The sequence below is a fragment of the Anopheles marshallii genome, chromosome 3, assembly GCF_943734725.1.
Source record: "Anopheles marshallii chromosome 3, idAnoMarsDA_429_01, whole genome shotgun sequence".
Taxonomy (NCBI): domain Eukaryota; kingdom Metazoa; phylum Arthropoda; class Insecta; order Diptera; family Culicidae; genus Anopheles; species Anopheles marshallii.
The window spans coordinates 11,222,694-11,356,578 of record NC_071327.1 but is presented as its reverse complement, the minus strand read 5'-3'; the positions used below and the strand labels follow the sequence as shown (position 1 = coordinate 11,356,578).

The following is a 133,885-nucleotide window of genomic DNA, read 5'->3' as shown; positions in this document are numbered from 1 at the left end:
CAGACAACAAAAAAAAACTCCGCTAACTTCGGAGATCATTACAACCCTTAGCGAAGCTGTGGAAGGGCTGGAAACCGCGGGCGGTAGAGTATGACGATGTCCGATGGTGGTGATGGTGGTGGTTATTCGCTGCCACCTTCACATATCATATCATTCAACCCGTCATATCGTTTCCTCAATATTCTTGGGACAAGCAATCCACCACCACCCAAGCAGGCCAAACCAAACGAAAGTCGCGCGCCAAAGTTCGCGCCTTCTATTGCGAACTCTCGGACGCGAGAAAGAGCGTGAAAGAGAAGCGAACGTGTAGCAAGATAAACCAACCCCACCCTTCCTTATAAGGTGTGAAGGGTGGGTGGACAGGCAGGGTAGAAGAGAGCGGGGTATGGCAAAACGCAAAACGCCGGTTCCATCAAGTCATCGGTTCGCGGGTCGTAGAAGGTAAGCGGCCTCCTACGCCGGCACTTCCCATCGACATTTACCACACAACCATAAGCATAGAGATGGATGGGACCGGTATGGGTTCCACGAACATGGGGAGTCGGCAATGCCAAACATGGAGAGAACCAACATGGGACTAAACACAAAAAAAACAAGACACGTACACATCCACACAGCGACACTGGTGATTATTATTGCAATATCATCCGAGAAGACGGGTGCGCGCCAAACCGCGAAACTTCACCATTTACAGCGCGCGATCACCACCACCAATACAAAACACCAACCCTTCCCTGGGAGGGTGGCAGGTTGGTGGCCAGCCGCAGCACACTAGGGAGGGGGCGATGGCAAATTTGAGGAGGACCACCATCGTAGTCGGCCGTCTTTGCTGATCAATTTCATCGGCATGGGGGCATGCGCGTATCAAGGGGTGGTTCTATCGGACTAGCGCTCTCTCGCTCTATCTCTACGCTGACTACCTCTGCAACTCGCCACTCCACTACTTTCCACGCTCTCTTCAGCTAACGAACCAAAGGCAGGGTGAAAACGCTTGCGCGTTATAATTCATCTAATTCCCTCCCCGAACACAATTACAGCAGCAAGCTTGTGGTTGAGTGGACATGTATATATGTGTGTGTGCCTGGGGGGATGGATCTAGTTAGCAGCTTCTGTTTTCTTTATTTATATTCCATCTCTTTCTCTCTCCTTTCAGCACTTTTCTTAGCGAATAAGTAAGGCACACGGGTGAAATGTTGCGATTCTGGCGGAAATCTCAATAACCGTGTGTCTACCAGTTTTTAGCTGCTATTCAGCATAATATTCAACCACATACACACTGCATCCCCTTCAAGGGTGGTAGCATCCGGATCGCATAAAAAAATTCAAACACGTGCACACGCGGCTCAGAACACGGGTAGCAATAGCAATGATCAAGCTGGCTACTGCGATGCACATCCAGCCACAGAAGTCTCCGCCGGACGAGAGAAGTATTTCGTCGCCTTCTGGGATGCATTAAAATATGGATAAACACAACATATGTGGTACCGGCCCTGTTGAATGACATAGTGCGACAAGAAAGAGAGCAGCAGTGTTATTGCTCGTTCGCCGCACACGTGCAACGTAGAATGCAACTTGACCGGTATGATGTCATTTTGCTTTTTCCTTGTACGAAATTAGTCTGTTAGATATCGAATCAACAGATGGCTTGCCATGTTTGGAAATTTAAAATAGTTTCCAATAAATAGAAAAAAAAACTCTCAGTTGCCAGCACAGAAAAAATGGCGCCAATTTTTTTAAACGTACTCCTCTGTTGCGGATGCACTTGTGATTCTACAAACATGTTTTTTTTTCATCATAAAAAGTTTCCCTTTGCCAATTAAACTAAACGTAAAGTAAAATGGTTTAGGATAACAATGCACCACACGATACTTCACTAAGTTTCTCAAAGCTTATATGAAAAATTTGTGTAAGTACTGGCGCACAAGAACCGAGAAATAGCGCGAAAATTAATATTTGATTCTCATCATTTTCGAAAAGATATGAACAAAAAAATCGAATGGAAAGAGATGATAACACACTGTTGAGAGATCATATACAGCCTCCAACCCCCAAAACCTGGGGCAAAGAGTGAGAGAGAAAGGGCTCCATTTTTCCAATGATGATTGAAGTGAATATCCGAGGATTTGGAAGGAAGAAGGGGAGAGTGCGGGAGGTGAGTGAAAACGAGTCATGAAAAACCGCTTTGCAATTTCATTTCAATTACCGATTCGCAAACCTGGTACATATCGGCGCCGATTTAACGAACCCCCCATGTATACTTTCTGTATCCAACAAACACCAACAGCAGCGCAACCAAGGAAAAAAAACCGGTCGCGAATAGCAAATGAAAAAAGACGCGCGCGAAAATTTTGCCTCATCGAAAAAATGCCGCGAAATCGTCTTTGCTCACGAGCGTGGAACGAAGACGAAACATGGGCTGAAGAGGAATGGACAGGAGGGGGAGCCGAAGAAGTGGAGCATCACCAATAATCACAGGGGGATGGTAGAGAATCGGGAAAAAAGGGGAGGGTGGGTATAGATTTTTTAATTTCCTGCCCACACACTGCCACAGCCCGACAACCACCCATCCCGCCCTCTTTAGAGTCATTCTTCAACAAAAGATCGCCCCGCAAAGCTGACGACGAACCCACCCCCAGCCAACCCCTGATCGAAGGAGCTCTCCCCACGGGGGGTGGAGTTCTCTCGTTTCATTTCATTTTTCCAACTCCATCGCTGTCTCTATCTCGCGTGTTCATTCTTTCTTTCTTTGCTACTCACACACACGCACAGTTACACGCAGCGGGAGATAAATGTTAAAATAAAAGGGTACGGTGTCAAGGGGGATGATGGCAGAGACGCTCTCGCTCCACACCTTTTCCGCTTTTATTTACCGCGCCCTACGCTCCCTTGCACATTCCACATCCCCCTGCCGACAAGCAATTCATCACAGCGGGGAGGCTTGGAAATAAAATACGGAAAGGCCCCACCCACCCGGCTCGGTGGGTTTGGTGGGGTGCGGCTCACAACCCCTATACACCCGTAAATGCCTGTTGGGTAAAAAGTGAGCGAGAGAAAGAGAGAGAAAGAGAGACACACATCTTTGTCATCCCGCATGATGCACGAAGGGTGGTGGTTGTTTAAGAACTTAAACGAAACCGAAGGGACAAAAGAAGAATGAAGCTCCTCCCTCTACCGATGATGGGGGGTTCTCCCCCGTTTCCACCAAAAATACATTACAACAATTTTATTTCGTTTGCTGTACACACTGCGGCTTTTCTGTTTCCGCCTGTTTCTCCCCGCTGCTCGCACGACGCCCCTTTTTTTCGGTACACTTTACGCTCCAAAGGATCCACATGCCCTTTATTCCCCTCCTGAACCCCCTCCCTCTCTACCAACAACACCCAGTTGCTTTTTATCCTGTCTCCTCACTTCCCTCACACTTCGCTCTCTTGTCTGGAAAACATGTTCCAGCATCAATTTCGCTTCTTCCAACTTCCCTGCTTCTCGTCACCCCCCGCTCCCCTCCCTCCCTCCGCCATTCTTCCCTACTTCCTCTCTCACTATCCATACGAAACGAACACATACATTTTATGGACGCTTTTCGCTTCCGAGGACTTATTGTTTTCGCAAAACTTTATTGTTCCATTGTTTCATAGCCCATCACAATCACCCCCTCTTTGGGTACGTGCGCCTCCCTCCCCTCTTTTGTCCAGCCCGATAACTCCTCGTTTTCAACACGCATACACAGATACGGGTTCCCATGTTATTGGTGCGATTGTTTATATTTTTGCAGTGAAGCGTATCAGCTAAATTTGCCAAGCTGGAAATCAATAAATGATCTCACATTACACGTATGCTAATTTTCTGCGCAACTTTCCGAATTAGTTCCGTTTGGTAAAACGAAGCATACCAAAAATTAAAAAAGGACGCTCATTTCACTCACATTAAAAATAATCAGCTATAAACAAACCTGAGGGACATGTTAAACTGATAATGCGCCAGAAAAGTCGATAAGGTGTTTCACATGCAAAGGGAAAGCATTCAAAACAGTCTCTTCAATGTGACAAAATTTGTTATAAAATGTGGGTAAGGAGTACGACAAGCAAAAAGAACAAAAACCAACGATACATCATTCATCCAGTGACGGAATAAACCGCGACCAAGAGATTAAAAACGCGGGAAAATAACCAAAACGTATGCGAAAAATCATCAACCCTACTCCTAAAATCTGCACGCACAAACCCCCTTTGTAGTGATGGAGACGCCCGTTACTACATAGCTGCCACGAAAATTTCTTTTTAATTTTTATTTATCATTAACAAGTACGGGCTCTTCACCGTATGATAGTAAAAAAAATATTTGTTCATTCTTAGACCTAAAAATACTGTGACCTCTACCACCTATTTTAGACATTCCTATACTTCACCCAATCCATCATTCCAGGGTTTCACGTTTGGTCTTTTGCAAAACAGGGTTGAAAAAAAATGCTGAATAAGCACACACACCTTTGCCTTTTCCTTGTTACGGGGTAAAACAAAACAAACTTCAAGACACCGATACAGACACAGAATATTGAGGGAACGCGGATTAACGTCTTCGAATCAGTACCAACGCCCAACCAAAACCCGACTACAAAAAGCCGGGGAGCTCTACCTACTCCCTTTTCCCTTCTCTCCTCCACCCCTTCATCTTCCTCAATACAAAACAATTGAAAACAATTCCGTTGAACCCTCCACCGCACCCTATAACTGATGTGCCATCGAAACACAATACGCGGAGCCGTGTACTTTATGCTTTCGCGCGCGCACTAAGATTAAAGTATGTTGTGTTTTGTTCTGGTTTATGTTGCGCTGGGGAAGAACACATTACTGCTCCTCTTGCAAACACTGCTTCGTATCCAAGCAACATTTCTTTCCATCCAACAGAGGCCTCCTTTGTCGAAAAAATCCATCTTGTTACTTTGTGTTTCTCTTTATGCTGGGCCGCTGGGGTCTCCCTTCGTTCCAAATCAACGAAGGCGCACCCACCCTACAACAGACAACATTGAAATAAATACATTCTATAGCAAAAACCAGGGCGTGTGTGCAATGTGGTCCTCTTGGCAGGGCCTTCAAATCTTTGCACGAGGTTTGCATTTTGCATAAACAAATGCTTTCATTTTCATTTCCTGCGTCAAGAAGGAAGCTTAATCACACATGCTTTAATGGTTAAAGGTTCATTTCGAGAAGTTTTAATCATGTATGAAAGTTTACACAGATTTAGTGTTGTTCGTGTATATTTTAATGTTACACATATAGCAAATATTGAACCAACGTTTAAAAATATCACTCTACCCATAAAGGGTTTCATTTACAACAATCTAAATTATTGTTCACTCTATTCTCTCTCTTCTTGGCGTAACGAAATCCTAGGTCATGTCTGCCATTTCTGGCTTAATAGAATTAATTTTACCACGTAGCCGGATAGTCTGTCCTGCGTACGGAAGATTGGTCCCGATGGGATTTTGGATCGGTCCTGTCGTGTGAAGACCGGATCTCCTATTATTTCATGTTTAAAAAAAACCCTACGATAACAACAAAATAGAATTGGAACGTATGACAGCTGTCAGAAAATTAAACAAATAACATACATATTAAGAAACAGGAATACTTTTATGACTACCCGAATCATGCGGGCCAATTGTAAAGTTCATTGACACCCCGGGACGGAATGTTAATGACAGAAATAAATAAATCATCTCCAGCCCAATGGCTAGCACACAGCCGCTTTGAATAATGCTCACCGCCGTTTGTAAAAGTCATAATGAATCCTAACAAAAGTATAGAGAAGCTTACGCACACACATACACGCACATTAAAATTTAACAACAAATGAAAACAATGCGTACACTCTTTCCACGCAACGAGAAATAATACCAAACAACACAGAAATAAACACATTAAGGTGCAACTAAAGAATTGCATTGCACAAAAAAAAGATCTCCTCCCAATTTAAGGGAAGGAAAAAAACAAGCCCAAAATCTTCCCCTGTCCATGTTGTATGTCCACGCTTCAAAGATGTTGGTGGTAGAGAGACGCGCGCGTAGAGAAACCGCAGCGGCAGCCATTTCGCTCGCGTCCGCGATATGTTCCGGCCGCAACCACCACCATCTCACCATCAGCGCCTACTCATTCCACGCACTGGTTTCATTTGTGTGTGTGTGCGTGCGGAGTGCGTGACGGAGCAATAAAACATGTTCGGGATGGTGGTGGTGGTGGTGGTAGCACACTGTATGTTGCCTACATGACGAACGTACACCCCAAAACCACCACTGTGTGTGTGTCTTTCTCTTTCCATAATCCGCTGGGGGAGTGTAGTGCTCGCGACGCGCTTCACCGCGTAAATCATTGAAGGGTGGTGGTGGTGGTGGTGGTTGTAGTGGTAAGCGCGGGACGCGGCAACGCGTTTAGTGTATGCGTGTGGGGAGAAACGAAAAGACGCGTTTCAGCGCATATATGAAACCAATTGGCTGCGTACGTTTAGACTGCAGTCATGGCTGCGTGCTGATAGTAGCAATAGCAATATATTACTGTTTGCAGGTTAATTAATACAATAAAAAAGGACAAGGAAATGATTTTGATTTCATGATTTAATAACCCATTTCCCGTTCCCTAAATAAATCATTTATACCAATCAAACTCAAATTCTACACAAAAACATCATTCCAAACAAAACCGCTCTAAGAAGCGGCACTTTCACTCACCGGGTGTGTTATTGTTTATGAAATCACGTCTCACTCTCACTTCTACTAAACAACGTTCTCTTCTTCTTCGCTCCCCTTCTGGTAATGGCTATGATTCTTGAGGAAGGATGCGCGCAACAGCCACCCTACCGCCCTTCTTTAGGGTAGGAAGAGAAGGGGGCGTCGTGTGATGGGGGATTCAACGATGACTTTCTTCGAGCTATGCTCCAAACACTCCACACACCTTTCACACACACTCTCACTTCCACTTCCACAAACGGTGCACCGGTGTGCACACAATCAGTAAATACAGCTACACACACACACGCGAGCGCGCGCGCTTTTTCTCACGGCGATTCGCAACGAGCAATAAGGTTGAAAAAATGTGACCGAACCAGAAAAAAACGGATGCAACACACGATTGCACTTTTATTTTGCTTCTTGCCGAAAGCAAACTTCTTCGCGTTTTCCCACTTTAACGCGAGACACTAAAAACGTACCACGTATACACGCGCGCGCGGGAAAACAAGAAAATACACACACCAAATTTTCGCTGCGTTTATAATTCACTGCACACACGACGCGATTTTCTTTTTTGGCTGCATTTACTTACTACTCACACTTTCACTGGTAAATTTTTGAATTTATAGGGAGAGTGATCGCGCGCGCGGAAGGCGGATTTTTAATACAAAAAAACTGCACTTGCACACCACGGCTGAAACGCGGCTACAGATTTATTTAAAACGCTGCTTCTCTTCTGCGGCACACATTTCTGTAAAATAAATTGAAATATAAATTGTACATTAGTAACAATTAATGTAGACATTCACCAAAAAGAAATGCATTTTTGCTACTTGTTTCGATTGAACGCTGATAATGATGCGGGTGTGCAGCACGGTGCATTAGAGTAACGAACACCCCCAACCCCTACGTAGCATGCACCACTACCCACACCACCAATAAAAGACAAATCATCCACAGCGAGTGAGAGAGCGAGAGAAGGCACAAGAAGGAAAAAAGAATGCGTTCTATACCGCAACCATACTCTTCTCTCTCACGTCAGTTTCGTATTGTACAAACCGCTCATAATCGAAGTAAGCGATGGAAGCAAGCGGTGGTGGTGCTGCATATAATGTTTATGTGTCTGTTTCTATGGGGGCGCCCTTTTCCAAACCCTCGTCTTCTTTTAATGCTTCGCTTCTCTTCCTACATGTTTCGGAACGATTCCAATAATCATGTTGGTTTGGTGACGACGATTAGCCCCGACCAGCGTATTGCGTGCGCGCCCGTGTATATGTATGCGCCTCTTTCCGTTAATGGTAGTGGTGTGGTGACGGGTAGTGACGCGCACGCTCTCCCCTTCCTTTTCACTCCGCACCCTTACCCCGTAAGGGATGAAAAATACGAACACTGTGTGCCGGGGCCCCACCCCAACCAGACTGCACTTGTATAAACCAGCATTCAAACACACGCACACGGACACACTCCCTTCGTTTTCCTCACCGTAATGGCTTCCTAGCAGAGGGATAAATTTTATTCAAAGAAAAAAAAACCCAAATGCAGGTTTTGGGAAACATTTTACAAAAGTTTACAAACAGGCAATGGGAAAACAAAACAGTCCAAACGCAATCAACTTTACGTAAAATTGTATCCCGTTTCTTCGCATCCATATGTTACCCACATATTTGGGTGTAGTGCAACATTGACAAACTGTTCCTGCTGGTAGGTAAAAGACAGAAAACAGCCCATTTAAAACCACCCCAATCATCACATCCGATTATAGCAGAAAATGTAAAATATGATAATAATAACTGTGCACATGACAGTTTTTAATCCGCCATTTTTAATCACCCCCAACTGAGGGTAATTTAAATAAAACGAAACAAAATGCATGTTTGCCTTCGCGGGGGTTGTTAAAATAAAATTAGAATTGTAGAGTGCACAAGCCACATATACACATTCCCACAAAATGCATTATGCACAAAATTTAATAAGAATTTTTTAATGTAAATGACATTATGGTCCCAAAGCGGGTCAAAGTAATTCAACTTCACTGGGATGCATACATTTTATAAAAATATTAATTTTTATAGTACATTTTTGGTCGAAAATGTACCCTGCCTGCCTTCTCATACCCCGCACCATAGGGTATAGCATAAGAGTAAATGGGACCGAGACAGGTTTCAGCCCCTTCCCCGGGGAGGGGGTTGGGGTACATTCGCCTGCCTATGTGTTGGAGGTGTGGTGTAAAATATAAATTCTAAATCTATTTTTAAACACTCTTCCTCCGCTCGGATCCCCAGCATAAGGGAGCCTGCCGTGATGAGAGCGCCGCGAGAGAGGGAGATAGAGAGAGGAATTTAATTTAAAAAAAAACTTCATCAGAGCAAAAATTAAATGACAAATTAAAATCGATTTTGAATGGTTTGCAAAATGTTCATTCTTTTCGAAGAAAACGCATTCAAAAACGCTTTCACTTTTACAAAAATAAAAGAGAAAAATACGATGTAATCTAGTAGGTCGTTCCTTATAGCAATGGTATTCTATGCATCGCTCGATGTGACCATCGAAAAATACAATCCAAGGAAGCGCGACGGGAGCTTTGTTTTGGGGGAAAACGCACTTTTCTCCCCGTGGATTAGACGACAGAATGATGTGAAGAAGTGTACGATACCAATTCACCAGAACTGCAGCACACACACACACGCGCGCACTTGCGCTTTAACAGGGTGGATGACGACGATGATGATGGGAAGATACGCGCAGGGGGTGTTCGGACACAACGCAATTACCTCACACCCTCTAAAAATGCATCAAGTTACGAATTCTGTCGCAAAGGTAGACAACATCGCCTAGCCTTAATCGAAGCAACAAACCAAAGCAAAAAAGGCAGCCAACGACAACAACAAAATACGGATGGATGGTGCTCTGCTGGTGGGTTTAAACTGTGTAACATGTTAACAAACAAAAAAAGAAGCACGCATACACATACACCTAGACTTTTACCATTCCTTTCCTCAAATACGGGGTACACAATCGAAAGTCAACTCCGTGCCACCTCTATACCCTTATCAGCCCACTGCACGACAGACTGGTGCACTGCTGCTTAAAGGGCGCAGGTAGTGAAGGAAAAAAAAACACACACCCAACCCAGGCACAAATGGCGACGCGCACTTCTCCCTTGTGCCGCGCACACAACACACAACTGTACAAACGGCAGAACGGCAGAAAGCAAGCGAAAGGAGCGCTCGCCTCTGATCTTTAAACACACCACCGCGCGCGCGCCTTCAGGGAAGGGAAAGTGTGCGGGTCCCCGGGGTCGTCGTCATGTGCGCGACGCCCTCCTCTATAGGTAAAAGTAGCAGAAAGCAGCAGTAGCAGGCACAAGCTCTAGCCCAAAAGATATTGTACACTAGGCACCAGCAATAATACGAACAGCAATAGCAACAACAGCACCAATATCTGAACTCACAGAACACGAAAATCCTAGACGGCGGTGCGCGGCAGAGTGTGGTGAGAAACTGCTCTCTAAACCCGCGCCGCGATCGCTTCGAACCTGAGAGCGGCGACGACAACGCCGACGATGACGACGACAGCGCGACGACGGCGAGAGGGTTCGGAGAACGAACCGACCATACCGTGAGCGCGAGCGAAAGAGAGAGAGCACGCGCATCGGGGGAATCGATGCACAGTGTGGCGAATAGCAGAGTGAGTGGAAATAACAAACATTGCTATATTTCGTCTGCCACCTGATTTTATTCGACTGTTGATCTGCTACTCGAAAAGTGATTCGAGGTGCACTGGCACTTTTTTTTTCAAGCAATGGTACTGCCCGTTTCTACAATAGCCAATAGAGTAATAAAATATCGCGCCTGAGAACTTATTACCGGATGACCCAGCAAGATACAACAGCCAGAAGTGGCTTATTAACAGGTCTGTATGCAGTGTAATATTGTTACACACCCTGAACTTTTTCACAACTAAAAAAAGGCGGACAATTAGTTAACATAGAATAAAAAAGATTATTCCTTCGTATTCATATTTCATTCCAAACAATTCCCATGGTGCAAAGTGACGCTCTGACATCACAGCTTCTTTGCCTCTCTTTTCTCGCTCGCTCCTACGCGCTAGCAAGGCGGGAGCATGTTTTCTTTACCATTCTCCGATCCATCCCTTCCTATCACTCGCGCACACCGGCAGGATGGGCCCGGGTTCCGTTCTACCGAAGAGGAATGCGCGCACACTCTGCTCTGCTCTCGCACTTCAGTGGAAGAAGAGCGGTGTGCGTATGCGCGCGCGCGCGCGGTCCCCTCGCTCTCATGCTCTCTTTCACTCCTGCGCTGCGGCGCTTCAGAACGCGCCACAGGGAGAGACAGCGACAAGGGTGCGCGTCGTTCAGCAGCGCCAACCATTCCAAGATTCGTGGTCCGCAACCGGTTCCGCGGTGCGCGCGCGCGCGCTCTTCCTTTCCACACGCTCTCTCTCTCTCTTTCTCTCTCTTCTGCATACATTTTTCTCTGCTCATTCGACCGCGTTCAACCGTGTCGATTTTTCCGTTCTTTTTTCCTGCTTCCCTCCTTTTTTTTAGTGTCATTTATGCACACTTTCAAGTTTTAACAACCCCTCGAGACGAGAATAAAATAAAAATTCCCCACACGCGAAACACCGTACACCGTCGTGGTGCAATAAAGCATAAGCGCGCAACATTGTTTCACCCCTTTTCCAGTGTACACAAAAAAAATGCAGTTGCACTTGCATACCCAACGGGACAAACTTCCGACTGGCGTGGGTTGAAAATCCTGCTCCCGACCGACAGAGGAAAAAAAAGTTCTCCTTCACTCCCACCCGACCATCGAAACAAAATTAACTAATTTAAATAGTTAACACTTATTTCCCCAAAGTACGCATACATTTCGTCTACAGTACATTCGTCTTGCGAGCGAAAACTGCAAGTGATGTTGGGCCCACCTCTAGTCTAGGCGGCGCAGTGGTAGACCCAACGCATATCGGTTGTTCAGCAAAAATAAAAGCGAGCTGATGAGTCGCCATGTCGCAGCAAGCCGACCTACCACCACACATTCATGCTTGTTCAAACATTCATACTCACATACGCACGCACACATATTCGTCCGCTCGCGTCCCCAGCGCGACAGTTCAATCATTACTTCTTCTTTTCCCTTCCCTTCTTTAGTGTCGCTACCCCTTATACCCGCGCCGGGGTAGAGTATCTTTTTACAACGCGGCGACGCGCCTGCTGCGATTAACCCTCTCGCTCGATGGTGCGCGGTGTTCGGCCGATGGTTGATTTTCATTACATTTGCGCTCTCTCGCTCCCTCTAACATGTGTGTGCGAGATGCGTCGTCGTCGTCGTCGAGACGCCCGCATAGAAATAAAGGCAAAGAGAGAACCGGATTTTTCGACCCCAGAAACAGTATCCTAGGAAGAGCCCCGGCAATGTAAACACACAGCAACACACATTTTCAACATCACCGATGTAAACGACAAAGACAGAAAGACAATAGACGACTTATTAGAGTGGGACAACATTCACTCACACACATTCTCGGAAGGCGTGCGCATACCTTACAGCCACCCCAAAACGACCAACCTTCTCAACCAGATTCACATTGAGGAAGAGAAAAATGTCCTTGGGCTTAGGAAGAAGGCCAGCAAGCCAGCCAGCCACACGGAGAGAGAGCGAGCAGCAATCAAAGCAATAAAATTGCAACCACCCGGTGCCAAAAACGGTGCACACGCACACGCACCTTTGCACAAGGGGTGGTGGGGTTAGGGGGAGGGGGGAGCACGCAAGCACAAAGAATCAGCACTAATCGATGAAACACCAGCACTCCATCTAAGCGCGACTGGCACCTCGTACCAAATGGAATTCTATTCTTGCAGAGCACCCAATGAATAAATTGAACCAATGAATCAACCACACACAAATCTGCTACCTGTCCCGGTCCGGTGGTGGTCTTTTGGCAGCTCAGCATGTGTCACAGAAATAAACAAAAACTGTGATGCAGATCAGGTGTTCGAGACCAATTTCAGTGTCACAGTTGTAGGAATGTTTGAACCAATGGTTGCTAGACGAAAAATTTTCATGTGCTGAATTCTGCCTGACATCCTTGCTGACCTTGATCTTTAACCTCACAACTAGGCTTTTCCAATCATTCGAATTCCTAAAACAAATTGACGAAACAAAAAAATCTTTCACGGTGCAAGAGATAGAACGCAGAGAATGAATTTTGCTAGGCTTCTTAGGGATGTTGTTTAATGCAGTTATCTGGACAATTCATATCCGTCTAAGAATCGTTCATATTATTTTATCGTTTTTTTCCATAAAACAGGAATGTACCGGACAACTCATTCTATAGGCCGAGAAGCGATACACAGACAACTCTTTATTTATTTTACTTGAATTTTCCCATAGCTGCGAATGGAGGCCACGGACCAAGACAAGTTTTGGGTCCATAGCAGTCGTTGGTGGAACATGCGGTAGGACTTTTCCATGCAAAAAGCAAAGCAATTGTAGGATCGCTACTAGAACATATTATAACAGTCAAATTGGAAAGTAAGGTTTCCGTCGGTACAGACTAAATATGATTTACTACCTTAGGCATGACATCGACTCATACTTTTAATAAACACAGACAAGTACAAGGAAGTAAATGAAAGAATGAAGTTACATAATAGCCAATGCCCATGAACGAATCTAACGATATTAATACAGTCGTTTCGCAAATGGAACTATAACGATCACACTTAGGATTAAAAAGATCGCGAAACATACGATATTTGTGTACTTATGGTTCTTGCAAAAGGGCAGTCCCGTTGGTGTACTTGGTAGTGGTGCCGACAGGAACGATCCATAGTTCCATCCGGACTGATCCCCTTTACACAGGACTTCCTATCCAACTATGTGTAAATAAAGTAAAAAAAAAAATTGTGGCAGGCATATAGGCCTATTGAGCTCGTAGTGCTACTAAAGAAGAAGCTTCATCCAAGAAGCTCATGATTAGGATAGAAATTCCCTATTTCCCGTACGCTCTGTCGAAATGTGGCCTTCGAAACCAGGAGTACATCTTATACAAGGATGTCACTATTTTCCTTGCCACTTGCCATTCCTGGCTTTCTGTGATTTTATTTACCCGTAAGTCCTGCGTACGGGGGATTTGTCCGGCCCGTTCGTGTGATGACCGGCGCCGCAACCATCATGCCACTGGGCCGCCCAGGAAGCATCTTATTCAAGAAGAAATATAATTAATTTAAAAATAAAAAAATAAATTTCGTTTCAAAGTTACAACCAAGTTGGTTTAGTAACTAAACCACTATGAGCCAGTTTAGGTGCAGTTCGTTCTTGTTTGTAAGTATTAAAATGTTGTACTTTACAATATTTTGCCTTAAATGAATTGTTTTAAGTTTTTCAGAATTTCCTTTTTTGTAATACAAGTTACCCATAGCAGGAGTCTTCTTATAGTCTGTTCTGAGGGCATTTTTTGTCAAGAATGAATTCCAGTTTGGAGGTATTGTTGCTTCTTGCATTATTGACTACACAGCAAGACCAGAGATAACCAAGCATTAGACCACCTTCACACAGCAGTTCTGATTACACATGTGGCTCTACACGACCATGCGAGTTCGCCGGTAACTGACCTAGCAGGCAGCGCTTAACATGAAGAAATGTTTGATGCCACCAAGCATGCATTTACTTTACCATCTGCCGTCTTCTAGGAAAATCGGGAATACGACCATCACATTAGCGATGCAATAGCTGGGCACAGAATCTTCAATCACACACAAACACGTGAATGCATCACTAGTCACACGAGCATAAGATGGGGGGGGGGGGGGGGGGGGGTGGATTTTTCACAGGGAGCTCATACATCATCACTACCCGCCCAATTGCTCACTGCTGAAAACTCTCGCGAAAACAAGCGACACATACGCTCCAAAACACATACACACGACATTGTGTGCTCGCGGCAGCGAAGAAGATGACAACGGGTGCCCACCTCACCAACGCGCGGGTGCTTGTGTTATTCAACGCCAGGGAATGAAGAGAGAGAAAGAAAGATAGAGAGCGAGGCATATGCAGAACGAATGGGAAGACGCAGGCGCGTTCTTAGCATGCGGGCAAACTAGTTGCAAAGGGTAGAAGTCTCCTTCTTAACAGGGAGGTAAGTAAGATAAAGCGATGCGAAATGTCGCCATTATGGATGACCGGATCATTCGGGACACACTGCCCAAGTGCTCGGTCGCCAAAAAGGGCTAAACGGGAAGCTGCGGAACAATTTTTCGTCCCGATTTTTTTCCTTTTTATGAAAATTCGATCTCACACTTTTTCCGGTTAAGGTCTCTTTGTCCCTCTCTTCAATAAAGGTACGCACAGCTCTTTGCACTCCACACGTACATCATGCCTGGCCTGCTAGACTGCGCATGTTCTAAAGTATGCCAACCCCCCTGAAAGTGAAGAAGAAAAGTATACATACAAGGAAAGTGGGAGAACGCACGCGCCCCCCAAGTGTGTCTGTGAAAAACCGGAACAAGGGAGCGAAAAGCTGTGAAGCAAAAATAAAATTTAACACACTTTTTCTACGGTTGTGGGACACAGCGCTGGGGTAACCATATCTCCACGCTAGAATCAAGTAGTCACAGTCAACAGAAGGGGGAGGACTACAGTCCAGCAGCGAAGGTGGCAATCACGGTGAAACCTTATTTTGCTTCTTTTCCAGGTTTCTAACACTCTGGTGCGAATTTTGTTCGCCGGGTGATAATTATTTTACCGAACATTGAACAAGACACCGTTCTCCTTCTCTCATATCTCGTGGACCAGCATTCACGACGAAACCCCATACAATAAGGACATGTGAATAATCTGAAGCATATGCGATTCGAAACCACAGGAGACAGAAAAATCGCGCCCTTTTTCTTCCCCACGATTTTGTTTCTTTGGTACCAAGCGCCACACAAAACGTTGAACAACAATATCCAACACACACACCGCGATATTACAAAGGTCAAGGAAGTTACACGATTGTTAACCAGCATCTTAATGCATTTTACACGCACGCACACGCCGTCACACACAAAAATTCATATAGGGCGCGTTCGCTACTCTCAAAAACAGTGCCCCGCCGCTTGACAGCAACTAATTTGTTTACGCGCCCGTATGACGACAGCCAGACGTTGATAAGATAAATAAAACACACCCACCATTCTTGTGGAACATAATAACGCATAACTGCCACACACAATAGAAACAAACGAAAGAAAGAAAAAAAAAAAACACATCGTCCTCAGTTGGGTGAAGAAGGCGCGCAATTAACAAAACAACAATATAGCGGCACACAGGTGGGAAATAATGAGAAAACAGCGTAATATTCCCGCTACTTGCACACTTTACACACTTCTAACGAGATTGTCCATGCCTACTAGGAAAGGATTTACGAGACGAGACAGAACACAAACTGTCAGATGGTGATGCAAAACGGGCTACTAGACACGCCGGCAGATAATTTCCACATAATTGCTTCACGTGGTTCACTTTCCTTCTTGCTACTGGCCCTAACAAACCCCTTTAAACGGTTACTGCTGCCTTAGTCTCCAAATGTAAATAACCGTAACGCAAAACGCACCACTTTCACACCACAGTTTCGTTTTTCTTCCTCACTTTTCCAAGATTATTTTCACCTGTACCAAGCGTTGGGGAACCGGCAACAAAACCCGCCTTTCAAATATGCGACCCTACATTGTGCTCTCGGTGCTGCACTTTCTGCCTGTGCCCTTCGCGAGGGGTGTAAGCGTGTGCAGCCGATGCCGAAATGTACCTCTTTGTGTTTCACCGTCCGCGGAAAGTGAATTTGTACCGCGCGCTCGTTTAAAAGGTTAACATACTTTTCAAAACCCGCAACACACCGGGATAGCACACCGGCAGGGCAGCAGCAGGCTGGCTGCTGTGTATTTTAGGGCTGGGTTCAGTAGGATGATTATTTTTGCTTCTTTTTTTCCTTTCAAGCACCGCGCTACTAGCCGGAACCGACCCGCGCTGACCGACACCGACTACTAGATTGGTGTGCGAGGTGATGTACAGCACCAAAAGGAGCCGCCGCCAGGACCAGTCCGGAAAACAGAAGCGAAAAAAAACATATTGGAAGTATTCAGCAAAAAAGGTTCCCCTTCCTCCCCCACACGCATAACAACACTAACGAGAAAGAGATCCTTTTTTCCTCCTCGGTCGCAGCCGCTTTAATAGGGGAAGAGTGGCTCCTCGGCGATTATCACACGCGGGTTTCCCCGGGCGAGACGAAGAAAAGTGTCATGGCGACCTTTTCGCTTTCCTGCAAGCCCCGATCAAGCCATGCCTTGCAAGCATAGCACACACACACTGGCGCACGCACGTAACATTCAGTGCGCCAGGGTTCTATCTCTTTCTTCTCTGCGTCAACCGAGCGACGGAAGAGAAGCGGAGCTGCTGCTGCTGCTCGCACGCAGGCAAGTGCTGAGAGCTGCTGAATTGAACTGGTGCTGGGACGCGGAATGGCGGCGATGACGATGACGGAAAAAATTTTGGATTTTGCTTCCTATATTTTTGAAGCTCTTTTTTGTTCCAGTTTATGAAAAAATGATTTGAAACTTGACTTTCACAAAAAAAAACATTCCTAACCCCCCCCTCCCGTACCTTTTATGTCCTTATTCACACGCGGGTTCTTCTGTTCACTGTTTTTTTTCATTTTGCACCTATTAGATTGTGGATGAAAACTAATTCTAAACGCATGCCATACTGCGGAACAGGAAGAGTAAAAAGGACACGAGCGCATTTGAAGCGCTAAAAAGCCGTACCTGTGTATCAAAACGCAGCGGCAGTGCAACTCAACTAGCCCCAGCAAATTGATAGACAAGAGTGAGCAGGAAAGCAAAGCAAAAGAAAAACAAGATATAAAACAGACCAAAACACTCACATTTCAATTGCACCGCTTGCTGTTGCTTGCTTCGCTTACTTTACTGATGCTGCCGCTGTCGGAGCTGGAGCTGCTGCTGAAGCTCTTCGCTACCCGCTTCACTGTCAAACACTGCTCATCGGCGACGCAGGGCTGAACCAAAGGGGGGTATAATGTGTGCCTCCGGGAGCTGAACACTTTTATCGACATCACCGTACGAAACCCGACACGCACACTCCCATACCGCACGGAACAAGTGTGCACCGTCTCTGTTCAGCGTTGTCAGCAAGCGCAAATATGGAAGAGCTCCGTTCCTCTCTGTATGCAGCAGAGTAAGAGAGAGGAAGAGTGGAATGACGCGGGAACAACACAGCACCCGTGCGAGCGATCGGGAAAAATAACGCGACGGGAAAGAAGCAGGGGGCTGTTCGTTCACTCACACACTCTCGCACTCACGCCGTTGTGCAAAGAAGTCATCCGTCATGGTTGAACTGCTGCGTTCTGGCTTCGCTCTCTCGCTCACACCGATTTGTCAGCACGGCGCGGACTGGCTGCGTACGTACATATGAAGGTGGCGTTTCGTTTTCTGAGAGCTGCGGTGTGCGACGTCGTTTTGTTGATTTCTGGTGGCCTTACAAACAGATGATTGTTTTCGAGGGTAATTAGAAATAAAAAATGCTTTCGCAAATATCAAAAAAGGTTTTCTATCTTCAAGCTTTGGGGCGTTTCGAGGAGTAGACTGCTCTTCCTCCTCTTCTTCTCTTCTTCAATACTCTTGGTACTGTGTGCGTGCGGATATATGATTTCGGTGCGGATAAGCCCCAATATGCGTGCGTGTGTGTGACAAAAGTGCTCCCTTCTCCCCATTCCGCTAGACTTCACCTAGTGGATGGATAAAGAGGGGGCGAGTGAAGGAAAAGAGCGAGAGGTAAGGTATTGAATTTTTCGCGGGGAGCATGCTTCGACAAAATGTCGGCCGCTTGCGCACTGTGAACGCTGGTGGTAGTGGCAAGCAGTCCCAGTTGAGCAAAAAAAAATAAACCCCGTATATCATATTCAGCAGCCCAAAGAGAAATGTTTGCTGGCGCTAGACCGCTATTATTGCTCATTAATTTACCGGCCGGAACAAACACACATGCGGCGCCCAGACCGGGTCGCCAACGGTGAAGCTTATCGCATTTTGTTGTGTTGAATTTTTAATATGCCGGTCGCCTTTGGGCGTTTGAGTTGTTTGGGATTGTGGTAGGGAACGCAAGGCGTGCGCTTTGCAGTCGTCTTCTCGCGATGGTAAAGAAAAAACTCGTTGTTCAGCCTGCTCCACTCAACACACACCAGCAAAAAGGGAGCGCTTCAGCTCCTCACACTACCAAATCCCTTGTCCAGAAGCGTGTGTGCGTGTGTTTCAGCGAAGGGAAAGAAGAAGCACGAAGGGTACGCACGCACACAGCCACAAAAATCACAACGTGATCGTTTATCTCTTTCTTTCTTTGAAAAAAAAAACACACACACACATTAGTAAAAAAGAGTGCGTGTTAAAAAAACATCCTATGCAAGCATTTTTTTTGTGCAAATTCCTCTCTTTTTGTTTTTTTTTACGCTTGTGCAGTAATGGAAAAGTGCTTCAGCAACCGGCTTTCGTTGTTGCGTTTGCGGTCCTTTTAATTTTACGCAACAAAAAAGCATCATAGTAACCCATGAACGTTTCTTTTCTCCTTCTTTGCTGCATTCTTTAATCCTAAATAAAAGGGTTCCAATAACTATTCTTCATTCAATAAAAGCACCATGCCGTTTCCTACCTGATCCTACCAACCGGACATCGAAAAAGAAGCTACATGTTTCTATCGCAGCCTACCTGACCTGGTGTAACGCTTGCGCAATTTAAATCCTTCGGCCACGTGCAGTTAACCGTTACACAAAAGTACACAATTAAGGAAAAACCTTGCAAAAAGGACATTGCAATGGTAAAATCACAGCCACTCGCTTCCGTACTGAGGTAAGGAAAACAATTTGTCAAACAAACACACATACAAAAACAGATACAGATTATTCTCAGCAGAAGGAGAAAGTGTGTCCGTCTCCACCATCTTCACCGCCTTAATTTTCATCTCTTCGGTGCGTTTTTTGTTAGTATTGTCCTTTTCTACCGTGTTATTCTGTTCCGAAAGAAAAACCTTATCCTTGTGTGTAACCTTTTCACAGTGTCACACCCTCCCGAATAAGGCTACCCTCCTCACATCACACGTCTTCTTATGGCGCGTGGTATCCCTAAACGGCTCAGCCTTTCTCTTTCTTCGTAACTTCCGCATGCCTTCGCGACCGCGACCTTACCCATTCTTGTGGTCCGGTGTCTGGTTTGCGTTTCGATTTTCCTTTTTTTTCATGGAAAAAGATCCTTTTCGCCTAGGAGGCGGTTAGCCGAAACATAAAAAAAAAACAAAAGAACAGAAAGGCTCGCTAAAGATTTCTGTCTGGCGCGCCCGAGACCCGGAGACACAAGCCGGTGATGACTGATGATGGGATGGGTGAGAACTTAACGGTGAAAGGTTTTTCTTTCCGCTTCCCTTGTAGGTGGGAACGGAGGATATTTTCGTAGTGGGTGTAATGTACGAGCCTTTTAACCTTGTGATGATAGTGGAGTTGATAAAGAAAAACAGGCTCAGCCACACACACCACACACATACACACATAATATTAACATGAAATGTGGCATCATATGTTCCCTAGATTTTCCTAATGGGGTTGTTTTGATCGAGAGGCTTTCTTGTGAAGAAAGAGTTCCAAATGTCCCAATAGAAGCAAAGTAGATGTTATTAGTAGATGAGATTTGTTCATGTTACTCAAGGATGCTATTTTGTTGATTTGACATAATTTTGTTATTTTCACAATCAATGTTTCAGTGTTTTATTTTAAAATGCGTGTAATCTTACGCATTTTTCCCCAAACAACGATAAGTAAAAAGGAAAAAATATGTTAAACTATCTTTACTGTTTTGTTCCAAAATTTTCACCACTTCCTCAAAAACAGTTTCCATGCGGATTACTGACAGGCAAAAAAAATCAACCCACATGCGTGAATGTTCGGAAAATTCATCCGTGAGCTTGTGGGGTGTGAAAAAATCGATATCTTAAACGTTTTTCCCAGCTGTTGTACGGAACCGGGGATTGGCAGCTAGGATTAGAGAGTAAAAGAGTACGAGAGCGGCAGTTGTCAAGCACTGGAGAGAATCGTAGGTTTTGTGCAAAGAATGCTGGAAGATAGATGCATTAATTCTTTTTTTTTTATTTTATTTTTTGTTAATTTTTAAATATCTTATCGGGGCGGCCATAAGGGTAGCGGCGCCGGTTTTCACACAAACGGACCGGGACAAAATCCCATTCGGACCAACTACTACTGGAAGTGGGTGTCGGCTTTCACACGACCAAATCCCCTCTGGAACGATAGCCACAGTTGATTATTTTGATATCACGGGAAACCAGAAATGGCAAGATCTTCTGAGTTTGAAATGTCAAATGGTAGATAAAAAAGACCATAGTTGGGAACAGCCTTTCATTTCATTTCATTCATTTCTCAACATCCTCGAGAAAACACTAGCAATGCTTATACGTAAAATATAAGAAAATATATATATTCTTAACGATGTACAGACACTTTTGACATAATCAGTATAGTACACACAAACAGAATACTGTAGCGCCATTATATGAGACCGATATATATATACAACAAACAATACGCATTTACAAGTTCGTAACCACGAAACAATCAGGAACATCAGAAGCACGCCATGGATCCTCACTTTCAGGCCCATCCTACGTTGCGGCGGCCCTATCGCCGGTATCGGGCAGCAATCCTTGCGTTGCCGCCAGAATATCACTGTTTTGTTGAAGCATTTTCTTCACCTCTTTGATTTGGTTGTACATGTGCTGGTGGGAGAGATAGAAAAAGGCAAGTTGAGGCCTGTGTGTTTGTTTGTTGAGATCTGCACTTACCATGAAACATATCATTTTATGCTGATTCTGGCGTGCCGTTAGACCCTTCTCGCTACCATCCACATCTCCCACGATCGGGATCGTCGTCGTTGCGGTGGATGTTGTGCTCGGTATCGATTTACCAGCGATCGTCTTCGATACTTCTCCGTCCGTGCTGATCTCTTCCTTCAAATCTTCTCGGTGCTGTTTCAGCTGTTCGCGCAAATCGTACAGCGCGTCCACGTACGCACCGACATCCTTCATGAGGAACTGCGTCTGCAGGAAGATTGTTTGCGCTTTCTTGTACCAATCGGCCAAACATTCCGCTTCCTGCTCTACTGCCTGCCGGACACCATCGTTTAGTAGCGTTTTGAGCCGTTTGCCCGTTTCCGCTATCTTCACCTTCTCCAGCACGTGGAACTGTTCGTCGTTATATGTGAGGGATCGTGTGGCCCGATCGCGCAACATATGCTGCCAGGAATCGCGAAGCCGATCGACGAGCGATTTGGCTTTCTCGCTGTCCCGGTTCTTGTTCGGTGTGCGCAACGCACGGTAACCGGAGTTCCATTCGCGCACGAGCGATTCCTCTTTGACGAAGCGCCCGTACAGCTGCTGGATCGGTTCCGAAACTCGCTGAAAGTCGGATTTTTGCTTTTCGTAGCTGGCGTGTATATTTGCACCGAATTGTTGGTACGTTTCGTGCTGTGTGGGAATAGGAACAAAAGGTGTCAATATTAAAATGATTCCAGGCCGACAGCAGAGATGCAAATAGTTACATTGGAGGCCGCTACTTCAAACATCTTAGCAAGTTCAGAGATCAATCCTTCTATATCCTCCAAATGACGGGTTCGTCTAAAAACGGAACCAGGAATAACATGAATAACAAGAAATAAAAAAGATTCCTAAATAAACGGGATTTCCTTCCGCCATGAACGTACTTAAGTAACTTAACCAGAAACCCGGCCAAAAAGCCGGAAAATTGATGCACAGATTTGTTCATCAGTGTATCGAGCAGGGACATGCTTTCCACCCGCCGTTTACACTCGTGCCCCACACTGCAGGCCACCTTCGCCAGGCTGGCATCGTTCTCCACCGAAATGCCGTTCGGGAATGTAGGGAATTTGGGCAGATCCCATTCAGTCGGTAGAATTACGTTATAATTCTCGATGTTGAATAGCATCACGGGATTGTTGGCTTCGGTGGGTGAATATCCACGTGCTAAAGAAGGAAAAAACGAGCGTCATTAGAATTGAATGGTAATATGAAGAAGGAAACCCGCGTACAAACGTACCGCTTGTGTTGGCATCCACCTTCGTAGCGAACAGTTCATTATCTAGCAGCAGTAATTGCGATGCTTGCGGCACATCGGTTTGGGCAAGGATGTGCTCCCGTAGGTGCACAAGCGTTTGTTCCGGTTCTAGGTACACCTCGATCGAGGTGGCCCGGTTAACATAGAATATGTGTAGCACCGTTTTGTTGAGAATGTTTTGTACCTCGAGGAAAAACTTATCAAACGACCACATTCGACCTTGGCTTTCTTCGAGCAGACCGGCCATTAGCGGGGTTACGAGTTGCTTCAGGCCTTCCTTTAGCTGACAATGAGCTGGCAGATGTTTGGACCAGTCGATCGGACCATTCTCGCTCGTTTGCGTGCCAGATATGACGCCTGGGGCTTTCTTGGTCGTGATGTGATACATCGTTTCTTTGTTCTTGCGGCCACCGTACGGACGGAAGGGAAGGTTGCCCGTCGCTACATGATACAATGTAACCCCAATCGACCACAGATCCACATTCGCTGTGAAGCTACGGTTAATTGACTTCCGGAGTACGGCACGCTCGTACATGTCCGGATGAAGATACTCCTCCGTACCGTACAGTGAAGCGAACTGTTGATTTTCGCCCAGCTCTCGGGCAGCACCGAAATCCGTCAACTTGTACACGGTCTGTCCATCCTCGGAGATGTACTTCATGATGTTGCCCGGTTTTAAATCGCGATGGACCAGATTGTTGTCGCGCAGATGTTTCATCCCGGCGGACAGGTGCTCCAGCACGAGGAGGAATTCTTTCTGTGGCAAACCGTACGTGTTTTCCGGATCGTCCAGTATGTTGAACAAACTGCCACCCGTACAGAGCTCCATTACGATCACCTTGCCCCGTCCTTCCTGATCGTCCTCGATGTCGAGCAGTTTTACGATGTTATTATGGTTAACCTTCCGCAGTACCTCGAATTCACGCATCTGCACATCCTGTGGACGCATATGGCTGAGTTGGTTGAACGTTTTGACCGCCACCGGTTCGCCATTGTGCTTGTTAACGCCCTGGAAGACGGCACCAGTGGAACCCTTGCCCAGTACACTGGTCGTGCACCAGACGTAGTTCATCGATCCACGTAGGAACGAGTTCATGTTGGCCCTCGACGATGGCTCACGACGTAGTGCGAAAATCGGGCTCTACTTTTATTTAACGAATGTTACCACAGTCACACACAACGTACAACGTTCGCTGCACTTTTCTTCGATATCCAGGATCGTACAGTGGGGCTTGATGTTATGTCGGGAGGAATTGCATCAACGAGAACGGGAACGCACATTGAATTTTCATACAGAGTTGCACTTTCATAAAAATTAGTAAGCAATCATTGCTCCACACACCAACAGCGATCATCAATGTTGTTCTTTATCAGCACTTGACATTCGAGCCCAAGATGCATAGAGACAGGTGGGTGTTGTAAACGCTAACGGTGTATGTACACAACCATACAGTGCTTGCTATGAGATAAGCAACTGTTTGCTTAATGCTCCATTATACCGCAATGTTTCCAATAGGGTATAATACAATCAAAGGATTAGAAATATGAATGTGTCTTTATCACACTCTGCTGAGAATAACTTCGTTTCCATGAAATTTGTGTTATAGGCTCAACAAGGATAACATATAATATAACATAATTCAGTTCTACATTATTTCTTTCTTTCTTATGGAACAAATAAAGCATTGGATCAAACCAGAATTAGCAACGTAGTATTTTAATATATTTTTTTATTACACTACCAATTTTATGTATCTCCTTTCAGGGTGCATTATTGATGGCTCTTCTACCGGTTCACTCATTTATAACCTCTGCGAAAGATAAAGGAGATGAAAATGTATTCAGTAAGTTACTACTACAAAACAGCTCTAAACGTATTTGAACAAACGCATCCAAATTTAGTGAAAAAAAATCAAATTTTGAAGGTTGTTAATGTTTAGTTTAAATTCCAACATGATACCACACGTTGTGTTAATTTCCAAGCAATGCAAACACTCAAAAACACTCCAGAGAGTTCAAAGAGAAAACTTACGACGAATAAACAATACTACAACTGGATGGATAACTTATTTTTCATCTGTAAAATAATAAAGACATGGTAAAAATATTTCACGATACTGTATGCACATGTGGTGTGTTGGTTCGGTAAGCACTGTAAATAAAACGATACCGATTCCTTGCAGCCCCGTGTGATGCAATAACGGTTTGCTTGCAATTCTAAAGGGGAATTACCCATACGTGTTGCCCCGGTTAAGATAACCCTTTGCAATCTTTGCAAATTCATTCTCTGCGCATCTGACGATGTGTTTACTTACTTTCCGGTTTGCCTCCCTGCCATTTGGTAAATTTGATGTGCGAATCATCCCGTCGTGCAGCCTGAACCCTCAATTCCGGCTTCAGTGCCTTTCGCAGCAAACGTGCAGCGATGTTTGAGTAGTTGATGTAGCTGAAAATCCACCATAAAGGTCGTACGTTAGCTAGGTTTAAGTGAAAACATTCGCTTTTTTCGCTGCTTACTTTAGTCCGGCAGTTCTCCATGCAGCCATTTTGGTGTTTTCAATGTGTTGTAGTGGTTACTGGTAGACAATTTCTTTTGTTGGAAGTTGCAGATGGATATCTCTGTATTTTTTCCTGCAGATAGTACAGTGCACTTGTAAATAATAGTAAAATTACTTGGCAAAATGTTCTATGGAATTTACTTTACCACGGCTCTCTGCTGTAATTTGCTCGCAACAATAGCAAAACAAACAACTGTCAGGAATTCCACAAGAAAAAAAATGAAGCGTTTGTACTGTCAAAACGATACAAACGCTTCATTTTCACCCTGTTCGGGTTGACACATAGCTCAGACAACAACAATGCAACGGGGATCAGTGAAATAGCTGGAAGATTAAGTGAATGTGCCGATAAAAAAGTATTTTGTTAGCTTTAGTTCCCGCCGTTGTTCCTTACTATTCTTCGTCAAAGGATATACGTGAAGGGTGTTAGAGAATGAAATCGTCCTGAATTCCATCAATACTTCCATCCCCGGTAACGAAAGCATCCAGCTGTTCTTTATCGTGTTTATCGCTACGTTGTTATCCAATCTTGACGCACACTGCCAACTGTTCCCGTTTCGTCTTTTACACCAATTGCCAAAAAGTGGTTCAATTCGTACCTTCAAACTCATTTGTTCGGCACGGGAGGCTGACGTCAGTGCGGTTCTCGTCACCAAGGCGACGCACTGCAAGAGGGAGACTGATCCACTGTGTATTGTTGGTGCTGATTGGCCACCACACCACAAGGGTGTTACACATGTGTGCAGATATCTCACCCCGCCTGTGAGAGCGTACGCACCGCGAGAAAAAAACGACATTCCAAGCGTGAAATTTTCACCGATGGCAGCGACTGGGCTGGACGGAACAGCGGTCGTGGGGAAAACGAGTGCGATAAGCCAGTAACAGCAGCAGTGTATTCCCTCCCTGTGCACAGCATAACTCCGTGGTTTCATTCAATCCAATTAGTGTGACGCAAAGGGTCGTCTTTTGGTGTGGTTCGGAAGTGAAGATAGTGGACCGTGGGTGTGACATACCGTCGCCGCCGTAGCAAACATAATAAAAAACAACCTAATAAGCAGTAGAACCGTCTGGTTGGTCCTGCTTCCATGATAGGGTGGTCGTTGGTAAACAAACCAAACATACGTTTAGTCATACGCTCAACGGTAACGGAACGGACACGCACACCCATAAGCGCGCCCCCATAAGATGGAACACCACGGGACGGATTTTCACCGGAGTTCTAATTCGCTCGATTCCGATTCAAAGTCCAGTTCACTCAACTCCAAGCACGGAATGGACACAATTGTAAGTAGTGAAAAGCCGTATAAAGTCTACCTTATAACAAAAGCTATAAAAATCGGTCCGTTTTAGGTCGCGAACGAGAATGGCTTTACGTATTTGTCCGGTGAGAACATGCAGGACCGGAAGAGCGACGTTTCGTACATCTGTCCGTACAGTGGGCCTGCAATCGGTACGCTTACCATCACCAATTACCGCTTGCACTTTCGTTCGCAGCCCGCCTCCGACAAGGATCCGGTGATCGTTGTCGACTGCCCGCTGGGTGCGGTCAGCCGGATCGAGAAGGTGGGTGGTGCAAGTTCACGGGGTGAAAATTCGTACGGCATTGACATTTTCTGCAAAGATATGCGTAACCTGCGGTTCGCACACAAACAGGAAAATCATTCCCGGCGTACGGTGTTCGAGAAGCTGCAGCTATATGCGTTCCCGCGCGCCAACGATGGCCAGCTGTTTGCGTTCAACTATCGCGAAAAGTTCCCCGAAGATGGGTGGACGGTGTACGAACCGGTGGCCGAATTGCGCCGGATGGGGGTGAACAGTGCGAACAACGATACGTGGCGCATTACGCGCATTAACGAAGGGTACGAAATATGTGACAGCTATCCGTCGGTTTGGGCCGTGCCGAAGACGGCAAAGGACGATCTGCTGAAGCAGGTGGCAGCGTTTCGGTCGCGCAACCGGTTGCCGGTACTGTGCTGGATACATCCAAAGTCGTTGGCGACCATTACGCGCTGCTCGCAACCACTGGTCGGTGTGGGTGGCAAACGGAGTGAAGCGGATGAAACGTACATCAATCTCATCATGGAGGCGAATGCCCAGTCGGACAAGCTGTCGATCATCGATGCGCGGCCGAGCGCGAACGCGATCGCGAACAAGGCGAAGGGCGGCGGTTACGAGTCGGAAGATGCGTACAAGAACGTGGAGTTGACATTTTTGGACATCCACAACATACACGTGATGCGCGAAAGTTTGCGAAAGCTGAAGGAGATTTGCTTCCCTGCTAACGATGACCACAAGTGGCTGTCGGCGGTGGAAAGTACGCTGTGGTTAAAGCACATCAAGTGCATTCTGGGCGGTGCCGTGCGGATCGTCGACCGGGTGAGTTACGTTGCTGTTTGTGATGAATTAGCATTAATGACAGTCTGGGTTAAGCAGAGCGGACATGTGATGATGAATGAGATGATAAACATTGCTGCTTCGCTCGCTGAGTAGAGACGGTTTGCATGAAGATGAATCATAACTGTTGCTGCTTTTTTTATGCTTATCTTAGATCGAAAATATGCGAATGTCGGTGGTGGTACACTGTTCGGACGGGTGGGATCGTACGTCACAGTTGACGGCATTATCCATGCTGCTGCTCGATCCATACTATCGAACGCTCAAAGGCTTTCAGGTGTTGATCGAGAAAGAATGGCTTAGCTTCGGACATAAGTTCGAACAGGTGAGTAATTATGGTGTGATACAATTACCACAGCTATTGCAGATAATTATCTCTCGTTTTTAATCGGTTTCTTATCTCACCCCCACCATTTAGCGTATCGGGCACGGTGACAATCATCACTCGGATGCGGACCGATCGCCGGTATTCCTACAGTTCATCGATTGTGTGTGGCAGATATCGAAACAGTTCCCGCACGCACTAGAGTTCAACGAATATTTCCTAATCACGATCCTCGATCATCTGTACTCGTGTCGATTTGGAACCTTCCTGTACAACACCGAACGGGAACGCGCTACAAACGGTGCGTTTTGTGGTTGAATATGGTGGTAACAAGGTTCCATCTTTATTAAATCATTTTCACCGCCTTCTAGATCTGAAAAATCGTACCGTCGCGCTGTGGTCGTTTATCAACTCGTCGCACGAGGAATACCGTAACCCGCTGTTCGGTGGATTAAGCAACTATCTCAGCACGATGCCGGTGCAGACGGTACTGCGGCCGGTCGTTAGCATGCGCCACATCCGCCTCTGGAAGGGTCTGTACTGCCGGTGGAACCCAAGCATGCGGCAACAGGATCCGATCTATCAGCGTACCCGTGAACTGCTGGCCCTGCAGGCAGAACTGATGAAACAGCTGGAAGATTGTCGAACGGAGCGTGTTCTCAATTAGGTGTACCGTGGCAAGTAGGTTGTGGAAGACGTTGCTAGTGTTCAACGTGTGCTTTAAGAAGTGGCAATCCACATGCAGTTCCTTCGTGCTAGCTTTGCGAGGGTCACCACATATGCGGTTGGAAGTAGTATTTGGCGAACAAAAACAGACGAAAGAAATTTAACCGGCGGTATTTTTTGTTATTGTAAGCAATTCTAATATTTGAAAACGATAGGTTGATTAGGATCGAAATTTACTGAAAGAAAAAACACACACATAATGTATTTGTTTCGTGGTAAAATTGTTTAAGCAATCCTGTATTATTAATAAAAAATACGAAAGTGTCTATAATAATTTCAGGTCTTTTTTATTTGATGATTAATTATTATGCACTATTTATTACACTATTTCTTGCGGTAGGTGTATCCGTACTATAAACCATTGCCTTGTGGATTACCCAAAAAGGCTTTATAACTAGCATTGATGCTGCACAATTGTAGTGCATATGGTGAACGGCATTCAAGCTGGTCGATTGCTGCCCCCTTCGCATATACGAAAAGTCCAAGAAGAAGAAGTCATCAAGCTTATTACAGTATCTAGGTCAATTCTTGAGTTCCCGAGACATCTAATATCGCGATGAACATAAATAGGAATGTTTACTCGGCGGACTCAACAACTTCAGGTGGTAGATCTTAGGATCCTGTTTGTATAGTGATAATGCAGCCCATCTGCTCAATGCAGCTTCGGAACCAACGTCTTCCAAAGTTCGGAACCAGCGAAAGTATCGGTCTTTAAGAATGTAACCAAATAACTTCATCTCACATCTGATGGCCTTCACACCCATTAGACATTAGAACTGGAAACGATAGTCTTCCTCTTACCGGTACAACAACCTCAGGAGGTCTAGGCCTATCATTTCTGGCTTTCTTTCACTGAATGTCCCCGTAGCTAGATCGAACCGCCACAGGAATTGGTGGTCAGTATCTCAAAAACACTAATGCAATCCCCGGTGGTATACGACTTTAAAGTGATATTTTCCAGAATTGGCCGATACTCAGCACGCCTGCTTAAGCAATAAGCCACTGTTCTGTGAAGTATATTAAATTTATATCGAAAAAAAAGAACTCGAAAATAATAACATATTTTATAGTACAAATGAAATGTTTTATGCGTTTTTTTTATTTTAAAATGAGAGTCCATCCAACACTCGTTACACTAGTCGAAACGGACGCATGATAATCTTTATTCCAACGTATAAGCAAGTCACGTCCACTTTGATGTGGTCCTACGGTATCCTTACACCAGGTGTATGCGTGTGTTTTTTTTCTTGTTTAATGTTTTATGTTTGTAAAGCACATTACGGGGCGCCCCAGATCGAGTGATGGGGGGGCGAGCCTCGCTGCTGAAAGACTGGAACTACCATTTTCATTACAAATCTACATACAGTACGGTACGCCCGACCGGTACGTGACAGTCGCGCGGTGTAGCCGGGACGGCAGAAGCGGGCGAGAACCTTTTTCAACATTTAATTTCTCCTCCACGCACCGGAACCACGCCTGCCACGACGCTCGCCTGCTTCTACAGATCGGTGTGTTTGATTATGTTTGTCGACTCTTGGAGGTTTTGCCGTCTCAGCAAAAGGTTGCCGTTTGATTGAAGCTCATTACTTTCGCACAAATGTTTGCGAGCGATATGTTGTTGTGGTGAACGGGGTTGAACCGTGGCCAACGGATGAACGGTGCTCGTATCCTGCACGGACCTCCGGTCGTTGGTGGGTGCGTTAGGGTTGGTGGTCGCTTTCGTTACCAACCGTAGCACTCGTTCCGGATGTTGATGACGGCCATTATGGTTGGATTGTTGAGGTGACCGTTTATTTTCGTCCTCGTCGTCCGTGGCCACTAACCGGTGCTCACGTACCGCGCTGTGCTCGTTGCGGACACTGGCGTTGGGTCGCGTTGGCCGAAGGCACGGTTCGAGTTGGTGATCTTTAGGCCGCAGGTTGGTGACGACCTCCGGACTGTGGACACTGTTCGAGTGTTTGCATACAGCGTCGGACACGGTCGGCAAACGGGACCAGCACGAACGGGTATGATGCTGGTGTTCGTCCTGCTGGCGGAACCACCTGTTGTACACCTGCTGCGGGTCGATCTGCCAGTGCTTGTGGAACGACACCGTATCCCGCCGGTCGAGCAGTTCCGGTGCGTAGTCCGACGGACGGGCCTGATGGAACAGGGCCGAATGGATCGGTCGGATGCCGAGTCGCTGCAGACAGGCCGCCAGTATCATATCGTCCGGCGAGGATGCCGATGGGCATTCGCACGTTTGCTGCAGTGCGTCGAGTATGGCCACACTCAGCACTATGCCACCGCCGCCGGTCACGTAGCTGTAACCACCGTCCGGGCCCATCAGATGGTAGCCGTACCGTTCGCCAAGGTACAAATCACGGTCCGCGTCGTAACAGCTCAGAAACCGCGCCAACGAGGCCGAACTGATGATGGAAATGGGAAGAAAGCAAAGAACGTGTATGGAAAAACTTGCAGCAGCAAAAAAAACGGAACAGAATTTGACTGTTGGATATATGATACGCATCAGCGTTGGAGTTGGAGTTGTCGATACGGTTGGGTAAAACCGCGTACAAACCGACCCCAGAAGAGTCTAAATTGTTTGTTCACAAAAAGCCATTTGAGAGACGCGTTTCAGGCGGAACCGTACGCGGGCGTTAAGTGGTATGGAATATTGAAAGCGTTTATTTTATGTTTTTCTAAAGAATGTTTGAAGCAAAGAGCTCACAAAATAATTACTGAAAAACGTAATACTTTAATGTTTTCTTTAAAATTCCAATATATAAAGAACAACTTATAAAGGCGACGAAAAAAGCGCTAAAGCACAGTATGAAACGTTTATTATAGTACTCGTTTCAATACTTAAATTTAAAACTTTATTCAAAAATTACAACATGTAACTTCTCACATTCACCCTCGAGGAACTCGCGATATCGGGAATGATGAATAAAAAAAAAGCTCAAAAACCAACCACTTCCGGAACCTCGGGCTGCCGGTTCCATACATCAAATCTGCCATCATGCCGCATCCTCCCATCGGACCCCAATTTGCGGGTAGTGGGGGTGGTGGTTCAAGCGAGGCTAGTGGTCATTTCCACTAACCCCTTTCCATCCCTTAAACAAAACTCCCCACAATAGGTCAAAATTATCGCCGGAAACGTGCAACCCGGCGGGACCAAACGTGCGGTAGGTGTCAGTTTGAGTATTGCGCGTTGAATATTTCATGAGTGCCGCATTGGTACCCGTGCCGTATCGCTTCCCCGGCGTAAGGGTGGCGAGGATGTAGGGGGGGGGGATGTAAGAACCAGACGGTAAAATTTACTGATGCCTTAAAGGATTTTTGATAAAGGATTGACTATGGCACCCGAACTGTGGTGGCACCGGGCAAACCGGGAACCCGATGGTCGAAGGATTTGTGAGCTATTTCAGAAATTATGCTTCCATAAATTGACCAACACACCCTCCCTACCGTGTAGTGGTGGTGGGCACTGTATGCACACAGAACACCGAAAGCGATGATGTTCTCCACCCACAAGGTACCAAAGACTCCATTTCCACCTGTTTGCGACTGACATTGCCTTCGTAATGGTTTCGTTTGTTATTCAATTGCTCTAGCAGGGTACTCCTGTTTGCTAGTGATTTGTAATTAAGCTAAGATACAGAACCCGGTGTGCACTAATTGTGGGCTCTTTGCCCACATCAATCGGCATTCATCATACAACCAAGTTGTGTGTAAATCAATCTGCTCGCTTATAATTACATTTGAATATGTAAATGACATTTAAAGCGGCCATCCTTACCTGAGGATCGTATCATCGTCCACTAGCATTACCCACCGGACGGCCTGGAGGCTTCCATTGTACCGAATTTCATCACCGATCAGCTGTAAAATCTCCAACGTCTTGGCACAGTGACCCGCACTGGAGTTGGGCACGGATGTAGCAACGGTCGGGATCGATGGATCTGCAAGATGTGTTTAACATCGCTCAAACGTTGTATGTTGCTGGCATTCAACAATAATGGGGGAACAATACCCGGAAACGCATTCACTCACCATCAACGTCGCTGAAGTACCGCAGATGCTGCACGTACTTGGTCCAAGTGTTTTTCAATGCAGGAACACGATTCTTGTGATACTTGCCGCATGTTTTCACCGCAAACATGATCTGTTCAACATCCGTAGGGTTATCCGTCTAGTGGGATAAGCAAGCGAGGTTAAATTAAATAATAAAACAAACGATAATCTAAATTTAGGCGTTATTTGGCTAACAAAGTATAAATGCGCCCGAAAGTAGGCAATTGAAAAAAAACAACACAGGAAGTTCGTCACACAGGTCGTATTGCTGTAAAAATTTCATATTATTTTAAATAAATTTCCACACATCGTTTAGTTCATAGTAAACTTAATAGATGCTTCTGACATTTGATAGACGTGTTACTTAATTAAATGTCCATCAATATTGCAGCGCATATGCACAGGGCTATCCCTGATGTTGGTGATAATGGAATTAAAGCTTGGTTGCCCATAATGCTAGGTCTTTACATGCTTTACTTTCTTACTACAGCTTTAATAAATGTGTCTAGACCTACCAGTGCGGTATGAAGATATGCAAAAGGAGCAAACATGGTTGGTAAAATGTCTCAGTATCCACTCGCATAAGGCTTTGTCGGATTACCATGCACGAGTATCTGTTCGCAAGCCAGTCCCATGTCTACTTCTGTGAGATTATGTGCTAGTTACAGCAAAAAAAAAATTATCCTTCGTCATACAAATATCACGCTCGAAAGGATGAATACCGAACCCAAATACTTTCATCGCCCAGGGTACACGGATGAGAACCACGTACGTACGGATATCCCTTACGGTTGTGACATTAAATAAGCTCCGAGCCAAATTAGGCATGTACGTGCACATGAAAGGAGGCCTTTGAGACATCTCACACCTCCTCTTCTTCTCTCTTGCTCCGTTCCATTTAATACTCACACAGCTCAGGCTGTCTTTCCCCGTACGGTCTGCAGCACTTCCTGTCCCGGAAGCGTCCAATCCGGCACCATGAATCGCACAGCTCGGTAGCGCTTTGGCGCAAAAGTAGCGACGCGGCTGCAACGGAAATCCCCGACCATGCTGCCACACGGCCAGCGCAAATTCGTGGGCCACATCGATGAAGAAATCGGACAGTGCTGGACGGGCGGCACCGTCCGCTATCAGCTGAACCAGGTGATCGACCAACGGCACGGTGAGTGCGATACCGGCCCGCAGATAGGGGTACAGAAAGCTGGAGGGATTTTTAAAAAATGCGAAATGATGAATTATGGTTGCCTCCCGATCGTACAGCGGGTAGCCGAGGAATAGTTTCTGCGATGCGATGTACCACGTGGCAGTGTTTGCAGGGTGGCGCAAAGTGAAGTACAACAAAAAAAAAAAACGAGATATCGCCCAGCAGTAGTTGAAATAGAGAGAAAGAGGTGGTAAAAAAATACGTTAGAGTAGTAATGTGAGTCAACACGTGCCGACAGGCTCGTGCTGAAACCGACGTGATCATTTCAGACGAGAATCTTTTCGTTCCGGTGACGGGTGTTTGGACACCATTAGTGAATTTAGCATATGTAACGATTGAAAAGTGTTTGGAGCGCGAACGCCTGCAACTATGCAACGTTTTTAGGCATCATTAAGCGCTCAAAGATACTATGGAGACGTTTAAAATTTGTTTTCATATTGCCTCTGCCGAAAAGCAGGTAAAAATGAACAACTTGAATAATGATTGCATACCTTCAGGCGCTTTGAGTTTTTAAAGGCCTACAGACATGTTACGATTTTTTTTTCTCCACACTTTTCAAACCGCTTCACACACCATTCCGGAACGAATGGATCCCTGCACCTCTACACTACACCTCTTCTTCCACATTCCCTCACCTACCTCCCGGTAATCCTCGCTGGCCAAATGGTGCGCTAATAGACTCACGTTGACGTGGCTCTGCTCCTCGCACACGATCAACCAGCGGGCGGTCCGGTGCGTCGACTTCAGGATGGCCGCCCGGATGTGGCCAAGGATCGGTGTAATCGCCCATGCACCCTCCTGCTCGGGGAACAGTTCGTGCGTGAGAAACACGCTATCCTGCCGGTTCGGTGCAATTTCCTGCCGGTGGGAAGTGGTTGAGAACCAGAGAAAAAAAACTCAGGCTTAGGATGGATACAGACAGCAGCAGTACAGTAAGGGAATATTATTAAATTTACGCTACACAGACAGGTTTTTGAGGTATGCAAAAAAAAGGGGAGCAAATGGTAACCATTATGAAATGCGTAACCAAATTCTCCGAACCTCCCAACGGGGTAGGGTAATCAATTTTTGCATATTTTATAAGCATCGCGAAATGCATCGTCCCGGAAAGTGTGTTCCCCATGTTTACGCACCTCAGTACCTGCGCGGGATGGATTCGGTTCGAGAGTTCCCCCAATAAATTGTGGCCAAAGCTGTATGTAGATAACGGAGACAAAAACTCGCGAGTCCCCCACGAGACGGGGTGGATAAAAAAGAGATCCATTCAGGTATGATAAAGTGAAAAAAAAATACAGCAGCAGCCCGCACCCTGTTGCCCTGGTTTTTGTGGCCGAAGGTGGCCGATTCCCCTAGCGTACCATTTGCTATGGGCATTGCTGATGGTTGAGGTGGAATAAATTACGTTAGCAAAAACCCTTCCCTCGGGATCTCTTCGGCAGGGACGCTTTGTTGACAAATGTGGGAGGAAAACATTGTGGCCGCAAGTTTCGCAAGTGAACAAACCACACCAGGATCGGAATTGGATCGGGATCCGGAACAGCTACGAATTAAACGATTCGGCGAGCAGAACGCTAACAACATGGCAGGGCGTGCGGTGAAATTGCGTGTGTATTTGGTTACAAATTAGGAATGGTTCGGTGTTTGGTAAAAAAAAACACCGGGGGGGTCAATTGATTTTTGCGGTACTGATGCAATTGGGCATTGGCAGGTTTGGACCATTAAGGCGCAACGGGGCGCAACAGGGCACAACCATTATGAGCGGTGGGGTACAATTAAGCTGTGAGATATTTTTAACACGATTCAGCATATTGCATTTCTACACACGGCCATACACACATACGGACAACACTACCAACCCCAAATTAGGTTACGTTTTTGATCGAAATGCAATAAATATATCGATCCACGCGAATGCCCGCTGGGAGCGTTCCGTGGATAAAATATCAAATGTTGTGATAAGCATGTGCATTACAAGAGGAGATTATTATTAATTACAAAAATAGTGATCTGTTTCATGTGCTAGTTATTTAAATTGGGGTGTTAAGCTTGGAAACGCATCATGGGTTGCAATTAAACTGTTAAAATAAACTTAACCCGTAGTACAGTAACAGCAACAAAAAATATTATAATTGCATACTTTTAGGAGTAATGCGGTTAATTTATGGCAAATGTTGCTGGTAAACAGCATAAAAGGGCTCACTGAGCAGATCTTGCTTATAATGTAATTATATTCAACTTTACTCCATTTTCTCCCATTCATTTCGTTTTTTTTTAAACGCACAACTTCACGTTGAAATGACTTTAAGTACGTACCGTACGGAGGTTTACGCTTGGGACGTTCCGTACTCACCTGATCCAGTTCCCTTATCTGCTCGACGATGCTTCGCTTCAGATGCCGGGCCCGAGCAGCATTGAACCGGGCCGGTTGACTTAACACCAGGAACGATAATTCATGGACGGCTGTAAATAATACGGCATGCGAAATGGTTTCCCGAGTTAGCGAGTAGTTTTAAATTTTCCCTGCCCGTACGTTTTCCGTACGATAGTTTTGGTACCAGACACCGAAGACAATGCTGTGTTTCACAGAACGTGGAGGAAGATAGGATGGTGTTGGAAGATAGTGTTTTGGGAATTGTGAAAGAGAATGGAGCAAAATCGGATTGGAATGCACAAATCTCCGCTAGTTCTTATGGTTTGTAACACGAGGAAAATTCGGAAAGGAAAAGACTATCTCGTGATGGGGTGCTTTCAACTATCAGAGTGAAGGAAAAAGATAAACTGTGAATCAGGAACTAAAGATGGTAAGGGAAGGTACTAAACGCACAAGGTAAAAATTATTAAAAACTACTCAATTGTTCGAGATAAAAGTGAACAATTTAAGGTACTTAATAATTTCCGAAGCAGGTTATAGGTAGTAAATCATCTGATAATAGATATCAGCTTGATAAAAAGAATATGGATTAAATTTCAGCTCAATGCAACTTTGAGCATTAAATTATCAATTGCATACTACCAGGCGTTATGAACCGCAAGCGTCAAACCAGTGCAATAGTATTTGGAAGTGTTACACATGTGTCTCTTTGTCTCATCGGAACTTTCACAAAGCAAATACAAACAAATATCGTTTATTTGTAATCACCCCGGCTGTATGTCTTGATATATCCTTGTTCGATCATGGTGTCTTTTATTCAATAACTTTGTCCGCTAACAACGTTTCTTAGTTTGTTTTGTAGTCTTTATCATAGACACATCTGCTTCGTTGTTCCGTTTGTTCATAGTAACGAAACTGCATTCCGTTTTTAGAAACAGCTGGCAATGTTACTGAATTTTCCGAAGCGATAAAAAACCCCCTTCCAGCAATAGGCAAGTCTTTAAATCGCCGTGATTCGAGGGAAGGAAAAATTTACGGCACTGTGTGCGCATTTAGCCGAACTTTCAATGTGAAAAGTTGCACCGTGCAGTGCAGGAAAATTTGGCCAAAGTGCAATAGCGCCGGTGCATGACAGGAGTGTAAGTTTTCGACACTCTGTGCAAGACCGGTTGGTCCGAAGCGAGGCAACGATCGAATCTAACGAAGAAGAGAAAAAGCGATCCCATATGTGTTTCGGGTGGAAAATGGTTGTTAAAGTTGCGATTAAAACTAACGCCGGTTCGGTTTGAGGATGGCAAAGCATGTTCCGGAGGCTAATTCGTGCCGTTGCCTCTGTGCTGTGCATCCTAGCAGGTGAAGACAGTGGAGACAACATTCCATGGCAGACTAATTGTGGTTGACTTCTAGCACCGGGTGTAACACACACAACGGTAGTGGACAGGAGTGAAGAGCACGAAGGGAAAGTGGTTGTTTGCACACTTCATTTACATTTGACTGCAGAATGAAGTCAAAAACTTTACCCCTGCAAAGTTAATGCTGACTGTTTATTTAAATTGCTTTCATCCGACTGGTGTGCAACATTGGCCTGCTCATAGCGCACAGTGTAGCGTGTGTACCATGTGGACTGTTGGCATTTTGGGCAGTTCGTGTGCACTTCATAGAGTTGTTGTTACTCTATCGAACGAAGCTTATCGAACGACGCTTTTGCACAGTTGCAGTTTTAGTTAATTAATTTGCCAACTTTTTGAATTTACATTACTGTTGCTATGCCATATGGTTGTAAGGTGCAGTTTAACTTCTAATAATTTTCTTCGTGAATGTATGATATATGTTGTGAGATTTTTTGTCAAAATCTACACATTTTAACGTTTTAAGTTGCGCTTTTTAAGTTTTGTAAAAAGGCTTATTTCTTCAAAGTTCCTCAAAGTATGCAATTTGTATGACAAAATTATTTCGCTAGCATTATTATATTATTATTATATTAATTATTTTACGAATTTTAATGAAGCTGTCAAGGGTTTTCACTTAAGTTAAGTGAAGTTTATGCAATCGACTATCCACAGCTCTCTGTCACTGTAAATATTTAAAAGGTGAATATTTACCTAGTTCTCCGTCAATCATGTATTGGTTTGCAAATAGAATTTTCGCTTTAAACTGTGCAACAACATTGGAAAGATCTGCAGCATCTTAGCACACGCTCGATCGTACGCAACGCTCACGCACGTTTCATCAGCATCGTTCAAGTATCGTCGTACCGTCTTAAAGAAGATGTGCCTTTGGGCATCGGACAATATTATTTATGCAATAACAGCAACACACGCAGACGAACACGGTCGACGTCAATGTCAACATACGTTAGTGGGGGTTCTGCACCTGCACGAAACAGGCGAGCAGTTTGTCGATGCTGTTGCTGGGTGTGTAGATACACCACAAAAGATAGCCCCGAGCGGGAAAACTCTCTTGCGTTAGAGACAGACAGGCACTCGGCAGGCGGGATGGAGTCTGGGAGAAAAGGAAGGCGAATGTGAATGGAACAGAAATTAGTGCAAATTAATATCGATAAAATTATGCTTCCCAATTCGCAGGGGCGCACGATGCTGAAGAACGAAGTTTAAGCCTGTATGTGCAAAAAGGCTGGCCAGCGGGCTGCAGGAAAGCTTTCGGAAAGCGATCAGTTTTCCGATGGTCCAAATTTGGCACAGCCCGGTGGGCAAAGTGGAAAAAGTTTTACATAGGAATAACCAGATCCGCACCAAGAAACACAAACAGCACTGGGTGAGAAGAAAAACCTCCCCGCACCGTAATGGTTCCTGGGTTTCTCCGGAGGGAGTTGAAATTATCATACCATAGTTTCGTAACGTACTCCTAGCAGCACTTTCGGAACACTCGCTGAAAGGCGACATCCGACCTAGGGGTACGAGTGAACAGTAGGGCTCCAACAGCAGGAAGCACAACACCGCGGGTCCCGGCTCGTTTTGCAGCCCACCGGTGGTCTAAAGTCCATTAAATGGAATCGTAAACGCAGACGATGTCCCGGTGGCAGGCTCATCATTATGGAGAACGTTGCGTTCGGAAATTTGTAATTGTGAAAGGGGTTTCAGGGAATGATGGTGGGCAGGATGGTTGAAATTGCGCCGGAAACGAGTACGGGCAAGATCGGGAACGATGCGTTTGACAGGTTTGTTCGCCGAAACGGTTCTGTGTGGAGGCATTTAAACGTTCCTTAATGTTGCTAACGGTGGGTTTCAGCTATTTTTGGACACACGTGTTTAGTATGTTGTTGGTTAATGTGCAGCGGAGAGAGTAATGAAAGGTAATTTTACTTCAATTCCAGTAATTTCATTAAAACAGACGCAGATTTAAAATGACATGTAAATACAAAGGATCGAATGGACAACATTTGTGAAGGTTTTTAATAAATATTAACATAAAATGTTTGAAGCCTGCATTAGCTACGTTTAAAATTGGCTGCGCATTGCATACCTCTAGGCGCATTATGAATCGGAAGTCTGATAGCAGTCAAGATTAATGTTATTACAGTGCAGACCAATAATTCTCCATGGTTAATCAAAACAGCTTACTAGTTTAAAGCTTCGTATTATAAATGAATTGGTTGTTTTATTACTGATTTCCTTTATAACATACTATAATCTATGTGACCAAAGCATGTGAACCAGGCACATAAATAGCCTTAAAGTATGCAAACTGCATAACGAGGTGATTTTAATCAACGTTTGTCGTATCAAACATTACTGATGGCGCATGGGCGATTTAAAATTCCACAATGAAAAGTAGTCAAAAAGCGCTTTCCAAACCGCAGTTTAACAAAAGGTCAAACAATGAGTGGTAAAAACAGAATCGTTTAACTATCATTCATTAGAAATCTGCTCTGCTCTCATCTCTCGTCAAGTGTACAATGAAGCGTACGGAATAAAAAAAACCAACGCTTAAACATTACCCAGTTATTCCCGTCACAACAAGCTGTACAAGCGCAAGCAGCAAAACAAACAAATCGGGGACCATCAAAAAAACATAGCAAGGAAAAAAAAACGAACAAACACACACATAAATCCCATTTTACAATCAATGGACCCATTTTGCTGCAACTGGCGAACAAGAAATGGTCAACCATTATGCCACTGACAGCACAAAGCGTAAATGCTACCAACAGTTTTCCTTTTCCAGCGTACCAGCGAATAAAATTGCAGCTGAAATGGCTTATTGGTGAAGTTGTACAACATCTCCCGTGAGCCCCACACTCTCACCACCATCCCTAATAATCTGTTTCACGATGGGGGGTTGATTGTGGGAGAACTGGTGGATCATGATAGAAAATGATAACCGATAGTTTTCGGTAATCGTTGCAGACATCGTACCGAGAGACGGGATCTGCTCACGAAACCGAAAATGCGGTGAAGGCTACAGAAGAAGTATGTTGTACATGAGCGTATGACGGTATCAATTTTCATTTAAACTTTAAATTATTGCAATCCGAGCTACTTTCAAATTAACTAAGGGGAGTTACGCTTACTGGGGCAGATATGCACGTATTTCACCGTGCACTAGCGAAAGGTGTGCTGGTGTTGAAGAATTTTTAAGCTTTGGATCGATTCTTAGCGGGTTAGAAAGTGTGATACGGAAGACTTGAAGCTTAACAAAGGATGTTCAATTTTGCTCATCGGATGTTTGCGGCCTCGAGCGCAAGATAACGCCATTTGTTCATGTACGTGTGTGCAGTAACAAGATAAGGAACAAAAGTGATCTGTTTCACGAAAGAGAGATGTGGTACATACATGCACAACGGTTCAACACCAATGCGTTCACCTTCTGTTAAAAGATATAGACAGCAGCACACACGTTTCAGGCAGCCCGAGAGTATTCCGACATCGAAAGATAAGCAGTTCCCAAAAATCAGCCTCATTATCACCCGGATGCAACAAGCTTCGCCTGTCGGGGCATACGATCTTGACAGCATTATCCGTGCTTGGGGTAAATTATGCTGCAAAGATGCGCCCGGGTTGACACACCTCGTGGTGCTTCCACTAAAGATAATGGTCATGCTAAATTATCGCTTCGCTTACCATTGCCTCGAAGCAGAAAGCCACCGACGATGACGTTGTTGCGGTGACGCTGATGATGATGATGATGATGAGGATGTTACCGAATCTTTTATGCTGACATTGATTTTGAGATTGTGAAGGTAGTGGCAGCATGGAAGGCATGGTGTCGCTAGCTGGGCACTTTTTTTATAAAGGTATGAGCCATGCTGGTCCTTATTGGCCGTTCAGCATGCAAGTGGTAGTTGTGGAAGGGAGAACGATTTAAGGTATTACCATTCATCAACTAGGTTGTGCAAACATATAGTGATGGGGCGATAGAGAACTGGTGCCGAAAAATAACGAAAAGGCGATGATATAACGTTGATGGGTAGGTGGGGATCTCCTAATCGTTTCATGCTTGAAGTGAAATAGTGTAGAACAGTTTTCAGGGGACCATTTATATCACAGTTGGAAGTAAATATTTTTATGTTTTATTACCTATTAAAAATTGAAAACTTTGCTTTGAAATGGTTTCTGAAGAATGTTTATATTTTTGTTCGACCAAATAATTATCTTGTTTTTCGAGTTCGTATGCCTGAAAGTATGCAATATACTTAACAGGCGCTGCATAATGCAAAGGAGTTTGCTGACCAGACAACTAATTACTTAACGGGTCAAAGCGTATCCTAATTCCTCGAAGATCACCTTAAATATTACATTAAAAAAGGGTTTGCCTACTTTTAGGCGCTGTGAGTATTAGTCGCTACAAAAAGGAAATACGGCGAGGGGTCTGATACTTTTTCGCTGATGTTTTGTTATGCGAAACGAGTATTGCAGTACATTTAGCGTTTAAATTGTTTTGGAACTATTTGGAACTATTTGGGAATTTATGTTCAATTTTCAAGTAAACCTTATAATGATAAGCAATCAATTAATACTTCCCTGCATGGACTGTGTAGAAATGTATGGAAACATTTGATTTAGTAGCTAATTAAAATTCAATCTAATACACAAATACGCGTATGTTTGCATTTGAATCGTCGCGTTACAACCGCACATTAATATTTCAAGAGCCAATCAAAACTATGAATGTAATTCGATTGATTTGCGAACCAATCATTTGCAGCACATCGTGTCATAATTGCACAGGAAGAGTTCAATTGCAAAATTGTTGCCACATGTTTTGTTGCATGTATTTATTACATGAGCACTGCATCAACCATGTTAATGACACACTGAATATTTAGTTACCAATTTTAACTGATGTTGGAGTATTGATGGCTGTTGCAACTGAATATTTAGTTTTTTTTTTTTATAAAGGGCAACGAGTAGATCAATGGTAATCTCAAGCTTATCCTGAGCTATGGGTTTTTAAATAATTGCACATAAAACAAGGCGTTCTATTTAAGGCGGCTAGGTGTTAATTGAGGAGTTAACTTGACTAAGTGGAACTACCCCTGTTCACACTTGCGCTTATCATTAGCAAATCGCAAAACATTAAGCGAGGATTAAAGGCATCATGTAGCTCCATCACCATGAGTCGCACCAAAGGAAGCTTTAAACAGGGCAATAGAGGTGGAGTATTTATTGCTGCTACTTGTAAAATACCATAATTAGAATAACAAAAATAATTACCATTTCTCGGCTGGCACAACCACCGGAAAGGAGAGAGAAAAAAAAGAAAATGGTCCGCTTTGTAACGCCTGCCAGTCGCAGCAGCAGCAGCAGCAATGGTTCCAACCTTCCCTTTCGTGTGAGTGCATTGCTTTGGGTTTCCTTTTTTTAGCCGTGACCGTGGCGAAAAGTGCGATAATAAATTCATTCAAATTAACATATACCGCTTAATCTTTAGTGTTTGCAAATGTGTGTATGTGTTTCGTATGCCGGAGGGAATATTTGTGGGGCTTCGCCACGCCTGTCACCGTTTGCGAACACTAACATTGTAACTGCAAAAAAAGGCGCGCCTCCACTCTACGATGGGAACCACAGTAGCGGCGTAATGAGCACCAACCAACGTGAATGCACTTATTTTTATCGCTATTTGTTTCGTTGGCTCCATGTAGCCGTTAAGTGTGTTGCGTTTAGTGTGATCCAAGTACTTATAATTTAATTTAAAGAAGCTTTACCGGGAGTGCAATAAGCACTCAATTACATTATTATTTTTTCTTGTAAAAAATTACATTCATTTTGATAGTTTTGTTTTGCGGATTGCAGCTTGCGATAAAATTTTGTTGCTTCATGGGGTGGCTCATCACTTGAATCTTGGATGTGCAACGCCTATAAGTATGCAATACACTATTTATAATGACAATCATTAGATGAACTACTAAAATTACGCAACTACTAAAATTTACAACATTATAGAATAATTAAATAAGAAAGAAAAAAATTTGCATACATTTTGGCGTTTTTCTTCCTTTCTGACTATCGAAAGGTGATTGGTCAAAGAAAAATGCACAATAACACTAAAAGTGGTTTTTTAACAGCTTTATTAAATTATAAAACAACATTAACACCAAAAACTGCTTGGAAAACGCAATAATAAATACAAATAAAATATGTAAAATAAAAAAAATAGTTTTGCTAACTTTCGCAACTAACCAGTCGCATAAATATGATTTTTATTAACAGCGTTCATTATGTTCGTACAAAACCGTTACCGGGACTAGGTGCTGAAAATTAAAAGCGTTAAATCGCACAGTACAGAAGTACGGTCCGCTTGTGCACAGCCACACAATTTTGATGTTTCGAAAACCAGCGGAAGTCGCACAAACACATTTGCACAGCCGCTAAACAATTGGAAAATCATCCAACCTTCCTGTGTGGGGAGCGGGGCGTGAAGTGCAGCAAACGGTGATCAGCAGAACTAGCAGAATTGCTACGCTTGCGGCGGCATGGTGGGCCCTTTGGGCAAGTTTTCATAACCATCCGTTTAGCAGGGTGGCAACGGGATGGTGTGACAAAAACGAGGGGGGTCGGGTGAGAGAAACTGTGGCAAGCAAGTTTTCATATCCCCGTGTAAGCTAATTGAAGTGGAAATTTATGACCGCAGCACCCCGAAATAAATTGTCAACGAGCGGAAAATTTAGTGCGGCCTAGAACGAATGAAGCAAAGCGCTTTCCGTGAATGGTACGCGGGGAAAAATGTGTCCCTCTCTTAGGTTTCCCACCTCGCTGCACGCCACCCCACACCACCCACACCTCGTTTCTTGTGAATTGGTTTCTATGTGACATTCAAGCGAACCAGGTGTCCACGGACGCAGTGCACGCATCCTTTTTTCGCTCGACCGGAACTGCCCGTGGTAAGGGAGTCGGTGGAGGCGCCCAGTGGCTCACGGGTTTGTCATAACGAGCATTTTCCGGGCAGAGCAGGAAAATTTACCATCACCGCACACGTTCCACCATTAACACCCCGCCAGATTCCATGTTCGCGTGCTGGGGTAAATTATTTCCCTCCATGAAGTGTACGGTAGACAAAATCAGAGCATTTGTGCAAAAGTTACCAGTTTCTGCACGCCGTTGTTCGTGTAAAATCGTGGAAAAGCGTAACACTCGACCACAGGTTCTGTTTGCACCTGGGTTGCGCCGGGTACGCCGGCAAATCAGCCCGGACAACAGATTCACCGGCAAACCACACGCCCATCCCGTTACACTTTCGCGAACGCAGACGCGGTTCGATGACAGCGTTCCCGAGGCCGACTTTTATGATGTTAATTATGACTGCAATAAAACATGTAATTAAAACTAAAAAGTATAATTAGCTCGAAACGCTCGGCGTGTGCGGCTACGGTGCCCGAATCGATTCCTGTCGCCTTCGCTACTGTAACGAATCGGTACAGCACCTTCCGTGCTTCCGTGCATTTCCCGTGCTGGGCAAACGCTGACAAGGAAATTTAAATCTCCTCCCACAAACTTACTCCAGCACACTCCTTCAGGTCCCCAGGTCGATTATGCAACCACGCTGCAACTGTGGGCACAAAGACCCTCAGCACTTGTTAGATCGGGAGGAAAAGTTTTGCAAGCGAATTTGCATTTCCAGCCTAGTTGGGGTTTAGCTGTTATGACGAGGCGGCCGGTGTGGGGCCTTTAATAATATTTCGTGAACCTGTTCCACAGCTAGCAAAGGTGACCCGGCTGTTTACTGCAATGTTGCTGTCATTGTTAACTGTATGCATTTAGGTGCAGTGAGCGAGTTAGGTTGTTTATGCTTGTTTGTAGTTAGCCTCAAATTGTCGGCCCGATAATCATAGTGTATTCCTTCTGGGGGAAAAGTTTAGCATGAGTTGGCTGGCATAGTGGGGCATCAAAGGGATATGACACGATTAGTTTGGGGAATAATTCTTGTGCAAGTGGACACAGTGTTATAACACTTGTAATCCGTGAGGATCCAATCAAAAATCAGAGCATTAATGCAGTAATTACCGATTTTCGGGTTTAACTTAAGTAGTTAAAATTGGTAAAATACCGTACTTTCCCGTATGGAAAGTGTATATTTTTTGTTCAACTGACCTTTGAAAGCATGGTGCATACAATATTTCACTATTTTCCAGCAAATTTTTAAGTATGTTGATGATGAACATTAGATTTCGTGAATATTTTGGAACAACAACCTATTATATTTGGGCTTCATTATTTAAAAAGTGTTGGTGTTGTTATTTAATTGACTTATCTTTAATTCGTTATAAGTTTTTTTCTTATATTATTGATGTAAGCTCCTAGAGCTCGAAGAAATGTGGTAAATACTAAACAAACAAAAAATCATATAAAATATTTGAAAACTTTTTGTCTTCAATAAGATGCTAAATAATTTATTTAAGCTGATACACAAACATTAATTATACAAAGGGTACAAATTATCCAAATTACAAGCTACTCCAGACAAATGGTAGAAAAATATCAATAAGAGATAATTCTCTGTTCTGTGTTGCAAAAAAGACTTAAAATATAATTTTCTATTTACGCCTGAGGGTATGCAACTCGTACAACTTGAGAGCAGTATTAGGACATTTTTTATGCCAAGCTTTTTATAGAACTGCTTTAGATTATCTTGAAAAGCTTTCTCTTTTAGTGTATTGGTCTTTGAATACACTGTCCAAATTTTACAATGAAAACCTCAAATAGAGGTAAAATACCGTGTGCAATTTTAGTTGAATGCTTTAGCTTTCGTTTGATATCTACCATCTAAGCCTTGCCCTGTACATGCTTCTAATGTCCCTTAGGGAGATGGCACGACATCACAACTTTGTAAGTTTGTCCACTGAATAGTTTTACCCTATAGAAATCAGCAGCATAGAAGTGAGTAGAAACATCACTGCCCGAATATGGTACGAACATTCCTCAAAACAAACGAAAAGCCATCAGAGACCCAATATGAATGTGACGTACAGTGCTCGAATGATGCCGTTTACGGTGAAGTTACAACAATCAGCACTCAACGAAAGGATGGAAATTACAAATTAAACGGCTATGGTGGCTGTGCGTTTCAAAGCATAGAAGGGATAAATGAAAGTAATGGAAACAGTCAGGAGACATTACTTGGAAAGATAAAAGTGATGGTCAAATAAAGGTACAACAGACGAGAAAATCGTGTACCAAAGACAAAAGCGTTGGATTAACTCACAGGCAGAAAATAATAATCGTAGTAACGTAATAAAGTTTTGTATTTGTTTTCATCCAATAGTGATAATTGCAATTTTAAATTACTTTAATAAATGAGTTACAAATGGAACCCATTGTAGAAACAAGAACGCCCATAAATGATAATGCTCAAAAAACGTAACGAATGAATGTCAAAGTAATTATTTTCTTTACCGTTCGCTTGTTGGTGGAAGAGTGTTTGTTTTCAGTTCGTTTTTTTTCCTTCCCTTCGTTGTTTGTGTTTGTCCGGTATTGGGAAAGTAAAACCACAAACACGAAGGTAATGCCAAAGTGTCATTGCGTTACAGTAATATTGCAAACGGATGATCCTTAACGGTTTCGTCGTGCCTTTACCCATGGATTCTCGGCCCCCCATACACTAGTCCCACACGCCATACTTACCCAGTGCAGGTGCGACGGATGATGGTAGCTGCAGCAGCAGCAACACCGGAAGCAGCAATGCAACTCTATACATAATTGATTCGATTACGGGTCCAATTCATTTTCCACACTAGCGAGTTTTCACGACCGTTTCGTCCTTCCGATGTTCGAACGGGAGGTGTGTATGTTTTACGGTTCGTTTTCAGTGTTTGATGTTTGGTCGTGATTTAAATCGTAACCCGGTGCAATCGTACGTACGATAGCGATGTACACGTTTCGATCGTATGTATGTGTGTTTTAGTAATGCGGATGCATGTATGATGATGCACTTTTTCGATTTTTTCGATGCACTTTTTCTGCTGTATTCAAGCGTTGCTCGTTAATTTCACTTTTTAACGGGGTAAATAATTAAAAATCATTATTAAATCGAAAGCTTTTCTGTCGTACCCATTATAGTAACAGACGACACACACACACGAATGGGGCCGCAAACAAAAAAATGGCCTACTGAGATACTTTTATGGGTTCACCATGAATGCTTTGTTCGGCGTTTCCCGCGCTTCGATAGCGTGCGGTTTGAAAAGGCCCCAAGGTGTAGAGAGGATAAGTTGTCACTTGTGGTTACTCGGTACACTTGAGTATCGTTTGCTTGCGCCTCGCGGGAAATTTATACTTCTTACCACTACTCCATCTACCCGGCACTGTCCGTCGGGATGGTTTAAAGCGAGGGTGAAGGTGATATGTTGATTCGATACGACCACGATGCTGTTGGTGCAATTTTGCCCGGACGAGTGAATAATTTATGCCACCACTAATTGCTATGCGGTATCGAGCGGTTTGCAAATTTAACAGCAAATTCATTTGAAGAAGTGATTTCCGATACATCGACTGTGTGGTACCGGCCGTAGTTGATGAGCATGCCACAGCGAGCTCGTCCGTGACGCACCACACATTATCAATGTTTCTGTGCGAAATATTTCGACGGCCCGAGTTTCGCGTGACTTTTGGTACAGCGGAATTTGGTTTCTTATCAGTACGAAATGGCGAAGCAAAAGTGGTACCTAGAAACGAAGCCTCTACTTTATGCGTAACTTTTGTACTTTGGCTCTCTGGATGGGATGTTAGCACGCACTGAATTTATTCCACTAACCACTGGGCACGTCACGTTCGTACGGTGCGACACAGGCTGACCACGTTGAATGATCGTCCTTGGTGTATTGTGCCACCCTGTACGTGCGGCAGGTTGAAACACTCTCGTACGACTGTTCCAATGGGCGCTATCTTGCTAGCTTCCGGACCGAACGAGTAGCACGAATGTAAACAAATGGGTTCATTTCAGTTAGCCGATACTTATTGCGCACGCCCGCCGATCTGTGGGCGCGTATTTGATGCCGCTGCTTCATTTTCAACGCGTGCTGTTCGTGGTGGAATGAACAAAAACAAATAGTCGGTTCGTTTTCGTATGGTTTTAGTGTTATTGCTGCACAAACCGAAGCTGAGGTACGAAGCTGGATTGTTTAAGATGTCCACGTGTAGAATGACTTTAGAATTCGCGAGTTTAAAAACGCTGATAAATGAATATACTAAAGGGAAATTAATAATAAAAATGATAAAAACTTGTCTTGGAAAAATCTTACCATCATGAGAAAAATTTAGAACTAATTTTTTTTAACAGCCTGAAGGTATGCAATAGGTTATACAAACACGATTTGCTCTTTTGCTTGAAAGGCCTGCCCCGTGGACAACAAAATGCCTTATTTTGTTCACATTTTTTGGTAAATTCTCCAATCAAATTCTGGTATTCCTCTCTTATTGTTTTAGTGACATAAAACAACAAAAATGAGTAGTTTTTGTTTCGTAAAAAAAATCAATTATATGCTAATAAGCTTGCTATTCCATGTATTGGAGCGTCTCACACATCATCAACGCCTCATTACGCTTTTAGGCCTACCGTGTAACACACATACACACATTTATAATACACCTGGTTCCGGTTTCGTTGCGACCTCCCGAATGGACACTTCCCTCAACGCAATCGAATGTTTTTGGAAGTGAACCCGCGCTCGATGCCCATTAATGCCACAACCTTCCTATTAACCCTTAATGGTACTGCATTATGGTTTGCCGGTTTCCATTGCAAGTAATAGTAACTTCGCTATTACCAGACCGTTTCGCGTGAGCAACAAACTTCTTGTATAATTGGGTTTAATGAGCGCCGGTATGAACCTTCCGCGAGCGTGGGAACATAAAACTGGGAAAGATTTAACTTAATTCCTTGCACTAGCAGTAAGCTTTGGGTGAGGTTAAATAATTAATCCACGGTAGGAACCAAAGCGAACCAACAGATGAAAGTTTTGCAACAACTTTCCGCCAACAACGTCAAGAATTGTTTTCCGTGCAATTTTCTCAATGTCATATTTGGCCAAGCGGCGAGCAACTTCATTTTTGGGTGTAAAGTTCGGGTCGGGATGTGTTACACGAATCTTTTTCCGCCCATTGCGCCACCAAATAAAGCCCAACCGGGTGTGCAACGGCTCCAAAGGAATGGTAACGGTGGCTTCAAAGCACCATAAATTATGCAGTCCGTAAAAATCCTTTTTCTTCCACGCTTCGTTTCTACTTCCGCTGACTCCGATTCGTTGGCGTTGTTGTGTTTTGCTTCACGTGATTATTGTGGTTTCTGTTTCCTTTCTTCATTTCGTTGTGCTAAATGTAGCTATCTTGTGACCGGGTGATGGTGGTGGTAAAGATGCTCGGCTGTTCCCATTTACAGTTTACATGCAGTATCTTCAGGACCATCTACGAACGGTTGTCACCTGCCGGTTGTACTGGCGTTATGCTTTCACATTCATATATCTTCCTTCCTGCACCTACCTGTCACTCTTCCCCGGTTACTTCACGAGACGATTTGCATGAAGCTTCGTTCCGGGTCAACAACAACTCTCGTTCGGCACACGGAAAATCCCCCGCGGCATTCGGCAACACATCATCCAACATTCAATTCCAATAATGACAGTGAACGAGTTCAGGCTTTGCTTTCTACGTTTTCGCGCCACTGTAAACGAAACCTTTTCAATCTTTCCGTTTTTGCACACGCAAGAACGAAAGCAAAGGAAGAAAAATGGGAGGAACAGGAAGGCAACGTGAATATTATACCGCTTCCGATGGGCACAGAAACATCACTGTCCTCAACTTTTTGCTACATCTACCTATTTTTAAACGGTACTATAGGCTATTAAATAATACTTACATTCAGAATTTCCATTTCAATGGAGGACAATCTGACGGTGCGGGTGGTGTTACTGGTGGCACGATCGTCAAGGCAGTCAAGGTTTTGCACGTGGGCAACGAAAGAGGACCAAACGAACATTAGGGCGTGGGATGCATCAATCTCGGGTTCTGGCTGTCAGTGACGATGAAACATAAACAGTTATATTTTCTATAAATTAAAGGGATGGAAAAGTTTTACTTTTTACCTCGAGAAAATAATAAAACGAGCACATCACTTTGTTGCTCTAATACAATATAAACAATATTGTACAAAGGAAAAGAGAAGAACTGCTGTAGTGAAGTTGTGTAGCTCCTAAAGTTATGCAATTCGCTTTACAAAATTAGTTTTATTTGTAATTCACACTCCTGGCTCATTCTACTATTATAAATTAATGTTTAATAAGTTGTAATAATAAAGCTTTAACGGTTAGCATGAGGGTTATTAAGAAGTATTATAGTAACAAATTATAATTATATTATTATAATTTAATCTCGATCATTCAACCATAAAGGCCAATTCCACATAGGCATGAAAAGCGATTATAAAATTTCTTTGAAACAAATCTTGTTTGTAACCGATACATTTTCAAAAAAGCTCTTGAAAACAGCTAGTTAGCAGATATTTAGATTTGTATAGGTTTCTATTTTGAATTTACAGACTATACCCATTTAAACACTTTCGTTTATCATTTTGAATCATATAAATTATCAGTAGGTGAATGCTTATCGTGGATCTCATGTGCACCCATATGGTTCCGCTTAGTATCAGCGTTGAAATCGAACGTTTGCATGCATGCATATGTGTACTGTACGTGCGTGATAAGTCAACATGGACAACCGTAGTCATCTCCACACATACAAGCAACACTGCCTGCAAACATTTGCTTCTTCCAGTACGACTGTGCTGTGCTGCTACTACTTGTGGTTGAAGTTTGTGCAAATATAAATAACATTAAAATAATGAAAGATTGCATTGACTTACGTTTGCCATTGCCTGGGGCATAATCGGGGTAGGATTGCTTATTTCAGCAATTCAACCAACCCAGGATAACCCCTGGCTCGAGATTGAAATACTCTTAAGGGATGAAACGAACGAACAAAAAATCCCATCTTAGATTGAACCTATTTCCGAGAAGTGCTCACAAATCGTTTAGTACACTGGAAATCTATTTTCCTGCTTCCACAAACATCGAAAGTAGAATGAACGGTGAATTTATCCTGCCTCCAACTTTTGTCGAGGTTCCAAATAGCCATTTTTCACTCGCGACCATTAATTTCCCGTAAGAAGAAATCTTACCACCCATTTGAAAATGGACCGTACATAAAGCCGGGTAAAGGCATCGAAACCTCGATAAGAGTCATCAGATCAAATTTAAATTAATCGGCTTTTCAAATTGAAATCAAATTATCGTAACCGACCAAATGGAGTGTTTGTTTCCACCCAGTAAGGCGCGCACCGAATCACTTCCCCCAACATTGCATGCCTTGGTTCAACATAACGATGCATAAGTAATGCTCACTTAAGTTACAACAGTTAAAATAGTGACAAGCGAGAATAGATTCCGAAATCGAAAGGAACGTGAAAAAGCTTTCCGGTCGTGTTTTCCGTTTCCACGAGGTCGAAGGCTCTTGCTGTGCGTTTGTTTGTTATTTTCGGTGGAAAGTGGCTTCATTTCCGCCCATTGAAGGATTTTTCCAGTGACACCATTTGCATGAAGAAGATTTTATTTGATCTCGGTAAATGTTTTGGGGAGCGCGTTCATTTGCATGCGATTAAAAGGTACCTGGTGGTCGGAGCGATTATGGTGAGCCCAATAATGTTTATTCATAAGGACGATGAAATTTGTGACAAGGAATACAAATTTCGGTTAAATAAAGATATGATAACATTTGTTTTTTTTTTGTGTGAAATCGGGGTTTGTGCAAGCATAGCAAGGATTCTTATCTATAAATCGTATTTTTGGGTATGAATAGGAAAAATCTACGTATAATTTTGGTTGGTATGTTAAAGCATTGCCTATATTTCGGGGCGTAATGTTCCTTAAATGAAGAAAAAAAAAACAAGATAAATGATTTAATTTTAAAAACAAAACAGCATTAACTCACTTTTTGCATATAATTATGTAGTATTAACATAAAAACGATGGTATCGAACATCTACCCTATGCAAACAATTAGAGTCATCTTCAATAGTTTTACATTGCATACATCCAGGCGGGTACTCGAAGGCGAGCTATCGAATTAGTTTGCATTAAAACACATACATATTAAGGCGCTTTAAGATAATTGTGACATTATAAAAGGAAAGCGACCAATGAAAAATCGTCTTCTTTGTCCATTGTGACTATTTTTGTTTAACTATCTCAATTCAAAATTTTCTAAGAGCTATCGAGCAGTACAAATACGTATTATGATAGCTTTTAATTTCTTCTCATTCACAGCATCGACCGATCGACAATCACTTAACATTGCTGTATGCTTTATAATTCATCCACTAGCAGTAGCAGTGGCATCAGCCTCAGCAACAAACCAGCAATGCCATCGAACCTGTGAACCTGTGTAGTGGCGAGTTTATTTTCCATTTTGTACGATATTTTTGCATTCCACTCTCTTATCCAAAAGCTTTTGAAATGATTTTTTTTTCCACCACCTTACCACCTTTCTAATGGAATAGACGCGAAATGGAATGAAAATTTAAAGATCGACAAAGTGGAAAGAGCCAACTTCCGGTTCGTTTTCTTTCCGGTTGGCAAGAAGGCATGCTGGGTGGCCCACGGTGTAGAAGTCATTTGCAGTCGTTTGCCGGACTGCTTGTGTGCTGGGCGGCGATGGTAAGCACAGTACAGATCGAACATTGAGCAAATGCAATGGCACGATGGTATTGCACTATCATGAAAATTCAATTAATATTGCAATGAATCGTTGCAAATGGTGATTGAACGATTGAGGAGGAAAGTGATGAGGTCTGCTTGACGATGGTCGATTTGCTGCAATCGACGGAATAGTCTTCGTTTCGCTTTGGTTGATTCCGTAAAAAATAAAAAATCTTTCCCATTTCCTGTTCAGCTGAATCGGTGGTATGGTAAGCGGCACGACATGAAAAGGCGCTCTATAATATACGAGATTTTGAGCAAATTAAATGAATTTACAATGAAAATCAGCTTTTGTGCAGTTCGCTTTTTATCTCCCACGACGCTAAGGAAAAATCCGACTACATCATCGAAACGGTTCGATTGATTGCTTTGGAAGGATGTTTCGCTTTCCCAATTTGCCTTCGTTTAATATTAGATTTGCCCCAAAACTTGGGCATGGAAATTGAGTGCAAAATTCTTTTCGCTCCATCGATTGTTTCATGTGTTTCTCTCTGCTCTGCTCGCTGTGTGCCGGATGGCAATGTACTACATCGAAACACTTACACCATTTTCCTCGTACACCCATTCACTCGCGTGTCACTTTTCCTTCGAACCCATCAATCAAAAGTCGGTCGGGATAGTTGAGAATTGAGGTAAAGTAACATTATTCTTCGTCCTTGTATTTTATTGTGAGCTGTTATTTTTTTTAAACAACACAAACGATCAAAAAGGTAGAATAAAATAAGTGAATTCCAATGGGGGTAAAAAGGGTGGTAATGTGTTTTGTAAGGTAAAGCGAACTCGATGGATTGGGAAGGGAAAAATCAATCAGTTTTCCAATTTGTAACGCATTACGTTAAGGTATTCGTGTCCTTGGTGGCAGTTACTTTCTTGAATTCCTTGGAGTCTATACCGGTGCTTTGACAAATGCAGTAAGTATTTCGTAAGTGACACAAGCAGTTCAGCGAAGGAACTATCTCTTGAAACAAAATAAAGCTTTTTTTGCGTGCTGATAAGCAATTCATGTAGTGCACGTTGTTAAATATTGTACAGCAGTAGATTAAATAAAAGGAAATTATTTTGAGCATATTTTTTCGATCACTTTAATCACTTTTCTGCCAAGTGCAGTGTATCTTCGTAGCATTAGCCTAAAAGTATGCAATCCGTAGAACAAAATGCAAGTTTATTTTTTGTTCCTAAAAAGCTCATTCTCCCGTTATGTTTTAATGCTTCAAATACCTTTACCATCCACACAAAAATCACCCAACGATTAAATCCGATCTACAAAGGAAATCGTTCAAGTAATCTTCACCCACAAGACGTTCATAATAAATGGGGTAGGAAATTTGTTTCGAATTTGCATTGCTTTCCGATCCATCTTCGTTGCAATTTTGGTGCATCATCATCGGTAAAGGTGAAGGAACATTTTTCATGCAAAGCACAAGAGTGCAGTGAAATAGAATGGCGCACTTCTAGAGCCTTTTCGGGACCTTCCTAGAGGTATCGCTAAGTATGCCGAACAACTGAACGTTTGAAGCGGAATGAAGGAATAATTCTACCACTATTACCACCCCATAAAAGAAACATTGCCCAGCAACGATACCGACTGGTTGCAGGTTGAGTATGCAAAGATTTCTTTGAGAATTTCCGGTCTGCATGTCGATCGTATGGTATAAACGTGCGGGAAATAGGAAAGACGGGAGTAGAAAGAAGCAACTGGAGGGGGAAAATTTAGGTCAGGAATGCAAATATCTTGATTTATGGTGCGAATCTGTTGAGGTAAGCGAAAGTATGGTGTTTTTCATGGCACGATTGCTCTACCTACCGATAAACCGTACTGTTTGGAGGTTGATATTGAAAATTGTCCATTGGTTGGTTTAAATTAAGGTGTAGTGCATAAATTATGCTTCAAATTTTTTGTGGAAATATATTAAAAATATAATAATTAATCATATCTATTTTATGTTAAATACAATAAACATAATTAATGTAAATATAAATTAATTGACTTGTGGAAAGTGAACTAATATTCTGGAATTCAAGAGAAATGCGTGAAATTAAAATCTTTGATACAACAAAATATATAAATCGAATCTGCTGCTTAGGGGAGAAAATAACCACTACGAGGGTGTACGATCAGTACCATAAATATAATATAACCACAATAAAACATGCACAATCGTTCGCAAACTTTAACCAGTTGAAAAGTTTCCTGTACATATGAGTTTGCTACAATAAATGCAAACATAACGTGAATCATTAAAATAATGGCTGCACTAAGCTTTAGCCCTATGACGCTAGCCACGCTCAACCACGTGTGTTTGTGTACGGCGGCTGTTTACGTTTATGGTCTGGTGCCGTTGTTTTCGGTGCATCCGTGCACTCCGTGTCCTGGCTATCCGTGGCATCCGTAAGCGCAACAAACAAACAAGTTAAGGCAATTGAGAAAAGTGCACCGATTTGTGTGCGGTGAACCCGAGCGACACGGAACCCGGAACGGATGGTAAAGTTTTAATGAAACGGCCAACAGCAACCACCGGGATGGAAGTTTTCGTTACCGTTGCATTAATAAGGCGGTAGAGAATCCGGTAACTTTCGGACTTTGCATGAAAACAACCATACACCATGGTGGTGCAGTTCGTTCAATCGGTGAAGTGAAATGGTTGTGAAACGTACGTACCGATATGGAAGCGCATGAGACCTTGGCGTTGTTTATTCATTCCCAAGCATTTCGATGGGTGCGTAGAAATGGATTGAAATAAAGGCAAACTAACGCACCGCTAGTGTGATATTGTGACGTTAGTGTTTTGTAGCTTAACAGGGAAATGGAATAAATGATTTTTTTGTTCTGTGTATAGTCATGAAAGCGAAACACAGTCTAAAAGTTTATAACAAACTCGATTAACAGTATTTTTATTACGCATTTATCTTCAAAGTTCGCAACGCCTGATTGTATGCAATTTATTTTAAAATTTTCAACGCCTAAATGTATGCCATTACTATTTTGAGAGACATTTTTAATGTATTGCAGTGGCACCGGACTTTGTATGAGTATAGAGCAATTCAATGATTCTAAAATGTATTGCATATCAACAGGCGTGTACACCCAAAACACAGTTGAGCAATGCTGTACTAAGATTATACCGCAAACATTTTGAAAACTATGCTGAACGATGATAAATAATGATCAGCTATTGTGACCTCCACATCATTCACAATCGTTGTCAGGTAATGTACCTGAATTACCTCCCTTGAGTGGATAAAATTCACATTATCCATACAGCTAACCTTGCGAACCGAACCACATGCGGGTAAAAGTTTTCCATTTATATCGTCTTTCCTAAACCACTCACTGTTTTGTATTTTTGAAAGTCTGTTCCGTTGAGGATCTATCTTTCTTATCCTCAGAATGGCTTGCCCTTCGCGTTGAAACGTCTCAAGTCGACTAAAAATCGACTAAACCGTGCCCGTACCTTCATGACGGAGTGATGTATTGTTCGTGTGTAATTTCATGATATTTACACTGGAATCAGTACCGCCGTGAAACTTTTACTCCACGTTGAAGACTTTTTCGGTTACCGGCACAAAAAAAGGGTGTAGTGAAAAGCCGAAAAATAGAACATGACTCAAACTTTTCTGCCGTGAGTGTCCCTCTTCCATAATCATTCCTTCTTCCCGGTTGCCTGCAAAGAAAGACTCTGGTCGACTTTCTTGGTGCGCTGAATCGGTTGAGTTTTTCGTCTACTTAGTAACACTTCCATTCATTGACTAGCTTTGGAAAATGGCGAAGAAAAGAAGCAAGTGAAACATAAATCAACGATACTAATGGAAATGGTGAAGGTGGTTGCGATCGAGGGACGAGCGAATGGAAATCAAGAATGACGCGGCTGGAAAGTGAAAAATCTCGCCCAAAAGGTGCTCAAACCCGGTTAAAGGGTGTGCTTCTTTTGTGTGTGAATTGTATAAGGAAAAAAGAGTACAAGGTTACTTTTTCGCAAAGGGAGTTAGCTAACTTATCTGTTTGGTGAATATTAACAAGCGGTTTTTCTTTTGTCGCCATTGTTAAGTGGATGCGGCGGGGCAGTAACATTTATTAATGTATTCACCTTGCGGTTATTAATGATTGATAAGATTTATGTAACCCTTTCTAAGGGTTAACATTCATTCGAAGTATTTTTTTTCCAAGCAATGGAAACCATAGCAGCGGTCATAGCAATACAAGAAATCAAAATATACATTTTTGAAGCAGTTTATTTAAGTTTTTTGTGAGGATATCGAACGGTTTGTCATTTGACTAAAACGATAAAGTATTTATTTCTGGCACTGCAAAACAAAAGCAATAAACAGTGAAATGACCAAACCAATCAAAAAGCTATTGAGATTAATCGTTTTCATCAATTTAACACCCTTCAAAAGTACACGATCAGCGACAGAGCAAAGCGTGCAACCAATGATCACCTGCAAGCTAAATCGCATCTCAATCTCCCACTCAAACGATAACCGTCTTGATGCTGTTATCCAAACAAATCCACTTAACAGCGTCCCGTTCTGGGCAGCGTCCTTACAACTCGGGACCGTATTGTCGACTCGCTTGCAAGCCGGCAAAGTCGATGACAAACTTCCACCAATTGTCTCCAACGTCAGTGATTTATTGCTTTATGTAGTGAAAATGGTGGATGATGGTGTGAGTTGTGCCACTTGCCAAGAAGTCGGTACTCGACGAGACTTCGGGATTGGGGGGACAGGACGTGATAGAGAGCGAAATTGGTAAATAATTAACTGCGAAAAGTTGAACCACGCAGCCGAGGTTCTGTCCAATAACAGTGTGACGTAAGGCGTTGAATAAATTATCATCGAAGTCGGTCTCGGTAAGACGCCAGGAGCAAGTGTTTCCATAAGTTGGTTGGTTGGTTTGGTTGTGTGTGTGTGTGGGTGTATTTTGTTGTACCTTTCGAAAGCCGAAGGTTTTCCGCACAACTCGGCAAAGCAAACGCAAAGCACGTGCGCGACGATCGTTGGTCGGGTTTGGGGGTTTGGGAAAAGTTTTGCGTAACTGGTACTTAAGCGAGATCGATTTGATGAAGATCATCCGGCGTCAGTTAGGGTTCATTTGAAGCGTATTTCAGGATTGTGGGCGGTAGGTGCAGGTCGGTCGATAAAAATGGTAAGGACACTTTAGCACGGTAGCGGCCTGGTCGACAAAGTTGCAGTGGGAAAACTTTTGCATTTAGCGCGAGAGCATACCAACCGAATTGGACGGTTGCATCGGTTGCTACGTGCGATAGGAAGGTAGCGTTTCGTGTTTGGAAAGGTAAAACCGTACTGTTCCGAAGGGCACCAAAGTTTATGCGATTGGTCGGGAAATAATTTACTTAAAGGGCCTTCATTAGAGCAATACGGAGTGTTGGGCAAAGTTTGGTGCGAAAAGTGAAAAGTAAGTTATTCATGCTACGGTTTGTCTTTGGCTGGTGGATTTTTTTTAAAGTTTGATTGCATGAAAGTTAATAGGAATGCGGAGAACGTTTAAGCTTCAGAATAATATCCTTATAAAATGAAGCACAAAACAAATGCTACTTTAAGATAATACTGGTCGGTGGGGAAAAGAGGGGCTTTTCTAATAAGACGTGGTGAAAAGCCTCACTGGATAAGGCTCCAAAACTGACCGGCAATCCTACGCCAATCCTCTTATCGGGCTGCTATCAGGCTGCTCTTATCAGGCTGCTATAGGGGCGCTCTTATCGGGCTGCTATCGGACTACTGTTGGACTGCTATTGGGCTACTATAGGGCTGTTATCGGGCTGTTGTCGGGTTGTTCTTATCGGGCTGCTATCGGGCTGTTCTTATCGGGGCCAGTTTTAAACAGGGTACACTACCGACAGTGGAGCATTACCCTGTAACCCTGTAAAATAGTCTGTCTTGCGTATGGGGAGCACAGTGCAGGTGGGATTCGAACGCATACTGGACGTATCACTGCGTTTACTGTAGCATTTTTTTATTGGTAACTGGACAAGGAACAATATCGATCAACCACCATAAGTAATTATCTGAAGAGAGGCGTTATGATTTGGAATATCCATTGCTGAATAAACTTTTTTTTTTATTTGTATGAAAACTGTGGGCCGCCTGAGCTTTAACTAAGCAAATAATTAAGTTGTCTGCTATCATTTTCTTTTCCTCTCCTGCTTCCATCTTGGTCCGGGTTAGTATTTTTTCTGATTTCTAGCTAAGTCTTATTCCCGTTCCTCCTTTGATTTCAGGCGCTAATGAAATTCCTTAGCTAGAGCCTTAGCATAGATTTCTTTGGCCTTAGTGACAAACAATCGACTTGTTCTTCAATAGTTTTAGTGTCAGCGGAACTTAGCAACCTGCATTGTAAATGCATAAAACAAAAAATAACAGCATAAACAAAAAAATCAATATCAAATGGAGACAGTACCATATATTGAACACAAAGCGGTTGGGACGCTATTTTGAAATGACGAATTTCAAAACCAAACCTCCAGCCAAATAGCACCATCTATGCAAACCTAAACAATGCCATCATCTAAAATCGGAATCTTAATTCAGCCGTTAATATTCCGCGCTTGCCACAGTACGCCGTATGTTTGCGTGTGGTAATACAAAATAATGCTTAAACCGAGAAAAAAAAAACCACCACCAGCTGCGGATATTCAATCCGAACAAGGCAGACCAGGAAAAAAGGGTATAACATTGCACGGTATGGAAAACGCAGAATAAATATTTTTGCAATTTTTAGATCCATATTTGAGAAGCGACTGTTGAGAGCGTACCCCTCTGAAGATTTAACCCCCTTCCCCCCTGCCTGCTTTCCGGTATGGAATAATTTGTACGCATTGTTGTTCCATTTGACATTACCAAAAGACACATGTTCGAATACAGCGCAGGGGCACACAAGAGTGGCACAGGTACCCGTCTCCAAATATGCAAAATCAATCACCTCGCACCAAATCGCATTAATCGGGGTGATTAAAAGTAACGAAAAGCGGTAACGTACCGAACCGAAAGATATGCAAACGCACCCAGCGCAAGGGTGGACGTGTGATTTGCGATTAATGATCGGCGCGGCGGAGAGAAAACTGCAACGATGTAATGCCATAAATCCAACATGCACGCAATCAGACGAAGATGCAAATTTTGGTCCCGCTACGGATGCTCATTTGCATAAGCAGCCCAGCAGCAGCCCAGCAGTTGCAGCAGGTCCCCTTTTGCTTTTGCACGACCGCTATGGTAATAAGCGTATTAAAGTGAAAAGAATGTGTCATATGTCGTACGCAGTGTGAGTCGCATTTGCATTCGCGAGATGTAACGGGTGAAAAACTGTGCTGCGCGGTTGCAGATAGCACGCACCAAACATCCCGTTTGAAGGGCAAACAAGGAAGTATGGCAGCGTAAAAATTAAGATAACCTATCAGTTCCTGCCGGTATCAGCAGATTCCCCATATTTTGTTAGGGACTGTGCCAAATTATGAACGATTTACCTTAACGGAACGGAATTTTGAAATGTTTTCGTGTTTGACAGCGCCCAGCATCACCGCTCCGGGCCATTGTTTGGGATTTGTCATTTGAGTATGGGTAAGGGTTCACGTTCACGAACGCACAAACCGCGATCCCGTTCGATGAGCTCATCAGGATCAGCTCGAATCCTTCGTCAACGGGGTTACGGGCTTTTTTTTTGTTTATCCCATCCGGTTTTTTTTGCGTCCACAATTTCCGAAATTCGAAGAGAAACACGGGTCGGCGGCTTATCGCATCTCGGTGCGGTGAGGTGAGGGATCCGGGTCGGGTGGTAAGAAGCGCAGGAAAATATGCAAAATTATGCTAATTTCTCTTGTTCATTTGTGTATTTTCTTTTTTTGGTTGTTGCCATTTTACCGTGTCCTTTACCCTGTGCGGTGCCATTTTATGCGTGCCGGCCAGCATACCCCGCGGTACACCTTTGCAAATTTCTGTCACTCTCTCTACTGGTGGGCAATATTTAAATTGATCTTCCGATAGGTTTGAGCAATGGTGGGGAAAAAAAGGATGCCGGAAAAACGGTCGCGAAAAACTGTTACCCTACAACGCACCCGTTGGGATAACGATGATGCTACAAAATGCTAATGCTTCGGGTGGAATCGAAAGGAACGGAAAAAATGCTATATAAAAGCACCAAAACAGCGATACGCACACACGGTGGGTCAAAAATTAATAAACGTAAAAACAGTGTGTGTTTGTGTGTAAACGCGCGCGCAAATGGTCACGCCAAGCGGGGTAAAACACAGTTAGCGGTTTTCCGTACGCGTGGTGAACAATTTTGAACCGAAAACAGAACTCGTTCAATGCGCTCCCATTGCTGGTTTCGTCTATTTGCGTCCTGTCCGTTGACTTTCCACCGGGCGAAATTGTGGGAATTTATGAAGCGAAAGTAATTAAAACCGTGTTTGCATCATTTATTTAACGGTTAACGGATGCGAAACGGGTGTGCACAGCCAGCAAAGGATGAAATCCCCGATCCCATCCGTTTGCCAGACGCCCCGAGATGTGCCAGCTGATGGATGCAAAGTACGAACGGTGGATTGTATTTCTTGCATTTTTTAGGGCAAAACATGAGAAAAATCGTTACGATCTTCGGGGTTTTTTGGGCAGGTAACTGAAACGGAAGGGTTTGCACCATAAGTTCCTGCTGCAGTTCTTCCTAGTTACCCCCTTCCCGACTGCGCAACACCGTGCTGTAACGTTGAAAAGTTTTGGGAAAATTGTCGTTTTTTTGAATTCGAAAATCCCTCCCCTAGGGCTGCTTACAGCTGAATGATGAAGGATGGTTTCGGCATGGCTGCTTCTTTCGAGACGCTGCTGCGTTTATCTTTCTCTCTTTCTTTCACATGTTCCTTTCCAAAAAAAGAAAGCCTTAAAAATGTGCTTCAAAGTGTGAGAAAGATAGTGACTATTTGAATATAAGTTTTTTTCATGCAAAAGGTAAACATTTCTATTTCTTCCACGATGCATCTCACGTGGATGGGTTTTATGAGGTTATGAAGGAAGAGAATAGAAGATCATAAGGATGCAGCATGATTGCTAAGGGTGAATCCGTGAGCGAATCCGAAGGGGAACTGTGTTGTGCCAGAAGTACGGTAAATACGGTTTTATTTTGCTTTCAACCAATTCTTTTAGCACTGTGTTTGTGCATTTGAGGTCATGCCGTACGTGTGTGGTTTTTTATTAATACTTCTTCTTTTAGCGAGGAAACAAAAAGGATCTTTTTTTTTGTTATTCGCCTTTCAATATGGATCGATCACGTTTTATTGTTCGAACTGAACGCGGTGATGATTGCTTTGCTATCATTAGGCAAATCGATCATAGTAAGCGTACTAGTCTGGTTGTGTGATCGCGCACAGTGCGGTACATTGGCGAACGAACGAACGATAAGCTAAGGTTTAAAGTAAGTAAGGTTTTTGTAATAGTTTTGAAGCTGCGAGTAATTAAATTTATTTGCTATCAACTTATAAGGTTTTTTAGAAATTATTGTCTCACTTAATTACTTACTCTCCAGCAACGAGTAAATAATGTCAAAGAAAGCCTGAAACGGCCTGCCTAGACCTCTTGAGATTGTTGTGCCGCTAAAGTAGAAAAAGCATGAACACCTTTATTCAATTGCATTAAGATTAATTAAGCCTCTTAAGACATTGTGGATGGCTTAACACAGAACATCCTAATGAGCCCAGCGAAGATTAACGAGCCTATGAAATTGTTCTCAAATACTACTACGAGGCTTCCGTCAGGTTTAGACCAAAAGCCATGTTTAGTATTCGATTAAATTTTAACATAGGTTTCTGCATTCCTGAAAGCCATCCCGATCAATTTCTTCTTTATTCCAGTGGTAGAGAGGGTTCTAAGACGTAGCGGGAACCATACCGAATATGACGTATGCTGCTGGCATAAAACATCGCTGGTTTACGGTTTCGTGTGTGGTTAATCTGGGACAAAGTATAGACGGATGATCGTATGTTTAGAGTAGTCTAACTTAGGTTTAAGGCCAACAGTGACATGCATTGTATCGGTGCGGAGTCCTAGCCTCGTTCAAGCTCGGAGTGTGGTATCTGTTGTACCGATAGATTTTTCGATAGAATTTCTGTCGTGGTATTTTATAGTCGACGAAAAAATGAGATGTAATATTTTCTATTTTGCAATTGATATAGAGGTTCGACGCAATGAAAATTTAGTTAGATTTTGAGTATATCTGTTACAAGTTCTAGTGTTTGTGTCTGAAACTCCAATTAAAACCAAAACCTGTGCACTTTTCTTTATCATTTCAAGCAGTTTCCTGACAAGCATTAAATAAGTAGGACGTAAATAATATTTACTGAAGAACTGGCCAAAGTGAGGATTCTGTCATCCTCGTCTAGCATTCTTAACCTTCAGTATCTCTAGTACTTTGTAGTCTAAAGAACTCTCAAAATTTCCTAGGAGTGTTTTTTCGTTTTGAGCCATTTTGAAATAATGTTAGAATAGAATTTGTTTGTGTTCTTAAATAAAATGCACCCCCAGGATTCAATTGAAATGCATGATTGTCCATACAATTTCCTCATTACTGTGAATTACTGTGAACTTCTCACGACACGATGTATCGATCAAGATTTCACGACCCGGTCTTGTTGTGTTGTGGTCGACTTGTACTATGGTGACGTTTTTTGTATCGCATTTAGTGTTTTTAAACAGCACCACTTTGTACAGATGCCTGCACACCGCGCTGTATTTTGAAGCACTAGCTTAGGATGTAATTGTGGCAGACTAGAGAGCACTAGCGAAGTGCAAGTCAATCGCATCAATTACCATACAATGCACACGCGTCAGATCGCTCAGAGGCACAACGCGACGTTTTGCAGCGTTAAATTACACCCATTTTAGTCATAACCGATCGAGGTTGCAGTAGAAAAGCAGAACAGCGCCGTGCACCGTCACAACACTGTTCACGGTGACAAATATTTCCTCTTGCCATGCCCGTGCCGCACTTATCGGCCTCGTTTTTATTTCCATTTCAATGTGAAATGCCTTTCCGCAATTGCTTGGGCCGTATAAATCAAAACAAAACGCATCGACACACCGTTCGGTTTGGCAAGCGTATGCAAACGTGAATGCACCATGAGGTCATGTGATCGTTTCTAGCTGTTGTAAGGCAACCAAAAATTAGGTACAAATTTGTCGAGCCAACCCATTCTTGTCTCGCTTGCATTGGTTGGCGGTCTTGGCGGGTGGTTGGAGGGTTGGGTATTGGGCAAGGGCACGGCCACAATCGCTGCACCGTGTGCCTAATCGAGCCGAGAAAGAAACGGAGTCAAAAGAAAAGGCAAACACAAAAAAAAACAGCGAAATCAAAAATCAATACAAAGCTCGGGCAGGTTTGGAAGCTTTCCGTTGAAAGCTAATGATGAATGTTATGCGAAACGAGCGATCGGTTTGCGAGGGAACCGGGCAAAGAATTCAATATTCCATTCAGTCGTTTATTAATATTTTGTGTTTCCACCGTGTGTGCTTCCCCCCCCCCCCTCCACTGTTTCTTCTCGTTTCACCCTTATTGGTAAAATGTCCCCCGTCGTCGGGCATTGTAGGGGTAACTGCTACTTCACGCACCAAACCCCACCAGCCGAATAGGTCCATCCATCCAGCCGGCATTGTACTTATTTGCGAATGTACTTATTGGCTGGTGCACGTATTAGGTCCGTTTCCTATCATTAAAATAATTCAAACTAGAAACGATCATTTATCCAAATGCAGCATACAATTATCATTGTGGCCGACCATTGCCACATGTGATTCGGCCTCGATCGCCACCCGCTCCATTCCCGGACCGTCCTATCCACGTTCCATCCAAAGGGATGGAAGGGGAACGGGGAGGGCAGCGGGAAGGGATTACCAAGCCATTTTATTATTTGTTCCGTTTCGAGTGCGAAAGAAGGTTATTGGAATGGAATAAAATTTAAATTGAAAACGGTACGAAAATCGGAACACGGGACCCAACGTTGACATAGTATTTTTTTGTTGTCATCAGGATTACGTACCACGGTGACACGAGGGTATGAGGAAACGGGTGGTATGTGATCGAACAGACTAAAATAATAAAAAGTAATCACAAAAACCCGTCAGGAAGGCTAAAATCACAACACTGTAACAGAAGCGAACGAGCTGGCAATCACGCACCCAACGCACCTCACGCACATCGCCAACCGATCGTTCGTTGGCGATAATTTATGCACCTTTTTCCTAACATGAGGCGAAAATTCCTATGGTGAAGAGTTTAAAAAAACAACACCCTCCTGCCCCCCGCCCCTACACTCACACACAGACACAATATTTATGGACAAAATGGTAAATAACCGACCGATAAATATGGTATTAAAAACAATTGAATTCGAATACAATGAAACAATTAAAATGCGCAAGCGAAGCGTTCATCGGAACCGGGTGCGTTATGGAAACCGCGGGAAGATTCACGCACACGAAGTGGTGGAGCATTTGGGTTTGATTTTTTCCGTAGTTTTTTTTTTTGGAATTCTATCGTTGCTGTGTACCTGTGTTACGGACGGGTCCATTCCGGAATTAGAGAATGGTCCATTATTGGGCGGAAGGAGGGAAAAACGTTTTCAATTCGCTATTTGGAAGTGATAGCGTGTTAGAATAAAATTATCATTTATCAGCACCCAACACTGCCGGCACATACAAAGTAAGAAAGCATGAGCATTATCTGCCAAATTAAAATAAAAATATTAAATGAAAGCTTATTGAACATTTGAATTAAATCATTCCATTCCAGAAAATACGCCACCATATATAAGTGATGCGCTCAAGGTCAACCGAAATTCTCAACTTTCACCCCAGTTTTTTTTAAGAATCCCTTTAAAATCCAAATAAACTGCAAACCGAGGGATTTTTTGATTCGTTTTGTCCCTTTAAAAAAACAAAAAAAAATCGTTAAAAACGCATGGCTCGTGAAAACCATAAAACCTGGCTTGAGTAACGTATCGAGTTTCGGATGTTGTGCCCAAAAAAAAAAAAGGACAATTAACGATAAGAAGCGACCGGCAAGGGGGAAGAAAAGATCATTAGAGGGTCAAGCTAGTGTGAGATTTAGGAACTTGCGTACACGCAGGAAATAACTCTTGTGGGACATTTTCTTCATTTTCGGCACAGGAAAGGAACTGAGGGTATTTTATTCGTTCATTAGCACCGTGAAGCGATGGTGCAGGAATCTTGTGTGTGATTTATAAACTAGATTAATATGTAGTGTTTCTTGAAAATGTTTAATTTTATGTTATTGCAGTCTAACCTTGCATAATTTGTATGTTTGTCAAAATTTGTAATCGCCTAAATGTATGCTAATGCGTTACGAAGCCAATTTTTCATCTACTTTAGTTAGTTAGTTCATGAGTGTCTCAACATTTGTTCAAAAATGCTTACTATTCGTCCCAAAATATAGCTTGCGATCAATAATCTGTAAGCATGTGACTTCTTATTTATGCTGTATCGACTGACTGTGCCGTCTTGTCGTTCATAATTGGATAACTGGACTTAATTCTACCAAGAAGCCGGATAGTCGGATTTGGTACCGGTCTATCACGTGACAGACTGGCATTCCGACACCAGCTCTCACGTACTTCCGATTCAGTAGAACGAAAACGGCTTAAAAATAGGCTAATTATACAAGATATATGAAACACGCCTGCAGTTATGCTATCTGCATTACAAAACGATATAGAAATCACCGTATCAGCAAATCATTCAATTTCTCCGCCAAGACAGACACTATTTTTTATGTATTTATTTTTGAAAGATTATCCAAAATTATTAAACGTAAATGCTTTATCCAGCTTCTAACGTGCATCACAAACAAAAAAAAAACGCCTCAAATTGTCGGCAAGTGCAACAGCACCTGGTGTCAGGTGCCGGATGTGTGATCAGCTTTCGGGCGAAGGTCTTTTGATGGAGTTTTTGGATCGTTTACCAATATCCACCTGAAGGACGGAATCGAAAAAGGAGAGCGTACCGTGTTTTGTGCATTCTGTAAACGTCGCTTCCTGTTCACTGCCGTAACAGGGGAATGGTTTTGTGATAATGCGCATTTATTTTTCTTCCGGTGAGGAAAACCACCACAAAAAGAGTAATCCATAAATTAAAAAATATTCGGCAAACAATGGCCCCAATTGCCAATATGGTAACAATGGTGCTCCCACCATTGCAATACTATGCACGACAGAGAAGGTATCAGGCTGTATGATGAGTGGTTTTAAATTTGGTTTAATACAAATTATAATGCAGGGGGGCAGAAATAGAAAAAATAAAACTTTTATATAAAATAAACCATTTTTATTACTCTTTTCGTGTACCATAAGTTCTGTGTCTTTTTAATCATTCATTCTTCTACCACTGTTAAATAATCTTTACCTTTCCCTCATTGTAGAACAATCCGTTGAAATGCTTACGGTGCGTTCCGCAAACGCTTTCCTCGGTGTGCATTCTTCATGAGCAATCCGATGAAAATCCAAATTGGCCAAAAAGCCTCAAAAAGCTTGTCGGATAAATTCCACCTCAGATACACAAACACACGTATTGTGAGGATCGTCTCACCGATCGTTCGGTGCCTTTCTTGAGAAATTGTGGCTAAAAAGGATGGACGAAATAACAAAAAAAATCCGCAAACGCAACTGTCGACTGTTGGACTAAAGAAACTGTAACATTAGCGTGGCGGCCCGGTTAAAAAGCATTCCCCCGAGGGTCGGGCATGAGAAATCAATCCATACATCACAGCATGAATCATTAATATTCCAATCACTTTTCCCGGAGTTCCCGAGTTGTGTTCTTTTATTTTTTTTTTTCTTAGCGCAGCAGGGTGGGGAAAAACGAAGCCAGCGCGCACGCAGGGACAGGGTGTTTGGATTTCGTACTTTTTTGGGCTCATATTTTCCGCTTCGCGCTTCAAAACTGTCGTCTTACTTGCCGAAGGTAGGCACAAGTGAAAGAGCTAAATAGTAAAAAAAAAGTGGTAAAAAACTTAAAGCAAGAACAAAATAACACTCGAACCACCATTGCCGATCGGCGAAGAAGATGTGTTACATCGACGTAGCGGAATAGTATGTGAACGCGAACCGCGGCAACGAAGCGGCGCAGATTGAAAAAACACGAGAAATATGATATGGAAAAGAAAATCAGCAGCAAGCAGGCACGTAGCGGACGGGCCGTGCCGTGGCAGCATAAGTGCAGTGCAACTATTTCGATTCGATTCCGTTTGCTTTTGGGTATGAAACATGCGAGAATAAAATTTTGAGAACTAAGAAAGAGAATTGATGAACGCGATCGTATGGAGCGCTGCATAACCATGGTGAGGGTTGGGTCTGCGAAGAGGTGCCGGTAACATTATCCGTCCGTCGTCCGTTCCTGATCGGCAATTGGAAAATATTTATTTATTATTGTTTCGTTTTGGGCTTTTACAGTTCATTCATCTTGCGACCGGTCGCATAAGTATGACGCTCTGTTTTGGTTGTGATGATTGGTAAAAAAAAGTGTACCGTCGAAGTGGTTTCACCAGAGAGCGCACGGGAGAATAAAATGCAAAACCTTTTGGTCCACACATCTTTCGAAATAAGGATGGAGGATGCTTTTTAAGCGAGTAGCGAAACCCGATTTTTCTGCAAAACGGTTAGATTTAAATTGAGTAAAGCATGAAGGACAATGAAGAAAAGGGTAAAGAAAATTGGTGGGAAAATTATTTTTCAATTGGATGCTGAAGTAATGGTTATGGCATGGTCGAGTTGAGCGTTAGCCATATGAACTGCCAATTGAGCGCACACCTTTTAAACATTTTCAAAGTTCGAGAGTTCGATTGTCGCACAATTTATTATTTGATTTAACATTTTTTTACTTTTTACAAAATTATTTTTCTTAAGATTACAATGTTTATATTGTTTTTCAATTAATTTGTACAAAATTGAATTAAAAAATTAGAATAAAGTGTTTGCAGAGGATTATGTTTCAGAAAAACATTAAGATACAAAAATATGATAAGTTAAAGAAACAACGAAAGTTAATAATGTGTGTAAGAAATGAAAATGAAATGGAAAAGATTAGAAAGCAATGGCAAGGAGTAATGAAACAATATAACAAAATCATAGTGGATCAACGATAGGTCAACAGCAAAATAATCTAAAATAAACAAGTAAAAATAAATAAAGAGAAAAATGATTGAGAAAATAGAAAAGAAACAGGGAGATGATTAACACATAAAACGATAAACTTGTTTTGTTTTGCAGTTTTTTTGAATTTTCTGTATATTAAATATTTTTTTCGTTTATTTAGTATGTTTTTTTTTGTGATTTTTGTTTCTTTTCCGTTACACTTTCATTTTTTTCTTGTTATAGAATAAAATCTTTTGAAAATGGTTGGATTTGTATGAAATTAATCACATTTTTGTTTGTTTTAAATGATTCATATAACCTGCATCATACTTTTCAAAACTGTTTATAACAATAAAAACGTCCATACCACACGCTAGCGTGACAGAACGTCTAAATCAATCCCAGAAGAAAGTTATCGCAGCGAAAACAATTAAGATTGACAGCGGAGTGTTTGCTGTGTGATGGGGCAGGCATCAGGCCAGCATCCGTACATTCATCCATCATAAGAATTCCGTTGGCAGGGCAGTTACCCAACACGCATTCAGCGTCAACCGTGGCAGTACCGCCAACTGCTTGACGAAGAATTGGGTAGCCAGGCATAAAACGCAGCTTCCTTTTATAATTCCAATCCACTTTAACCGCTCGTTTTGTCGCTTTGCTTGCGAGAAAGTACGGCAACTGTCCAGTCCAAGGAGGCCGGTTTAAGAGCCAGGAAGAAAAGAGTTAAACTCAATTTAAAGAAAACCCGCTTGGCGGAGCGATTTTAATAGATGGGTGAAGAAAGGCAGGCAAAAATACGCAGCAGAAGGTCATACACACACACAGACCAGAAGAATTACGCAAGGGATGCGCGTAAGCAAAGATTAGCTGCGTGAACTTCCCGAAGGCAAAGGTTTGATAGGTTTTTTTTTGCTGCTCTTCATCTCCATTCAGTGCGGCATCGGAAAGATGATCCTTCGGTGCAGTGAACACAGTGAACGAAAGGATCACGCAGGTCAACATTAGCAAAAAAAAAAAAATCGAGGGCCAGAGAGCAAACGGTAAGGAATTGCATTCTCGGCTAGAGAAGGAAACACAAGCAACGTGGAAAAAAAGGTCGCATTGTGAGACGCAACAGGAAGACACCGTGAGTGCACTTTTACACTTCGTCCAGAGGGCACAAGGGGTTGCAGTGTCGTGAACCGGGGATGTGGAATGCCCGTATCCGTTTCGGGGGTTGATCGTATTAGAAAATGTTCCCATTGTATCGCTCTTTCTCTCTCGCACTGATCGTCCTGATGCTGTTGTGTGCTTTTTTTTTGGGTCAATTTTCGCTACTTTTCCCACAATTTTTCTCGTATCATTATCGTTTTCTTTGACATAATTTTCGCAAATCAAACTGCGGACTGCCGGAGGGGTTTTTTTAAAAAAAATCTTCTGCACACAACACTAAAGGGGATGCCCTTTAAAGATTGGATTTTAAACTTACGGCACGGATCGGTTAAGGCAGTTCCATTGGGACCTATGACATCCGAGGTTGCGCTGATCTTAATTTATCTGGCAAGGGGTTTTGAACTTTCGGTGGTGCTCAGTGTTTTTTTTCCACTGGTTTCCTCTGTCATAGTTTCGTCCGTTTGTATATATCTCTCGGCACCATTAAGGTAACGACATTTTTACGAAAATTGACGTTTTTTTAGTCAAAATAAAAGAAAAAAAAAACGCGAAGATGTGCACGAAAAATACAAAAAGGGATAAACGCAGTGTTGATACGTAAAGGGTACGGTAGATTTAGAATTGCCGATTGCATTCGTCACATGTTTGTTTAACCATTTCCGTTTGTGCTGCAGATGCGTACCCGGGTTTGATATGGTTTGGTGGAACCGTTTAACAGTGACTTCGGTACAGCGCAAAGCTGACGAAACGTGCAAATCCTTTCTGCCAGATGCAACAGTGGCTTACAGGATCTTTTTTTTTTTGATTATATTTCTTACCATTTCCGTCTGTTTTCGCTTCATTTTTCATCCATCAGAGCAGAGAAGAAAACGAAAAGAATGGTAACAATTTTATAAATTCTTCCAAACGGATAGGGTTACAGCGAATGATTTTTCTTTTCTGTTCGTCCGGTTTCGGTGTGAGCCGTTATCGAATTGTGCGTTGTTGTGATTATTTTTTGTCCCGAAAACCAATTGCGCTTGAGATCTCCCGCCAGCCGTGCCGGGTGGGCAACCCTTTTTTTCTCTTATTTGGCTCTTGCGCTTAGTTAAAGGTCCTTGCCAGTTAAAGATGCTTTGCTAGCCTTGCGTCGCGACGGTACGGAACGTTCCCGGACGTAATGTGACCCGGCTTGTGGAGGCAATACAAGGCTGGGAGGTTTGGAAACGAGATAGAGGCAAGATGAAATCTCAGTTTGCAATGCAAGAGTGTGTGTGTGTGCGCGTTATTTTCCCCTAAAAAATCCATTTTACAACGAAAACGGTAAAGAGTTTTCCCATCCATTGTCAAACTGGTGGCGCGCTTAAATCGCGCTGCTGCGCGAATGTTTTACGCCAGCCAAAAAGTATTGACATTCTACATATAGGAGGAAAAAAGAACGCAACGGTGGTTGCTTTTTCATTTATTTTGCTCTTTGTTTCGCTTAATTCTGTCATAAAAAGTGTCCATTTTCCCCCAAAAAATATGTTACGGACGTTTGTAACGAAATTTGCATATATTTCGGTACCCAAACCCCGATGGCGCACGGTTCATTGACGGTTATGTTCTGTAGCGATTGTTTACGACACGATGGGATTGCATCGGTTTAACCGTATGTTTATGCACCTTTTTTGCACAAGGCAAGGGAGACGATGAAGCGGCCATTTTTCAACAGGAAAACATAAAATTATAGAAAACGAATAGCGTTTTCCAGTGATGGAAATAGTGAAACGTGGAAATATATGTAATGAAAAATTAGGGAAAGTCGTTGATTTGTTTCAGTGCAAAACACGTCAATTGTATGCAATAAAGAATTAAAATAAGATTACAAACTTATATTTAAATTGTTCTTTGTAATTACTTACACAATATCTACTGTATTAGCTTACAGAGAACCAAAAGCCAAAGATGTCTGATGTATTATGGTAGCAAAGTGAAGCCTTTCCTTCTCCAAACAGTGAAAGGTCATCATACCCCGAGTGTACTTGGCCGAATTTTCCTCTTTGTTGATCACCAAATAAATTATTTTCTGTAAGAAATTTACAAAATCAAAACAGAGTTTTTGATTAATTTGATTATTCAATTTTTGTGATTGTGATGCTCCATAACGTGTTTATTGTGTAAAAAAAGCAAATGCATTTATGTTAATGTTAAAGTGAATATGTATTTAGTAAGAGTTTTCTTATGCTGAAAGCTTAGATTTTTAACTTTCATGACTTTCATGAGCTATCAGGAGCTTAATTAATTATAAATCCGGATATAAATGTTTTATTTCTCATTCGCTTATTTATGGTTGTATAATACGATTTGCTTGTAAGAATCTTAAAAATGGCTAGAATTTCAACTATATTGCACTCAGCATTGGAAATATGATTCCACATAAATAGTGATCTGCACAGGAAGCAAAAGAACGGCAATACACAGCAATAAAACTGTGCATTGTTCGCTCGATCCGGTACAATTATTGAGTTGTAGTGATGTGCTGTACGTTGTGCTACTATTGTTTCTTGTAGGTGGTGGCTTGGTTTTGATAGTGTTAATCAAAAACACGATCTTAGCTCGCGATGTTTTTATCGCTCCGACCTGAAACTGTAAAAAAAACAAGCATCATTGTAGATTGGACAGACAGAACAAAACAACCTGCCCTGGCCATGTCAGCCTCCCTGTTTGTGGCTTTGGTACTGTTCTCAAAAGGCATTGTACTTAAATTAGACACTACATAAAACTCAACCGATAACGAATAATGGAACAAGAGAGAATAAAGTAAGTGGTAGTAATAGTAAAAAATATATTTCCATGTCAGTTAACTCCTTCTGTGAATCACCAGTGTTAAAGCATTCAGTTTCAGTTCAGTTTTTGGGTTTAAATTTTAGAAATTCCCCGATTCCCCGTGGTATTTTCATTTCGTTGACCAACAAAACTTTGAAACAAGAATGTGACGCGCATGTTAAAACAGGGTCAAAACGGAATCATTCATGAATTATAATAGGGGGGGGGGATAGGGAATTCCCTTCTTGCTGCTCGTTGCGTACACAGCCGCGTGTTTACATTTAGCAAACAACAAACAAGCATTCAGGGGTAGCATATGCTGTAACATGCATTGATTATGGTTGTCTCTTGAAACAACATTCACTTTGCGCGAAGAATCGTTAAAAACAGTGTCCACGCGAGATAAGCGTCCGATCTGTCAAACTTGTGGCAAAGTAGGCGTTAAGAGTGATTAGATAAAAAAAAACTCGCACCAAAATCATATGCACACTAAAAACAAACCGAAAGGGGGAGGCAATTGCACTTGACAGTCGAATCGTGCTCCAGCGTGTCTGTGCCCCTGGATGCCCCTAATGCCGGCCATCCCCTCTTCTAATTCCATCCATCGGAGGAAGGTTGAAAGGTAATGTTCTTGAGCGTAGTGCCGGGAGGGTTGAGTTCTTGCGTGTGTATTTCAACCCCCTTGGCGTGCGTTCCGTAAGCCCGAAACACGACCCGAAGCTAACCCGAACCCGACCCGAGTGATCTCGTGGCGTTTGCGTTTGCGCAGTTATGCGTAAGCGGACGTACCAGCGCGCACTGTCGAACCGTGGCATTTTAGTCGAGACACAAACACGCATCACACAGGATCGAGAAGCCGGGGACACACAACCGAGCAAACGGCTAACGAGATTACGCAAAAGGGCTGTGGTGTTGATCGTTAGAAAGGGTCTCATTGCCAGCGGGCAATGGTGTGGTGTGCGGAGAAGTGTTGGCCGCGCAACGAGAGGATCAGCAAACGACAATCATTAGCATGCGTTCTAGATAGTGCCTTTCGGTGTGCCCCAGTGCTCTAGATTTCCTGTAGCGATGTGAGACACGCTGTGGTGTGTAACGGTAACGGTTTGAGAGATTGAAAACAAAGGAAGGTTACGGTTTGATTGTTAACGCAGTGATACTAAGATCAAGCATGATGTCACCGGAGAGTAATGGCGAGCAGGAGCACGGTACCGTGTTTCCTGTCAGTGTTGCCGTCTCACCGTCGGCCATCAAAAGGATGCGTTTTGCTAGTGTCGATGAGGACGCAAGCCACGGTTCGAGCGTATCGGATGTGGCCAAAGCGCTCAACTACGCCGGCAGCAGTGCATGCGCAAAGGATCGCTCGTGCAGTGGTGACGCGTTCGAGGACGACGAGTATGATGGCAGTGCGACACTCGAGTGTACGGCCGGAAGTGATCGCAGCAGTAGTAGCTGCACGACAGTGATGTACGGTGGCGGCGGCAAGTGTACCGAACCGATCGACAACAATAATAGTCCACTGAGTGGTAACAACAACAATCGGAACGTTAGTGGCACTAGTGGCAGTGCTGGGAGTGTTGCTGGCATTGGTGGGATCCTGCACAACAACAATAACAACTCGATCAAGCCACGGCTGGGCGAGATGGATGAGGCCAAGTTTAGTGAGTTTAGCAAGTTTCTTGCTGACAGCGAGAAGGATGAAAGTGTGGCAACGATTTTGGAGCTGTTGCATGGTGAGTGTTGTGTTTGGGTGGTTGAAAAGCATATTACATTTGTGCTGACTTTGATCGAGTGTTGTGTGACAACTGGTAAAGGAGTGTTGATTTTACACAAAAATGATTTATTGAGCAAACGTAGTTTTGAAGATAACTTTTACCTTTTGCAAAATTCGGCAACAACGAAGGGAACAACGATTATTGTAGAATAGTATTACGCACTTATAGTATTGTTTGCATACTTTACGGCGCTATGAGTCTATATTTTTTTGTCAACCAGAAAACATTAGAGTGGTCGGTTATAAATTTATAGTTTTTTTTGTTGTTGTATGCTTTTTTAAACAATACATATAAAATGTAATGCTAATCGTAGTACAGTTTACGTAATGAAATCTGGTATTAAGTCAAGATACCAAATATAAACTTTATCAATAAATTGTAAATGTAGATTCATGTGGAAATTGTTGTGTCGGCTAAAACTAGAACTAGTTTTGAATCGTTAGATTCGTGTCACTACTATAACTATAATAAAAAAACGGGCTTGAAGGTTCGATTAAATATATATATTTTACTAAGATTACAAGCTGGTCAGTTGATTTGATGATAGAACAGATTGTCCTGGAAAACACTGAGCTCTGCTGCTATTTTGCAATAAGTGATTCTAGCTCTTTATTGGAAACTAAAGTTTTATCATACATTTATTTTTCTTATGTTTTCAATTGTTTTACATTTAATGACACACAATACATCACGCTCTTTTACAGATATTAATTCAACAATTTATGTAATCTAATTACACGTTGCAATTGTAAAAAGTTGTTCTAAAAAATTGATAAACCTCGTAAGAGTGTTTTTACTTTATTAAAGAAGAATACAGGAAGGTACAACACAAATCTAATAGGTCCGTGCTTTAGCTCTAAAATAAATTCCCTATATCATGTAAGCTTCTATTCAACTGTGTGGTCAAGAGAAAAAAAGTACCAAGCGCACCATTTGATGTTTTAATCTAGCAAAACAAAAAAAGATCATTCGGCTGTACATTTTGTCACCAAAAAGACATCAAACTGATAAAAAAGCAACGGATGAAATGCTTCAATTTTTGTCAAGTGACCAACCTTGAGAATGCTTTGACGATTTTCGACTGTTCCATTCCGGTGATCGTAAATTTAATTCTCGCTCTTCATCATCAACGCACAGCAGCCTGCCTGCTCCTTCTCCTTATGTTCTAACTTCGCTTCGTTCTGTTACCGGTTGATTCGTTGCCTTTGACGTATCTTGCTCTGATTCTGCCACAACTTCTGACCGGTATTACATCGCGTCAACACAAATGTTTCCCTGCGTTCAAAGTTCCCTTTTTCCCTCGATCTTTCCTTTTTTTCTCTCTCTCTATCTCTTTTATAGTTTGTGTCTCACTTTCATGCCTTTATTCACCCTCTGTTGTCCAGCATATTAAGCATATTCAAAAGACGCATTAACGGCGGACAGTTCCTTTCCGTCAGTCAAGTCGAATAAACAACCACATAATAAAAGCACACACTTGTTTCGCAATAAAAGGCAACGAGGGGCAACATAACGAAAGCAAGATTAGACGACTCAAGGCACGTGGGTCAGGGTGGAGGTGGATGTGATTTTGGCTTTGGAGTTTTTTTTTCTGCTGATTGTTTGGAAAAAAAGAAGTGCTTAGGGATGAAATATAATTAATTTGAAAACGGAACAAACTGTGAGAGGTTTTAGCGCGAGTTCGAGAGTGCGAAAATGATAGGTGAAATGATGAAGCTGCGCAACGGACGAAACAAATCATGCACGCAGGAATGAGAAAAGGGAGCGTAGAAGTAAAGAAAATTGGGCAACACGCCTGAAGCGATCATCGCGCTGGTATCAACGATCATATAATGAATTTCGATGAGTGATCGAGAGCATAACGTGAGAGCATCGTGAGAGTGTGTGGTAAGAAAAGCAAACCCAAAAAGAAGAAAAAAAACACTGTCCGTAAATTAATTTCTAATTGATTTTCATAAAAGTGATCTATCGCGATGTTCGATTCGTGCGATGGGGGGGTTGCGTGTTTTTTGCCTTCTCACATCTCCAAATGGGCATTGATATAGCAGAGCCTGTGTTTTGTTTGAAGTTCTTTCTTCTTTGCTGCCCGATCGCGGAAACTTTCTTTCGATGGACACGGACAGATTGGGCAGCGATCGAGTGTCATTTTGGTGGGTCTTTTTTTTAACGCTGATTTAGCTCAAAAATCAACAAAACGGCTCCGATTTTGGGCGAAACATTGCCCTACCAGTTGGCTTTTTTGCTTTCCTAGGCTGCCTTTTTCGGTGTGCCAATGTTTCGTGTCCACTTGTTTTCTATTTTATTTGACTGAAGGATCTCGCCGTAGTCGAATTTCAAGCCCGCGCTAGGAATGGAAGAGCACGGCCCAACCGACGCTGTGGCGTGTTTTCTTTGGTGTTTAAATCGTACCGGGATAAATTCCAGCCAGTGCGGAAAGGTAACCGGAGACGAAAAACAATCGAGCGGGTTGAGGGTGAAGCAATAGTTCAACAGCATATAATAACATACATACGAATGAAATGAGGCGCGTTCGTTCGCTGCGGACGCGGAGAAGAGCGAGCGAGAAATTTGACATCAAGTGTCGATGATAGATTGATTCAAGAGCGGTTGAAGCGAAGAAATAAAGATGTGAATAGAGAGTGGCGAAGGTGAAGCAAACTGAACCCCTCACTACAGAACAAACGAAACTAAAAACTGCTCGTATGATCCTTGGACCTATGGTGGTGGTGGTGGTAGATAAAAGTTTTGTTTCGTTTTATCGCTGTGCTTGTTGAACCTTTGGCGTTCTTCCCAAAAAGAAAACCCTTCACCATCCCAATGGGAAACAGAGCGATTTGTACAAATGGAACGGGCGGATTGGAAATAAATTCATTGAAAGGATTCGATATGAAATGCGTGAAGAAAGTGGTGAGAAATAGTTTGTACCAGGATGAGGAGCAAAAGATTAAAGTGAATAAATGATAGGAAATTCCTGCTAAGTACGAATTTGAATTCCATTAGAATGGAGAGACTGTTGAGAATGTGCAAAATGCGATGGAAACAAGACGAGAAAATGTGAAACGAAACTAAAGCTAGCAAGCCTGTTGTTTGATTTGCTTTTTTTTATACAAGCTTTGGATAGAATCATTTATTATTTGTGGAACGTATTGAAGATTTATTCTGTTTTCATATTTTTATTTTATTTTTCCAATGTTTTACTTAACTTTTTGTTTTGTTCTATTCTTTACATTCAATTTTTGAAACATAAACTCCACAGATTGAAATTGTTTTTAATTTGTCACCGAAACGAGAGAAAACTCTAGAAATAAACTCGAAACCCATCTTGGCACCATCTCACGATTAGTGCCGAATGCAAATAAACCCAAGCGCAAAATTGTCAACAAATGGTGGGTGGGTGGATAAGAACTGAAATCCACCCCCTTTCCCCCCGTTTTGCCATGTCCCATCTGCAACCTAAAGACGCCCAGCGCACAAGTTTATATTTTTGGGACATTTTGTGTCGCATCTGGTACGATCAATTGATCGATTTTCCTGCTGTTTTTGTTTTTCACACCACCGGCCACGTCCATTTTACGTGGTTCGATTAATTTACCCAGGGTCAGGTGACATTAAGGGCGACCGATAGGTGGGGTGGCAGGTTGCACCTTGAAGGAAAATTTGTCGTTGTTCTTACCGAAAATAACTGATCGAAGATCGCAATTTTAGAAATGGTGAAAGAGAAGAGATTTTTTTTTCTACTCGACTGGCGTCTGTTGTTTGGCGTAGTTTGGGGGTGTTTGTGTTGATGGCCTTGTTTTATGCACGCGAATTGGCAGCCGTGTGTACAGCAAAACGCTTGACTTTGTTTAGTTTGCATTGTATCCTTGAAAATCTAAAATGCACTGAGGTGATCGCGTTTTGATGAGTGCTTCCCGTTCATTGGAGTGCTTTAGAGAGAGTTTAAGTTGATATTAGGGGAAAAGTGACTTTTTTCTCGCTATTCAAATCACCCTCATTGTAGGGTACATCACCAAACACACAAACATATTATTATATCTCATTGGGCACTGCTCAGGGTTAAAGGCCTTTAGTGACTCATTGAGGGAAGACAAGGAAGGAACAGATTTCACCCTTTTTTTCTCGTTTATGTCATGTTGTGCTGCACGCACCACTAAGTGAAAGATTCAAATCGTACCGGGAATGAATTTACTGCTTGACTGCCCTTTGCCAACATCGTACGTTTCTGCGAAACCGAGCACAGTACAGTACCCATTTTTATCAATTCTTGCCTTCATCAACTAACTCCCAGATTTTTTTATTTAACTCGAAACATTCCGCCGCACATGTGGGAATAAGGGAAAAACTGTGCTCAATCAATGAAATTAACCTTTTGACCTGCCCTTCCCCACTGTCGTACCGCATTTCGTTTTCCGTGTCCGAAACGCACAGCACAGCGCAGTACTTAAGCGGTTGGAATTTATCAGCATTGCGAGAGATCGAGAGCGTGCGAGAGTGGTCGAGAGCGACCAACGGTACGGCATGCTGTGCGAGTTGAATTTTTCCAGCATACCCGCGGAAACCGCAATCAAACCAAATTAGTCACAATAAACCAATAAAAGCATCGTGCGGTGGCAAACAATAACAACAACAAAAAATCATCCCGCGGTTCTACATTTTATTGGCTTTTGGCGGTGTGTGGCATGTGTTGTGCCGGTGCCCGGTTTTCACCGCGCCATGGAAAGGGAAAGCAAATCAAAACTCGAATCAAGCGGTGTCCGCGTGAGTGTGCGACAATTCCGCGGTTAAAGTGTGACACGAAGCGTGCCCGTGGTCGGGCTTTTGTTCGCGAGTGCGGGTTGCGGGTGTTTTCTTCTTTGCTTAACATTAAAACAAATGGCAAACTATTGTCACTTCCGCCCCGATGGACTCGGTGGTAAGGGTTGTACAAGGCAAGTACGAGGTATTCGCATTTTATTCAGGTGATAGTACCTTTCTACGATTAAGATGTTTATTTGTGGAATAAGTAGGACGGATATTGGGTGTATTGTTATTGACATCCACTTGTAAAGAATACATTAAATTGTAGGAAAAAATTGGATTACTCCATTATTTATCAATTCTTGCAATTACCTATCACCTGTACATGTGTAATTTCCCGCTGTTTGCATATTTAATACAATATGGTTCTTTTTAGCAAAGAGTTGTTGAAAGTTGAACATTGTTTAAACCTATAAGTTATTTTCTATACACTTGTTGAGCTGTTGGAGGGTTACAAACTATATTACATAACTTAAGGCACAAATAGTAGAGGGATATGAGTAAAGCACAGACTTAAATAATTGTAAAATTAACGATCATTTAAACACATTTTTTCCGAAATTACTCTTTCTTTTCTAGAACTTACCCTATTACGGTATCTTTCTAGAAATATACGCCTAAAGGTATGCAAAATATGTTTTAGGCCGTTTTTAATTCATCGACGATCAGCAACAGTATAATTTTAGCCAAGAACACCGCAAATACACAAAATGCACAAAATTTTACCTTAAAAGCCTCTTAATTTTTTTTAACTAGTCTACTATCAATTGCTTTCCTTGTCTTTTATACACCTTGAATCCCTTAAGGTATGCAATACTCTTTACCAAACGTTCCTTTGGGGCTGCATGGTATTAATTTTAAACGAAATAAATAGATTCATTCTGTAAAACAACCTAAAATAATGCATTCCACTCGTTAAAACAATCAAATATTTTAACAATGGGTATGATTCACACTACTCTCAACATTTAATCATGCGTGTTGGAGCATCAGCCATGTATCGATACAATGATTTCCGCTTTCGCTTCTCCCAACGTTAGATAGCGTTCCCACCCGGCGTTCCATACACATCCATGTTCCACTTTGTTGTTAACTATGTTCTTTCACCGCCGGTCGAAGATGATGTCACTGAGCTTAAGTGAATTCACTTGAAGACCCACTTCCTGCCGGGCTCGTTGGCGCTTAATCGATACCAGAACCATGCTTCCATCATTCCTACCAGCAAGTAGTTAATATTCTACTCGCCCAGTGTCACGCACAAATGCATCGCGGTAAGCATATTTTTCTGTTGAAACCCAAAAAAAGATGATAAATGCAAGAAATAATCAAATTTCTTTCCCCTGCAATACGAAATACCCGGTTTCCGTTCCGTTTCGGTGCGAGGTTCTATTGTTTTCGGGAACTGGTTGATGATTTTTGCTTCTTAATAAAAACCTTCCGGTGACTCATGTCTGGTGGAATGAGAAAGAACTTTTTTATTCCATCAATTCTTTGTAAGATTCACGAAAAAAATCCCTTAAAATAGGGTTTCAAAAGAAACAAATTTGTCACAAATATCAAGCATCTCCGTGACGCATAAAATTGTATCACTCTTAATTAGCCTTCTCCTCGGTGCATAATTCAATCAGACCTAATAAAACCGAATGCCCTTCCCCGGTAAACACTGCCAACCGTTCCGGGTTTTGCAGTTACGAGCTCGCAAGGAAATATGATGCCACGATGATGCTTTCTTTGGAAATCACAACATACTCTTTGTGTTTATCCTTGGCGCAGCTGTAGGGTGGCAGCAGCGCAGAGAGCATCAACATCATTTCCTTCGCATGGGAAACACCCCGATCCCGGTCAATGGTCCTTATGCTGTTTAAAGGTTTGATAAACTTCTTCGACGGCAGAGAGTTGCATTTTTATTCTTCCCACCCAACTCGCTTTCTTACCCAACGTAACGTATGCAGTGTTTTGCTGATGTTGACTCTTTCTTGTATCGTTTCGAGCATCAGAATATGGAGCGCAAGGAACAGAACACTTAATACAACCAATAAGCTTGTGCGTATGGGAACAAGTCGGTACGAAGGAAACATAAACTTCAAGCATGAAAAAATTGAAGTACCTCTTTACGGCGAATTGTGGGTACAGACCACACAGTGTAGTGTAAATATTGTTATAAAATACAATTTTGCACACATAATCAAACTCTCAATGGAGATCAAGTTCTTGTTGGTATTTGTGTCATTCTATGCTTGCAACTGCCTTAGTGTGAAGAGGTATTAATGTGTCTTAAATGTTTTAAAATATTACTCTCAAATTTTATTCTCATCTTTGATTCGTCTTCGTCTATTTTTTATGTTTGTTCTGTTCATTATGTTGTTCAAGATTATTCATCTTTTTTACAGCGTGGTACGTGTTGTTAAACCTTTCTATAATATTCGTAGTTTGTTTGTTTTTCTTAATAGTTTCATCGTTCTAAAAGTGGACACATTCATTTTCAATAGTTTTGTTCGTTTTTAATTTGCTTCTTGTTTGTTTTTTAGATTCTGCAATATTTAATGTTCAGGATAACTGAGCACGGACTAAACAAACATACTAATTAGCTTCCCATTGCTAATAAAAAAACAAAACACACCTTTTCCGAACATAAAGAAGGAAATTTTGGCACTCTTTTCATCCGCATCCTGAGGATCAAACATGAAATCGATCAAACATAAAGTCAATAAACAAATTTCGAAACGATCGTAAATCTACCCGGCCGTACCAGCCGCTGTACGCCCCAATAAAATTGTCCGTCATGTTGTCCGTCGGCATCGAACGCAAATAAGTAGATTATGCGGAAGCTTTTAAGACGCTTCTATTTTGACCTCTCCTGCCCACCACACCGGGTCACTCACCACTCACTATTGGTAATGAAGAGGTTTTTCATCCTTTTACACTCTACCCGAGAGGTCAACCGTTTGCTGGACAAGCGCTGGACTTCGAATTGACTCCGAAGATCGGTTGACGCCCGGTCAGGGAAAAACCGGTCGCCACCGTGCTTCACTCTTTGCTCCCTACATCCCAACCTTTTGTCGATCAGCGGTGGTAACACAGCGTTGTGGAGGAATGTTTTAAGCCACCGTATCATTACGCCAAATGAAAGACTCGCCTAGCTCCTAATGGAGCACCGCAGCTAGCAAACTTCTAGCGGGTTTTGGAAGGGACGCGCGCGCGCGCGAAAGCGCCGCAAATTTAACCCCACAGATTAGCGCACCCCGGCTGAAGGGATGCTGCCGAAAATGGAGCAAAATGGTGGTAAAAAAAATGGAAGGGAAGGTTAAAATATATGGCCGCGCACCTCACGGTGGTTTTCAGGAATAAATGATCAGTTTTCGAGCAAAAGTGCTGGGAGTGCAGATTCGTTGGCTGGAGTGTTTTGCCCGTTCATGGTTACGTTCCATGATCCTCCATGAGCACCAACCGGTGGTGTCTGAGTCTCCTTTTTGGCCAGTCACTTTTTGTTCCTCCTCACGACTGTCTACTGTGGCGAAAGCACAACCGCACAATGCACAGAACTGGAGCGAAAGCTTCCCAAACTGGCCAGCAAATCAATTTGAACCAGTTTAATGCGTTCGATAAATCAATCAAGCCGTGGAGAAATATAATAATTTCGGTAAATAATTTCATACACAATTTGTTGACGTCACGGGCCCGACGGTGATGTTTAGTGTGCGTGGTCGCGATGGCTTTTAAGTGCGGGCCAGCGTTTCATTTTCTTCGCCGGAGCCATTTCAGCCACCAAGCCGGTACTTACCCCGAATTTTCTAGCTGCGTATTGGGAGTTTGTTTGGCGAGTTTTTCCGTTCTTTTGTTGTTTGACGTTTCCAACTGATCTGTTCAAGCTACTTTCTTTTTGTGTGTGTGTTTGTTAGAAATAAATCTCTCATCTATAGGGGATGAATCTCCGGCAAAGTGTATCGAATGATCACAAAATAAAGCGAAAGCAGCAGAAAAAACATTAAAATAGAACTAATTTTGCAGTTATTTCAGAACAATACGGAACAAATAACTCCAATTCAAATTCATCAAACGAAAGACTGCTTTGATCGATCAAATGGATCAAATCGAGCTCGGCCATCTTTGATCAAGGCTCGAAAGCACGCTCAAACAAATAGGAGGGCGAGGGCAGATTAACAGCAAAATAATAGTAATGAAGCAGTGCGTACCGCGCACGCGCTCAAGTAACAACTACATTTCGGAGTCCGGCCGGTAGTGGCACCAGCTTCGGCTCTCCCGTACAATGTTAGGCATATTTTTTGGTGGCCTTTTACAGATTACCATCGCTTAATTCCAGTTCGGACTTTATCCTCTTCCGTTACCTGTTTTCCTGACGGGTCCGTTCTATTTCTTCAACCTCTCCACACACCCCACTCCGGATCGCCTTACGGCTAGGTCACATATTTTACTTTTCGCGTGTGTCTTTTTTCCCTTGTCCTTCCACCGACTACCATTTTCCCCGGGGTACGTTCACGTTTCAATGAATGTCGGCGTCCATTTGCCTCATTTGCCAATCGGTTAAAATAACTTGTTACTTTTCGAATATGCTGCTGTGTATGTGATTTTTTTACATGATTTGTTAGGATCGGGATTCGTTTTCTTTTCTCACTCTTTTGGTTTGGTTTGGTTTTATTCATCTGATTTCTTGGCTGCCTTTGTTAGGTCCTAATCTGCAGCTCGCTTCAAATCGCGAGTTGTTTTCGGGCAGGTTTTTTTTTTGGTTGAATGTTGTTTCTTTTTTATCGTTTTTGTTGTGCTTTTTATTTATTTCCTTGCGCCGTGCAACCTTCATACTTCTGGATTGTCTATCCTTTTTGGCCCAACTGTACCTCATTGTCCAGCTCAACTTCCAAATCGGTTCAGTTCTATTTGAGGATATTTAAATCGGTCACCTTCGGGCGCAAATGATTGAGATAGGTGTTTGTGTTGTGTTCTTTTTTTTTCTCTCGCGGTACTGAGTGTATGTTTGTGTGCCTTCCACTTTGAGCTGGGTGTTGCTTCTAATCGATATTGATTTATAGATTGAATGTCAGCTGTATAAGAGGAAAAGGATAAAGTAAAATATCATGCTGAACATTTGATGCTTTTCTTAGTTCAAACGGTTAACTTCAATTCTTTCTGCGCATTACGATGGTAAAAACATTGTTTAAATGAAAATTTTGTTTAAATGAACTTTGATAAATGTTGTCTGGCAATAACCGTCTTGTTTACATTTTTTTGTTAAAGTTTCTTTTGATAATACGCAAAAGCAGTCATAGGGGATGAAATAATTAAAAATAAAGTAAATAAGTTGCTTATAAACTGGCAAAAAGAGTTTTAACGATTTCAACCTAAAAGAAAACTTCAACAACTATTATTAAAAATGTAAAACAAATGAAATTTCTAAAGAAAGTATCAGAACGGAAATGAAGATTTGACAAAAGTGTAGAAGAAAACAAAGGAAACACATTTCAGTTGAATGAAAATATTTTAAAGGGGCATAGAAACAAGAAAGTAAAAATCAACATTTATTTATACAAAGTGGTAAGTCAGAAAACAATTCAGAATCAACGTTCGAAAAAAAAACAAGATAGTATTGCTCAACACTTACATTGATCAAAGAGCGGTGTAAGATGATGTGAATCTAATACCGGTACTAAATGAATCATAAAACCATCCAGATATGCTTCTCTTCATTTGTTTCATTCTCAATTCCTTTCTGTCACACATTGCCATGCCACTCGCGATGAAGCAGAAAAAAGAGTAAAACAAAACACAATAAAAAAAACTCATAAGCAAATCATAAACGAAACATCATTGGCACAGGGAAGCGATCAACGAGAAAAATGTATCAAAAAACAACACAAAACAAAAAAAAGTCGAAACGAAGCTTCAACCCGATACGGGAGCAAACGGTGCATCCGTTTGAAGATAATGTGAAAAGGAGATTCCAAACGCAACGAAAACAATGAGTTGATTGATGTTAAAGAAACACATTTCTCGAAACATGATTTGCGTTCGTATGTGCGGCTGTTGCGGTGAGTGGTTTTGCTTCAATTTTATTTCTCTTCGGTGCTTCGAGCCCGTTTCGAGCCGTTTTACTGTGGCGTTTTTAATTCTGTTCATCTTTTCCCTTGAAATATCTTTCGATCCCGATCGAGATCCACACATCTTCTCCGGTACGTTTTGCGCTGTGCGTCGCGTAGGGATTTCCTTGGTGTCCGTTTTTTTTTCTTTTTCGTCAGCTATCCGACTTTCTCGGATTGGACATCATCGTTTTAAAAGCAGTCTATCAATCGCCTTTGTGATCGGCATCATCATCGCGCTGTATATTAGATTAAAGGAAGCAAAAACGCTACGTTTCACCCGAAAATTCAAATCAAGCCGGCAAATTGAACCGAACCTAAGTGCCCAATGTCGATCGATTGCTTTACTCGTGGCCTTAGCGAGGTTCGGGTGAAGAATCATGTGAAGCATAAGGGTTGTACGCTAAGAGGTGGAAAAATGGGCAAGACAGAACAGGGTAGAATGAAAGCATCAAGGTGTATGATGATGAGGTCAATTGTGCTTGGATTTAATAGAGTGATGGTGGTATTTTTTGTCTCTGTCATGATGGTGCTTTTCTCCAGAGTAAGTGAGTTCTACTTTCTCCGAGTAGTTGGATGTTCGAGCGGTATGCTTGAATGGAAGTGCAAATTAGCGATTTATATCTCTTGATTATGTAAGTTAAAAAGAAGTAAGGTAATTTTGTATCTAAACAATATATTCGTTAATTTTGGACCGGTGTTGACTTCCGTTACTGGACAACCCGTCGATCTTCTAGATATATATATTTATATGACAGTGATGATGCAGTCACGTATCTGTAAAACAATCGTTGAAACCTGTAAAAGCAGTCACCAATAAATTAAGCTCAGCCTCTGTCTACTAACATTCATGCTCTCTCCAGAGCCTTCTAGATGTTATAATAAGTTGTAACTTCGAAGAAAAGCGTTCACCTCATCGGAAACTATGCTTGACCTTAGGCAGTATCATAAAAGACATTGAGAAAGTGTAATGAAAAAGTTCCCACCCTACTGTGGCTTAGCTGTTGGTAAGAGCGATTTTAGGAAGCTTAAATACACAGATTTGCTTGAAGTATTTTATGATTATTTGTTATTGACAATATCAGCTTAAGTGGTGTAGGCCTGATGTTTCTGGCTTTCTTTGAGCTTATTGGGTTGGGGATTGGTTCGGATAGGATTTTGGATCGTTACTGTCGTATAAAGACCGGCGCCGCTACCAAGTACATTAAACATTTTTCGAATAGAGTTTATTTCTCTAGTGATCTAATCACAGCTTCATTCAATATATAGGTACAATAACCTTACTGATACACTAAGAACAAGGAGAGGGTGAGACAGCATGCCACCTCGCCTAACTGGATGGTCATCTTGTGGATCATCTAATAGTAACAAAAATGACCCAAGCTAGGATCATTCGCAACCACACCAACATTTGCACCCGTGGCATTAGCATCCAACCGATTTAATGCTACCTCTGTTACCATTGGCCATTACCATTACCATACCATATTTCTAAACACATAATTTATCATCAAAATGGGTGCTTTCATGCCAATGGATGGAAAAGCATTGAAAAAAAAAACAACAACGGTTGAAGCTGGATGAGACTGGTGGGGTAGGGAGGATATAATTTTGTGGCTCCCATTTTTGAATATCGAGCGGGGTTGCCAAATAAGGCATTAGGTACGGGCATCATCGCTAGCCTTTCCGATGCTCCGCACTTTGAGCCGTCTTCCCTGTTTGATGTTTATCATGGGGTGAGTTTGCAAAAGCATAATTAATCCTAGTTGTGTTATGGGGTGAACGAGGTTAAGGGATGTGAAGGGAGGTAAGAAGCAAAAAAAAAATGGTATTGGAAAACATATTTTATTATTGAAGAAAAATTAGACTGCTTTCAAACCAATGTCACCCAATCAATCACGCGTACGATAGCTTTCGTAAATTTATTCCACTTGTTCAACCTTGAATACGTTCCACCTGACCGACCGGACACCATGTATGTCATGTTCATGGGCCAATATGCCCACAAAGACAAACAGCGTAACTAACTCAAGAAGACATTCCTTTATCCTTGTCCTAATCAACAGTCGCCACCGATGGTCAGTTACGTTTCGCTTCCTACCTATTCCTGCCATAGTTCCGTGGAGTGTGGACACTGCAACACTCCCGACGTGATGTGGCCTTACTACATTTTACTTCAGCTTCTTCCACCCATCAAACACGGATTGACAGCAAGGGCAGAAACTTTGCTGGCACAAAATTTAGCCCAAAAAACGTTGCAATCATGGAGCGGTTCGGCACACTTTTGCACGAATCAAGCACCGAAACCGGCATTGGAACGGATGGAGGGAAACAGTATGTATATAAATTAAAACATACATGCCTCGGAAATAAGTTCGATGATAAAGCAAAAGAAATCACCATTTGGCGCGAGTACTAATGTGAATATGCTTTGTTGGTCGGTTGGTTCGATTTTTGGGTTTTCCCCTTTCTACGTTGTCTCCCATTCGGGAGATTATGAAGGCCCTCTCGCCGTAGATGATCTACACCTAGTAAAGGATGCATGGAGCGTAGAAAGATCGGATGAATTAAAATAAATCAACCGGGGAATGCGTGTCAGAAACGGGGGACCGCTATGGGAGTGAAGGGGGGTTTTTGCGAGAAGGAATTTTTTGAAATTCTGACATACCATTAGCATTGATTTCCTTCACGTATTCATCAAAATACTGGTTTCGGACGAAATTTAGTTTTTCTCTTTTCGATCACATTGAACACCCTGTCCGTCCGATCACCACGTACTCAGTGACGATAGTCAAGATCATGGTTAATGTAGCCTTTTTATTTTTTCGGTTATTTAGAGTGTTCGTTTTGCTGGTTCTGTTTAGTGTTTTTACCCCGGAATATATATGTATTTTTTTCTTTCGCCTTCGTCCTTCACGGACAAGTCTTGGCATGACTTGGCTAAAGTTGGACCGCTCCGCATGGGCACCAAGAGCGCGCTACATTGTTAGGCGCTCGGAGCCACAATTGGACTGTGCGAGATGATGATTAAATGAAAGAAAAAAAAAAGCGAGTGAAAAAAAAACTCTAGTGGGGATTGGGAACAAAGTGAGAGCAAATGCAACATATAAACGTCAATAAAACAAAACAAAATCGAAATATGTGGACTTGAAGTCGAATCGAAGATCAAAAAGCACACACCAACAACCAACTACACCAAAGAAACAAAGAGATAGACATAAAAGGCGGTTGGAAAGGGGGAAGGGTGAGAAGAAATAGAAACAAAAAATAATAATAATCATAACCGGGCATACCGAAATACCTCCAATTCGGAATATTAACAAGCGTAATCGGCTCAAATGGCACGGCAAACGGTTGGGGCTGTTTAATCCTCCCGAGGAAGACAGTGGGGGGTTTTTTTGTTGCAGGAACGGAACCCGCCGTGTGGAGGTGTGTATCAACGAACCAGTGCGTACTTGATTCGATTTTTGGTCGATCGAGTTTAGATTTTTTGTTGTTGGAACGGAAGCAATGTCAAGATTCTGATATGCTGATTGCCCGCGCCTCCGGGGAATAGGTGTTGGGCGCGAGTGCGTATAAGGGCATGCTGGTGTGGGGTTGTAAGGTTGATCGCTTGTTGGTACGGTTGTTGATAAGCTTGATGTGGTAATGATTCAGAGGGGAAGTTTTGATTTAATATGTGTGAACCAATGTCACATGGGGGTTATCATTATTTGACTTAGTTTCATATTTTTCAATGCTCGTTATTAATATTGTCATTTTTTAGATTTTTCAGTTGTATTTTTTACAATATTGTAAAAAGCAGGAAGAAAAAAATGAAATTAAAGGTTCATTTTAGTATATTCACACATTCAGGCTACATCGTTGATTGTGCTAAGCGGATTGCCTGCCTTTAGGCGCAAACTTCTGTCAATCATCTATGGTTCATTACAACAATGTCTTTATTCTCATTCCGCTCAACAGATAACTACGGCTTAATACAACGGTACGCGTCCGGTTATGAGTGTAAACATGACAAATGCCATTATGAAAACCTGCACGAACATTTCCACTGCCACGATACGTTCTGTCGGGGGAAGGTGTTGTACAAGAAATACGAGATCATACGCCATCTCAAGTGGCACAAAAAGCGGAAAGAGTCGCTTAAGTATGGTTTCTATCGGTTCTCCTCATCGGACGATTGTAGCATTCAGTACGGAGCGTGCCAGCATAATCATAAGCACACACACTACCACTGTGTGCACGAAAACTGTGATAAGGTGTACATTAGTACGAGCGATGTCCAGATGCATGCCAACTACCACCGGAAGCATGAGGCGATCGTAAAGAATGGGTGAGATTTTATCGATGAGTTGTTGTAGAATACTGTGACGTAGTGTAATGTGCCTTTTCTTAATTCCATCTAGATTTCAACGCTTCCGAGCGACAGAAGACTGCAGTACGGATTACTGTATATTCCGCGCTCAGCGGACGACACATTTCCACTGTAGGCGGGAGAATTGCAAGTACACCTTCAAGAACAAAGCAGATATGGGTAAGTGAAAGATAGGAAAAGCAGCTCATAACGGAGAGCATCCATTTTATTCAACTCTCATAACTACTCCCTTGCAGAGAAACACAAAACTTACCATCTGAAGGACGAAATGCTGCTGAAGGATGGTTACAAAAAGTTCCTTAAGACCGAGGACTGCACGTACAAGGACTGTCGGTTTTCGCGCGTGTGCAATCACATTCACTGCATGCACGAAAACTGCCATTACGTGCTGCACTCGAGCGGTCAGCTGTTGAGCCACAAGCGCAAGCACGAGCGAATGGACACGGAGGTGGACTATAGGCGATACCAGATGGCACGGAATCTGCTTACCAAATTTAACCAAAGTAAGACGGATGATGGCGCCAAATCGGGTGGTGATTTACCGGCGGGCGCCGCAGACCGATCGCCTTCAAGGGAGGACGAAACGAGGATTTCTCCGGGTCCCACGACCAGCCAGGAAGGAGCGATGAAAAATCCCTTCTTGGATCTGCTGGCGCTAATGGCGGAGATCACCTTCCGCACGTTACCGTTGCAGATGATGTACCAGATGCGGTTACAGATGATGCAGCAGATGAGCTACGAACAGGTCTTTGCACCGGAAAATGTGGAGATGCTCCGGAACCTCTCCCTGATGGGGAATATCGAAGAATCGTATCTGCATCAGCTGTACGCAGGAAGAATAATGGGAGGCCCTTCGACAGATACCAACAACGGTCAGCAACACAGCCCTGTAAGCTTTGGACATGATAAACCACCATCGGCGAAACGGAAATATAAGCCACAAGATGCTCACGATCAGTTAGAATCCCCGGGAGATGTTGGGTCGTACATAAAAAAGGAATCACTAAGCAGTACACCGCCCCGGTCAAAACTGCTCTCGAATCCAACAGTAGACTATCGTTTGCTCAAGAAGGAAGACGCCACTGCAGCGCAGACATCTGCGTCATTGAGCACGATCGAATCCCCTGCAGGCGTGGATCGCGATCGTGCGTTGCTAGAGACGGCAAACTTCCTGCAGTTTAGCTCGAGTAAAACACTCTTCAACCGGAAGCGAGGACGTCCACGGAAAAACCACGTCATGGAGGTGTACAATAATGTGAGTTTCATGTTGCATGTAGTCAACCGGGGCGAGGTACTAAAAATATAGAGAACAAAACTTCATGTACAATTTCCATTCTTCACTCTCACATCTTTTTCCTCTCTTTATCTCTCTCTCTCTCCCTTTCTCTCTCTATTTTCTGGATGTGTAACGAATGTGTACAGGAAAGGCAGCCTATCTTGTCTCTTCATTAACCAAGCGTAGTACATCCCTGTGTATGCTAACCACTCGATCATCCATTTATAATCACTCACCAACATAAGATCGTCTATTGTGATCGCCCTAAACCAAGTCATCCATGATCACTGTGGGATTGATTGTGCGAGAAAGTGAAATAATACAACGAACTCTGGTTCGTCGTGCATGCGTTTGCCTTCTTCCAAATGAAACGGAACATCGAACACAGGTGCAGGACTCACCGCAAGCCATATTTACCAGCTTCAAGCTGGAAAAGAGTGACTCCCGGTCGGCGGCTACGGCGGCTGAAGTACAATCCCCCAGCGTGCCGTCGACGGTCGTAGAGCCGGACCGGAATGGGTTGTTGGAAGGTGGCAGAGGTTTTCCACCATCTGTAGCAAACACCGGTAAGAACCAAGCACAGCAGCAGTATGTGACGGGTGGGACAAATTACCTGGGACCAAACAGTGGAGCGACGGTGCTGAGTGGACTTGACCCAGCGGCAATCTTTGGCAACTTTTCTCAGTTACTGGAGCGTCATATGCGAGAGGTCAAACACGAACCTTCCATGTCGCAGCCAGTAGAGCCAGTATTACCCGAGAAGGTTAGTCGATGGGTGATTGCCACTCGATGGAGGCCCGTATTAAAGGCTCTTCTTCTCTTCTACAGACTCGAAATCACCTCAAGTGCGTCGTTTGTCGCAATCTGTTTGAAACGTTTGCGGACATTAAGAACCACGAATGTCGCGGAGATCGTGCTGCGCTGGATAAACCGTTGCTAGCGTTTCCACCATCGCTTGCCCATCACACCGGACAGTCGGCATTGGATTACCGGAGCTCCTCGTTTCCCGTGCCCGAGCCGGAAGGTTCACCGTCATCTCGGATTGCAACAGTACCTGGTCTGCTGCCCACTAGTGCACCCCCACCGGCAAGGGATTCAGTATCGTTAGTTAAAACGGCCGGTACCTTCTTTCCGGATGTGAATGCAAACAAGCTGAAGTATGCGTAAGGTGTGACGTCTTGTGTGCGGTGGAAAAGGGGGCTGTTAGCTAGCGGCTTAAGGGGTATTGCTGTAAATAGAATGTGAAACTGAGTTAACCATAGGTTTAGGTGAAGGCTGCACCGGACACTGTGTCATAAAGCGAACGTATACGTACCGGATCGACGAGAGGAGAGAATCGTTGTACTGCAAAAAGACTACACCGTCGGCCATAGTAGTGAACTGAAGTGCTCTCTGCTGAAAAGTAGGCTATTGTTAAGGTTGCGTAGTGTAGCTATTTCTTCAACGTGATGTGACTGAACGTAGAAAAGACAGGCCATGTGAGTACTATTGAGTATTGTTAGTGAAGAATGTATGTTTTTGTGAAGTTAGAGACAATAAATATTTAAAACGATAAAACACGAAAACTAAGCGACTCCCCGATGTGTCTTATTTGTACTTATTTTGTTATCGAATTATTGTGAACAAGTTGTTAAGATAGCATAAAGGAAGACACTTGATCGTCATTTTTAACCAATGGATGTCAGAAAAAAAACCCTCAAAAACAGCGTGTGAAGCACATTCCTTGAATTCCAGTGCCACCGTAAACGTGTGCGACTAAAATCCGGTGGTATTCTGTCGTTGTTATCCGTGGGACAAGCTTCCCTCAAAAAAACACCCGAAAAGCGGACGAAAACAGCCAAGAACGCAATAAGCGTACCGAACCGACATGGCTTAGCGCATACCGGTGCGATAGTCAAATATTTGCATTCCAACCCAACAACACGGGCGGCTACGCGGTGGTAATTCGATGCAGAAGAAAGTGACACCCATGTACAAGCAGTTAGCCAAACAGCTGTGTTGCACTGGTGATAAGGTGGTGGGTGAGTAGCGATACGGGAGAGAGAGAGAGAGAGCGAAAATGTGGGATGTGTCGTGGGCATTTATTGACACGTGAGTGGATTGAAAAGTTTCTGAAATAAAGGTTAAACCGTTCCGAATACTTAACCAACATATTGTTTACAAAATACAACTATTTCGTTAATTTGCAGAACTTTAGGCGTTGTAACATGATCATAATAAGTATGCAATTGGCATGACATAAAGTCTGCATGATTCAATTATTTTATACGTTACTAATTTTCTTAAACATTATGAGCTCTTATTGGAAAAAAATGCGTTATATATCAACCATTTTGATAAGCCTAAGCAACTTCATTCACACGGTAGCAAAAGCATTTTAATTTCGTCACTGATTCGACTCACCCACCCGTTATGACGTCATCGACTGCCGAGTCCAACACCGGCTTAAGGTACCCCAACGATCACCACCTAGAACGCAGTACCGGTTTGGACGCGCGTCATTGAGCCACACGCGCTGCTGTCATCGTCGGCCCCATCGTGAGCATTGTGAGTTTCGTGTCAAGTAACGCACCGTCAGGCTTTGGCCACTCTGGTGAGGGTATTTTGATTTTTCGACTTTAATTACCAATGGTTCTAATGTTTTCGTGCGGTGTTAACAAACTTTGTTTTCTGGGTCGGTTTACGACACAAAGGTAACGACAAGTGTGTCACAATTGCGTTACAACTGTCCACCAGTGGCTTTGATAAGCCGAGTGTTTCCTTTTTTTATCAAATGAAAGCTACTTTTTGCTGCGTGCAGTGTCTGCGGTGTGTGTCTTTGAAGAGGTTACCCAATCTCGTTTACCAGGTGAAACTGGAAGTGAAGGTCTCTCCAGAAGATCCAGAAGCCCGATAAGAGTGATAAGAAATAGATGCTACTGAGTTATACACTGCAGTGCGGTGATAGTGTTATAAGCATGTGATTGTGCAAAAAAAAAAAAATGCAATTCCAAGATGAATACAGTGAAGGTGTGGTGTATGCAATTTTCCACTGAACGTCTAAATGGGTTTTTAATTATCGACGTAAGATAGTTCTATTTCTAGAGGAATCTTGCAACTGTGAGTCACATTAGAAATTCCTCTCATTACATGCTTCGTAAACAATCGAAGAGATCTTAACATTAGTAACCCGACCGCACGCTCGCAACCGATCGCAGATCTATTGAAAAGCGTTCATATTACATTGCATCGACCGTCGCACGAGTGTTTGGGCTCCGGCAGTGGAGGACATTAAATTTGCATTAAGTGCAGCTGGGTTGGTGTGTATGCTGTGGCTACCACCAGCGCACACATTGCCGTGTGGAATCTCAACCGAATAGACGGAACCCAACCCGATCCCGACAGCACGATTGGAGTTGATTCGATAAATTGTTGGTAAGTGTGTTTACTGGATGCACCGTAATGAGCAGACAGAAACAATGGCGGTTTGTGGCGTGCGTGCGTGATTGTGTTACTGAGCTGACAGATCAAATAGTGCGATGGCTGTGTCCGAGAGTGGCGTGCGCAAAGCGTTGAACAGAATGAAGTTTTTTTTAACAGACCTCAACCATTAATCGGCAACACAAATCTTCGACATCGGTTAACAGTTTGGTTGTTAATAAGCGTTTTCCTTAGATGGAGCTAGGTGCTAAACAAGCTCTAATCCGGTACCCACTGCCCACGGCATGCTAGGATCCGTGTCCAAAAAATAAAAACTATTTCGCATTCCAAATTCAGCAGTGCAACCACTAACTTCCTCAAACAGTTTCAAAACAAAGCCCGTGACACGTTAAACAAACGCATGATTCTATCATGATTACTTAATGGTGCTGGTGTCTGACCGTTGGTAAAAATGAGCAGATGTGTCAAACCGTTGAGTCGACCGTACCGAACCGGCCCCGGATAGGTTGAAGATTAACACTCGGCGCAGAAGTGTTTGGCGTGTTTGGTAGCGGTAGCACACACTGTACCAGTTCGTGACATCATTTCGTGGTCGTTGGGATTCATTAAATATTCAGAAACGCAACGTAAGCCACGTTGCACATTAGATGAAACAAATCCAGCCTCAATCTCAATCACCGAGAATGAAGATAAACGGGATAAGATGAAGGAGATGTGAAAGGGACCGACGCGAAACAAACCGGTACCAGTTCGGGGATGGCAATATCTGATGGGGAAGAGTGTTCTTTTCGAGTGTGCGATTTTTTTTTCGGTTGCTGGTAAAAAGTCATCTTCGTCTCGTTGTCCCAGGAAGGTGACGACTTCTTTAACTGATCACCCTGTCCGGGCCGGAAGAAAGGATAATCCGCTTACCGTTTTTTTGGTGTCTTTACCGAGATGAAACAAATGGGTGTGCCATTTGCACCGTGAGGGACACGGAGGATATTATTATTAGCGTTGGTTTCATGGGTAATTTCTCCTATTTTTTTATTCTCGCTTCCAGCAAAACGTGTTCAAGTACGATGGCAATCTCGCGATAAATGGATCATCCGTGGGGCATATCATTCATTTGATTAGATGCCCATTAGTAAGGTCACCAGCGTGAAAGAAGCATCCAAGACAGCACCAAGCCAGGATGGGTAAAACCACCAGCAAACTGGACAAACGACGCTCCCAGAGTAAGTTGGTGTTCTTGAGGTATCGTAATGCAGTCGTGGAAGAAAAAAACATGTCTTGCCTTGTCTTGCACGCGGCGTTAATTAGTTTTTCGTCTGCTCAGTGAAATTATCTTCAGTAAAACCTTGCCGAACCAGACCCGTTGTACAGTTTCCGTACGTGTTCGTGGGTTTTATATGAAAATCGTTTAAAAATAAAGGGGTTTTGCATCGTATGCAAAGTGCGCTCGGTCTGCGGTCCGTTTGGAGCCCGTAACATTCTAGTCGGGCAGCAGCATTGCGCTTGTGTGCTTCTTCGCCTAGCTGATTTCACACCGATTTCACATCGGCATCGAGTATCACTAGAAGGAGGTAGATTGCCGGCTGCATATCGGGGTCCATTTATCTTAATTACCCGACTGATTGCCTTACGCCACGCTCATAATCAGTGCCGTTTAACTATTCTATGCCGGACTGGGGGAAATAGGGCGTAAGCGGGTGAATAACATTCTGTAAGAAGCTTGAACAAGGAGAAGGCGAAAAACATGTAAAGAGGGGTAACTGGAGGGAGAAAAGAGTGAAATCAAACTACATCATGTTGGAAATGTTAAAAGTTGATTTTGTTAATCGACCTGCGGGGTAGGTTTACAACCCTTAAAGGTTAGAACCATTTTGTTCCTGCAGTTGCATACATTTAGGCTGCCTTTTTTGTGAACAAGTAATAGCATGATTGTGTAGAGTGGTGATAATTAAGACCTTTGTTGTTGAATAAGAAGGTCATCCAGCCTCTTAACCAATAAGAAGCCGCTCAGAACTATAAATCCAATTCTGTATTCTTCGCTACATTTTGGTTAAGACTATACAGCCCCTAAAAGTATGCAATTTTGGGTTAGTTATTGAAGTGATCTTTCGTTACTTTCAATACAACTCCACTCAAATCACAGTTGTTACATTCAAGGGTTAATGCTTCACATTGAATCAACTACAAATGAAATCAGTTCATTAGAATGCACCGTGTAAAAACAGATAAGTTATTGCTTTTTGTACACTTTCTTGCACATTGAATGATTCTGAGAGGTATGAATTTTAATCACACTTTTGCGATTTAATTAAAAAAATTCTTCCCCACATAGCGTAGTATCACCGTCATAAAGAATGCAGAGTGTTGCGTATGTATGCACAGCTGCTATGCAGATGCCATGCTATTTAATTATTTTTTTCGCTTCATATTCATTTTGCGACATATTTCGCCACTAAAAACTATGACAATAATGTACAGCACAGCATCAGCAAACAACCGGTAGGCCGGTATCGGTGCCACTAGGCAAGGAATGTGAAGTGATCGTATGCACGCGGAATGTTTGTACCGCGATCATTGACAGTTTGACCAGGCCCATTTCTCGCCTGACGGAGGTGACCAAACGCGAGGACCGTGCCTGGCTCACCAAGAATCAATGCACCAACCAAACACACGCCCACGTGTGCAGTTTTCAATGGCCGGGCGGAGAGAAGAAAATGCAAAACAAAAACTGGAATTGAATAATTTAAATTAATCGATGGTTGCGGGATGGCGAATGGTGCGCGCGGATGGATTGTGGGTCCGTTGACCACACCGTGTGGAAACCGTGTGGGCAGAAGATTGCACTTTTTTATAGAAAGGGAAAGCACGCATCGTGTCGTATGTGTGTGTGTGTTTTTATGTTTTGCAATGCATCACAATGACCACCGCATAAAGAAAGGAGGCGAGCATGTGCGGTTCTATGATGTGCTTCGCGGGAACTGTTTGTTGCGAGCAATTGTGCTGTTCCGCGTAGAATGAACGCATGGCCATTCTGCCGCGACAATGAATAAATAATTGACGGTTGAGTATGCTATTAATTTACGCTTCCTTTTCTACGAGATTGTGAATTTGTTGGTTTGGAGAAAGCATGCGGTTGAGCGGTTCTTTGTTGGTTTAAACTGTGTTCAATAAGGTTTAAAATTGTTTTTCATTACTGCTACAAATCGTATCATTGGAACCGAGTGGGACTGTTACACATTGGAATGGTTGGGTGAATTTACGTATAATTGTATTCTGAACAAATACTTTCGCAATAGGACTTTCAACCGTGTTTTCATTCCTTGAGGCATAGATTGTAAAAGTTGAAACGTTGTTTCTTTGCATTATTAAATTCCATTGTACAATTCATTAGGTTTAACTTTTTTAAGTATTTCGTCAACTCAAGGACCGAGGTAAAATCCCAACTGGACCGTTCTTCCGCAACAAGGACTGACTATCTGAAATTACACACACACAGTTTAACGGCAGACGTTGCTATAATCACCAGTTCCTAAATCATCCGATCGTGGCTGGCCAGATCACCTCCTGACGATGTTCAAACTACATGAATCGAACCACGTCAGGCTATTACAGGAGTGACGATTTCAAGTACTCGAGTAACGAGTTAAGGTTTTATATACCAATGGCTGTCAAATGTACTAATCAAATAATTTAAGCTTGTAAGGTCCTGGATGCACCATGGAAAAGCTTTGAAATAGTTTAACTGTTGTGGAAATCGACACCGGAGGATAGAAGTTTAGATGTTCCTTCTTCAAATGTTTTATATCAACCAAAACTACCATCCTCTACCGTATCGTCTCCGTTTGACACCATTACCCGTTTGCCTAATCCATCGACATGTTTCGCTTATCATCATTGATCGATAGTATTTCTAAACCTTGCTAGTCTGATTATCACCTCCTGTATGTTATCGTCACCGGGCGCCTTATCGTATCAAATCAAGGTCTATCGATTGGTGAGCAATATCACCCATTTAATGCTGATTATCGCTTTAACCTGCTGCATACGTGCCGTCTGCTTGGTTGGTGATAACGAAGACCAGATGGATCGTGCCGGTGTTTATTTTTATCAACACGCACTCGAGTAGACTATAAAAATATGCTGTGAAAGTGGCACCAAGAGGCACCAATTTGCACCATCACCACATCGCTGGAGAATTCCCGCGGTGAGTAAATATAAATGGTCAAATATTCCGAAAGGGTCAAGATTTCAACAATATTGACTCAGTGGGATTTACATCAAAGCTCACCCAGCACGCACCACACCACAACTGCAACCACGACAATGCAAGCTGACAGGTTGAGGTGGTGTGTGAGGTGGTTTTTTTTGTGCCACTCCGTTCCATTCATTCCATTCATTCATCGTTTCGCCCACTCGATGCTTTTAGCGAACTGGCCGAAAGCCGGTTTGTTGAGAGACGGATCTTGACAATGTTGTTGCCGAGCATTGTTCGCAGCATCAGTGCATTTCCTTTGGTTCGCCCGTTCGGATGATTACGACCCAGGTACCTGGCGGTAGGAGCTTCTCACAATCGGAACGCGAATCAGCTACGTTTGACCGTATCGGGCGACGCGCCATATCATAATTTGCCTTTTAATTTCGTCTTTTCACCGTGAATGTTCGGGTTTTCTTGCACACGAGCATTAATGTTGACCGCATGGTAACTATCTTTCAGTGTGGCATGTTTTGTTGAAGGAGATAATCATTTGCAAGGTTTATTTGCCTCTGTGGTCAAGCGGAAATGGTTAACGATCGTTGGTATAGGGATTTGTCCTTCCCAAAAATTTTGCAGTGCAGGTAACAGGGAATGACTGTAATGTCATGGAATACGAAGTTGATGCATGCAGGTATAAATATAATCCTTTAAATTGTTTGGAATATAAAGATTTCTCAAAACTATTAATAATAAAAATTTGTTTAGTGACATGTTTAATAATTTGTTTGATTATAAATTGATTGTTTAGTTAGTAAGATCTACAACTTTAGTAAGATGTAAATAAATTCAATTGTGGATAGTATGCATAACGCCTGAAAGTATGCAATTTTTGGATTAATATTCTTTTGTGTCATATTTTATAATAATTTAGGTCAAGAAGTCTTTCAGTATGACGATGCGAGTTTAAAACGATACGATCAATTAGTATAATACTTTAAACTTAAAATTAAATTAAATTAAATTAGTCAAATTAACAAACCATAATGTGAAACTAGCTTCCCTGTTTTAATAGGCCTTTGCTTACGCCCTTTTAAACGGTCAACAAACCGTCAATATCTAATAACCAGCAAACAAAACGCTAAAAATATGTAAATTTCCATTTAAACGAACTGCCCACTTTAGCATATGATAATGCACGATTACACACCGGTTTGCCGGTTGGCCACGCAGGTTCTTGTTTAACTGTTGGGCATAAGCTATCGATTGATTGATAACGTCATTTCCCACACCGAAACCTCACGCCCGTAAGCATGACTGGCCACATGTTTGCCATTTTCCATGCCCCCTTCTTTGACGCTATTTAGCTCAGGAAAGCTCATTTAGCTGTGGCTGTGGCTCGCGAATATGCATAAGCAACAAATTAAAGGCAACCGTGCCGCGCCGATGTTTTGCCAACGTAAGACAAAATATGCATCTCCAACACTAACAAAAAAAAGGAACACCACCACGTTCAGGCCCCCGAAACGTTGCTTTGGGTATGGCGCTGTTGGTGTGTGCGAGAGTAGCCGCAGTCAGCTGAGCGGTGCGTGTGGTTTGCTCTGCTTGTACGCGAAGACGGCGGCCCATTCTGTGCGACCGTCAGTTGTAAGTCGACATTCGAGTGCGTCGGGACGTTGGATTACTACGGGCGATAGATTATGTCGTATTTAGAATGGGATATGGATTGAGTGTATTTTAAGTGTTGTATGGGGATAATGGTACAACTGTGATCATACGCCTACTGTGGTTGTTTCCCACAATAAAGGGAGGGTTTAAGAAAAGGTGATCTAGTGTTGTTGTGACAGCTGGCATTATCTGGTTGATTAATACAAACCGTTGCTACGGTGATAGGAGCATGAAATGTTCGAGGATCATTCCATTGTGATGTTTGTGAGAGTAAGCTTCAAATATATAGTGATTTAAATCGTTATTTAAAAATGATCAAGAGAAGTAAGTGAGAAAAAATGAGAAAATGGTTTGGTGAGTTTTACTGAATGATAGTCACTGAGCGGCAAGCAGTGGTCCTTTTCGAAAGCATAAAACGCACAACTGAGATGCCATAAAGTTATTCGAAAATAGGTGTCCATACAAAGGTGCACAATAGTCCGATTGTTACGTGATCTTCCAAGGGTGCGTGTTTTATTGGGGGTGAAATTACCACTCTGTTAGTGCTGTTTTTGGGGTGAAGAGGTTTAATATTTTCGCACCAAACAAAGCGACGACTCGGTACCGGGAAAATGTCGCTCTTTCGCTCTCAAAGTGTACTCTCCGCTTTCGAAGGCATTTCCTGGAGTTACAAATTCGGTACGGCCAGCCGACGGAAGAAGCATGCCGCCCTCGTTATCACCTCGCTGCCCCACATGGAATTGGGCGAATGGTTGCAGCGGCTCGACCTGGCCGAGTATGGTGGTAAGCTGTTGCTTTATATATGAACCCTACCCGCCCGATTGGAGTTTGTTTAGCTGGGTTTTCAAATATTTTCTCTTTACTTTTTGGCAGATAAATTTCGATCGTTTAATGGAGTGGAGGAGCTACTGTTTCTCGGCGAAGCGGACATTAAAAAGCTCGGTATCCGCAACAACGCGCACCGGGCCCGGATCGTCAGCAGTTTGGTGGCGTTGCGAGAAAAACTCGTCCAAGGTAGGTGGCGGTCCGAACGAGAAACTTTAATTTAGGTGGGATCCGTTCTACGGGTTTGAACGTTTCAAATAACTTCCCCGGTTCCGTCGACGTTGTTTGCCGCTTCTCGTAACATCTTGATAAGTTTATTCGTGTATTGCCCAAAAAAAAAAAAAACAGAGCAATTTTTAAGAAATGAAACCATCCTCTTTTACCTCATAAAGACTCGATAAACTAAGATAATTTAACGATGCTACGTGTTCTGCGTACTCATGCGTTCTGATAACGAAGGCAATGGAAGGCGAAATTCGCTGGAAATTGGTTGTCGGATAACAGATTTCCGAAAGCAGATTAAACGATAATCTTTCGACCGGCATCACATCACGCAAAATTTGTGTTACTGTTGTTTGCTTGCCTTTTTATGAGTTCAAAGTCCCCGGAAGGTAACGAATCGGTAGAGTATTTCATGACACGGGGGTCATCTTTTTTGGTCGACATCTTTTATTTTCCCACAACGAAACTTAAGTGTGCAATACTCTGCAGTTCACATGTATAAAAGCATGCATTCTCTGCACTTAATCAGTTATTTCACCAGCTAATTAACCTAAGGGATGAATTCAATAGCCAAGCAGTGGAAAAAGTAAGGCAAAACCTCGGTGCAAAATGGTAGAGACAACGCTCTAACACACAAGATAAGACAAGCTGCGATAATTTATCACCCTGACGGATGTCTTGCGCGTTCCGTGCTGCTATACGGCGTGCATAAATAACGTGTATGTGTCGCGATAACGAGGTGCAAAAGTGGTCCACTGTGGTCCAGCAAATCACGCAGATGCTGCGAGAGTGGGCAAGAATTTGGATCGGCGTAAATAACGTTTGCAAACCATTTTTTTTGCATTATTCTGTGTTATGGGATGAATATTTGAGGCTCACCTTTGCATGAATAGTTTTGCTTAATCGAGGTTAACGTATTGAATTCGTAACTTAAAATGCAATTGTTTTGTATTGCTAATTTTGTGAATTGTTTGGAAAATGTACACTAGTTTACTTTTTTTGGGAAATATTACAGGGGTTTTAAATTTAGTACATAAAAAAACCATTTATCACAAACGAAGCAGATGATAAAGCAAAAGAATTATTTAATTTTTAAATCATAGTCAAACTGTTTGACAAAAAGCTTGACACCTTTTTAGGGCCATACTAGTGCTTTATTTTATTTAACTTAAGCCTGTTTGAATTGAACAATTTTCAGAACAACGCCTTGAATTATTAAACATTCTTCCCATATCAAACTGTCTCTATTGCAAACGGTGTATATATTGTAAGTGTAAGTAACTCTTACGATGCACTGTAAATGTAGAACGTGTCATTTAACTGAGAATTTTGTCACAGCTGTAACAACTGTTTAGCGATTGTTAGCTATCTATGACAAGCAACGATCGACCGGCGTCGATATCTAAATCATTTCAGTTCTTCACCACACGTCGAGGCACGTTCCAAGTAGCTTAGCCGGTTAAGTGCTTTAAAAGAATTTACTTTCCCTTTAAACTTCACCACCCCCAGTGCCGCCTCCCGTTTTGGTCGATTAAAATGCGCAAAAGTTTACGCCGCCAGCAGCGATGTGTTTTGAGGGCGTTCTGTTGCGTTCCGGTGTCACGTATGTTTCCGTTCCTTATGGCTCCTACCTTCGACTAGTGCGTGTTGGGTCTGTTGGGTGAATGTTTCATTGTGCCTTCGGTGCACTTTTTACCTCGTGCTCAAATACACCCTACGTCTCACCTTCCCTCGACAGTTTCTAAAACAAAAAAGGTGCTGATTGTGTCTGTTTTTGTTTCTGCTGTGAATTTACTTATCCAGAGACGCACGTGAAGGCAGCGCAAAAGAATGGAGCGGACCCGTATCAGAACAGGGCACAGATGCGGCACAGTGTGGCAGTGGATGGTGCTAGGAGTGTGAAAACGTACAGCACGGCGACCGAAAACGATAGCATGTGAGTAGACCATGAAATGGGATGGGAATAATAACATTATTCAAGTGTTTTAAATGACGTGTTACACATTACAGTATCAATGATTATTTTTATAAGATATTAGAAATTGAGAATTACACAAACACTAGTCAAATATTGCCCAAAATGTTGAAAGATGTCAATTTACTGGCATGGTTTTGTTTTTAAAAAGCAGAACTGTTGTTTTGCCACCAGTGTGCCATAAATAAAGCGAATGCCATAAAATGTTGTCGCGTGTTTCCGATAGATGGCGCTATTGCATGTTCTTGATGTTGACAATTGAAGAATCGTCATCGTGTTTGGTTCTATTTTGAAACAATATTTTTTTCATATTTTAAACATTTTATCACAAAATGATGTTTAATAAAACAAGATTTTTCGTGTTTTCAACGCTTTTTTAAATCTAAACCCAATTGTTTACATTGCGTTTCTGAAGGGAAAAAGAAACGCATGCGCTCTGCATGGCTATTGGAGCATTCGAACAGGAAAGCTATTTTGTCGGTTTCAATCACTTGCTGGCCTGAGCAGGTACAGTATCAAAAAAAAAAGAACTACGAAAGATTTATAAGATTTGAAGCATATTATCTTGCTTAACTTGTGGTAAAATGAAAAAAAACCTTCACCAAATACATGCCCTCATTAAGATAGCGTAAGAGAAAGCAAAAAACATCCTTATTATGGTTGTTTAATATTTTATTTCTTTACGTCCATTACCCTTCTCGTACTGTTATCCTCTTAGCGTTCGTAATTAACAATGGTAATAGCAAACGCAAGCACTACAGACGCATGCAGGTTCCCCGATTTTTACGATCAGTCCGTTTTACTGATACTTGACGGTTGTGGAATAAAAATCTTCACCGTTTGCAAAGGACACACAGTTCACCTCCTGGTGGAAAGGGGGAAACGCTGCTTACAAAAGGCGAACCCACCCTTACGCAGGGTGATGTGCAGGAATAAAAGGGAGCGCATAAATCATGATTCAAACTCCCGGTATGACGTTGCCCTACACCGCACCAGCACTGGGCTGGGAAGGCAGCGTCCTGTTTTAACGGGGGAATCCATTTCCGACGTACCTTTGCCGCCTTTGTTTGGCGTCCGATACAAGGCATGTTGAAGAGCTGTTTTACCATCACAACCTGTGCTGTGGTGAAGGGGTGCTGTTTTTTTTTCCTTCCTTCCATTTCATTAAGAGCAGCCGGGCTCACAAACCATGAGCTGCTGCATTCGCTCACTACGCACACGGGCCGGACGTGGTTTTCGAGAGATGAATGAATCCGCTTTGCAATTGGTATAGTAGAATTTTGTGTGCGTTTTTTTTTGTTTGGTTGGTCGGTTCTTTCGCGTTCGTACCGGCACGAGAAAGGACGCACACTCAGAAGCACGCTTGTGTTAGTAGTAGTAGTAGTGATAGTACTACTGCTCCTGCTTTTGTTGCTTCTGGCCGCCAGTGCCACATGCTCGCCGAAAACGACTCTTATCAATCGCTACGCAACACTGCAATCACGCTCGAACACTCAACACATACCCATTCTTTTCACCTTGCGTGCGCGATTCCCTTGGTAACGGAAAGGGCACTCACGAAGCTATTGTTTTCTCCTTTCGCAATGAGGTTTTTGGTGTTTGTTTCAGGCTGTTGGATTTGTAGGTTGATTGGAGAAATCACATAAAAAATGATTTATGCCATAATATTTGAAATTTTTCAATTTTTTAATAAATAAACGAAAAACAAACAGGAGAAGGAATGAAATATTCAAAATAAAAGCACAACAGTAAAGATGTAATAGTAAATAATTCAAAATTTGTATGCTAAATAATATATAAAAAAAATTAGAATTACAAATGGGGAAGGATTCAAAATGGAGCAATTAAAGTAATTTGAAAACGATTAACGATAACGAAAAACACAACAAATATAAGGAAGAAAAATAGTCGAAGAAAGAAAACTAAATTTTAAAACTTAAGAACATAACTTTAAGAACGAAAAAGTTAACGAAAATGTGACCAACCTTCCAAAACTCATCTCAAGTATTTAATAAAACCAACACAGGATCAAGAACAAACGCAAAACCCCTGTGCAGCACACATCCTTGCCATTCCGGTCACGCGCTCTTGCTCTCCGGCCCAGGACTCACGCTCACGCTCTCGCAGTTTTTCATTCCAGTGTGGAAAACTTTCTGCAGCACCATTCAGTCCAGTACCGTATTTGCAAGCGTTCGGATGATCGAACCGCATCGGGGCGTTGTGTTTTATTTGTCCGCTTTTCTCCATCACCACCATCTTTCCTCCACCATCGACACCACCGTCGCGGGTGTGTGGTGAAAATTGGGAGTTTTCTTTGGGCACCATTTAGCGCAGGGAGACACGGAACTGTCCCTACGTGTTCGCGGTGTGTGTTTGTTCGTTCGTGAATGAGTTTTGTCTTGGTTTTCCTGCGTCCCGTGTCATGTGATGCCCAGCGGTTAGTGGTGCATTGTTCAATCACGTTTGGGCGCTTGCGAGTGTGGTTAGGGAACACACAAAAGGAGGAATGTAATAGTGGTTTGCAGGAAGAAGATACCTTCTGTGAAGGTTTTTTTTTTTAAGAGAAGAAAAGTGCTATTTCTCAGAGTGGAAAAAGTGATAAAAGGTTGCATTTAGTTTGAAAATATCGTTCATTGTACTTCCCATTCATTTGCATCGTGAAAAGGGTGTGTTGAAGTTTTTGTGCCATTGGATTGGTGAATCGAAGCGGAAAAGCATTCGACCTGCGTTAAGCCTCAACTTCCTTCATCTATGGCTATAAATGTGTGAAAATTTGCCACAAGTGAATTTAGTTTAGCACTGCTGCTGCGTAGCAAAATAATCCTTGAAGCGAGCCACACACTTTGCAGCCAGCTTGCAGTTGCGAGTTGCGGACCGTGAAAAAGAACGGGAAAAACGATGAAAAACGGCGGCAGCCAGTGCAAGTGCTCGAGCTGAAAAGGATACACCCTTCCCGGAGACAACACAACATGCTCGGTGACTGCTGAGTTCCAGGATAATCGAGCCTCCATGTGAGTGTGTGGTTGTGAATGAGCGACGGGGGAGCGTCATCGACGGGTAATGGGAGAATCTCTTAAACGGAGCTTAAACTGATAATCTACCTTACGAGCTGTGATGACTCTTGAAGCAGCCTAATTGAAGGTTTCACGTCCCGGTCTGTATATTTCACTCATCAATGGAAAGTAATGTGAGGGGGCATAGATTCGAAACTGGAACAAAAACAGTAAAAGTATTGGGTAAAGAATTGTGGAAAATACACATGGAACTCACGAGAACGAGAGATTGAGAGAGAAAGAGAGAGTAACAGAAAACACTCAAATTTAGTAAATTTTGGCAATTTTCCCAAAGAAATAAACGCAAACGAGAGAATAAGATGTCGACAAAGAGCAAGCAAGAGAGAAAGATATGAAAAGTACACAAACGAGGACAAAATAATGCTGCCATGTCTCCCTGAACTTCGCTCGACCGCGTTGGCTTCCATTCAAAACTTCACCAGCGAGTTCCTCCGGAGGAAAGGTTTTTGCTCGTGCTCGAGAGCCCTCACTGCGGGTGTTGGGCGTCGGAGCAGATGGCAACAGGGCTTGGCTTTTAATATTTGCGTGGGTTTGTTTATTTTTATTCGATCTTTCCCCTATCGCCCTTCCTTTGGTTGATACGCTCGGGTGCGGTATTCGAGAAACGTACAGCGTACGGCAAGTGGAATTGTCCTTTTTGGGCAATCGAAAACACTGAATTGTCCTTTGGAGATTTGTTTTGTAACCGATTGAATGCTAATGGCGGTACGATTCACCTGCAATCTAGCGAGCTGACCGGTTTGTGACCAACGCCGTAAAGGAAACGATCGAAATGGCATGTCTGGACGAAAAGGTTAATTACTGTGCCGGGTGCTTCGGTTCGGTAAGCTGCTAATGAGAGTTGTAAAACGTGCGGGTTGATGACAAAAGGTATGGAAATTGGCGACGGAAGAGAAATAATTGGTATATACGTAGTGTACAATAAATCACTAAGCTACAAACAAAAAGGTGAGAAACTAATGGCTTTTTAAATAAGTTTTGTGAGCCTCAATTATGAGTCATGTCTCTTTAATGGCGGTTGTCACACACTTATCAGGGTATAGCTCACATTATTAAATTACTATGGAGGTAAATTAAAAAGAGGTTCAATTTATCATACTGAACGCTGTGAATCGTTAGGTTTTTTAGATGAGAAAAGGAAAGGATTGCCAAAAACCTAAGCCAAGCTTGAATTTTCTTTAATTTCCATCATTGAAAAATCATTTGCTTTTGATGAAAATGATCTGAAAATCACCTTCGGAAAAATGATATGAAATGCAATGTTATGAATAAATTATTAATTAAACCATTACATGCCCCAAGTACACCGCGGTCGGTATAATTGCATCACAGGCAATTGTAACTTCCCGTAACGGAATGAACCTGTTACCGGATGCAAGTGACAGATTAAATGATGGCAAAAAGATGGAAATGATGTAAACAAAGGCGTTAATTGATTTCATTAGCCCGTCGCTGAATGCACTCACTTCAACGTGAGTCCACATCTCCATCATCTATCCTTGCACCTTTGCGCCCATCCACGCCAGCACAAACAATGCAGTGTGTATGTGTGTTTAGATAGGTAGGGTGCAGAAGGATTTGTCTCCCTGTGTACGGTTTTGCAGATACGTGCCAAACGACCGACGGGTTGTCCGGAAGCATGATTCATTCCGGGACGCGATGGCGTCACATAACCGTCGGGTGGATGGATCCGTTGGTCCGTTGTGTGGTTGAATGTTGCATTATAATTGCGTTACGGATTACGGGTCATCAAGGTTAGCCATGGACCGAATCGGACTAGCTAGTTGCACTACACGTTAATTAATACGTTCTCACCAAAATTAGTTGCTCTGGTAGAGATAGTGCCGGGAGCAACATATTCCCATGCTTCAAAGGCATATGTTTCGTGCGGCGGGGGGGTTTTAAAGAGCGCTCAGCACAACGATACCGAACACAGTGAAATATTAGCGAACGAAATGAATCTATCATGCTGTTTTGAAGGGATAAACCCTTCCACTGTGAAGGATGTGTGCAATATCAGCAATTCACAACCGTACATTTATCTCTTCCCTCACCGACATTCGCTTATGCCTCTATCTGCGATGGTTCCTTTTTTTTGTCTGCCGGATGCAGTCACAGTGCCGGAAGGAAAAAAAACACGGCTCACAAACCGTCGACAGAGACAGAGCAACAGCAAGTCGGGTGGGGAAGCAGGAAATGATGCCTGCTGGCATTTAATTTTCTTTCCCCGAGCGACTGAGCACCCTTCAGCTTCAGCGTTTGTGGTGCCGCTGCAAGAGCAAGGAAATTGAAAATAGTCTGAAACTTTTCCCAAATCCCAACCACACACAGCCAAACGTAAGGCAGCGCATTTCCTATCGGTTCGTTGTGCTGGACTTTTTTTTTATTTCTCTGCATTTCGTAGGAGTTTTTTTCCATTTCGTTACTAGTAAGGCCCGCAGGGAAAATCATTAGACATTGTGGGCATTTTGTGTCCCTGCTTAAGCCAAGCAATGTTGCAAAAGTGTATGCAAAGGGAAGTGATAGTAAAGATTGTGAGTACAAGAAAAATGTGCATGAGCTCATGGTTATTTTTTTTTATTTTGGGCTTAAACCTTCGTTTGGTTGGATATTCTATGTTTTCATCGTGGTCTGAGCTCTGAAGACCATTCGAAATAAAAGGGCGGAATAATGAATGTACTACCCAGGTAACAGCATCAATATCGCGTAGAAGAAAGCTATGGGAAGGCATTTTTCATACTTATTGCATACTTTCAGGAGTGTTTGAAAGTTTAACCTGCTAAAGTATGCAACGCGCGTGACAGCGTCAACCAAGTCTGCCTATTGGGTATAAAAGAACGTCACATAGTAGGCGGGATTTTGCATGGTCCTAGCAGATAGGATAAACATTTCCCTGAAGTCTAGTTCGTCTAGGGATTCTTGTTCCTGCTAAGTTGATCCTTCGATAAAAGTGCTGCTTAAGAAAAAGATTTCTATTAATTTTCTCCGACTTCTTAAATTTCTGATGATATGAAAACAGAAAACCTCCTTGTAAAAAAACATTCTCCACACACTTTGGGCTAATAGTTTTCCTCCCAAAATTGATGTAAAAACTGGGTATGGTATGGGTCGACCGCTTAGTTGCTTAATTTTTATGACCACTTTTATGAGTCATCATCCCCGTGGAACCTGGAACAGTTCGCCTATCGCCCGCTGTTTCTACACGAATGCGTGGATTGTGGGAGAATTAATTACACCGTTCGGGGTAAACTCTAGAATGTGAAAAGGGAACAAATTTCTTCTTTAGAAAAAAATAAACACCCCCCAGGGGGAAGGAGGATACCACCTAAAATGGATATGGTAAACTGAGCACGATAATAACCATGGGTAGATATAAATTATCAAGAGCAAACAGATTACACCAGGGATTAGTAACTGATGCCAGGATGACTTTTTTGTTAATTATTCCTAGAAACGACACATTTTTCTGAGGCAATAAAATTGGGCACTAGTGTGAAGGACCTTTTTTGTAAAATGAATTGCACAGTTGAGATAATAACAATTATTTCTTATTATTAAACATAATTAACCATTCTATAGATGCTATAAATAATGCACATAAATCACTGTGAGCTGCTTCAAAACTTAATGTCCCGTAGAGAATGTCCCTGCAAGACGAATACTAACTAATATTTAATCGGGCACACCTTTCCCGAGGGGGTGAAAGGTTTAGCATATTCATCATCTGATTTAAATCGGTTAGAAAATTTCCATTTCTTTACCTTAGAACGTAGGAGATGGATTGTTCGAATTACCAACCCCTCAAAGGAAAAACCGGACCGCTTTGCTTTGTGAGATTGGTCCGTAGGTTATTCTAACTTCATCTCGGTGTGCAGTGCAATGACCGGTCTGGTGCGGCTCAGAATCATTGACTGAATGCTCAATAGGGTACAATCTTCCGAAAGGTGTACCGTTTCCGTTTCAGCAACCTCCCCCCCCAAACGAGGTGCTATGGTGCCCTACCGTGTCCATAAGCCGATAAATAATTAATGAAAATTCATTGTAACCACTTGAAGATTTTTCCACGGTCTACCATTCTATCGGGGGGGGGCAAAGGTTTTATGTGCGGCCATACCGTAGGGAATACCACGACTCGTCTAACCACGGCTGCTAGCGGGAAGATGGAATGGGCAACCAACTTTCACACGTCCATTGCAAGTTCCTTTCATTCGTCATCGTCTAGCAAGCGGGGTTGTGGTTTTTGGCCGATTTGTATGAAGCAACCAGACAAAGCAGGATGGCAAAAAACAGGAAAAAAGCATATCCTTCGTCCTCTTTTATCCTGCGCTGCTAGGTGAGAATGTTGCACGATGAAAGTTCATTTATATCCGCGGGCGTGAAAATTGAGGATAATTCCCCCGGAAGGATTTGAAACGGACTTTTCCACACCTCTCACAAACAGCTGCAGGTGATGCAGCAGTTTAGTTAGGTTTTAATGGAGGGATGAATTGGAAAAGAGGGATGAAAATCATTTAATGTACTTTTTATTGCAAAAAAGTATTACTCTCGTATATATATATATATATATATATATATAACATATATATATAACATATATATATATAATATATAATGTTATATATATATAACATAACGTAACATAAAGACAATCAATCACAAAGGAATGATAAAAAATGCATAGCCCAGTGAAAGATTTCACCTTCCTTATCATCAATTGTTCCAATCAAGGCGAATGATGGTAAGAATCAAACTCGCAACGAATCATCCTGTCACTTCTGATCAGCCCGATTTAAGTGGGTTTCCTTCGACGGGGACGATTCACGATTGCAACAACAGGCATTTTCCCGAACCTGGCCTACTACCGGTGTGGTGGTACCTTTCGTTCCCAAGAAAAGCGTTGAAAGTGTACCACGCGGTACTGGCTTACCTTTTGCATCGCCATAAATCAACCACCCGGTATGATGGATGACCGTGATAAAATTAAGCGATATGCCGTCGCTTTCCGCTTTGCATGTGCGATGGGAATTAAGGTACAGCTTGCGTTTACTTTCGCTTACGTTTTGTGCGGAATTCTTGTAGTGGGATTTTTATTAGCCATCCTGTTGACAAATGTGTGGTTTTATAGTGGAAAAAAGGAATTTTTTAACACCAAAAAGTGTCACTGAAAATAAAAAGTTCAAATACAATAGTGTGTTGGGTGCGTGCGCCTTTAGGTATGCAAGATATTTCTAATTTTCGTTGTGCACTTTTAGGACAGACCCAAACAGGCAGATTCAATGAAAAATTTTCACAAAAAAACAATTATTGCACTCATTCGGTAGTTCCCAAAGATAAACGATATCTTTTTATATGAGAAATCGGTGATACACGGTTTTTAAAATTTGTCAGTTGAGTCAGTTTATAATTACAAACATCAAATATAAAAGTAAATATCAAGTATAAAAGTATATAAAGTAAAGTCTAATTCAAAGCAATTATTACATTTTCAGTTTCGTTAATGTTTTCTTCCAAAAATTCTCCCAGAATGATGAATATATAACGAACAAAGGAAGAAAGCTTATAACTTTAAAGTATAAACGATTTAACTCGGAGAATGTCGATGACCGCCTGTATTGAACACAAATGTAGCCTCTCTTTAGCTGCGTTGTAATGCGGTTAGCATACTTTATGGCGAATAAGAAACCACCCAGTAAACCGAGTACTATTTAATGATTCTTCATAAAACATCAAATGCTGATAAAAAAAAAGTTCAATAACACTCGACAAAAACAATCTTTTATCGTCAGTCATAACCCTCTTGCAGAAGAGCATCCCATTGTGCGGACCCTTTGGAAAATATTACCACTGCCAGTGATTTAATACTTCATAATATCCTTATCTACATCGTAAACGATACTCGCGATACACGATCAGCAGGAAGCACCATCTGCTCCGGGAGACCATGTTCCGTAAGGAGCTACACAAAAAATAATCAATAAAAGGCAACACTTTCCCTGCGCACTTTGGCCGTGCTTCTGGGAAGACGTCGGGATGCTGGCGCTTGGTTCTGCATGCGACTACCATCTGGCTTCTGGTATTGGAATTGAAAAGACGAACAAAACAAATCACACCCCGAGCTGTCTACTAGGGTTCAGAATACGATAACAGGGAAACTTGAGCGTTAGATAGCGCCAGTCGCTGGGGAAGATAGCCATCGCGAAGCCATCCGGGATTCCTGATTTCCGTGGATCATAATTTATTCCGTCTGATGCAGCGGGCGCATCTCATCAGACAGATGTTGACTTCCTGTGACTTTGCGTACGTTGCAAGGATTTGCCTGGTGGGAATCTTGAAGAAGGCCGGGTAGCCTTTATTTATACACGTCTGTAGCACGCGTAATGAGCGCACCGAGAGGTGGCACCCGGGCATGAATAATTCAACGGCGCCGATGCAACCGGGCCTCCTGCAACCGGGGCTTATTATGTTGACTCGGCGCGTGGGATGGAACCACACCGTACGCCGCCAGACGACCAACGTGTGCCACCAGTGAAAATGTCACAAGAATAAGAGAGAGAGAGGGGGGTGGTGCACACTTTTCAATCATGAATTGATTCCAATGCACAAGAGAGAAAGCGAACTTACAATACGAGAAAGGGTGCATAATTTAGATATAAAACACGCAAGTGATATTCCGATGAGCGTATAATGTGCCACGTGTAACTGATTGATCGTTCGAATGTGACTCGAACACTCGAGCTTAACAGCACCGGACAAGGGCAAGGTGCTTGTGTTTCAATTCGTCGACAATTACCCAGCTGCTTGTAAAAGACTTCCCTTCTATACTGCGTGCACCGATACTGTACGAAAGGTACGAAAAATTGGAAACTGCAACCCGGTAGCCGCAAACACCAAAACCATTCACACTCTCACCAGACCACAGCCAGTTGCAGTTGCGATTGTGGTTTTGTCACATTGGGTGCAAAGTGCAGTCGGAGAAGGGCATGAACAGCCAAGGTGCAGGATTCTTTTTGTCGGGTTGTATGGAGGGTTTTTAGAGATTATCCTACTGTGGAACGGGAAGCCATACGGGATGGTGTTTGTTGTTGTTTGCAATTGAAGCGTATGTCAGTGGTTGCAAAGTGTCGCAAAGGCAATAAAGCGAACCCAACAGTTAAAGAAAATTGGATTTCGTTCGTTCCGAAGGGTCATCCTGGAATAAGTGATGCCGATAGGGACACAAATTGTTGGCAAGGGTCAGTGAAGGAATCGAGGTTGTTGCATACGTTGTTAGATTTTGAAGAACGAAATGGGTGGAGAGCATTCAGAAGATTCCATTTTCAACTCCCATTTAGAGGAGGAATGAATAAGAGAATATATTTCAATGTACAACAAACAAGTTTTACTAAAAAAAATATGCAAAAATGAATTTTATAACTGCCAATCGGTGCTTGTGAAACAGATTAAAGAACGAATGATGTCAAAATCACAACAAATAACAATACCACATTGAAAAGGACAACAGCCAGCAGTAATAAGCTGTAGACATTCAGAGAAACGTTGACAGACATACTAAAGGACATGCTAGGGAGGATTCCTAGTCTTCATTAAGGATTGTCTTTTCACGATGATTGTCTCGACAGACTCGGGACAAAGGGGATTCATTTGTAAAAAAAGGAATAACAAAAAAGCAACCAGACAAACTGCTCCGCTGCTGTGTTTATGTTTCGTTTACCGTGCTTCGACGGTACACGGTACACGGACAATGCACTGGGAATGGTTAAGCAAATAGTTACACGCAGTATAATGCACCAACAAAAAACCATTGCTCGTCTGGTGTTCTGTTCAGATGACATTTTCTGCACACAGTTTGGTTAGTTTGGACGAAGTTTGGTTTTGTTGCATATAGCTAAGTAAATACAACGGTTATCAAGGCGAAGATCCTTTTTTCGAAGAGCTACAACTTCAAACTAAAACGATTTTTTTACTTAATACAAATCCTCAAAGCAGAAATTAAATAAAATAAAAAATAAACAAAAACAATAAATAAAACAAATGAAATTCAACATCAAACATAGAAAGACGAGCAAACGATTAATATGAGCAATTAGGAAAAATGCCTTAAACAAATTTAAAGTTATTTTTAAAGAATTATTTCTTAAAGGACAATTTTTATTTAGTGGGAAAATCGTCTAATATGAACCACAATTCAGGGACAATCAGACACATAACAGATATAAAAGCATCACTAAATAAAAGATGATAAGTAAAGCAATGAAACGAAATGAAAAAAAAAGGAAAAAGGAACCAAATCATACTCAAATGAAAACGCTCTCCGTGTGGTTGGGACATAAAGAAAATGTCGATTATGAGCCACGATTATATTTGTAATGATATTTAATATTAGCTAGTTAAGTGTTGGACGAATGGTTTGGATGAGCAATGAGCTGAGTTTAAAAACTAAAGTGGTGCTAAAAATTGGTTTTTTAGTTTTATTTAATCAATTGAGAAGGAATAATTTTAGGCATTTTTGCTGTTACTTTTTTGTTTTTGTTTATAAAATAAACACTATATCTTTTTGCTAATACGTCTCAAGTTTACTCTCGATGTTACGTTTTTTTATGTACGTTATTAAAACACTCTCGATGTTGTATGCTCTGAAAGTGTACTCCAAAACCGGTAATTAATCGTAGTCATAAGGAAAGCGGTCTCTTCATAATACCGCCCTTAGACCTTAGTATTGCAATTAAGTTTAACCTCATCCCTTTCCACGCCAATTTTTGGACACAACTGTGTACCTTCGCAGATATCGGTGAGAAGGGGCAGCATGAGATTACATTCCCACCGGGTGTGTACGTCATTCATCCTTTTGCGTTCATTGCATTACACGACATCCCTTTCGCAGGATGTGTAATCACAGCCCTATCCTTAAGCGGTAGAATGGATCAAAGGAACATCACTTCCCTCACGGCCGACGGATGTTGTTTGGTGTGTGGGCGAGCAAATCAAATCGTGTCGGCTCTCGAAGCGGTGTGTGCATTCGGTGTACCATACACTAGCTGTCGCATATTTACACTTTTTGGTGGTTGCTTTGATGACATTCTTGTATCTTTGTGCCACCCATTCCACTCGGTTGCTATGTTTCCAAATGCGACCACTTAAAGCGTCTGACGCTGTGACGCGCAATCAATTGGGTTGAGGAGGATGAAGAGAAAAAAAGCATTCTAAACTTGGCCTTGGCAACGTACTGTCCGGGAAAAAATGGACAATCGTGGACAAAAGTCGAAAAAACGAAAATGGCAATAAAATTACACCCAACGTGCAACGGTTGTTTGGCTACATTGAACCGGTGTCCTTCTCTTCGTTGTGTTACTAGCCTGCCCGTGGTCATTGATACTGGTGTGGTTTTCCATCCCCAGAGTAAACAAGTGCGACACGAAAGGGCACCACAACTATCAAACGCGAATGCTTTGACTTTGCACAAGGAATTTGTGCGTCTGATTTGTTTTGTTTTCTTCCAGTTTTATCTGTCCCTGTTTTACATCCGTTACGCAGTTGCTCACTACGGAAAGGCAAACATGACAACTGTTCGCATTTTCTCTTAAATCGATAACAAAAACACACACAGAAACGTTCCATCCCAAGGTTCGGTCTCGCCGGTAAACGGACATTTAATTGAATGTCCTTTCGGAAACGATTCAGACCGTTTGCTTTATTTACCTTTCAAATTGGAACCATCGTTCCAAGGGTGGATTTATGCTAGCAGCGCTTTCATAGGAGAAAGAATCGACAAAAATCGAACACATCCAAAACGCTTTCGAGCACTCGGTGACAGAAACGGACAGAGGGTTCGTAGAGCATGGTTGTTGCTCGGTGCCTTTTTGTAAGCCGACACCATCGGCAGTATTCGCGAACTAATAGTGTTCGCCTTCGGTGGCAAGTCAATATTGATCACGTCTCGGTTTTGGATCCATGGAATGGAGTGCAATATCGCCAAAGTACCAGCATTAGGCAGGGAGGCAATCGTTATTTCCCTGTCAGCATCAGAATGTGTACACTGATATTGCTTTTATCGGGATGATTGTTGTAACAATTGGAATGGGGAAGTAATGGAGAATTTGTGATATTTAAATCAAGATGATCAGAATTGTTGTTTGAAAAGGTATACAAGATTGTTATAAAGCTTAGTCAAGCAAAAAAAAAACCATAAAACTTGTATAAAAATAGAATGTTACAAACAAAAGAGAGAAAAACAAACCAAAGAACTAAAAACGCCACAAAATGTAACAAATTGCATACATTAAGGCGTTTTCAATCCGGAACTAAATTTCTCCACACAGTTAAACGCCTGAAACTATGCAATTTATGCGACAAATTGCCCCGCATACTAAACTATCATCGGTAATGGAATGTGAAAAGAACCGGGCGTGATTATTGTGCTTGCCTTATCAATTTTGCAATGTAAATTAATTTACTTTCCACCGCCATCGTTCGCTTTTCTTCGCACCGGAAAGACATCCCTGACTGGTTCGCTGTTGAGCTACGTAGAATAACAATTTCCTTGGCCGCTTTCAATGCTCCCTTCGTCGTAATTAGTCCCAAAGGGAAAGATGAGAGTGATAAAGATACAAAAAAAACTCTGTAACGTTCTTTGATGCGCTATAGAACCTTTTGTTTGCGTACGGTCCCGAACGAAAGAAGCCGTGCGTTTTCATAAATATAAAGCGGTCCAGAGCAAGATAGCTTCTAACATTGACATTCAATAAACGCAGATTGTTTAATTAATTCTCTTACCCATTTTCCACCTTCACAGCTATGAATGTCTGACGCCGGCCAACACCAAGCAGAGTAAGAGCTGTGGCGATCTGTTAGATATGGTAAGCAAAGCATTCGGTGTAGATTTTAATTCGGTTGTTGTTTGCCCTTGCAGAGGCTAGTCAAACACAGTTTGCTTTCAATAAAAATGGTGTTCCCCCCATCTGCAGGAAACGACACCGGACGGCGGAAATGAGGCCGTTGCACTGAAGAAAGCGCTCGAGTGGGAGCTATCGCTGGATTCGCGCGATCTACGATCGCACGCCTGGTACCATGGGCCAATTCCCCGGCAACGGGCGGAAGAGATCGTCCAGCGCGAGGGTGACTTTCTGGTGCGGGACTGTGTTTCACAGCCGGGCAACTATGTGCTCACGTGCAAAACGAAGGGACCGACGTTACATTTCGTGATCAACAAGGTAAGCTACCATGCGCCCCCATTAAAAGGCACTTTCATTGCATTATACGTCACATTAGCGTTATTGACAACATTAGTGAATTTCTTATTTATGAAAATAGAGCAAAAGTAAAGTAATGCAAATTTTAAATTCCTTTAAGGAAAAAAGGAAAGGAAAACCAGCAATAAATCAACCAGAAATGAATCATCATTTGCATAATGTCTGACAAGGTTTGGTCGGGACGTGCGCTGCATGTGTGCATAACTTTCCAAAGGGCTTAATGAAAAGTTTTGTAAGTCTTGAGACAAAACGAAAGGAGCGATCCCATCCTACGTCCTTGGTTCGGTGTGTCTCGGTGCATCGTGGTGCCAACTCCACCCATTCAGACACAGATTTTTCGCTGCCCGTTCTTCCTCGTTGTGGTGCACATTTTTCTTACATTGTAACTGCAGTACGCGACGACTACTTGAGATGAAGAAGCAGCAACTATGGACCACTGCTACCAGGCGTTAAGTGTCGGAAAGCACGTGCGCGAAGTTTTTTCCCCGTCTTCCGTTCTCGAAAAGCTCCGCATGAAGTTTGCACTTACGAAGCGAAGTATTTTCTTTGCCTGGGTTGTTCAGCTTCTTGGCACATTATGTGATGGTTCGGAATGGCTTTCATTTTCGAGCCTTGATTTTACACAGCCACACACACACACACTCGCACACATTTCTCATTTCATCACATTTGTTTTCAATCCCGCGGGCCGGAAGAGGGCATTGAGTCGAGACACGAAACGGACAAACATTGCCTGATTACAGGCCACTTCAAGTGTAAGTCTCAAGAGCACTAAAGGCGGATGAGAAGTGTGCAAGGCGCACTTCAGCGAGTTTGGATTTGTTTTGACTTTCGCTGCCGGTACAGCGGCCAGTAGGTGCAGCGTTAGTGTACTTTAGGTTTGCTGTCGCCTGTCGTCCTTGCTCAGGCTCTCAGGCCGCGCATATTAATCAGCTTTGGGGCTTCCGTACAATTCGATTATGGTTTAAATAGTCGTTTAAAAGAGGTGAACGATAAACGGATTGCTGCTCGTTTGTGGTCACACTCTATTGCCTAAGAGGGTTTCCTTAAGTGCTCAAGCAAGACTGGTTATTGCAGACAGAGTGCTGAATTCCCTCCTGACACCCCGATAGTGGAAACAATAGGTTGTAATTTACATAGCCTGACTTGTTGCATACTTGACAAGATATATTTCCAGGAACTCCTGAAACTATGCAATTATCGTACTTGAACATACTAACAAGTTCATTCGCCATTTAAAAGAGTCTTTTAGTTTTACTTTTGTTTGTTTTCAGTACCCATTTTTGTAGTTTGTTTTGACAGCAAAAACAACTGCTTCTAATGTTAATTAAACATCACTAAACTACCAGACTCTTCCGTCGCCGGCACAGTCGCTGTAAAGAATGCAATCAATGGAGCACTAGAACTTAATTAAAACTGGTCCACCCAAAAACCCGGACAATGAAGCCCTTCAGTAGAGGCTTTTCGCAAGACATCATTACCAGCGTTATAACCTTTCCGGGGTTGCCTTTCCATCCACCGCCTTCGCACCACTAAAATTTGATCAGTACATCAAATTTGACTGCTTCTGCACCGCAACGATGATTGATTCACTCGCTTGATTTCACGAACGACCAAACAGAAACCGGGTTTACATTCCGTTTTCGTGCCGTTCCATTCTGGCTTGGTCGACTGTTGGCAGCAGCTTGCTCCGGAGTGCACTCTGGAGTAGAAGCACCGACGGACCAGTTTTCCTTCACGATAGTAGGACGGAATAGGGAAGCGAATGAAAATAACATTATGATCGATCACTTGAGAGCTAACGAACCGAAAACCCATTCTTCTCGGTGTCGTCGTTTTCGTACGATGGGCTGATTTGCTGGTACCACACGAGACATGGGTTTTTGTGTGGCTCTCGTCGATACGAAAGTCAAGCAGCGATATGGAAATGGGGTGAAAAACTTAGATAAAATCGGTCATTTGCCCAAAACTGTAGGACAATGGTGAGGAAGATTTTGTCAAAAAAAAAGTTCATTCTTTTTGACTAAGAAAAATAAAAATCGAATTAAGAACGTGATAATGTCATGCAAATAGCATAAATTTGGGCGCATCGATCATAGTGAGTGAAGAAAGTAAAACATTTCATTGAAATGTTCTGCAAAACAAGAGTGGGAAAAATATCAATCGTTTTTAGTAAAAACTTTTTGTTTTACAAATTCTTTACACAAAGAAACCCATTCGGCACACCGTGTTGTAACGTGAAATTAATGAACTCTTGCAGCAGAAGCACATGATGATGCTTCCTGCTTGTACCATATCACTTCCCGTCCCGTGCCTAACGACATTTTGCTATGCTTGATTACTTGGCGTTGAATCACCACCACGGGGGATGGTGATTCCATTTAACACACGCAACATCGTGTCGGGGACGTTCCGTTGGAGGGTTGACTTGTGCGATCGTATCAACTAAGAGAACTTGATGATTTTTTCCACGTTTTATCAGTTGATCAGCCAAAAACACATTGTAACATTCTGCTCAACGCTCGTATTTCTCTCTCTCTCTCTCTCTCGCTGCCTTTATCTCATCTTCAGCTGCTCCTGCAACCGGAAACCGTATACGAGCGCGTACAGTATCAGTTCGAGGATGATGCCTACGATACAGTTCCTGATTTGATTACCTTCTACGTCGGCTCGGGTAAGCATGAAACGTTCACACCGGCCGGTCAGAATCGGTAGCAGCTATTGACCTGCGACATTGTTCCACTTTGCAGGAAAATCCATATCGGTCGCATCGGGGGCAAGAATTCAATTTCCGTGCAACCGAACGTACCCGCTCTCGTTCTACGCTGGCAAGTGTCCACAGAATGCGGCCGGTATGGCGGGCATCCGGGGACCCAGCCCACTCAACTCACCCTCACCGGTACCTTCGTCACCGGGTTTTAGGTAAGGGGTTTCGTGCAGACCACTCACCCGCACTTGACTTGCTTGCCCCCTGGTCGGCTGCGTTACAATGTTAACCGCTGTTCATTTCAAAATCGATAGGTATAATCCGTACACGCAGCAGACCAGCACCTACCGCAGCCCGATGTCATCGCCACCGAGAACAAAGCGCGAAACTCCGCCACGGTTACCGAGCAAAAAGCAACGCTCCCAATCGCTCACACCACTGCACGGTGGACAGAGTGGACAGCAGAAGTACAACAGTGCTGACGGGGTCATTAGCAGCAGCAATAGCAACGGTGGGACGGAAGGTAAACCACACACGGCGAAACCATCGCGACTTGTCGATACGCCGGAAAAGTGCAACAGTGCCGATGGCGTGATACACAGCAACGATGCCTCGGCGGGTAATGGACGCTCGATGCCGGGCGAGGAGAAGAGCTCGAGTGCGGACGGGGTAGTGGTAAAGTGCCAAACACTCACACGTCCCAACTCGACCGATCCGAACGGTTTGGGTTCGCTGAAAAGTAGCTCCCAATCGTTGCCCCGCTCGGCTAGTTTACGGTCGTCCCAAGGGAAGCTAAGTTCCCGGGCGTCCAGCATTAACAAGGAACCAAGCGAACACTCCCTGAGCCCCTGCATCGAGCAGAAACAGTTCGCCGAGGAAGAGGAACACCAACAACCACCAAGTCCACCGCCGAAACCGATACGTGGCGGTGGCGGAACACTACAACGGCGCGACTCCATGAAGGACTCGGACACACAATCCGTACAGGGCGGCGCTACTCACGGTGGACGTGGCGGGATGGGATCGTACCATCCGAGTGGGTCCGATTCTGGCAATGGTTCTGGTGATTCGGCACAAAGTTCCGCCACCGGCGAGGAACTGGCCTTGCCTGCCCGAGGTGTTGGAGGGGTCGTACTAAGGAATCCTCGCTTCATACCCACATCCCTGTCGTCGGTCACGTTACGTTCACACGCAGAAATTGATCCCGCAGCTGCAGAAGAGGCCCTGATGGCGATGCAAATACCCAGCTATGAGCAGGTGTCGCGGTTTGATCTGGAAAACTTCAACACGCTGCTGCTGCCGTTCTGTGACTGTAAACCGCTGGACAGTGGAACGCTCAACACCGTCCGGATGATGCTGTGCGAGTCTGGACCGCGCGTCATTGCGAACCATTTGACGCGGGTTGACATTGGATTGATATTAGGTAAGGTGCTTTAGTGTCAGTGTCTCATTCATCGCCAATAAATCGCCATTCGTTTGTCTGCTATAGAACAAGACGAAACCCGAAAGGATGATCCACTGAGCTGTACCGGTTTGGAGTTGATCACGCTCGAGCAGGGCAAGCAGTACCGATTGGATTTGATCGAACGCACCGAATGTATGAAGCTGCTCGTTGCTGTTACCATCCTGACCTGCCAGAGCGATCTGGAGCGGGCGGAAACGCTCAACAAATGGATCCAGATAGCGGTGGAAACGAAAACTGCCTTGGGTAATCTGTTTGGCTTTAGTGCCATCATGTTGGGACTCTCGATGCCGCAGGTAGGTGTCCAACAGTGTCTAACGTAGGGAGAGTCCTTAATATCGTGCTACTCCTTTTCAGATTCAAAAGCTAGAATCCACCTGGCACACATTGCGTCAAAAGTTCACCGATAGTGCATTCAACTTTGAAGCTAAGCTAAGGCCTACGCTAAACAGCATGAACGACTGCTCGAATCCACAGGCTCCGAACACGACCATCCCGCACATACTGCCGTACGTACTGGTTAAGGATCGCACAATAAATGATGTCTTTGGTGAGTGCATAGACGACTGTTGTAGGGTTTCGCAGCAGCTTCATTAGTGCCAATATGCCAAAAACTAATAAAAGAGAAACATCTTACAGCAAACACATCGAGCCCGTGTCCTTCGCTGGTCGCCTCATGTGTAACACCGTGGGAAACCATCACACAGGACTTTGGCTTTTCCGTGCTGTTCGCTCACCTGGATGCGGCCCGCAGCTTCATCAACAATATTTCGCTCTACAAAAAGAACGCTCACACTATCATGCAGGACACTAGCCGGTTGGATCCGCTGATGGAGGATGCTTTCAAGTGCGTATAGTAATGCGCCCGGTACATTCTCTACACAACACGAGACTAATGGGTTTTCCGTATTTCTGTTCGAAAGGACTGAATTTCAGATGAAATTCCTGTGGGGTAGTAAGGGTGCACTAGTGCCAGCTGAGGAGCGTCACGCCAAATTCGAACATGTGCTCACCGTGATGGCGGAGAAGTTCTGCGGTGATCCGTCGGCCGGTTAAGGTACACAACTACTGATGTGAATAGTACCCACCCGCGAGGCAACACTACAACGCAGTCATCTCATTTTTCATCTCTAATAACACTACTACTACTACCACTACTACTACTACTAATACTACTACTTCATCGATCCTGATGCGTAACCTTTTTGCTATGGGAATTGAGCGAAAACTTACCAACACCGTAGGGTTCCACTATTTATTTTTGTGTACAAACATTAACTACTAAATAAATTAGTGAAGAGCAACACAAAAAGGATAAAATTGAAACTTACACTATAGATAAAAATGTAGCTACATTCTACTTCGAATAATACTCAAATTGATAGACAATTTGCGAGAAATGTTTGACATCAGAAAAAAAACCCCACATCAAACCACGAATCAAACAATAAGGATATACCATTTGGCATACAACGGTATGGAGAGGGAACTAAAGCGAACGTAAAGTATGGACACATGAATAAACTTTACTGCGACACATTGTTGGGCTAATTTGCAAACGACCAAAACCACAACGTTTTTGTAATTTTGCTAACTTATTGCTATTATTTCTACAAATAGCAAATAAAGTCCGCAACAGTATACTGCCAAATGAAGCAACGATCAACAACACGAACTATCAAACACCGTATTACTATAAAAGGCTCCGGTGGCAAAGACGGGAGGTTCAAGGGATCCCCCAACCGGCACATTAACCGACTACACTGTATGACTGACCCGACTATGAGCGCATAATTCTGCAACATAACGTACTAGTAGAAGTTTATAACGAATTGAAACATGGAAGTGTGCAGCGCAGCACAGACCGATGGATGACATCCGACTATAATAGCCGGTGTAATGTGTGGTAGTAGAGGAAAGATTAGATGAAAAATTGTGTAAAATCTAGTCAAAATATACCAAATCGCGTTTACGATACATATTGATTCATAGAAGATAAAAGTGAGATAGGGGAAATGCTTGATTTTTTTTTTGCGGATATTATTATTTTTTTAAAGCCAAATTGTATTGTATGGTGAGCGACTTTATAAATGCAATGCATACAATTTTCTACCGCAGGGTCTGAAATCGCATCAATCGATACAGTGTTAAGAGGAACAGGAGCGAACACATTTTCTAAAACGAAAAGAAAGCATATTAATAACATTTTGTGAACATTCTATCGATCAACTTTGGGGACGGGATACGGTATAAAATGGACGTAAGAGAGCAGAATCAAATGTATGTATATGATGTACTAGAGTGAACCATACCTAAACCTAATAGCATTATCTATTCGAAGGTGTACGGTGGAGCAAGCATCAGGAACCAATCACTTTACGTTTACGCACTATACAAAGCAAGCAATATGTAATGGTGGTATAAAGCGCGGTTAGCGATTCTTTTCCCTACAAGGCATCTGGTTTATAAAACCACCACAGAAATATCATAATCTATCAACAAAAACGAAACAGATGTAGTCGGTACTGGGATCTTACATAGCGAAGAGTGTCAAGTTTACGTTTTCCTCAGGTGTAGCGTTTAGATTGCAGGGAGAGATCCACGAACGATAACAATGATCTTCAAAAAAACATATTTTATGTTTCGCACGATTGTTACCATACTAAACACACTTAAAGCTCAAGTTGAATGTATTAACAAACTAACACGTAAAGTATGTGTTTTCGTCAGCTACGTTTTTCTATCTATTCATTTCAGTTTCTTTAACTTTGCGTTGTGGATCCAAAAAGGAACCGAAAGTAATAAAATAAAAAGAAAATGCACCGAGATTTATCAACCGGCAAGAAGGACGAACAATATTTCAATCTAGTTGAGGGCTAAATGAACCCCCCCCTAGCACGATTAAGTGTAATACAACGCGCCCCCGTGTGTGTGTGTATGCCTCAGCGGAAGGTTTATCAGCGGCATAGGTGTTTGTAACTTGTTTGATAATAATGTTTAGTGCATGAACTATATACATAAGGGGAATCAAAATAGAGAAAAAAAAAAACAAAGCGTACCGATGATGAATTCCTTTACAACCTAGCCGCATAAAAGGATGGGCGCATTAAACCCTTGTACTTCCGCGATATGGTGCAGACTAATGGCTAAGAGATAGAGAGACGAGGTATGGGGATATATAGGCATGAATGAATTTCAAACAGTTTGAGTTTCGTAACGCGTTTCACTAAAACCAGGCAAATGGGAGAAGCGTGAAGATTGAGGAGTAACTGGGGTTAATCTGCCGCAAAAGGGTGGTATGTAACTGAAAAGTATTATATATATACATAGTTATGGAAACAAAGTACTTGTCATGATGATATGTTGTACAAAATGCTCTAGTGTTGCACGGTGTTTGGAGGTTTGAATTTAATATTAGCATATTACTTCTATAGCCTCAAACTTATACTGAGATAAACAGGCATAATCAGACCTATCAAATGATAGGTAAATGTTAATGTTGCAGAAGTAATGTGTTGGAATTTCATTCCTAACTCCTAACGCCCGGAATACTTCTATTCAAGGATGGTAAAGAAGAAAAGTTACGGCAAATGGAACCTAATGTATGAAAATAAATTATTTAATACGACTACACTACGTATGTAAAACCGTTCGTTTAGAGAAACTGATTTCAAAGCGTTATCTGTACATAAGCGTTAATCTCTTAGTAGACAGGCAGCAAACTAATGTGCTGGTAGAAGTGAAAATTTTCCGGAAATAGTTTTTCGGCGAACGGTAACATCAGTTTGTACGCTCTCCGTATAGTCATCTCCGCTACACCAGCAATTTCCGCAATCTCTTTGTTACTCGTCACTGCTTCCGATACATGTGTTGCCATATAGATAGCAGCGGCTGCTACGGAAATTGGCGACAGCCCCGACACGATGCCCATTTCAAAAGCGGTTTGGGCAATGTGAGTTGCCGCTTTTTGCACCTCCATTGGAAGACCTGCAAAAGTACCATAACAATCAACCAACTATTTGTCGCTCATTGGTTTATTTCTTTTTGCTGCGCAGAAAGATACTTACGTAGGTTAGAGCAGAAACGTGACATGAAATCTTCCGATGTGATGTGATCGAGCGAGGTAGCGAGATCGTTGACGATCAATTTGAAGCAGCGGCCAATTTCCTTTTTGCTGACCGAGCTTACCGCACACAGTTCCTTGAACGTGCGTGGTACACCTTCTTGGCGGCAGGCAATGTACAAGCAGGCCGTTACCTTGGCATCGATCGAACGATGCTGCAGCTTGTTTGTTTCTTGCACTCGCTTGAAGATGTTTTTGGCATGGTTAACTATCGATTTCGGTGCATTGATTCGTTCCGCCATTGCGGATATTTCACCGAAACCGAATATTAGCTTGCGCGTGTTAGTGTCCATTTTCAAGAAGTTCCTATGGGTGGTTTGACCTGGTAAGTAGTAAATGAAGATGGTGTTATATATTGTTGTTTGAAGCTGTATTAGTCCTACCGGAGTAAGTACCTGAGGGGCTTTGCATAATCGTAGACAGATCTATATCCTGCAAGAACGGATCAGTAGTACCGACACGGCTCGGATTCGTCTTAGTCTTTTCATCACTAAAGGTGCGCCACTCCGTCGACAGATTTATAATCCGATCACCCACAACAAGTCCGCATTCGGAACAAATCATATCACCGGTATGATGATCGTCAATCAAATTCGCCTCAGGATGATAGGAACACTGAATCATCGTATTAGACCACCTAAAATGAGTACACATACAACACAGTTTAATATCATACAAAAGGGAAACTATAACACAAGTGTACTCACGACCAGTTCGAAGCCATTTTCTCAATCGAATGACTAGCTGTCAGAGACGATAGAGAAAATAATCTGCTTGGACGGTAAACTAGGTAACTATGGGGCCTACTGTGATGCGAGCTACGATTACCAATTTTAAACAAACTTAAAACAGTTACTATTACACCAAGCGTGGTTTGAATTGTGTGTTTCCGGTTTATTAGTTTATCTTATAAATCAGTTCATTATATGCACTATTTTATTCACCATTTGCTTTCTTTTTCTTTGCGATTTTGTTATGGTGCCGCCCATCCAACTTTCTCTTGAATAAGCTTTTTTCACGGTTTTTAGCGCGATGTAGAATGTATCAAAAATACTTCTCCCATCTAAGTAAATAATGTTTTTTTTGTAATAAGACAAAACTAAATGAACGTCAAAATAATACATTTCTTCGTCAGGTTTGGCGATGAACAAGCTGTATATGCTTGCGTACAAAATGATTGTGTGTTTGCACGGTTTTTAAAACTCATTAGCAATAAAACTCATATAGCAAAACAAAAAACAAATAATTCAACCAGTACGAAACGCATTACTCTGATCCCTCTTCAGATGTCGAATAAATATTTCGCCTGAAGTACGAAACGTATCGTTCCCTGATTTTGTTGATGGTCGTATGACCTTAGCACGATCTGTCTGTCATTCATATCTGTCCACTTAATACAAGTATTAAATAATTCATTCATCTCTGTGGAAAAGTTTGTACTCCCGTTATGGTAGAATTTGTTATTTGTTGGGTGGGGGAGGGACACGCCTTTAACTTCGATGCAACTCGAACAGAAAGGGAAGAGAGAACGATTAGGACATAATTTAAAATATAACGAAGTAAGCAATACAATATCTTACCCTCCCTATTATGGTACGAACGGCATTACAAACGTTTTACCATAGGGAGTGTTGCATCGATATAACGCGTAGCGTTACGTTTCTATAGCGTGACCTTTCCTATTTACGGGGCCTGGGTGCGAGAGATAGTAGAATTGCTCGAATGCGCAAAAGGTTTCTGCTTACACTAAAACCCGAATCTACACCGGCGGTAGCTGATCGATCGGGGTAAAGAAGTTGAAGTCCTCTGGGAACAGTTCGGCCGCGTGCGGATACATTAATCGATACGATTGGCGGATCGTGACATCAGCCACACCGGCAATGTCGCCAATTTCTTTGTGTGTTTTTTTGTTGTCCGACGCTTGCGATGCCATGTAGATGGCGGCTGCCGCCACCGAGATCGGTGATCGACCGGGGACAATGTCCATTTCGACCGCTTTCCGTGCTATATGCGTTGCGGCACGCTGTACCACGTTCGGTAGATCTGAAAGGGCGGGGTAAGTAATAGATGTAATAAGCAATTTAATACACATTAATGACACATTAGCAATTGTCACGTGTTGTGTCGTGTAAACCGTACCAAGATTAGCGCAGAAGCGTGACATAAAGTCTGCTGTGGTAATGAGATCAACGGAGGTAGCGAGTGCCTTGAGCGTAAGTTTGAAGCAGCGACCGATTTCCTTTTTACTGATCTTACTGACGGCGCAGATCTCTTTGAACGTTCGTGGCACACCTTCCTGTCGGCAGGCAATGTACAGGCAGGCGGATGCTTTGGCATCATTCGATCGGCCCTTTAGATTTTTGCCATCATGCACCTGCTTGAACAGATTGTTCGCCCTGTCGGTGATCGTCTTCGGTAGATTGATTCGATCTGCCATCGTGCTAATTTCTTTGAACGCTGCGATAAGGGCGCGATCGGAGCTACTCATCGTCCGACGGTTCTGATACTTGGCAGCTAAGGCAAATATAATAGGTAAACTCGTTAATATAATCTTTAGGTAATAATTACATTCTATACTCTTACTTCCGAACGCATCGAACGATGCAGGACCAGTTCCGGGACCAATCATGGTGGATAGATCACCACCACTAAGCAGTGGGTTTTCTGGGCCACCGACACGGGACGGATCGACTCCGGCCTTTTCGTTGCTGAAGGTACGCCATTCTGATCCGACATCGATGACCCGGTCTCCAACCACTAACCCACACTCGGAACATATCATATCACCGGCCCGATAGTCTTCTATTAACGGTGCTTCCGGATGCGAATAGCAGCAAACTTTGTTCAAATGGGCGTCCCTACAAGCAGGAAGGAATATAAACAGAAAAAAACAACAAAAACAGACCAATTGCACTCGCCTTCACATCACACCAGCAAGGTGGGGAAATGGAAATAAATTATTCATACGCACCTTGATGTGCTTGCCATTCTGGCTGTTTCCTTTATACCGTTTGGGGAAGTGTAAATTTGGCCCGACTGGGAAGATGTAAATGTGAATGTATTTGCCTTTGGTGTTCCGCGGGTCTAAAGTAACAACGTAGCAACAACCAGCAACACTCGATGATACGGCAATTCGACCAGGAGTGCACGCCGCTACGGAACACAATAGCAATTATTTCACGTTTCTAGTGTACTTTGGACGTTGATTGAACAAGAGAATGAGCAAATAGAATGTTTCGAATAGTTGGAAATATAAAACTAATGCAATAACTTTAGTAACCGCGCTCTTGCGTTTTTGCTTCGCGGTTTGTTTCGATTGTAGGAAAAGCCAGCAGAGCTGTCAAACTTCGGCCAGCTTCGGATTTCGCGCTGGCTGTCAAATATTCGGAGGGGTAGGAATGTTTGACATTTCAGTTTTGAATCGTGGCAGTGAAATTGTATGCGTTATTTTAAATTCGTGTAAGTAATTACCAAACAAATGCACTGAATATGAATCCGTTATCTTAAAAAAAACTGCGCTTCGATCATGAAAAATTTTATTCCCTTCATGTGTATAGAACACATTTTATTGGTTATGAAATTTGCAAAAAAACAACAAGTAACGAACAGCAATTCATCCTTTCAGTTCCGCAAACATTTCTATTACAACCTTAAACCGTACTTGGACGCTTTCTAATCATAATTTTCAATCTAGGCAAATTGATGCAAAACTCTGTAAACGCATAACTATCATGGCTATGGGGCATATCCACGAACCAAAAGGCACACTCCTTCTCGATCATTGTTGCGCGGGCAAGTGAATGCAAATTGTTTCTATCGTACGTTTGGAACTTGTGCAGTTCGTTGTTGTTACGGAAAAGCCGCATAGGGCCTCTGGGGGAACCGAGTTTTCTGATCGGATAGTAATCCCGTTCATTGTCGACCTCGAAGTAATCGTAGATGCCAACCTGTTCCTCACCATTCGTCGTCAGAAGAAATGCGATCTCGTACGACGCACCGTACGTGATGGTGTGTAACCGATCGAGCCCGATGAAATGTTCACCATCCGGATGCCCGAAGCCACGTTTGTACGCTTCCCACGTTTGGTTGAATGTGCCATCACGTCCTTCGAGGCGATTGTAGATCACCAACCAGCCACCACCTTCGAACGATTGGTTGCAGTACACATTGTAGGGTGGCTCGGTACACAGTCTTAGCGGGAAAATACCGGACTCTGCAGAACTTACTTCACTGCAATCGGATATCACTGTTTTACGATCGCATGATTGCTCCATCAGTGTCACCATTTGGGAGCTAAGTGTGTTCAGTTTATTATGAATTTGCACTAAATGCAGCTGAATATCCTTCAGCCGTACCGTACCCAAATCCGCAGTGAGATTGCTGGTTAGATCTTCTTGCTCAGCAGTGGCAAGTGCTGCTAGAAACAGACAAACAATGCAACTGTAACGCACCATGTTTGCTGCTGTCAACGATCGGTTGTGAACTGAGTACGATCTCGCAAGCAACATTCGAAGCAGTAGAGCTTGTGGATTAACTAACACAAACATAACGAGTTAATCTTCAAATGCAATGCTAAATCAAGGTCGAAAGCAAGGAGATAAGAAACAGGAAACGTTAGTATGCTTCATCGTGAAGCAGTTAACCCAGATGACAAACTAATTGAAGTTTGAAGGGATTTGATCGTTGAATGCGTAAAGTTGCTTTGTTATGCGAATTGCATACATCAAATGCCGCGATGCGGAGTTCGCCAGGAAGTATGCAATTTGTATCGCAAAATCCGGTTTTACGGCTGTTTCAATTGTTTTAACTGTGCAATATGAACAGGGTCTAACATTTTCACGTAGCCATATGCGATGGCAAAAGTTTAACACACACACCGCATACACTCAACACCCCTTCCACCTTCACTTCTCACCTCAGACACTTCAGGCAATGTTATGTTTTCGGTTGTGTTTCTTAGCAGATGGAAGGCAATTGGGGGCACACACGGTAGGCAAAACTTCACCAAAACGTAAACAAAACCCACCCCTTCCCTTTTCCTCCTTCCCTCGCTTGTTGGTCACCCCATCAACAGCAATATCCGGTGTCATGTGGTCGCTTTGAGCAAGTGCAACATAAGCGTGCTGAACGCAAAATTAGATTAATGAACACAACCAAACCCCGAAGCACACGAAGAACGATGACGAAGTGCATGCGTTACCAGTAGAGAAAGAGAGAGAGAGGGAGAGAGAAAATCGCCATGATCACGACCGTTTTTTTTTGCGCGAACAGCAGGTCGTGACGTTGGATCGCCAGCGTGTGCGCAGGCTCCTTTCGTATGCCGGTTTCGCGCGTACGGTGAAGAGATCGATCGGGTAGGCCGTACACCGCGTTATACGAAACGCAGCAAATCAGTCGAACTCGTGATCTCGTCGGGAGCAGTCGTGAAAGAAAATCGTGCGTGCGTGTGTTTCTGTGTGTACATACACTCAAGAACCGGGGTGGATTGGATTTGGCACAGTTTACAGTGCTACAAAAGAAGCCGCGTGTGATGTGGTTTTAGTGTTCTTTTATGCTTACCGCTCGTGTGTGCACACTTGCTACGAAGACCAGCAAGTGCCGTTACTAAAGGTATTAGTGTAGATGGTTGTTATGCTTTCCCCTTTTTTCTCTCGTTCCGCTTCCACATTACTACATTCTTACCGCAGGAGGAAGAAGCTTTATGGGTGAAAAGCATTGCGTACGTTGGCGGAAAACGGTTTAAACTGTGCAAAAGTTTTTTTTCGCTTCCACCCCATTGCGTGTGATAGTATGGCAAGGAAAGTGCGGGCTAATTAAAGAACTCTCCGCCACGCTTTTTGCGTGTGTGCGGGCAATGGGAAGAAAATAAAGTGCGTATCGACCGAAAAAAAAAGAAGAGCAATTGAAGAAAAATTTCCAACGGCAATTACAAATTACAGCTGTGGTGCACTTGGCAAATGTCATGTTTAATTATCCTGCAATCAGCTTTTGGCAGGCGGTGCAAATTGAAAGGAGTACGAAATTGGAAAGGTCATCTAACTCATGCAGGGTCGTAGCAGTCCGCGTGTGTGTTTCACCGAGTTTGATGCGAGGTTATGTAATAGTGTGCATGTGAAGGAAAAATTGTTATTTCACTTCTTCTATGTAAGCTGGTGCAAGTGTGCGTTTTGTATGCAAATGCGTGTGTGAAATTGGTGATATCGCTTCATTGTGATTAAATTGCAAATTACTTCAAAATGGCGTGCGCGGAGTGTCTCTAAATGAGTCACCGCAGCGTTTCAAGTGAAATTGATCGGTGTTCTTGATGATAGTGGTTGATCGTGCTCTTACCGTGTGTTAAAATATTACAACTTCAAGCAGATACGGGCAGATCGCAGTCCAAGTGGCCAGTCAGCCACACGGATCGAGTTCATCGTCTATTTTTGGAAGTCCCACTAATGGAAGCAAAAGCCAAAGCAAGAACGTAAAAAAAAAAACAAGCAGGCCCCACATCACAACATGACACACACATAGGGACACATTGAGAAAGCAAAGAGATAAGCAGGCGCTGACGGAGCTAACGGTTGCTGTGTCCGCGGGTCGAACCGGGCCGGGGGCGATAGGTGCGGTGTTGTTGTGTTGTTGCGGAAAAATTATTTATAAGATTGGGAAAATTTTACATTTTTTTCTACACCCTCAACCACCCAAGGGGGGTGGTTCTTTTTCTTTTAGCAAGCCCAACATCTGGGGCAAGAAGATTTGATTTTTCAAGTTTGTTAAAATGTCGTCCGATGCGACAGTCACGTTTCGGCGCTGAACAAGTGTGACATTGTGTGCACAAAGATGTAACGTTGTT

The 133,885-nt window shown here is 42.8% G+C and overlaps 9 protein-coding genes across 9 annotated transcripts; 3 read left to right on the top strand and 6 right to left on the bottom strand.

Annotated features, from left to right (window-relative positions):
- Window positions 1-21,450: 21,450 nt before the first annotated feature.
- LOC128711601 (serine/threonine-protein kinase TBK1) lies at window positions 21,451-24,014 on the bottom strand. Its single transcript, XM_053806483.1, has 5 exons — window positions 22,901-24,014; window positions 22,548-22,827; window positions 22,386-22,461; window positions 21,631-22,311; window positions 21,451-21,564 (listed from the first exon to the last, which is right to left on the bottom strand). The coding sequence occupies exons 1-5, from the start codon at window positions 24,012-24,014 to the stop codon at window positions 21,451-21,453; spliced, it is 2,265 nt and encodes a 754-aa protein (XP_053662458.1).
- Window positions 24,015-25,225: 1,211 nt separating this feature from the next.
- On the bottom strand, window positions 25,226-25,464 carry LOC128710949 (protein stunted-like). The gene is made up of 2 exons (XM_053805813.1): window positions 25,436-25,464; window positions 25,226-25,364 (listed from the first exon to the last, which is right to left on the bottom strand). Exons 1-2 carry the CDS (start codon window positions 25,462-25,464, stop codon window positions 25,226-25,228), a joined length of 168 nt encoding a protein of 55 aa, XP_053661788.1.
- Window positions 25,465-26,661: 1,197 nt separating this feature from the next.
- LOC128713566 (myotubularin-related protein 2) lies at window positions 26,662-28,862 on the top strand. Its single transcript, XM_053808427.1, has 5 exons — window positions 26,662-26,760; window positions 26,827-27,852; window positions 28,025-28,195; window positions 28,289-28,496; window positions 28,567-28,862. Exons 1-5 carry the CDS (start codon window positions 26,662-26,664, stop codon window positions 28,860-28,862), a joined length of 1,800 nt encoding a protein of 599 aa, XP_053664402.1.
- A 1,557-nt stretch (window positions 28,863-30,419) lies between these two features.
- Window positions 30,420-38,673, bottom strand: LOC128710796 (beta-1,3-glucosyltransferase). Its single transcript, XM_053805649.1, has 7 exons — window positions 38,655-38,673; window positions 36,532-36,641; window positions 34,821-35,039; window positions 33,887-34,258; window positions 32,957-33,095; window positions 32,703-32,865; window positions 30,420-31,329 (listed from the first exon to the last, which is right to left on the bottom strand). The coding sequence occupies exons 1-7, from the start codon at window positions 38,671-38,673 to the stop codon at window positions 30,420-30,422; spliced, it is 1,932 nt and encodes a 643-aa protein (XP_053661624.1).
- A 36,328-nt stretch (window positions 38,674-75,001) lies between these two features.
- LOC128714394 (uncharacterized) lies at window positions 75,002-93,309 on the top strand. The gene is made up of 6 exons (XM_053809269.1): window positions 75,002-75,563; window positions 90,455-90,824; window positions 90,898-91,025; window positions 91,103-92,121; window positions 92,531-92,905; window positions 92,971-93,309. Exons 1-6 carry the CDS (start codon window positions 75,002-75,004, stop codon window positions 93,307-93,309), a joined length of 2,793 nt encoding a protein of 930 aa, XP_053665244.1.
- Window positions 93,310-96,736: 3,427 nt separating this feature from the next.
- On the top strand, window positions 96,737-123,983 carry LOC128711729 (breast cancer anti-estrogen resistance protein 3 homolog). Its single transcript, XM_053806614.1, has 13 exons — window positions 96,737-96,779; window positions 102,071-102,199; window positions 102,290-102,430; window positions 104,267-104,399; window positions 118,302-118,365; window positions 118,474-118,719; window positions 121,330-121,432; window positions 121,509-121,680; window positions 121,780-122,888; window positions 122,955-123,223; window positions 123,285-123,477; window positions 123,567-123,774; window positions 123,851-123,983. The coding sequence occupies exons 1-13, from the start codon at window positions 96,737-96,739 to the stop codon at window positions 123,981-123,983; spliced, it is 2,943 nt and encodes a 980-aa protein (XP_053662589.1).
- Window positions 123,984-126,630: 2,647 nt separating this feature from the next.
- LOC128710794 (transcription initiation factor IIB-like) lies at window positions 126,631-127,774 on the bottom strand. The gene is made up of 4 exons (XM_053805647.1): window positions 127,758-127,774; window positions 127,434-127,687; window positions 126,995-127,372; window positions 126,631-126,914 (listed from the first exon to the last, which is right to left on the bottom strand). Exons 1-4 carry the CDS (start codon window positions 127,772-127,774, stop codon window positions 126,631-126,633), a joined length of 933 nt encoding a protein of 310 aa, XP_053661622.1.
- Window positions 127,775-128,809: 1,035 nt separating this feature from the next.
- Window positions 128,810-130,038, bottom strand: LOC128711958 (transcription initiation factor IIB). The gene is made up of 4 exons (XM_053806848.1): window positions 130,022-130,038; window positions 129,634-129,908; window positions 129,190-129,564; window positions 128,810-129,093 (listed from the first exon to the last, which is right to left on the bottom strand). Exons 1-4 carry the CDS (start codon window positions 130,036-130,038, stop codon window positions 128,810-128,812), a joined length of 951 nt encoding a protein of 316 aa, XP_053662823.1.
- Window positions 130,039-130,700: 662 nt separating this feature from the next.
- On the bottom strand, window positions 130,701-131,504 carry LOC128710791 (fibrinogen-like protein 1-like protein). Its single transcript, XM_053805643.1, has one exon. The coding sequence runs from the start codon at window positions 131,502-131,504 to the stop codon at window positions 130,701-130,703; it is 804 nt and encodes a 267-aa protein (XP_053661618.1).
- Window positions 131,505-133,885: the final 2,381 nt, after the last annotated feature.

What these genes read in the sequence shown, in the direction of transcription:
- LOC128711601 (XM_053806483.1), bottom strand. Translation starts at nt 24,014, where the DNA reads ATGAACTCGTTCCTACGTGGATCGATGAACTACGTCTGGTGCACGACC. An exon ending in TTTCTGGTTAAGTTACTTAA is followed by an intron (nt 22,462 to 22,547) that starts GTACGTTCATGG and finishes TTCCGTTTTTAG; the next exon opens with ACGAACCCGTCATTTGGAGG. An exon ending in TTGAAGTAGCGGCCTCCAAT is followed by an intron (nt 22,312 to 22,385) that starts GTAACTATTTGC and finishes ATTCCCACACAG; the next exon opens with CACGAAACGTACCAACAATT.
- LOC128710949 (XM_053805813.1), bottom strand. Translation starts at nt 25,464, where the DNA reads ATGGCTGCATGGAGAACTGCCGGACTAAA. An exon ending in TGGAGAACTGCCGGACTAAA is followed by an intron (nt 25,365 to 25,435) that starts GTAAGCAGCGAA and finishes GTGGATTTTCAG; the next exon opens with CTACATCAACTACTCAAACA.
- LOC128713566 (XM_053808427.1), top strand. Translation starts at nt 26,662, where the DNA reads ATGGAACACCACGGGACGGATTTTCACCGGAGTTCTAATTCGCTCGAT. An exon ending in CCGTGCGGATCGTCGACCGG is followed by an intron (nt 27,853 to 28,024) that starts GTGAGTTACGTT and finishes TGCTTATCTTAG; the next exon opens with ATCGAAAATATGCGAATGTC. An exon ending in ACGGGAACGCGCTACAAACG is followed by an intron (nt 28,497 to 28,566) that starts GTGCGTTTTGTG and finishes ACCGCCTTCTAG; the next exon opens with ATCTGAAAAATCGTACCGTC.
- LOC128710796 (XM_053805649.1), bottom strand. An exon ending in CCAGCGAGGATTACCGGGAG is followed by an intron (nt 34,259 to 34,820) that starts GTAGGTGAGGGA and finishes ATCGCATCGCAG; the next exon opens with AAACTATTCCTCGGCTACCC. An exon ending in GTACTTCAGCGACGTTGATG is followed by an intron (nt 32,866 to 32,956) that starts GTGAGTGAATGC and finishes CACATCTTGCAG; the next exon opens with ATCCATCGATCCCGACCGTT.
- LOC128714394 (XM_053809269.1), top strand. Translation starts at nt 75,002, where the DNA reads ATGATGTCACCGGAGAGTAATGGCGAGCAGGAGCACGGTACCGTGTTT. An exon ending in GAGGCGATCGTAAAGAATGG is followed by an intron (nt 90,825 to 90,897) that starts GTGAGATTTTAT and finishes AATTCCATCTAG; the next exon opens with ATTTCAACGCTTCCGAGCGA. An exon ending in AGCCAGTATTACCCGAGAAG is followed by an intron (nt 92,906 to 92,970) that starts GTTAGTCGATGG and finishes TCTCTTCTACAG; the next exon opens with ACTCGAAATCACCTCAAGTG.
- LOC128711729 (XM_053806614.1), top strand. Translation starts at nt 96,737, where the DNA reads ATGGGTAAAACCACCAGCAAACTGGACAAACGACGCTCCCAGA. An exon ending in CGACCTGGCCGAGTATGGTG is followed by an intron (nt 102,200 to 102,289) that starts GTAAGCTGTTGC and finishes ACTTTTTGGCAG; the next exon opens with ATAAATTTCGATCGTTTAAT. An exon ending in CACAATAAATGATGTCTTTG is followed by an intron (nt 123,478 to 123,566) that starts GTGAGTGCATAG and finishes AACATCTTACAG; the next exon opens with CAAACACATCGAGCCCGTGT.
- LOC128710794 (XM_053805647.1), bottom strand. An exon ending in CCCCTCAGGTACTTACTCCG is followed by an intron (nt 127,373 to 127,433) that starts GTAGGACTAATA and finishes ACTACTTACCAG; the next exon opens with GTCAAACCACCCATAGGAAC. An exon ending in ACGTTTCTGCTCTAACCTAC is followed by an intron (nt 126,915 to 126,994) that starts GTAAGTATCTTT and finishes GTACTTTTGCAG; the next exon opens with GTCTTCCAATGGAGGTGCAA.
- LOC128711958 (XM_053806848.1), bottom strand. An exon ending in ATCGTTCGATGCGTTCGGAA is followed by an intron (nt 129,565 to 129,633) that starts GTAAGAGTATAG and finishes TATTTGCCTTAG; the next exon opens with CTGCCAAGTATCAGAACCGT. An exon ending in ACGCTTCTGCGCTAATCTTG is followed by an intron (nt 129,094 to 129,189) that starts GTACGGTTTACA and finishes CCGCCCTTTCAG; the next exon opens with ATCTACCGAACGTGGTACAG.
- LOC128710791 (XM_053805643.1), bottom strand. Translation starts at nt 131,504, where the DNA reads ATGGTGCGTTACAGTTGCATTGTTTGTCTGTTTCTAGCAGCACTTGCC.